This window comes from Chiloscyllium plagiosum, unplaced genomic scaffold (assembly GCF_037043375.1).
Source record: "Chiloscyllium plagiosum isolate Xiang-an unplaced genomic scaffold, Cpla_swu_hap1 HiC_scaffold_27, whole genome shotgun sequence".
Lineage (NCBI taxonomy): Eukaryota > Metazoa > Chordata > Chondrichthyes > Orectolobiformes > Hemiscylliidae > Chiloscyllium > Chiloscyllium plagiosum.
Window position 1 is genome coordinate 25,414,570 of NW_028270165.1, and position 144,179 is coordinate 25,558,748.

A 144,179-nucleotide genomic window follows, 5' to 3' on the forward strand; every position below is an offset into this window, starting at 1 on the left:
CAGAACGACATGATCACCTGTTTCATTTTCGTGGTTTGGAGCCATTAATCGTTGATTGAAGTAAAGTATTCGAGTGTTGAGGGAAGTATCAGAAAGTAGCAAACGCTGAAATCACAAAACATTTCAGACAGCATTTGTGCAGCAAGTCAAATTTAGTTCAGAACATTGCGACTGGAAAAATTGGATTGTAGCATCTGTTTCCATGCTATATGAATCTATCACGCTGTTTTTTTAGAGATAAAACAATCAAGGTAATTTCAGTAATTACATGACATTGATGGGTCTGTGTTTGACATACAAGTCAAGAGTGGAATGCTTTCATTCTATTCCACTTCTGTTAAACAAAACGTGAAGTCTCAGGAGTTCACCTGTTTATACCTCCAGTTGCTGTTGCCATAAACTTTTAAAGGGAAAGTTTCGAATGAGCGTTCCTTGTTTTAGGCCCGACTGTAATCTGTAAACGAAACTGCAGTTTTACAAAGGTTCATTTAGACCACGCTCAGAGAATCACAAGTCGTTTTGTCCTCACTCACTGAGAGTGCACTTGCCAGAGTGGACGTGCAGTGCAGGTTCACAAGGCTTTCAGGAGAGATAGCAGAATTATCCTCGAGGAGAGACTGTTTTGAGTGGTCATTTATTCAATACAGTTTAGATGCATGAGAGATAATCTGATTTTAACGTATACATTTGAACATTGTTGGACTGACCGATGCATGGAGCATCCTTCCCCTGGTTCTTTCATCAGGTGTCGAAGTCTCAGGATATGGGGAACGACTGAGATGAGGGAACATTTCTTCCATTAGAGAACAGTGAACATGTGGAGTTCTCTCCTACAGCAGGCAATGGCGTCCACGTCACTGAATATATCCAAGAGGTAGTTTATAGTGTTTTTAGAGTCATGACTGCCTTAGGCAATAGATGACGTAGCCCCTCGGTTCAAGGATAAGAAGACATTGGCACCAAATGTTGGCCTCCACTCCAACACATACAACAGTTGACTCCAAACTATTTGGATTGGTGTACATCCTGACATGGAACAACTTGAGTACCTGACTGACTGTGCCCAATCCTTTTGACTACTACCAGAGTCTGTCGCAGAGTTAATGTGCCGTTGGGCCCCTGTGCAAAGGATCACTTTCTTGAATACAACGAAGACTGGTGAAATCTTGACAACAATCCTACTCTGGGTTCATGTTAAGCAGCAAGCCAAGACTGAAGTCTTACGAGTCTTTGTTTGAGGGTGCAAACACACTACGCAATGGTGGACTGGTATTTTGTATGGCAATGAACAAAGGACTCAGGGATGCAACCTTGGTCAAAGTTATGAGCTAAATGCATTTCATCCAAAGCACAAGGTGGTCCTTGCTGGAGCATTTCATGCGCAACGTAGAATTGCACAAGAATGTTGCAAGTATATCAAAATGTGTCCTGTCTGTTCTTGCAGTTTGCCTTATTATGAATGCTCAGGCCTATGTTCGACATTGTAGGGAATGTTTAACACTGCATGATGGGAATGAAGACTAATTGTCGAATGAAGGATCATCAAATTAAACAGGCAAAAGTTCAGAACCGGCTTTCAGGACCAGTCTGAATGTAAACAAATAGTATACGCTTGACAAAACATCAGCAATCTTCTTAATGACTCCTTGTACAATTTGAACTGCAGAGTTTAGCTTAAACAAAATGTCCATACAACAGAAATAGAGTTATAGAATGATACAAATTCTTAATGTTTGGTAAAACTAATAAGGCAAATGTTTAGCACTACAGATGACGTACACTTCATGTAATCTGCAATTTCTCAGCATACGTGCAAATGTATGATGTTACTCTTATTCTTTGTAAAGGTGCAATCGACTTGGAGTTTCTCCGTCTCTTAAGTTTTTTTTTGAGTCAGAAACACTGCATGCGGATTTGTTTAAAATAAAGACTGAACTTTTTCAGTTCAAGTTAGTTTTTAAAAAATCTTTCTCTGAGTGTTGTGGTTGATCGCACAGATTCCTGCTAATTTAAGTGCAATTAGATCTGGAGACATAGAGCTTTCTGCAAAAGTCGTGCATGGACCGTGTCAAGAGATATTCGGAACTGGTGTTCATCTGAGTGGATTTGCAGGGCAAGGAGCGAGCTGCGGTCACAATGTACCTTCTCTATGTTGCATTATTGACAGTTCATCTCAGCTACGTTGCTCAACATATTAGGTAAGATAGGAAGCTGAATATGTATTAGCTAAGTTGCGTTGCTAATGCACCATTTCACAACTTTAATCGGAAGGACGATGCTGTCATTTTAATAAGGCTATTTTACCCTTGGGTTTCTTATTTAAGAGATTTCGCAAAGGCAGAGGTGTTCAAAGTTTGTGAGAAGATTTGTAGCTCGGGTGCTCGTTGTTGTGGTTCTGTTCGCCGATCTGGGAATTTGTGTTGCAGACGTTTCGTCCCCTGTCTCGGTGACATCGTCAGTGCTTGGCAGGCTCCTGTGAAACGCTTCTGTGATGCTTCCTCCGGCATTTATAGTGAATTGCATCTGCCGCTTCCGGTTGTCAGTTCCAGCTGTCCACTGCAGTGGCCGGTATATTGGGTCCAGGTCGATGTGCTTGTTGATTAAATCAGTGAATGAGTACCATGCCTCTAGGAAATCTTTTTACGCCTCGCATCAACTCGTGCACATCCATCTAGCCATTTCTCATCTTCTTCACTCCAATGAGAAAAACAGTCGCTCCCTAACCTATCTTCATCAGACATGCTCTCCATCCAGGCAGCATTTTAGTAAATCTCCTCTGCACCTTCTCTAAAGCTTGCATATCTTTCCTATCAGGAGGCGACCAGAACTGAACACAATATTCCAGGAGTTACATAATTTGGGTTGCATAGAGCTGCAGCATAACTTCGTGGCTCTCAAACTCAGCCCCCCTGCTAATGAAATTCAACAAAACATTCGCCTTTTTATGAACCCTATGAACTTGAGTGCCAGCTTTGAGGGATCCGTGCACATGAATCCCCAAATTACTCTGTTCCCCAACACTGTCAAAACCTGCCTTCAAACCTGTAATCTGCATTCAAATTCGAACTTCCAAAACGAATCGCTTCTCTCTTTTTCAGGTTGAATTACGCATTCCACTAATCTGACGGGTTCTGCATCCTTTCAATGTCCCGTTGTTAAATCACAACAGGCCTCCACATTATCCACAACTCCACCAACTTTCGTTTTACAGGTAAACTTGCTAATCAACACTTCCTGTTCCTGATCACAGTCATTAATGAAAATCACAAAGAGGTGAGTACCGGAACTAACAGAATTGTAATACCCCCTCCCCAAATTAAATACATTCCCATCATTTCTGCTCCTCTCCCTCACCATGCCTATTAAAATGATCAAGAAGTTGTGATCGCTATCACCGAAATGCTCTCCAAATGAAACATCTGCCATCTGACCTGATTCGTTGTTAAGCACCAAATCTAAAATGACCTCCCCTCTAGTCGGCCCATCTCCACACTGAGTGAGGAATCCTTCACGGACACACCTGACAGAATTTGATCCATCCAATTTATTTTCCATAAGGATGTGCCAACCAATATTAAGGAAGTTGATATCACCCATTACAACAACCCGGTTAGTTTGGCATCTTTCCAAAATCTGCCATCTAATCTGCTCCTCCAGGTCTCCGTTGGTATTGGAGATCTGTGGAAACCTCCCTACAAATTGAGTTTCTCTTCCCTGTTTCTGACTTTAACCCATACTGACTCAATAAGCAAACTCTCGTCGACGAACTCCTTTTCTGCATCTGTGATACTACCTCTGATTACCAATTCCACCCCAGTACCTATTTTATTTCCCTCCCTCTTAATTATGAAACGTGTAAACTGCGGAACATCCAAGAACAATTCCTACCCCTATGCCATAAGTTCATCAACAATATTCCTTAATCTTTTGTGTTAAAATAGACACACTACAATCAAACAAACTGACTGCAACGTTGAATTGTTAAGTGTTTATCCTCCCTCACAGACTCTGTTCTCGTTGTCTTTGCCTGTTCACCAGCTACCCCCAACCTGTCATACGTAGCTCCAGTTCCCATCCCCCTGCCAAACTAGTTTAAACCTTCCTGAACACCTATTGCAAACTGGTGCCCCTCCAGTTCAGGTACAACACGTACTTCTTGTACAGGTCCCACCTTCCTCAGAATTTATTGCGATGATGCACATATCTGAAGCCTTCCCCCCGTCCCACCCCGCCACACGAGCTCTGCACCCACGTGTTCAGCTGCACACACAACCCCGTGGTATAGGTAGAAATCCTGACAACACTATTCTGCTTATCATGCATTTAACTGCGAAACTAACTGCCTATATTCATTTTTCATGTCCTCATCCATTTCTACATATGTCGTTCGCACCGATGTTACCAAGGCTTCTGGCTGCTCACCTTTCCCCGTTAGAGTCCTGTCAGCTCGATCCGAAACATCCCTGACCTTGGCACAGAGGTGTCCACACACGTTTGGGGAGTATTGTTCGCTTGTTCACAATTCTTCTTCGAAAGGTTTTCGAATTTTCAATGTTTCAATAAACGTACGATTCATGAATGAACTGATCACTGAGTGATAAGGTTATGACTGATTGTGTTATCAACTAATTAAGAAAGCTTGCCTGTTCCGACTGGTCAAAAAGGTACGCTTTATTCACTACCGCACAATAACCAGGATAGCGAGAAAATGCTAGTATCTTTTTAGTATCTGTGATGATTTCCATTAATTTATAGTCAGATTTTACTCCTGAGGCCCATTGCTTTTTTAAAGCTTTGACTCCTGAGACAGAAAATTTTACCTTTAAAAGGATAAGCTATCTGTACAATTTAAAAAGAAACATTAATAACATAAAGTCACCCATAGCAAATATCCAAAAGTAAAACGAAGGAATGTGCACGCAAAACTCAACGTTGATTCTTTTTGTTTCCGTTTTCAATAGGTAAGGATGACAGTGAAAGAGGTGAAGCTAAGATTCAGCATCAAGGAGTCTTTTGATCAAACATGTATTTTCGTTCGCATTTTTATCAAGTATTCAGATATGTCTCTATCAGGACTTCGCCCATTCTTCAACTCTTTTCTCAATTTTTTTCTGTGTTTCTGATTGATACCTGCAGTCTACAGCAATTTCGTTCTCATCTGAGTGTTGGCTCCAAGGAGTGGTTTTGGTGAATGACGCTGTGTGAAAATCAGGGAGACAGTGAGGTCTACAGATGCTGAGATTAGAGTTGTGGGTGCGTTGTTGGAAAAGCACAGCAGGTCAGGCAGCATCCCAGGATTCCTTGATGAAGGGCTCCGGCCCGAAACGTCGATTGTCCTCCTCCTCGCATGCTGAATGACCTGCAGTGTTTTTTCCAGAAACACACTCACAGCTCTGCGACAGTCAGGTTTTTGACTCTCTGTGGAGAATAAGAGCTGAGATGTTATGTTCTAACTGCAGATTTATTCTGTCTACTTACATAGCCAAAAACACTTCACGTTTCAGCGGAGTTAATAATTTTAAACAATTAAAAAAATTAACACAAACACGTCACACACACACACACACACACACACACACACACATTAGCTGAATTGTAAAGCAAGACAGTAATCTTGTATTGTTACCAGTCTAAATTTAAATGCAAACCTGGTATATGTTCAGATTCCTTTGATGTTAATTCACATCTGAGACATCACACCGACCTTCATTGTACTTTTTGTTTTAACATTGATTGACAAAGTTGTAAGTTTTTCCCTTTAAATAATTTTGAGTGGGAGCAGCGGCCGAGTTGAGGTGAACCCGGGAGACTACAGCTAAGGTAAGAGTTTTTTTCAAAATTACTTACCTGTAGCGGGCATCGGTGTTTTGTTTTCTCTCTCCTTCACAGAAAGAGCGGGAGCAGCAGAGGAAGTGACGGCAAGCAGAGGGGCAGCCGAGACCCGGAAGCAGTTAGTGTAAGCTTAGCTGGGTTAGTTTTTTCCCCCTTTAAAAGCGTGAAGGAGAGGTGAGGGATGCCTCTCCTTCACGCAGGCAAGCAGGTAAGTGCTGAATTTTGCTTGTATTATTTAGACACAGTTTTTGTTTAAACAGTTAGCTTTAGAGGGATGGCAGTGAAGGCAGTGCAATGTTCCTCCTGCAACATGTATGAGGTGAGGGATGCCATCGACGTCCCTGCCGATTACACTTGCAGGAAGTGCACCCATCTCCAGCTCCTCCAAGACCGTGTTAGGGAACTGGAGCTGGAGTTGGATGAACTTCGGATCATTCGGGAGGCAGAGGGGGTCATAGATCAGAGTTATAGGGAAGTAGTAACTCCAAAGATGGCAGATAGATGGGTTACAGTGAGGGGGACTGGGAGGAAGCAGCCAGTGCAGGGACCTCCTGCGGCCATTCCCCTCAAGAACAAGTATACTGTTTTGGATACTTGTGGGGGGGATGACTTACCAGGGGTAAGTAACGGGGCTCAGGTCTCTGGCACGGAGCCTGTCCCCGTTACTCAGAAGGGAAGGGTGAAGAAGAGCAGAGCAGTAGTAATTGGGGACTCGATAGTTCGTGGCACAGATAGGCGGTTTTGTGGGAACGAGAGAGACTCACGTTTGGTATGTTGCCTCCCAGGTGCAAGGGTACGTGATGTCTCTGATCGTGTTTTCCGGGTCCTGGAGGGGGAGGGGGAGCAACCCGAAGTCGTGGTCCACATTGGCACCAACGACATAGGTAGGAGGAGTGCTGAGGATGTTAGACAGGCTTTCAGGGAGCTAGGTTGGAAGCTTGGAGTTAGAACAAACAGAGTTGTTGTCTCTGGTTTGTTACCCGTGCCACGTGATAGAGATTCGAGGAATAGGGAGAGAGAACAATTAAATGCGTGGCTTCAGGGATGGTGCAGGAGGGAGGGGTTCCAGTTTTTGGATAACTGGGGTTCTTTCTGGGGACGGTGGGACCTCTATAAACAGGATGGTCTACACCTGAACCTGAGGGGAACCAGTATTTCCTGGGGGGAGGTTTGCTAGTGCTCTTGGGGGGGGTTTAAACTAACTCGGCAGGGGCATGGGAACCCAGATTGTAGCTTCAGGGTGCAGGGCCTGGAGTGTAGGGAGGTGAGGAACATGGCATCAATTTCCAAGGAGGGTGCCTGTAAACAGGGAAGTGGCTTGAAGTGTGTATACTTCAATGCAAGAAGTATACGAAATAAGGTAGGTGAACTTGCAGCGTTGGTTGGTACCTGGGACTTCGATGTTGTGGCTATTACGGAGACATGGCTAGAACAGGGACAGGATTGGCTGTTGCAGGTTCCGGGATTTAAATGTTTTAGTAGGGTCAGAGGTGGGGGTAAAAGAGGGGGAGGTGTGGCATTGCTTGTCAAAGATAGTATTACAGCGGTGGAAAGGACGATGGATGAGGACTTGCCATCTGAGGTAGTTTGGGCTGAGGTTAGGAATAGGAAAGGCGAGGTCACCCTGTTAGGAGTATTTTACAGGCCTCCTAATAGTCCTAGAATCATTGAAGAAAGGATTGGGAAGGTGATTCAGGAGATGAGTGACAGTAATAGGGTGGTTGTTATGGGGGACTTTAACTTTCCTGATATTGATTGGGAAAGCTATAGCTCAAGTTCGTTAGATGGGTCAGTGTTTGTTCAATGTGTGCAGGAGAGTTTCCTGACACAATATGTAGACAGGCCAACAAGAGGTGAGGCCATACTGGATTTGGTTCTGGGTAACGAACCAGGCCAGGTGTTAGAATTAGAGGTAGGTGAGCACTTTGGGGATAGTGACCATAATTCGGTGATTTTTACACTCGTGATGGAGAGGGATAAGTGTGTACTACAGGGCAAGAATTATAGCTGGGGTAAGGGAAATTATGATGCGGTGAGGCATGACTTAGGATGTGTGGCTTGGAAAAGTAGACTCCAAGGCAAGAGTGTAAATGATATGTGGAACTTGTTCAAGGGGCAACTATTGAGTGTCCTTGATAATTATGTACCGGTCAGGCAGGTAGGAAAGGGTCGTGCGAGGGAGCCGTGGTTTAATAAGGAATTGGAATCCCTTGTTAAATGGAAGAGGGCGGCCTATCTCAAGATGAGACGTGAAGGTTCAATTGGGGCGATTGAGAGTTATAGGGTAGCCAGGAAGGACCTGAAGAGAGAGCTAAAAGCAGCAAGGAGGGGACATGAAAGGTCCTTAGTAGATAGGATTAGGGAAAACCCTAAGGCTTTCTATAGGTATGTTAGGAATAAAAGAATGACTAGGGTAGGAATAGGTCCAGTCAAGGATAGTAGGGGGAAGTTGCGTGTGGAGGCGGAAGAGATTGGGGAGACACTGAATGAATACTTTTCTTCAGTATTCACTCAGGAACAGGGCATTGTTGTCGATGAGAATACTGAGGCACAAATAAGTAGAATGGATGGCTTTGAGGTATGTAGAGAAGAGGTGTTGGAAATCCTGGAAAAGGTGAAAATAGATAAGTCCCCTGGGCCTGATGGCATTTATCCTAGGATTCTCTGGGAAGCAAGGGAGGAGATTGCAGAGCCATTGGCCTTGATTTTTATGTCCTCTTTGTCTACAGGAGTAGTCCCAGAAGACTGGAGGATAGCAAATGTGGTTCCCTTGTTCAAAAAGGGGAGTAGGGATAGCCCTAGTAACTATAGGCCGGTGAGTCTCACTTCTGTTGTGGGCAAAGTCTTAGAGAGAATTGTAAGGGATAGGATTTATGCACATCTAGATAGGAATAATGTGATCAAGGATAGTCAGCATGGTTTTGTGAAGGGCAAGTCGTGCCTCACAAACCTTATTGAATTCTTTGAAAAGGTGACGAAGGAGGTTGATGAGGGGAAAGCGGTAGATGTGGTATATATGGATTTTAGTAAGGCGTTTGATAAGGTTCCCCATGGTAGGCTACTGCAGAAAATACGGAGATATGGCATTGAGGGTGAGTTGGAGGTTTGGATTAGGAATTGGCTGGATGGAAGAAGACAGAGGGTAGTAGTTGATGGCAAAGTTTCTTCATGGAGTGCCGTCACTAGCGGTGTTCCGCAAGGATCTGTTTTGGGACCATTGCTGTTTGTCATTTTTATAAATGACCTGGAAGAGGGGTTAGAAGGTTGGGTGAGCAAGTTTGCGGATGACACGAAAGTCGGAGGAGTTGTTGACAGTGAGGAAGCATGTGGCAGGTTACAGCAGGATATAGAGAAGCTGCAGAGCTGGGCAGAAAGGTGGCAGATGGAATTCAATGTAGCTAAGTGCGAGGTGATTCACTTTGGGAAGAATAACAAAAAGATGGGGTACTGGGCTAATGGTCGGATACTTGGTAGTGTGGATGAGCAGAGGGATCTTGGTGTCCATGTACACAGATCTCTGAAAGTTGCCACCCAGGTAAATAGTGCGGTGAGGAAGGCATATGGCGTACTGGCTTTTATTGGTAGAGGAATTGAGTTCCGGAGTCCTGAGGTCATGATGCAGTTGTATAAGACTCTGGTACGGCCGCATCTGGAATATTGTGTGCAGTTTTGGTCGCCATACTATAGGAAGGATGTGGAGGCATTGGAACGGGTGCAGAGGAGGTTTACCAGGATGTTGCCTGGTATGGAAGGAAAATCGTATGAGGAAAGACTGAGGCACTTGGGGCTGTTTTCACTAGAGAAAAGAAGGTTTAGGGGTGACTTGATTGAGGTGTACAAGATGATTAGGGGGTTAGATAGGGTCGACAGTATGAACCTTTTCCCGCGTATTGAGTCGGGTATTACAAGGGGGCATAGCTTTAAATTAAGGGGGAGTAGATATAGGACTGATGTTAGGGGTAGGTTCTTCACTCAGCGAGTCGTTAGTTCATGGAATGCCCTGCCAGTAACAGTGGTGGACTCTCCCTCTTTATGGGCATTTAAGAGGGCATTGGATAGGTATATGGAGGATAGTGGGTTAGTGTAGTTTAGGTGGGCTTGGATCGGCGCAACATCGAGGGCCCAAGGGCCTGTACTGCGCTGTATTCTTCTATGTTCTATGTTCTATGTTCTATGTAAATATACTATCTGTAACAACATAAAAATAAATTATAAATTAGAGAAAATAATGCAGAATAATTTGTCCCACATCAAAACTAATTAATGTAAGCGAAATACTTGTTTTTGTTGCATGTACATAACCATAATCTAAGAAAAATCTATTGTTTTAGAATTAAATGAAATAACAACTCAGCTACGATGTTATGCTGTCAAAATACACACGCTGTTTTGTATTAACATATTCTGAGGATTTGTTTCCATATAGGTCTCATCATATTCAGCAGCGCTTGCCTGAATTTGTTCTGTGTTGCTGCATAAATACATGGATTAAGGAAACAACTCAGCAGCTTCAAGATATTTCCTGTTTCCGTTGCGATATATTCAGGCTTTGAGAAGTCACCTCGGTAATAATTAGGGTGTGACACTCTGGTAATGACCAAACATAGGGAATATGTCAGCCAAAGCATTAGAAAACTGACTGACACACAGAATAATAAAATGATAGATTTCCTCCGATTCTCGCCCATTGAATTGCTATGATTCTCATTTCTGTGCCCCTGGAGTCCAATACGCCTTCTATTTGCCACGAAAATGAGGTAGACGGTTAAAGAATTGAACACGAATATTAGCAGAAATGGGATCCAAGCAACAGAGGCGCTGTAAAACCAGACAAACGTCATCGCAAGAGGTGAAGCTAAGAAAGTTGCTCTTGTTCTACAGCCCCACTGGACATTTTGAACGATCTTCTCAGGCTCATATGCAAACAACAACGGAATATTCTTCAATAGGATCAGGGCTGAGACGATTATTAATAATGTGATTGCGGTTCTTTTTGTGCAATACTTTCTTTTAAACTCCTGACAGCAGATCATCACAAATCTGTCAAACGTGAATGAAACGGTGAACCAAACACATAGATCGAGAGTGATGGTAATCATGTATACAATGAATAAGCATAGAGGTGTGTGAGACAAGAAGGAAAATGGAAAGTAATAGTTCAAAATGCGATACACGACAATATTAATCATACTGGCCAATAGATCGGAAGTTGCCATAGCTACCATGTAAACCGAGATACACTTGGAAAGACCACAGTCGCCTCGCACGAGAATCAAAATCGTCATCGAATTCGCTGTAAGAGAGACATAGAGGTTCAGCACTTAAAAAAAAAGGAATCGTAAATTGAGTGGTGGTGTCATTGGCACGGCTGGCATACATTGTCCATGTTTCATTCTCCAAAGTGAAGTTTAGAGACAAAATACATTGTTATGCATATGCAATTCCTTGTCAACCTAACGAGGTAAGGATGGTAGTTTACATCCATTATGAACGTTCGTGACCTGAGTAAGATGGATACCCGATGATGTATTGCAGGAAAAGCCCAGCAGGTCAGGCAGCATCCAAGGATCAGGAGAATCGACGTTTTGGACATGAGCCCTTCTTCAGGAATGAGCCTTCCTGAAGAAAGGCCCATGCCCGAAACGTCGATTCTCCTGCTGCTTGGATGCTGCATGACCTGCTGCGTCTTTCCAGCAACACATTTTCAGCTCTGATCTCCAGCATCTCCAGTCCTCACTTTCTCCTCGGATACCTGGTTATCATTGGATTATGACGTGCAGATGTCAGTTTCGACGAGGGTGAACGAAATTAAAAAGCACCCTTCACCAGCTTTGTTACAACAGATTTATTTGGAAGTACAAGCCTTCAGATCTCTGATCCTTCGTCACGTACATCGTGGAGTAGGATCATAGGTGAAAGAATCGATCACGAATTATCAAAATGTCATACTCTGATGCGTCATATTGAACAAACCCAGATTGCTGTTACGTCTTTCATCTTTGAGAAAAGGTTTCCGTTTTCGATTCATTAAAATGTCAACGCCAGAACTTTTTTCAAGTCACATTCCCGAGTTAACTTAGGGTGTTCACAAAAAAGTGACACCTCAGCTGAGACAATGCATAAATAGTGTGAGGCTAGATTCCCTACGTTTTCCAACCTTGTATCTGAATAGTTCTATTCTCAAAGTGTAAATTCATAAAAGGTTCCATGGATTATCAAAAACGAAATGGCTGCCTACAGATTTCGTGCTCTTTGAAAAGAACAGAATGTGTCTACAAATACAATTCTGCAAATGCAAATTAACGCAATAGACTTTTACGTGCGTGTGCGAGCATTGCATTAATTCAATATATTTTCTCAAATTCAGAATCCAACGTTGACTGTGGCGGGATGCGTAAACAACAGTCCAGCCCATCATCTGGGTGTCTGCATTAATAGTCCAGCGACTTTCTCACTACTATATCCCACCCCTCACTTTTATATCAGTGTTCCAATGCATGATTGAAATGAGTGTGAAGATGCATACTATCAACATTTCAACATAAGCCATTAATTCGTGGCATCATTACAGGGTAGTTCAGACCATTCGGTCCAACAACTGCACACTGACGCTTCAAAGAGCAGCCCAACCAGACCCGTGACCCGAATCAGGCTATCCCTGGATTACTGATGGCTGATGCACCTACTTTACACGTCCTGCCCACGATGGGCAATTTATAATTGCCAATCCACCTAACATTCACGGTTTTCAACGGTGGGTGGCAACCAGGTCCAGTGGCTGAAGCTCACAAAAACACGGGGATAACGTACAAACTACATGCAGACTGTCTATAAAATGGAATCGTGCTCAGTTCCCTGATGCTGTGAGGCAACAGTGCTAACCATTTACCTACTGAGACGTTTGTGTGCCAGTAACATCGGCATTCTATCCTCTGTAGTCTGACAGTGCAACGATAAAGGAAAATGAAAATTGCAAACGTCAGTTATATTACGTTATTATTATTACAGCAGTAATATTTTGAGAAAGTAGGAAGAGGTGAAAGTGTCCACAAACAATTGTTGATTTTGCTTTTGGTAACATTGTGTTATAAAACATTGGCATTTGCAATTAGTTCTTTTCTCAGTAGGGCATTAACAATGAAAGAAAAACACTTGCACAAAAACGAAAAGACGAGAATGATTTACCTGGAATGCAAATGACTGCGAGAATTGGATAACATACTTCTTTCATGAGCAAAATCCATGGTTTAACCATATTCAACAATCAATTACTTCTGCCAGTGCTAAATATCTGTGGCTGGTGCATGACCGGGATGCTTTCATTTATGAATGCTTCAGGTCTCCAGAGAGTCATTCATGTGATATCATCACTCACGTTAGTTTGAATGAATTCGACAAACGTTTTTCTTTGGAGATATTTTCTGTTAAGTTGTCTGTTCCCTGCTCAAACTGTGAGTTCAATCAAATGTTTTATTTTACTGACCTACTGACTTTCAGTTATCTGACATCCAATGCTTCAGTTTTCCAATTTTTTCGTTCCCTATAGTTTCAGTGTTGCTCACATAAGCATTCGACAAACTTGAATGTTAGCTGTAACGGGGTCCATCTGAAACGACCCATCTCACTGTCCTTTCAATTCCAAGGGCTTCACTTCTCCCAAGAGCATTTTGTGTGACATTTCATTAAATATCGTTCGAAACCTCATTGGCATGACATGAACAAAGCCTTCTGATAGCCCTGTCTGCAACTCCATGGGGTACTCGAATAAATATAACAGTAATACAGAACAAAAGAAGTTTGTTATTCCATCAAACCCCTACTCGTACAACTTTGTTTTACTCCCCCGATTTTGTGCTGTCAATCCCGAAAGTGGACCCTATTCCATATGACCATAAGTAAAATGAACAGGAATCGGCTCTTCGTTCCCTCGAGTCTGCTCTTTCATTCCATAGGATCACGGCTGATCCAGTATTCATTGCACTGGCCTTCCCCCCTTATCCATTGATCCCAGGGCAGTTTGAAAAGTGTACTTGGTTACAGATGTTGGGAACTGTCTGTATGAAAGAGTAGAAAACAATGTCTCCTGCAATGTTACAAAAAACAGCATAAGACCACGGCTACAGTACTGGAAGCTTTTGAAACAAGCAAATTCCAACTGAAAGGATTCAGAAAATTTTAACCATCATATTTCCTAGTTTATAGGGTTATATTTATGTGAATAAATTGGGAGACGGATTTTCTTTCCTTGGAGCAGGAAAGATTCAGTGGATGTATAAAGCGTAAAGAAGTATTTAAAAAATGAGAAACATTGCTAGCGAAGGCAGGAAAAAAAATGTTCCCTTTGGTGAAGGGATCCGTTACAGGGCGGGGAGAATGGACAGAAAGCAAGTAACAGCAGGGTTACAGGAAATGTGATGGAATAGAATCAATGGAAGGATAGTGGGATCTCACTATCACTAGGTTTAGAAAAGATAAACACACTTCTAACAGTGAAGAAGTATTTTAAAGTGCACTGGATATATCAAGCATACAAGGGTTGTATCAAACCATGATAGTTGCCTGACATTCATATAATGATTGCAATCAGATACAGAATCATGAAGAGAATGCGGAATTCCTCCAGTTATTTCATCGAGAGATTTAGAAACGAAATGCTGTTTAGATAATCTTATGCAAGTTTTGTTTTCCTTCTTTGATTATCAGTTCAATCTTTCCGTATTCCGTTTTCGATCAGCTTATCCAATTGCAAAAGAATCTTAATGAACACAGAAATTGTCAGATTTCATTAGGTATTTCCAACGAAAAGCTGCCTAATGCTGAAAAACATTTTTCAAACACTCGACTGCATTTTCAAGGAATCTGGTGAGTTTAATTTTCTTCTGGACCTTCAGACAGTACGTTGTTGCGATGCTATTTGGGGATTCCAGCTTCAAATCCTGTTGAAGGATGAAAATTATAGGAAAGAATCTGATTCATTTTGGTTAGGAATACTCCGACTGATAAGAACTTCGGAAAATGTGCACAAACCTGGTCAAGACTTTGTTGAGCAGACGGAGGGATGTCCTGGACAATGAAATTGCATGGCTTGGGAGACAAGGCGGAACATCTCAGGGATATTGTACCACATTATCCTGCGCACTGCGCCCTCTGCAACCTACTGGACAAAAGAGGAATATGAAGTACGTGGAACAGCTTCTGGAGTCAAAGGTGTTCTCTGATGAGTAAGTAAAGAGTTAACAAGAATGGGCCAGGGAATAATTCTCGCTCAAGAACAAAACTGATTGAGAAATGATTCAAGACAGAAACCCCTCAACGAACTTAATTTGAAGCGAACCTTGTGTGGCTGAGTCACCTGGAAAGTACTTGCTTTTGTCTGTTTCCTTCGGGAATCCACCTCGTTGGAGCATATCTTGTGAATTGATAATCATTTTCATCTGGAATTGTTTTGGACAAAGAGGACGATATTTTGCGAAACATTGTGATCTTGTGATCACTTTAAACCAACAAATGCAAGCACAAACTGAATATTTTCTGCTGGTTGGTCCAGATTACAGTGATTCTACAGAGAGGATATCTACGAGTGGGGTAGCGAGGCAGAAGCAAAATTTGTGGCATTTGTTCCTGAAAAAGTAATTTTCTGCTCATAATATGTTCCTGCCGGCCAGAATCCCCTTTCAAGAAATTTTGTTGAACGACATTATGTTTGCCTAAATTAACAGATATAAAATGCCATTTTTTTGTTTTAATGTAGGTTTTTGCCATTTAATACATTCTCCTGTTTACACATGAATTATCAAACTGTCTTTTGGGATAGCGTCAATTAACTCAGTTGGTTAGATGTGTTGCTTGCAATGCACATTGACAACAATAGAGTAGATTAGCACACCAGGTGACGTGAGAATGAAAACCTTTTCTTTCTAACCTCACTCCACGTCTGAGTTGTTCTGAATCTCAGGGTAAATCCACCAATAGTCACCTCTCTCTCTCATTGGAGAACAGGATAGTACGATCAACTGTTTCATTTCCAGTGGTTTGGAACCATTAATTGTTGAGTGAAGTAAAGTATTCGAGTATTGAGGCAAGTATTCCCTTGCATCAGAAAGTAGCAAATGCTGAAAGTACAAAACAGTTCAGAGAGCATATGTGCAGCAAGTGAAATTTAGTTTGGAACATTGTCGACTGATCTTGTTGGATCCTAATATTTGTTTCTATGCTAAATGACTCTATCACGCTTTTTATTAAGAGATAAATCAGTCAAGATATATTCAGTAATTAAATGACTTTAATGGGGCTGTGCTTGATATACAGCTCAAGAATGGAATGTTTGCATTCTATCCCATTTCTGTTAAACAAAACGTGAAGTCTCAGGAGTTCATCTTGTTATACCTCCAATTCTGTTGCCGTAAACCATTAAAGGGAAAGTTTAAACTGGGCGTTGTTTGTTTTAGGTCTGGCTGTAATCTGTAAACGAAACTACAGTTTTACAAGTGCTCTGTGATACCACGCTTAGACTACCACGAGTGGTTTTGTTCTCACTCGCTGAGATAGAATACATTTGCCAGAGTGGAAGTTCACAAAACTGTCACGAGAGACAGCAGAACTGTCCTCGAGGAGAGATTAGATTACTTACAGTGTAGAAACAGGCCCTTCGGCCCAACAAGTCCACACCGACCCGCCAAAGCGCACACACAAAGACCCATTCTCCTACATTTACCCCTTCACCTGACACTACAGGCAATTGAGCATGGCCAATTCACCTTACCCGCACATTTTTGGATTGTGGGAGGAAACTCACGCATTCTTGGGGAGAATGTGCAAACTCCACACAGAGAGTCGCCTGAGGCAGGAATTGAACGCGGGTCTTGGGCACTGTGCCACCGTGCTGCCCTCTAATGGAGTTGGGTGCTCGTTTATTCAATACAGCTTAGAAGGATGAGAGATGATCTGACTGCAAGGTATACATTTTTCACGTTGCTGGACTAACCGATACAGGAGCATCCTTCCCCTGGTTCGTGACTCTTTCACCAGGTGTCGATGTCTCAGGATATTGGGCACGAATGAGATGAGGGAATATTTCTTCTGTAAGAGAACAGTGAACATGTGGAGTTCTCTCCCACAGCAGGCAATGGCGGTCACGTCACTGAATACATTCAAGAGATAGTTTTTAGTGTTTGTCGAGGCATGACTGCCTTCTGCGATAGGTGACTTAGCCCCTCGGTTCAAGCATAAGTAGACATTGGCACTAAATGTTGACCTTCCCTCTCACATCATTGGACATACAACAGTTGGTTCCAAGCTTATTCGATTGGTGTACATCCTGACATGGAACATCTTGAGTGTCTGACTGACTGACGGTTCCCAATACTCTTGACTATTACAAGAGTCTGTCGCAAAGTTACTGTGCTGTGGGGCCCTGTACAAAGGATCTCTCTCTTGACTAGAATGAAGCTCCGTGAAAACTTGACAACAATCCTGCTCTGGGTTCTTGCGAAGCAGCAAGGCAAGACTGAAGTCTTAGGAGACAAATGTTTTTGTTTGAGGAGGCAAACAGCCCAGGCAACGGTGGACTAGCATTGTGTTTGAACATAAACAAAGGGCTCAGGGATGTAATCTTAGTCCAAGTCATGAGCTAAATGCATTTCTTCCAGCGCACAATGTGTTCCTTGCTGGAGCATTTCACGTGGAACCTAGAATTGCACAAGTGTGTTGTAAGTAGATCACAAGTGTGCCCGGTCTGAACTTGCAGTTTGCCATATTATAAATGCTCAGGCCTAGGTGTGGCATTGTGGGGAACGTTTAACATTGCATGATGGGAAAAACGACAAATTCTCGAATTAAGGATCAGCAACTAAAACAGGTCTGTGGCAAAAGATCAGAAAGAGCTTTCACGACGAGTCTGAATGTAAACAAATTGTACAAGCTTGATAAAACGTCAGTAATCTTCTTAATGGCTCCTTGTATAATTTTACCTGCAGAGTTTATCGAAACAAAATGTCCATGCAACAGAAATAGAGTCATGGAATGATGCAAACGATTAATGTTTGCTAAAACTAGTAAGGCAAATGTTCAGCATGACAGATGACGTACATTTCATGTAATCTCCAATTTCTCAGCATATTTTAAAATTTATGATATTACTCTTTTTCTTTGTAAAGGTGCAATCGACTTGGAGAGTGCCGGGATCCTTTGGTTTTTACCTCTCTTATTTGTTTTAGCCATAAACACTGCATGTGGGTCTTCTTAAATAAAGACTGAACGTTTGACAGTTCAAGTTTTTTTTAAGCTTTCGCTGAGCTTTGAGTTTGATCTCACAGATTTCTGCCACTTAAAGTGCGTTTAGATGTGGGGACATGCAGCTTTCTGGAAAAGGCGTGCATGGACTGTGTCATGAGATCTTGGGAACTAGTGTTCATCTGAGTGGATTTTCAGGGCAAGGAGCGAGCTGAGGTCACCATGTACCTTCTCTATGTTGCATTATTGACAGTTCTTCTCAGTTATCTGGCTCAACATATTAGGTAAGTTAGGATGCTGTATATGTATTAGCTAAGTTGCGTTGCTAATGCACCATTTAACAACTTTAATTCCATGTACGTTTGCACTCATTACTGCCTAACATAATTGCTAAACGGAAGGACAATGCTGTCACATTAGTAAGGGTATTTTACCCTTGGGTTTCTTTTTCTAGGGATTTCGGAATGGCAGATGTGTGTATACGTTTAGGGAAGAGCCTGGTTGAGCAACCTCATGGAAGTAATTGATTCTCCCTGTTCAGAGTTTGTCCGGTTTGGCTTAGTTTTATCATAGAAGCTGTTGTTAGCAGGCGCAGAAGCTGAAAATGTGCAAAGGATTCCATGCTTCAGCAGATGATCACGGATTGACGTTTCTCTCTGACATCTCTCCTTCCTGTAAGAACCTAAATTTGAATTTCCGTTTTGCCAAGGGGTGTGTTTATGGGCGTTGTAGGAATTCTAACCACTCCATATTTAAGTTGTTATATTGAATTACTTGTTTTTTTCATATCGTTGAGCTCGTTATTCTAAATTATGTATTATTTCGTTTTTGTTTCAATTGTAGCATTTAAATACGTTATGTTTTGCTTAAAGCCGAGTGGTTTGGCCAGCTGCCTCACACCTGGAATATCCAAAACACATCAGCGTTTAAAATGAGGAACAGTTCGGGTCAGGCTGCCTTTTCAAAATATTTTGGGGATGCCCAGCCTCGTCCATATCAACGAGAATATCTCTGCAGTGAGATAATCCATTTGTTGAGGTGCACCTCACGAAACATCACAGACAATTTTCCATAAATCTCATGACATTCCACGTCCCATAGAACTCAGTGGAAGTAACCTGCTTTATGCTACTCTCACGTTGTGCAAGCCCTCCCACATACGATCAGTATCCTAGATCGAACGGCCTGGCCAGTGACGGTAAATTCGATCAATTACTAACAAGTTTCCAATCTAATTCGGAAACGTCTAAATCGAAGCTTAATACGAAGTCTAAGTCGGGCCTACAAGATTTAACACAGTTTCTTAGAGATTATCGGTGTTGGTTCTACAGTTAACTGACGAGCTATTATGAAGATGGAGAGAATGACAGAAATTATCTGAGATAAATCTATGTCTGCATTAGATATTCGCAGATTAATTGCTGTCTTTCTCTTGAAGTCTGTCTCGGGACTGAATATAAGTCCCGAGACACTGACATAAAATAAATCAAAACTATGAATGCTGGAGATCTAGAACAACTAAAATAAAAGATAAGCTGGAGAAACTCATTAGGTGTGGCGAGGTCGTGGAGAGAGAAAGATGGAATGTTGGCATTACAAATTTAATGACCTTGAGTTCTGTTTCTGTCTGAACAGATGCTGTGCTTTCTTTGCTGTCGCTTTCTGCTTTTGATCATTTACAGAAAAATATTCGCACAAACCTAAAAATATAGACGTTCTCCGTTGCATCTGTTTTGGCCCTTCCTTCCACGCACAAAATCCACAAAATATTTCAAAATATTAAATCAATGTTTTGAAACGTTGATGTTTTCGTAGAAACATCTGTTAAAATGTAGCAAACAGCAGATTTGACTAAGAAAACCTTAGTTTCCTGATCCAGTTGAGAAGAACAGCTATGATGGCCGAAGATTGGGCTCCATAGATAGGGCCCAAAACGTCGAATGTCCTGTTCCTTGGATGCTGCCTGACCTGCTGCGCTTTTCCAGCAACACATTTTCAGCTCTGATCTCCAGCATCCGCAGCCCTCACTTTCTCCTCCATAGATAGGGAAAGAGATGAAACCAGGGTCATGCAAAGGAACGGGTTGTAAATAATATTGAATCAAAAAGAGAAATCTCTGTTGGGACTCAGCAGAATGTTTCGAATCTGTGGGGGGAAGAGTGGTAACCCGCGTGAAAAATTATTCAAATTAATGAATTGACAACAAAGGTGCTGGTTTGATTCCCGTCTGTGCCTTACCATTTGGTATGTATGACACGTTCAGCAAACGGTTACCACATCCTTGTGCAGTTCAGGCCAATGAAAAAATATTGTACCGTCGCCTGAGCATTTCCTACCCCGAGCTGAGCACGAGTAGCGAGTTCGTGTGCTCTATGTAACACCTTCAGTTTGTCTGCTCCCAGTGCTCTGGTGCACTTCGGCCCATTCCCCTTCTGCACTAACTAGCCGTGGTCTCATTTTCTGTCTTGGAATTCTGTATTCTAGATTACAACCTCCCAGAAAATGTTTTGCCTCTTTTTGTAGTACGCCTACACATATAAAACTTGTCATCATGTTGTCTTGCTATTGCACGTCTCTTAGCTTTCCAGGACGAAACACTCCCGTCTGATCCTCGGCCTGTTCAGGTTTGTCCTGCACAATTACGTCAATCAGGGTGTCTGCTAACTTAACTTCAACTCCTTCATCTTTCTCTACTTTTCGCTTCGTGGTGTTTCCTATGATAGTCAGATCTAATTACTGCACAGTCTGGGAAAATACCAGGTTATTTCTATTTTAACTCCTCAGTTTCTTGGACATTCTTGGGCCTTTCCACAACATGGGGTGTCACTCCCACATTGGATCTTACCAAATCATTCCCAAGAACAAACTGAAATCCTGAAACTGACATTCCCATTGTAACTTCCTCAGACTTAAGTTGATATTCCAACCAGATCTTACATAGGGGAACGCTAAGTTTCCATCCATCTATCCCACAGATTACACACTCATGGCTTACAGATCAGTAAGACTGCGTATTTGCTCATCTTTCACGATCAATGACTGATGAGAACCTGCATCTCTGAACATTAGGTTTGTTTTGTATTTCTTCCCCGTTCTTTCGGAATAAACATGAGCCACAAAGGCGAAATCTTATTTGAGATAAGTTACTAACTCGATACTGAGCCCCTGCCGAGGCTGTACTCTCTCCTGCAGCTCCTCAACTCTTCTTGTGGTTATTTTAATACCTTCACGAATGCCTCTGGCTTAGCTTCCCTTACCACATTTTTTTTTTCACAGCAGCTTTCTTGACTGTCCAGCACTGCGAATGTACATGTCCCACTTTACCACAGTGGAAACACCTGATGTCTTACCCATCCTTTCGCTCTTATTGGGCATCTTTTTAAAAATCTTACCAGTGCTCTCCACACTTGGTTAAGTATTTTAGGATCTCCCTTCTCCTAACTTCTATCCCTCACAGGTCGAAATTTTGTTTGCAATCTTGTTTTCTGAAGCAACGTGTATTCAGCTGCTAATTCTGCTGCCCTTCCTATTTCCTGAACTTTCTGTTCCTTCACGTGAATTCTTACCAGCTTTAAAAGTGAGATTTTAAAATCATTCAGCCGAATAATCTTTCGGAGAGACTAAGTGGTCTTATCAATTTTTAAAGCAAGTACTCACAGAGCAAAATGACCATATTTAATTTTTTCAAACTCAAGGTAAGTCTGACCTGTTTCCTTCGTTACGTTTGTGAACCATTGTGTGTATGCTTCCAATGCCAATTGATGAACACTTAAAATAGACTGTTTAACCTCTTCATAGTCCCTTGATACCTCATCTGACAGCGTGACAAATACCTCACGAGCTGTGCCAAACAGTTGTATTTGAATGGCCATTAGCCATAAATCCTCCGACCATTCCATCATCCGACCGAAAGTTTCAAATGAAAGAAATAAAGCTTCAAAGTCTTCTGCATCAACATTTGGCAGAGTAGTGATATATTTGTACATATCACTTAACTCTTTTCATCTCCATCCTGTTAACTTGTCTTTGCTGACGAAGCCACAACTTCTCAAGTTCAAACTCTCGCTCTTTCTGTTTTTCCATTTCGTCTCTCCATTATTTTCTCCCTTGCTTCTATCTCCCTTTCTGTCTCCCTTTCTTCTCTCTCTCTTTCTTTCTCCCGTTCTTCTCTCTCTCTCTCTCTTTGCTCAGCGATGAACCTTCTCTCCATCCCTTTTCTCTCACATTTTCTCTCCCTATCTTCTCATTCCACTTTCCTCAATTGTAATTTATGTTTATCTTCGTCTGCCGCTAATGTCTGTTTCTCTGACACACCAAAGCAATTCCCTGACAATTCCACCTTTACTTTCATCCTCCGATAAATCCCAAACTACCTTCTGGATGTAATTTTGCTCGCTGAGCTTGAAGTTTTGTTTTTCAGATCTTTTGTCACCTTACTATTTTGTAAATGAAATTTCTTTTGCTTGCTTTTTGTATCGGGTCTTCCAAGTTCATTAGCTGCTTTTTAATGTAAAATACCTGGCAAAACCGCACTAAATATCACATTAAACCAACAGGAAGAAACTAGCCACAAGGATACATGAACATCAACTTGCCACAAAATGTCAACAACCACTCTCATTAATATCTTTACATATATGTGAGAACGGGAACCACTTCGACTGGGACAACCACACAAAATGATGTCACCGCAGGAAATAGCGTAATCACAGTTAATGACGACACCAACCGGCATTGGGTGATTTCCAACACGCATTCAGCACTCTAAGTCAAAGTGCAATACAAAACTAACCATAGTGGGAGTAGTATTAAAAGGAAATGGAAATGTGAAATTTGAGATCTGACAACAGGTCTCATTTCAACTCCATTATGCTCTTCACTCCAACTGACAAGTAAGTGATTAACTTGCAAAGTTAAGATATCTCTTGTGACGATGCTGCCCCTTTTCCAATGGTATTCTGTCCACGTTTTTTTTTTATTTCAAAGTGTGCTTGAAAAGAGAGGATCCATTATGTCTGGATAAATTTGCTTGAAAATTCGTTCAACTTTTATTTAAACACTTGTACAATGAATAACGGAGTGGCCAGTTCTCAAAGTTCAGGGCACGGATTAGTTTGATTTTGGCCAGCTGTCTTTCTTAATGTACTGTTCAAGCTTTAGATGGGAACGCAAAAAAAACAGCCGAGGACCCAGTGAAGCAATTTCATGCCGATTGCTGCTCCTTCTGACATCTTTCCTGCAAGAACCTGAGTTTGAACGTCCCTTTTGGCCAGAGGGAGTTATTGGGACGTTTCAAGAATTTGAAAGTGCATTACTAAGTTGTGACAGAGTCGAATGAGTTCCAAATATTCACGCGATTCTAAATTTGACTTTCTTTTGTTTGTGCGTAAATAAATTGTGTTTTGTTTAAAACTGAATGTTTGAGCTAGCTGCATCTGTCCCGAAATATCAGTTACACAACCGCTTAAAAAAAAACACAAATGTTTGGATCTGGGCTACCTTTTTGAACTGTTGTGAGGGGGTCTGACTGCTACGTGAAGACTGGGGTATCATCGCCGGATTTGCTTTCAGATTTTGATTTGGTATAAGGGTCGAAGGAATCAAAATCGGCGAGTGGTCGCTGTTAGAGTCTATTGTGCTGGGCATTGCAGTCGTTTGTTTTAAGCAGTACTTGATGTAGTAATGGCTTCTACAGTTCACAAGAGCTTTATGGGGATGGAAAAACTGACTTTGTGATATTTCCAAAATGCGATCAAGGAAAAGCCGCTGGAATTGTCAGTCAAGCTGGAGTTGAAGCTGCTTCCTTCCATGAGGAACGAAACGATAATTTCAGCATTTCAATTTGCTCGAAACTCCATCAGACCCTTCAGATTTGGTGGAAAATTCAATTGAGAATGATGCAGATTGAGATAGAGGCAAAAGAAAAGGAGGGATAAAGACTTGAAACTGTATGAATGACGATTGAGAGTCAAGTTAAGAGGAAAAAAAAATGAAATGTCCTTGCCGAATAAGAAAAGAAAGGTACACAGAGGAAAGGAAAGAAAGAGAAAGAGAGCTTGAACTGCAGAAATTGACACTTAGACAGTAAAGTTAGCTTAAAAGAATGGTGATGAAGGCTGAAGGTAAGCTTCGTGTGGAAGAGAGGTGGATGAGCAAACCCATGGCAGCAAAAGGCCTGTTGGGAATTTATTCAAATGTATTCAATCATGGACTCCATTGGTCCAGAAGGATGTAGAAGCCTTTTTTCCATCTCTTTTGATATGGTGGCCAAACAAACGAAGGTGACAGTGACCATGTGGATTTTTCTTGTCGGTGTGAGCGAATGAGCTATTTTCATCACTATCAGGGGAGGTGTTTGGGCCGTATGAGGATATGAAGACGGCCATTTTAGGAGCAAATGAGCTTTTGCCAGAAACCTACAGGCAGCATTTCAGTAAGCTACGGAGGGACAATAGTCAAACCTACATTGATATTTAAAGGATAGAACGAAGTAATTTTAATAGGTGGATATAGGCATTAAAGATACAGCAAAACTATGACCCTTTTAGAGACAATATTATTTTGTTGCAGTTCAAAAAAATCACTTCCTGAAGTCGTGGGAAATCATGTTGAAGAGCTGAAAGTTAAAACGGTAAGATTAGCTGACGAAATGGCGGCTTGATTGAATAATTAAATTTGGCTTCCAAGGTCGATTTCAATCTGTAAAGGACATAAATAGGGCAAACGAACAATCCTAATGTAGCAACGGAAAGGCCTAAGCATTAACTGTGTAAGTCCTGCCATTCCTTCTGTTGCTGAAACGAACGAAAACATCTTTATCTAAATTAAACTCCATCTGCAACCCCTCAACTAATTGACCTAATTGGTCAGGATTTCTTACTGACCATGATTCCTAAATTCGCATACGAATCGTTTACACAAAAGTCAAGCAACAGTGGAAACACCACCTACCCCCACATCTGATTACAGGCCACCAATCTGAAAAAAAAAACAATTCCCACTTACCCCATTTTGCCTCCTACCGTCAAATCAAAATTCCATTCAATTGTCAAGCTCTCCTTGATTTCGATATCATCTCACTTGGCTAAGTAGCCAATCATGCACAACCTTGTCAAAGGCTTAACGAAAGTCCATATGCACAAGTCCTACTGCCCTGCCTTTATGTATCTTTCGGTACATCATGTCAAAAAGTCAATGAAATTTTTGAGTCACAATTTTCCATGAATAAACCTGTGTTGACTCTTCCTAATTCGTCGTTGTTTCTCCAAATGCATGTCAATACGTCTGTCAGAATCTCCTGGCAAAAAATATTCATGAAGTTTTATGATCTTTGTTAGCTTCTCCACCTTGGTATGAAGGTTTTTTAAAAATAAAATTAAGAGAAAACCTCTTCATTCACCGCAACATTAACTGATGATCGGACGCATGAGGCAACAGATGCATTGTTGACTCTAGTTTAATGTGCATCGTGACCCCTGTGTTTTTCGTACTTTTTCCCATTTGCTTTCCAATGGTAGAATGTTTCAGAGGTAATCACTGTTAAAATCGCTCTGAAATGAAATAATATTTTGCACAGTAGGCATATGAGAATTCTGTTTATTTTTTAGTTGACACCAGCAACCGACATTCATAATTTCGTTCATCATCTTCTCAAAATCTCCCCCATTGCATTCAAAGCAAAGTTATTTTTTAATTCTGCAGTTAATTAAATTGCACCTCAACTTTCAATGCCTTGCTTTATTTGATGGAAAGATATTTTCAAAAATGAAAAGATGCGAGTCTTATGACTTCAGTAAGAAGTGTTTGATGCATCCAAAATCAGAGTGAGCTGGCAGTTTCAAAGCTTACTTAGTACATTCTGAATTTGTCAAGACTGTTTTACACGTTTCAACAGAAACAATTCAACTGATTTATTTAAATTATTGTGACATTTGTGCCCAGGTACAGTAAAATAATTTGTTTGTTAGCCATACAGGATGATTAGAGTAAGCCAAGACAGCCAGAGCATAGGGTTCATCTTGAGGCATACAGATTACATCCGATTTATGTTTAAAAGTGTGGAATATTTATCGGCAATGTTATGATAAGTTCTGATGTAGGTCACTCACCGGGAGTCGCTCTGTGTCGGCGCCACGGACAGAAAACGAATGCTATTCTTTTTATCTGCTTGTGTAAGGGTTGATAATCAGCTGCATCTATTATTTCACCGTAAGCGAATCCCGAACAGCGCATTTGTTTGTTCAACAAGACCTTCAGCATTTGAAGAACATGGTGCATCACAAGCTTAGTTTTAGGCAGTGACAAAAACATGCTGGCATTGAATCAAACATTAGATTTTCGTATTTAGAGCAGACAAAATTGTTGTCATGAATGAGAGTAAAGTGAGCAGAAATTGTTTTCTCATCGTGTAACTGTGAAGTGTAACCATGGATTACAGTCCAAGAGCATGAACGAAGACATTTACTACACGACTGAGGATGACGTTTTTCATTCGGCGATTGGTGAGCCTGATCATTTACTGCTGCAGGGAATGGATGAGGCCTAAACATTAAATGTTTCAATACATAGCTCGGCGTATTTCTGAGTGCTTCAGGATTCAAATGTAGAGGGAGCAAGCGCAAGCGCATAAACGTTTGTGGGATAGATGGTCAGAAATAAACATTTTGAATGTGGAGTAGACTTGATAGTCTGACCGTCCTGTGAACACAGAAAAGATAGCATAGAACAGTACTGCAGAGTACAGGCCCTTCGGCCCTCTATCATGAGCTGAGTTTTCATCCCACTGTACAATCAAACTGATTGACGTACCCTTCATTTTGCTATCCTCCCTGATCGTATACAAGAGTCGTTTCAACATCCCAAATGCATCTGACTCCATTACCACTGATGGCAGTTTATTCCACGGACACACCACTTTCCGTGCAAAAGGAACGTACTTCTGACATCTCGCCAAAAACCTTTCGCCAATCAATGTAAGATTATGCACACGCGTGATATCTATTTCTGGCCTGGGAAAAACTCTTGGGTTACACACTTTGTTTATGCCTCTCATCATCTCGTGCACACCCATCAAATCATCTCTCATCCTTCTACGCTCCAATGAGAAAAATTCTCGCTCCCTAAACTATCTTCATCAGGCATGCTCTCCAGTCCAGGCAGCATTTTAGTAAATCTCCTTTGAGACTTCTCTACAGGTGCATAGCCTTCCTATCATGAGGCGACCAGAACTGAAAACAATATTCCAAGTGTTACATAATGAGGGTTACAAAGAGCTGCAGCATAACATCGTGCATCTTAAACTCAGTTCCCTGCCAATAAAAGACACCAAAGTGTTCACTTTTGTTAAGAACCCGATCAACTTGAGTGGTAACTTTGATCGATCCATGTACATGAACCCCATAACCCCTATGTGCCCAACACTGCCAAAATCCTGCCTTCACACCTGTAACCTGCATTCAAATCAGAACTTCCAAAATGAATCACTTCTCTCCTTTCCAGTTTGATTGACATATTCCACTAATCTGACAGGGTCTGCTTCCTTTCAATGTCCCATTGTCAAATCAAAACAGGCCACGACACCATCCACAACTCCACCACCTTTCTTGTTACCGGTAAACTTACTAATCAACACTTCCACTTCCTCATCCCAGTCATTTGTGAAAATCACAAAGAGCTGAGGACCCAGAACTAACCGCATTGTAATTCTCCATTCCCCAATTAAATACATTCCCATAATGTCTGCTTCTATCCCTCACCATGACTATTATAATGATCAAGGAGTTGTGATCACTATCACCGAAATGTTCTCTAACTAAGAGATATGCCACCTGACTTGACTCGTTTCCAAGCATTAAATCTACTGTGGCCTCCACTCTAATCGTCTTATCTCTACACTGAGTGAAGCATCCTTCACAGACACAGCTGACAGAATTTGTTCCATCCAATTTTATTTTCCCGAAGGAGGTGCTAATCAATATTAAGAAAGTTGATGTCAACCATGAGAACAACCCTGTTAATTTCGCCCCTTTCCAAAATCTGTCATCCAGTCTGCTCCTCCATTTCTCTGTTGATGTTGGGAAGCTGTGGAAAACTCCCAACAAATTGAGTGTTTCTTTCCTTTTTCAGGCTTTCATCCATACTGACTTAATAAGAAAACTCTCGTCGACAACCTCCCTTACTGCAGCTGTGATACTACCTCTGATTAGCACTTCCACTCCAGTACATCTTTTCCTCCCTCCCTATTAATTTGAAGCATGTAAACTGCAGAACATCCAAAAACCATTCCTACTCCTGTGGTCTAAGTTCATCATCCATATTGATAACTCTTTTGTGTTAAGATAACATACTACAATCAAACACACTGACTACAACGTTGACCTGTCAAGTGTTTATCCTCCCTCACAGGCTCTGTTCTCGCTGTCACTGCCTGTTCACCAGCTACCCCCAACCTCTCATACGTAGCCCCGCTTCCCATACCCCTACTGAACTAGTTTAAACCTTCCTGAAGAGCTATTGCAAATTTCTTGCCAAAGATACTGGTGCCCTCCGGTTCAGGTGTAACACGTCCCACCTTACACAGAATTTATCGCAATGATGAACATATCTGAAGCCCTTCCTCCAACACCAGCTCTGAAGCGACGTGTTCTACTGCACACGCACTCTCTTCCGAGCCTCACGACCATGGTACATGTTGCAATCCTAACAGAGCTACTCTGCCTGTCCTGCATTTTAGCTTCTAAACTCACTGTCCATATTCACTTTTCCCGTCCTCATCCTTTTCTAACTAGGTCATTCTCATCGATGTTTACCACGACATCTGGCTGTTTACCTTTCTCTTTCAGAGTCCTGTCAGCTCGATTCGAGACATCCCTGATCGTGGCGCTGAAGTGTGTCCACAGTCTTGGGGAGTAATGTTCGCTAATGACAATCCTTCTTCTAAACATGTTCTTATATTCAATGTTTCTCTTTGTGCACGATTCATCAATGAACTTATCACTGAGTGTTTAGGTAGCATGCCTGTTTGAGCTATAAACTAATTAAGAAATATTTTCTGTTCCTACTGGTCAATGAACTATATTTTATTCAGTACCGCACAATAAACAGGATAGCAAGAAAATACCTTTTTTCGACTTTGTGCTTCTTAGACTTTACCCATCATGAAGCTTACCGTAAGACCATGAGACATAGGAGCGGAAGTAAGGCCATTTGGCCCATCGAGTCCACTCCGCCATTCAATCATGGCTGATGGGCATTTCAACTCCACTTACCCGCATTCTCCCCATAGCCCTTAATTCCTTGTGACATCAAGAATTTATCAATTTCTGCCTTGAAGACATTTAGCGTCCCAGCCTCCACTGCACTCTGTGGCAATGAATTCGACAGACCCACCACTCTCTGGCTGAAGAAATGTCTCCGCATTTCTGTTCTGGATTTACCCCTCTAACTCTAAGGCTGTGTCCACGGGTCCTAGTCTCCTCGCCTAACGGAAAGAATTTCCTAGCGTCCACCCTTTCCAAGCCATGTATTATCTTGTAAGTTTCTATTAGATCTCCCCTTAATCTTCTAAATTCCAATGAATACAATCCCAGCATCCTCAGCCATTCCTCGTATGTTAGACCTACGATTCCAGGGATCATCCGTGTGAGTCTCCGCTGGACATGCTACAGTGCCAGTATGTCCTTCCTGAGGTGTGGGGACCAAAACTGGACACAGTACTCCAAATGGGGCCTAACCAGAGTTTTATAAAGTCTCGGTAGCACAACAGTGCTTTAAAATTCCAACCCTCTTAAGATAATTGACAACATTGCATTCGCTTTCTTAATCACGGACTCAACCTGCATGTTTACCTTTAGAGAATCCTCAACGAGCACTCCCAGAGCCCTCTGTACTTTGGCTTTACGAATTTTTGCACCGTTTAGAAAGTAATCCATGCTTCTATTCTTTTTCCCAAAGTACAAGACCTCGCATTTGCTCACTTTGAATTCCATCAACCAATTCCTCGATCTCTCCTCCAAACTGTCTAGATCCTTCTGCAGCCTCCCCACCTCCTCAGTACTACCTGCCTGTCCACCTAACTTTGTGTCATCGGCAAACTTCGCTAGAATGCCCCCAGTCCCTTCATCCAGATCATTAATATATAATGTGAACAGCTGTGGCCCCAACACTGATCCCTGCGGGACACCGCTTGTCACCAGCTGCCATTCCAAAAAAGAACCTTTTATCCCAACTCTCTGCCTCCTGTCAGACAGCCAATCCTCAATCCACACCAGTAGCTCACCTCGAACACCATGGGCCCTTATCTTGCTCAGCAGCCTCCCACGTGGCACCTTATCAAAGGCCGTTTGGAATTCCAGGTCGACCACATCCATTGGGTTTCCGCGGTCTCACCTACTTGTCACCTCTTCAAGGAACTCCAACAGGTTTGTCAGGCACGACCTCCCCTTACTAAATCCATGTTGACTTGTTCTAATCCGACCCTGCTCTTCCAAGAATTTAGAAACCTCATCCTTCATGATGGATTCTAGAATTTTATCAACAACCGAGGTTAGGCTAATTGGCCTATAATTTTCTTCAATTTTTCCCAAAGTGCAAGACCTCGCATTTACTCACATTGAGTTCAATCAACCATTTCCTGGACCACTCCTCCAAACTGTCTAGATCCTTCTGCAGCCTTCTTTTCTTCAATAAGCTTCAATTAGCTTATTTTCTTCAATAAGCTTCAATGTCATTTTTCAGGATAATCATGCCCCATATTCAAGTAACGGTGTTAAAGTGAATGCACGTTTCTCATAGTAAAAGCTTTGAGTATTTTTGTTATAACGTCAAACTGGTGCATTTTATTTTAGTATCTGTCATGAATTCTATTAATTATTAGGCAGATTTTATTGCTGAAGCCCATTGCTTTTTTTAAGCTTTGACTCCAGAGGCTGAAAACGTTACATAGAACATAGAACATAGAACAATACAGCACAGAACAGGCCCTTCGGCCCACGATGTTGTGCCGAACTTCTAACCTAGATTAAGTACCCATCCATGTACCTATCCAAATGCCGCTTAAAGGTCGCCAATGATTCCGACTCTACCACTCCCACGGGCAGCGCATTCCATGCCCCCACCACTCTCTGGGTAAAGAACCCACCCCTGACATCTCCCCTATACCTTCCACCCTTCACCTTAAATTTATGTCCCCTTGTAACACTCTGTTGTACCCGGGGAAAAAGTTTCTGACTGTCTACTCTATCTATTCCTCTGATCATCTTATAAACCTCTATCAAGTCACCCCTCATCCTTCGCCGTTCCAACGAAAAAAGGCTGAGAACTCTCAACCTATCCTCGTACGACTTCCTCTCCATTCCAGGCAACATCCTGGTAAATCTTCTCTGCACCCTCTCCAAAGCTTCCACATCTTTCCTAAAGTGAGGCGACCAGAACTGCACACAGTACTCCAACTGTGGCCTAACCAAAGTCCTGTACAGCTGCAACATCACTTCACGACTCTTGAATTCAATCCCTCTGCTAATGAACGATAATACTCCATAGGCCTTCTTACAAACTCTATCCACCTGAGTGGCAACCTTCAAAGATCTATGTACATAGACCCCAAGATCCCTCTGTTCCTCCACCTGACTAAGAACCCTACCATTAACCCTGTATTCCGCATTCTTATTTGTTCTTCCAAAATGGACAACCTCACACTTGGCAGGGTTGAACTCCATCTGCCACTCCTCAGCCCAGCTCTGCATCATATCTAAGTCCCTCTGCAGCCGACAACAGCCCTCCTCACTGTCCACAACTCCACCTATCTTCGTATCATCTGCAAATTTACTGACCCACCATTCGACTCCCTCATCTAAGTCATTAATAAAAATTACAAACAGCAGAGGACCCAGAACTGATCCCTGCGGAACTCCACTTGTAACTGGGCTCCAGGCTGAATATTTACCATCTACCACCACTCTCTGCCTTCGACCGGTTAGCCAGTTTTCTATCCAATTGGCCAAATTTCCCTCTATCCCATGCCTCCTGACTTTCCGCATAAGCCTACCATGGGGAACCTTATCAAATGCCTTACTAAAATCCATGTACACTACATCCACTGCTCTTCCCTCATCCACATGCTTGGTCACCTCCTCGAAGAATTCAATAAGACTTGTAAGGCAAGACCTACCCTTCACAAATCCGTGCTGGCTGTCCCTAATCAAGCAGTGTCTTTCCAGATACTCATAAATCCTATCCCTCAGTACCCTTTCCATTACTTTGCCTACCACAGAAGTAAGACTAACAGGCCTGTAATTCCCGGGGTTATCCCTATTCCCTTTTTTGAACAGGGGCACAACATTCGCTACTCTCCAGTCCCCTGGTACCACCCCCGTTGCCAGTGAAGACGAGAAGATCATTGCCAACGGTACTGCAATTTCCTCTCTTGCTTCCCACATAATCCTAGGATATATCCCGTCAGGCCCGGGGGACTTGTCTATCCTCAAGTTGTTCAAAATGTCCAACACATCTTCCTTCCTAACAGGTATCTCTTCTAGCTTACCAGTCCATTTCACACTCTCCTCTTCTACAATACGGTCCCTCTCGTTCGTAAATACTGAAGAGAAGTACTTGTTCAAGGCCTCTCCTATCTCTTCCGACTCAATACACAGTCTCCCACTACTGTCCTTGATCGGACCTACCGTCGTTCTCGTCATTCTCAGGTTTCTCACATACGCATAAAATGCCTTGGGGTTATCCTTGATCCTATCCGCCAACGATTTTTCATGCCCTCTCTTAGCTCTCCTAATCCCTTTCTTCAGGTCCCTTCTGGCTATCCTGTATCCCTCCACTGCTCTGTCTGAATCCTGTTTCCTCAACCTTATGTAAGCCTCCTTCTTCCTCTTTACCAGACATTCAACCTCTCTCGTCAACCAAGGCTCCCTCACACGACCATTTCTTTCCTGCCTGATAGGTACATACATATCATGGACACGTCGTATCTGCTCTTTGAAAAAGTTCCACATTTCCACCACATCCTTCCCTGACAGCCTATGCTCCCAACGTATGCTCCTCAAATCCTGCCTTACAGCATCGTAATTTCCCTTCCCCCAATTATAAAATCTACCTTGTTGTGCGCACCTATCTCTCTCCATAACCAAGGTGAAAGTCACAGAATTGTGGTCACCATCACCAAAATGTTCACCCACTAACAAGCCCACCACTTGTCCCGGTTCATTACCGAGTACCAAATCCAATATGGCCTCCCCTCTGGTTGGACAATCTACATACTGCGTTAGAAAAGCTTCCTGGACACACTGCACAAACACCGCCCCATCCAATCTACTTGATCTAAAGAGCTTCCAATCAATATTTGGGAAGTTGAAGTCGCCCATGACTACGACCCTGTGGCTTCTGCACCTTTCCAAAATCTGTTTCCCAATCTGTTTCTCCACATCTCTGCTGCTATTGGGGGGCCTATAGTAAACACCCAACAAGGTGACTGCACCTTTCCTATTTCTGACTTCAGCCCATACTACCTCCAGAGGCAGGTCCCCCTCAAACTTCCTTTCTGCAGCCGTTATACCATTTCTAATTAGCAATGCCACCCCGCCTCCTTTTTTCCCACCCTCCCTAATCTTACTGAAACACCTGTAACCAGGAACCTCCAACAGCCATTCCTGTCCCACATCTATCCACGTTTCCGTGATGGCCACAACATCGTAGTCCCAGGTACCGATCCACGCCTTAAGTTCACCCACCTTATTTCTGATACTCCTTGCGTTGAAGTATACGCACTTGAGCCCATCTCTGTGTCCGCAAGTAGTCCCTGTCAGTGCTACCTTCTCCACAGCCTCCCTACAGTCTTGGGCATCCTGACAAACAGCTAACCTACTTGCTGGACTACAAGTCCGGATCCCATCCCCCTGCCAAATTAGTTTAAACCCCCCCGAAGAGTGTTAGCAAACCTACCCCCCAGGATATTGGTGCCCTTCTGGTTCAGGTGCAACCCGTCCTGTTTGTACAGGTCCCACCTTCCCCAGAATGCAGTCCAATTGTCCAAATATCTGAAGCCCTCCCTCCTACACCAGCCTTGCAGCCACGTGTTCAACTGCACTCTCTCCCTATTCTTTGCCTCACTGTCACGTGGCACCGGCAACAACCCAGAGATGACGACTCTGTCTGTCCTAGCTTTTAGCTTCCAGCCTAACTCCTTGAGCTCTTGAATGACCTCCCCACCCCTCTTCCTACCTATGTCGTTGGTGCCAATGTGCACCACGACTTCTGGCTGCACACCCTCCCCCTTAAGGATTCTGAAGACACGGTCTGAGACGTCTCGGACCCTAGCACCCGGGAGGCAACAAACCATCCGTGAGTCTCGCCCATGTCCACAGAACCGCCTGTCCGTCCCTCTAACTAGAGAGTCCCCTATAACTAGCGCTCTCCTCCTCTCCCCCTTTCCCTTCTGAGTCTCAGAGCCACAGACCCCTTCACTGCAGCTTACACCTGCAACGCTGTCCCCCCCAACAGTTTCCAAAGCTGTATATTTATTTTTTAGGGGAACGACCACAGGGGAACCCTGCACTGCCTGCTTCTTCCCCTTCCCACCTCTAACTGTTACCCAGCTACCGTTACCTTTAAAAGGTTAGGCTATCTGTACAATTTGAAAGGAAACATTAATAACATAAAGTCATTCGCATCAAATATCCAGTAGGAAATCGAAGATTCATCATCAAGGAGTGTTTTGATCAAACATGTATTTTGGTCCACATTTTTACCAAGTCTTCAAATTTGTCTCAATAGAGATTTCACCACATTCTTCAGGTCTTCTCTCAATTTTTTTTTCTGACTTTCTGAGAGACATCTGCATTCTACAGCAATTTCGGTCTCATCTGAGGGTTGGCTCCTTGGTGTGATTTTGGTGAATGATGCTCAGTGAAAGTCAGGGAGACAGTGAGGTCTACAGATACTGAGATTAGAGTTGAGATGTGTTGCTGGAAAACGCACGGCATGTCAGGCAGCATCCGAGGAGCAGAACAATCAACTTCTCGGGCCGGAGCCCTTCTTCAGGAATCCTGCGATTGTCCAGCAACACACTCTCATATCTCTGAAAGTCAAGTCTTTGATTCTCTCGTGATATCTCGTGAATCGCGAATCATTTTAATCGGGCACTATTTTAAACAAAGAGGACGGCCTTTTGCGAAATGTTGTGATATTGTGATGACTGTAAATAGACAAATGCACGCACAAACTGAATATTTTCTGTTGTTAGTTCCAGATTACAGCGGCACCACCGAGTGGCTACCTACAACTGTGATATCTTGGCAGAAGCAGGATTTGTGGCATTTGCTCCAGAGAAAAGAAATCTTCTGCTCATAAAATGTTCCTGCTGGCCAGAAGCACTTTCAGTAGTTTTTATAGAACGTCATTATGTTTGCCTAAATGAATCATTTAAAAAATTATTTACTTTCCTGTAGGTTTCAATCATTTAGTGCACTCTCCTTGTACATGTCTTCACAAACTGACTTTTGGGATAGAGTCGAGTATTTCAGTTTGTTCGAAGCTGTGTTTGAAATGCACTTTGACAGCAACAGAGCAGATTAAGTCAGCATGAATGACTCTCCTTCCTAACCTCTCTCCACGTCTGAGGTGTTCTGAATCTCAGGGTAAAGCCTCCACCAGTCATCTCTCTCTCATTAGAGACCAGAACGTTATGATCAACTATTTCATTTTGATGCTTTGGATACATTAATCGCTGATTGATGGAATATATTGGAGTGTTGAGGCAAGTATCCGAAAGTTGCAAATGCTGAAATCACAAAACAGTTCAGACAGCGTTTGTGCAGCAGGCGAAAATTAATTCAGAACATTGCCGACTGCAGTAATTGGATGTTAGGATCTGTTTCCATGCTATATGACTCAATTACGCAGTTTTTTTTTAAAAACGAGATAAATCAATCAAGGTATTTTCAGTTATTACATGACTTTAATAGGGCTGTGTTTGACGGAGAGGTCAAGAGTGGAATGCTTACATTTTTTCCCACTTCTGTTAAACAAAACGTGAAGTCTCAGGAGTTCATCTGTTCATACCTTCAATTGCTGTTGCTATAAACCATGAAAGGGAAAGTTTCAAATTAGCATTGTTTGTTTTAGGCCTGGCTGTAATCTTTAAACGAAACTGCAGTTTTAAAGGGACTCTTTGAGACCACGCTTAGAGAATGGTTTTGTTCTCACTCGCTTAGAGTGCACTTGCCAGAGTGGACGTGAAGTGGAGGTTCACAAGGCTGTCACGAGAGCCAGCAGAACTGTCGTCGAGGAGACCTTGTTTTGAATATTCGTTTATTCAATGCAGTTTAGAAGGATGAGAGATTTTTAGTGTTTTTAGAGTCATGACTGACTTCGGCGATAGATGACATAGCCCCTTGGTTCATAGATAAGTAGACATTGGCACCAAAGTTTGGCCTTTAATCCAACTCCATTGGACATACAACAGTTGGGTCCAAACATTTTCTTGAGTGCCTGAATGACTGTGCCCAATCCTCTTGACTACTACCAGAGTCTGTCGCAGAGTTATTGTGCTGCAGGGGCCCTTTGCAAATGATCTCTCTCCAATGCAATGAAGCCTGGTTAATCCTTGACAACAATCCTGGTCTGGATTCATGCAAAGCAGCAAGGCAAGACTGAAGTCTTATGAGTCTTCGTTTGAGGGGTCAAACAGACTTGGCAATGGTGGACTATTATTTTGTATGACAATGAACAAAGGACACAGCTATGCAACCTTGATCAAAGTCATGAGCTAAATGCTTTATATCGAGCGTACAATGTGTTCTTTGCTGGAGCAATTCATGTGCATCATAGAATTGCAGAAGTATGTTACAATTGATCAGAAGTGTGCCCGTTCTGTTCTTGCAGTTTGCCATATTATGAATGCACAGGCCTAAGTTTGGCATTGTGGGGAACGTTTAACATTACACGATGGGAAAATGACTAATTCTCGAATTATGGATCTGCAAATTAAACACGTCAGTGGCAAAAGTTCAGAACCGGCTTTCAGGACTAGTCTGAATGTAAGCAAATGGCACAAGCTTGATAAAATGTCAGTAATCTTCTTAATGACTCCTTGCATAATTTGAACTGCACAGTCGTGCTGAAACAAAATGTCCATACAACAGCAATAGGTCGATGGAAATGATTACTGTTTGGTAAAACTAATAAGGCAATGTTCAACACTACAGATGACGTACATTTCATGTAATCTGCAATTTCTTAGCATATTTTAAAAATTATGATATTTCTCTTTTCTTTGGAAAGGTGCAACAGCAGAATTGACTCATGAAGCCTGACTTTTCTCATCCAGTTGCGAAGAATAGCTATGATGGCCGAAGTTTGGTTTCCATGAACTCACAGACTGGGAAAGACATGTAACCAGGTTCATGCGAAGGAACTGGTTGTAAATAGTATTGAAACAATAACTCAAATCACTGTTGGAACTCAGCAGGAGGTATCCAAATCTGTGAGGGAAAGAATGGTAACCTGCGTGAAAAGTTCTTCAAATGAGTGAATTGATAACAAAGGTGCTGGTTTTGTTACTGCCTGTGGCTTACCTGCCATTTGTTATATATGACACGTTCAGCAAAAGATTACCACAGCCTTGGTCAGTCCAGGCCAATGAAAAAACAAATATATACCTTCGCCTGAGCATTTCCTACCCCAAGGTGACCACGAGTAGGTAGTTCGTGTGCTACATGTAACACCTTCAGTTTGTCTGCTCCCAGTGCTCTGGTGCACTTCGGCACATTTCCCTTCTGCACTAACCAGCCGTCATCTCCATTTCTGTCTTCGGATTTTATATTCCAGATTATAATCTTCCAGAAAACGTTTTGCCTCTTTTCGTTGTGGGCATACACATATAAAACCATTCATCATCTTGTCTTGCTACTGCAAGTCTCTTAGCCTTACAAGGCTAAACACTCCCGTCTGATCCTCTGCCTTTTACGGCACCATGACATCAAACAGGGTGTGTGCTAACTTAACTTCAACTCCTTCATCTTTCTCTACTTTTTGCTTCATTGTGTTTCTTATGATAGTCAGATCAAATTACCACACAGTCTGGGAAAATACCAGGATATTTCTGTTTTAACACCTCAGTTTCTTGGACTTTCTTGGACTTTTCCATATAATGGGGTGTCATTCCCACCTTGGATCTTGCCAAATCATTCCCAAGAAAAAACTGAAATCCTGAAACTGACAATCTGTCAATCATTCCCATTGTGACTTCCTCAGACTTAAGTTGGTACTCCAACCGGATCTTACATAGGGGAACGCTAAGTCTCTGTCCATCTATCCCACAAATTACCACACTCAAGGCTAACAGATCAAAAACAATGCATATTTGCTCATCTCTCACGATTAATGACTGGTGTGATCCTGCATCTCTGAAAATTTTTTTTTTTTATTCCTTCCCCGTTCTTTTGGAATAAACTTTCGCCGCAAAGTCGACCTCTTTTTCGAGATAAGGTACTAACTACACACTGAGCCCCTGCCTAGGCTGTGCACTCTCCTGCAGATCCTTGGCTCGTCTTGGAGTTATTTTAGTACCTTCACTAATGCCTCTGGCTTATCTTCGCTTATCACATTTTTTTTTCACAGCACGTTTCTTTCCTGACCAGCACTGTGACTTTACATGTCCCACTTTACCATTGTGGAAACACCTGGTGTCTTTCCCCTCCTTTCGCTCCTATTGGGCATCGTTTTAAAAATCTTACCAGTGCTCTCCACTCTTGTTTATGAAATTTAGTATCTCCCTTCTCCTAACTTCTACCCCTCACAGGTCGAAATTTTGTTCGGAATTTTGTTTTCTGAAGCAACATGCATTCATCTGCTAATTCTGCTGCCATTCCCATTTCCTGAACATTCTGTGGCTCCACATGAATTCTTACCAGCTTTGAAAGTGAGTTTTTAAACTCATCCCCCAGAATAATCTCTCGTAGAGACTCAGTGGTCTTATCAATTTTAAAAGCAATTACTCAACAAGCAAAATGACCATGTTTAATTCTTTCAAACTCAGCGTAAGTCTGAACTGTTTCCTTCGTTATGTTTGTGAACCGTTGTCTGCATGCTTCCACTGCCAATTGATGAACACTTTAAATAGACTGTTTAACCTCTTCAAAGTCCATTGACTCCTCATTTGACAGCGAGACAAATACCTCAATAGCTGTGCCAACCAGTTGTATATGAATTGTCATTAACCATACATCCTCGGACCGTTCCATCATCTGAGCCAACGTTTCAAATGAAAAAAGAAAGCTTTAGAATCTTCCGCATCAGAATGTACAGAGTACATTTCTTTACTCTGTATTTCTCTCTCCCTTTCTTCTCTCTCTCTTTGCTCAGTTTAGAGTCTTCTCTCTGTTTCTTTTCTGTCTCTTTTTCCTCTCTCTCTCTCTCTCTGTTTATCTCCTCAATCTACTTCCCTCAATTGCAATTTGTGTTTTTCTTCCTCTGCCCCAATGTCTATTTCTCTGACACACCTAAGTAATTCCCTGAAAATTTCAGCTTTCATTTTGTCCTTCGTTAAACCCAAACTAACTTCTGGATGTAAGTTTGCTTGCTGAGCTCGAAAGTTTCTTTTCAGACGTATTGTCACCACACTATTTTGTAAATGACATTACTTTTGCGTGCTTTCTGTATCGCGTCTTTCAAGTTCATCAGCTGCTTTTTAATGTAAAATACCTTGCAAGAACCGCACTAAATACCACATTGTACAAACAGGCAGATAACCATCCCTGAGGATACATGAACATCAACTTGCCACGAAACGAAATGAACCACATACACATGACGACGGGCACCGCTTCGTCTGGGACAACATCACCAAAAAGCACAGTGACTAGGATCCCACATTCCAGCCCTTGAGAAAAAGAGCATGAAATGACGCAACTATGGGAAATGACATCACCACAGAAAATAATGTCACCACTGGAAATGGCATTATCACAGGTAATGACGTCACTAACCGGCATTAGGTGGGTTTCAACGCGAAATTCAGCACTCTAAATCAGAGTGCAACATAAAACTAACCACAATGGGACCGGTGTTAAAAGGAAATGGAAATGTAATATTTGAGACCGGACGTCATGTCTCATTTTAACTCCTTTATGCTCTTTACTCCACCTGACAAGTAAGTGTTTAACTTGCAAAGTTCAGATATCTCTTGTGACGATGCTGCCCCTTTTAAAATGGTATTCTATACGCGTTGTTTTTGTTTTTAATGCAGAGTGGCATAAACATAGAGGTTCTGAAATGTCTTCATATATTTGCTTTTATTTAGACACTTGTGCAATGAGAACGGAGTGGCCAGTTCTCAAAGTTCAGGGCACGGATTAGTTTGGTTTTGGCAAGCTGTTTTTTTTTTTAATGCTCTGTTCAAGCTTTAGGTTGGAACGCAAAAAAGCTGCTGCGGACCCAATGAAGCACTTTCATGCCGATTCCTTCTCCTTCTGACATCTCTCCTTCAAGAACCTGAGTTTGAAATTCCCTTTTGGCCAAATCGAGTTTGTGGGACATTTCAGGAATTTGGAAGAGCACCATTAAGTTGCAAAAGAGTCGATTAAGTGTCCAAATAGTTATGCGATTCTAAATTTTATATTATATTGTTTGTGCGTTAATACATGCTGATTTGTTTAAACTGGGTGTTTGAGCTATCTGCAGCAGTCCTGGAATATCCATTACACAACCGCTTAAAAAATAACAGGAATGTTTGGAACTGAGCTACCATTTTGAACATTGTAAGGGGGTCTGGCTGCTTCATGAAGACTGGGATATTGTAGCCGGATTTGCTTTAAGATTTTGATTTGGTGTAAGGGTTGTAGGACTCGAATTTGGCAATTGGTCGCTTTTAGTGTCTCCTGGGCTGGGCGTTGAACTTGTTTGTTTTAAGCAGTGCTTGATGTAGTCATGGCTTTTTCAGTCACCAAGAACTTTCTGTGGGTGGAAAAACTGACTTTGTGATTTTCCAAAAGGCGATCAAGGAAAAGCTGCTGGAATTGGGAGTCAAGCTGGAGATGAAGCTGCCTCCTTCCATGAGGCAAGAAAAGGTAACTAAAACAATCAGTCAGCATTTGAATTTTCTGGAAACGCCAGCAGAAGCTTTAGATTTAGCAAAACATTCAATTGGACATGAAGCAGCTTGAGATAGATGCAGAAGAAAATGAAAGGGAAAAAGACTTGAAACTGTATGAATTACGATTAAGAGCCGAGTTAAGAGAAAAAGAACGAAATGTCCTTGCAGAATAAAAAGCAAGGTACAGGTAGGAAAGGAAACAAAGATAAAGTAAGTTTGATCTCCATAAATTAACACTTAGAAAGGAAAGTCAGGTTAAAAGGATAGTGATGAAGGCTGAAGGTAAGCTGAATGAGGAAGAGAGGTGGATGAGCAAATATATGGCCATCAAAGCCTGTTGGCAATTTACTCAAATGCATTCAATCATGTATGATATTCGATTAGAAGGATGTAGAAGCCTTTTTCCATCTCATTTGACAAAGGAGCTAAACAAATGAAGGGACCAGTGACCATGTGGGTTTTGCTGATCCAAAGTAAAATTGTCGGTTGAGCTCGTGCGTCATTTGCATCACTATCAGAGTATGTATTTGCGGCGTATGAGGAGGTGAAGATAGACATTTTAAGTGCAAATTAGGTTTTGCCAGAAACCTACAGACAGCGTTTCGGTAACTTTCGGAGAGTCAACAGTCAAACCTACATTGAGATTTAAAGGAATAAATGAAGCTATTTTGACAGATGGAATTGGACGTTAAAGGTACAGCAAAACCATGTCACTTTTGGCGATAAGATTATTTTGTGGAAGTTCAATAAAAAATCACTTCTCTAAATATGTGAAATCATGCGGAAGAGCTGAAAGTTAAAATAGTAAGATTAGCGGAAGAAAAGACAAGTTGGTTGAATAAATGAACTTCGCTTCGAACATCGATTTCAATCCGGAAGTAACTGAAATCGGGCAAAAGGACAATCCCAATGGAACAACAGAAAGGTAGATCTCGGTGAAGATCACAAAGATAACTTACCACAGGCTGAAAGGGAAGCCGTGAAGGGGAAATGGAAGTTAAAAATATCCAGTGCTTTCACTGCAATTAAGTAGGCCACTTGAAATTACAGTGTTGATGTGTGATAAAAAGCATTAGGAAGCCAGAAGGACGGGAATCGGACAAGCCAGTAAATTCTGTTACTTTTTGAACCGAAAGCATTGTGGGATCTAAAAAGCTGCAGAAGAATGCACAACCTTGTCAGAGTCTAGTTAAGGAGAAATTCCCAGATCATTACGAAGGTTCACTTCACTCTCCAATGTCAGCGCAGCAGGTAAATAGTTTATAATAGGAAGAATACAGGATCCTCTCCATCTTTGGTGTTGGACGATGACTGGATATGTACGTTTGAAGGACTGTTGTCAGCAAAAAAATACAAGTAACGGGATTTCACGGTGAGACAAGAAGTGCTCAATTAGAGTGAAGTTAGAGTGCCCAGTAAAGAGTAGAGAAGTTGTGGTAGGAGTCCTGAACAAGCTCTCAGCTCCAGGAATACAGTTGTCCTTGCTGACGATGCAGCTGCGTCACAGTCAGGAGTTCTGCCGACTTTGGTTGAAAAGCCAATGAAAACTCTGTTGCTGAACTTTTGCAGGAAACATATGTTTTTGTTTTGTTTTACTGTGTGAAAATGACGTCATAAGGACAACGATTGAAAGAAAAGTGATCAAAGACGACAGATAAGAACCTTAAAATGGAATTACGTGAGTTATTACTTGATCAAATGCTTGAGATAGAACAGAAGCAAATGAATGGCAAAGTAGAAATCCTTCGTTCAGAGAAATTAACTGAGTCGCAGCAGGAGGATGAGAATGTAAATGAATTACCAGAGTCGTCATACAGAAACACAGGCTGCAATAAGTGTGGGGTGGAAGGGTTTTTGGGCGAGTTTGATTACAGTTAATAGATACTGCTTCAGCCCAGAGACTTTCAAGAGTAAGGCGATAAAGAACTTCCACAATAGAAATGGAGTGGCAAGTTCTTCAACTCAACTTTTATCTGGTTTTGGCAGTCAGGTTATTCGCTGAAAGTAGCCAGGCAGTTCAGAAGTTGCTGGACCCAAAGCAGCAGTTCCCTGCTGGTCATCTCTCCCTGAACACTCTCCTCTAAGACACTGTGTTTGAAAATTATTTTTGGTTCCAAGGGTGTTTCATATGGATTGTTGCAAGCGTTTGGAACAGCATTGTTCAGTTGGGATTCTCTATTGTGTTATCGGACAGCTTAAGTTATTCGGTAGTCTAATCTCTTTATTTATGTTCCATTTCCATATTGCTCAGAACATTTCTGTTTTCCAAGCGTGTGTCCAAATGTCTTTTAAATGTTGTAAAAGTACATGCACTAAAAACTTCTTGAGGCTGTTCATTCCATATGCAAGCCACCCTCTTTATGAAAGAGTTGCCACTCAGATCTATTTTAACCTTTCTGTTCTTACTTTACAATATGCCATCTGGTTTTGAAGTGCGCTACCTGATGGAAAAGACCTTTGCTACACTTTATTTCTTTGCCCTCAAGTCTTATAAACTATTATAAGTTCACCCCTAAATGTTCTGTGCTCCAGTGAGCAGATCTATCATTTCCTTATACCTCATACTGTCAAGTCGCAGCAGCATGCTTTTAAATCTTAACTGTAGCATCTTCAAGTTAATGCTATCATACCAGTAGCAGGGCGACCAGAGCTGTACACAACCCTAAAGAAAAGTAGCTTACCCATCGTCATGTTCAGTCTGAAAATGACGTCTCAATTCATACTTTCAACGTTTTGGTGTCCTTCGCCATGACTAACCATGACTCCTAACTTCGCATCCCAATCATTTCTACAAAAGACAAGCAACAGTTGAAACCCACCCATCCCAACAGCTGATGACAGGCCAACAATCTGAAGAAATAAGTGTCGCTTGCCCCACTCTGTTTCCTACAGTCAAGCCATTCAATTGTCAAGCTCTCCCTGATTTCGTTATCATCTCAATTTGATAAATAACCTAACAATGCGCAACCTAGTCAACGGCTTAACCAAAGACCATATGCACAACGCCTATCGCCCTGCCTTCATATATCTTTCGGTTCATCCTGTCAAAAAGTCAATGAAATTTCTGAGACAAGATTTTCCACGAACAAACCTATGTTGACTATCCATAATTCGTCATTGCTTCTCCAAATGCCTGCCAATCCGTCTCTCAGAATCCCGTGGCGCGAATTATTCATGCAATTTTATGATCTTTGTCACCTCCGCCATTTTTATGCAGGTTTTTTATTTAAATTGCTTTTCAAAGAGAGAAATCTCTTCGTTTACTGCAAATAAGCTGTTAATAGCGTACATGAGGCAACAGATAAATTGTTGACTCAAGTTCAATATCCATCGTGACCACTGTGTGATTCGTAATTCTCCCCATTTTCTATCCAATGCTAAAATATAGCAAAGAAAATCACTGTCAAGATCGCTCTAAAATGAAATAGTATTTTGCGCAGTAGATTTTATAAGAATTCTGTTTGCTTTTTAGTTGACACCAGCACCCAGCAATCATAATTCCGTTCATCATCCTCTCAAAATCTCCCCCATTCCATTCAAAGCAAAATTAGTTTTTAATGGTGCCGTCAATTAAAGTGCATCTCAACTTGTAATTGTTTGGTTTATTTGAGGGAGAACATTATTTTCAAAGATGAAAATATGTTTAAGCTAACACTTCAGTAAGTGCATCCAACATCAGAGTAAGCTGCCAATTTCAAAGCATACTTGGTACATTCTGAAATTTTCAAGATTCAGAGATGCCGGTGTTGGTTGGGGTGTACAAAGTCAAAAATCAAACAACACCAACTTATAGTCCAATAGGTTTAATTGGAAGCACACTAGCTTTCGGAGCGACGCTCCTTCATCAGGTGATTGTGGAGGGCTCGATCGTAACACAGAATATATAGTAAAAATTTGCAGTGTGATGTAACTGAAATTATACATTGAAGAATTGATTGTCTGTTAAGCCTTTCTTCTGTTAGAATACAGTGATAGTTTCACTTCTTTCATGTGTAAATCACAAAGCACTTTTTTATAGTTGCATTCTCGGGTTAGCTATTAACAATGGTGATAGCAAGACAATATGTTGAAGGTGTTAGCCCCCTGTGTTCTCAGTCTATGACCTGATGTATAGATTGATTCCAATCTAAAAAGTGAAATAACAGAGTTTTAGATAAATTCACTCGATCCGAGACATTGCTAACCTTAGCTCTGAGGGGTCAATACACTTTTGGGGAGTATTGTTGCTGTTGACAATGTTTCTTCTATACATGGTGTTATATTCAATGTTTCTATGAATGCACGATTCATTAATGAACTTATCACTGAGTGTTTAGGCATCATGCCTGTTTGCGCTATCAACTAATTAAAAAACACTGCCTGTTTCATTTGGTCAATAAACTACACTTTATTCAGTACTGCCCAATAACCAGGATAGCAAGAAAGAACCTTTTTATCGAATTTTTGCTTCTTAGAACTTGCGTAGCATTAAGTTTCAAAGACATTTTGCGGAATAACCATGTCCCATACTCACGTAAATGTGTTGCAGTGCATCCACGTTTGTTACAGTAAAAGCTTTGATTGTTTTTGTTATGACATTAAACTGGTGCATTTCATTTTAGCATCTGTAATGAATTCCCTTAATTATTAATCAGATTTTACTCCTGAAACCCATTGCTTTTTTAAGCTTTGAGTCCTGAGGCTGAAAATGTTACCTTGAAAAGGATATGTTATATGTACAATGTAAAATTAAACATTAATTGCATAAAGTGTAAATAGAAAGGAAACAAGCGGGCTAAAAGTGGTCATGAAATAGCTTTACCAACCAGAATTAATGAAAATCACAAAGCATTTTATTCTTATATCAGAAGCAAACGGGTAACTCAGGAAAGGATTGGTCCACTAAAAGATAATGAAGGAAGGCTGCGTGCCGGACCTGAGATAATGTGTGAGATTCTGAATGATAACTTTGTATCAGTGTTCAATGAGGAGAGAAATTTGTCGAATCTTGAGATTAGAGATAAAAGTTGGATTAGTCTCGATCACGTTGGCATAAATAGGGTAGTTGTGTTCGGTATGCTCGGTTTTTTTTACGTGCCTAAATCGCCAGGCCAGGAAAGGATCTATCCCACGTTGCTGAGGCAGGCAAAGGAGGAAATAGCTGGGGTCCTGACATATATCTTTATAGCATCCTTAAACACCAGTGCGTTGCTGATGGACTGGAAGATTGCTCATTTTGTCCCCCTGAACAAGAAGGGTAGTAGGCATATTCCAGGTAACTACACACCAGTGAACATGACGTCCTTGTTGGGACGATGCTGGAGAGCGTACTCAGAGATAGGATCCATTTATATTTGGAAAGGAATGAGATTATCAGTGATGGGCAACATGGCTTTGTGTAGGGAAGATCGTGCCCTACTAACTTGATAGAGTTCTTCGAGGAAGTGACCAAGTTGTTAGATGAAGGAAGGGATGTTGATGTCATATACATGGACTTTAGTAAGGCGTTTGATAAGGTTCACCATTGCAGACTAATGGAAAAAGCGATATCACATGGCCTGCAGGGTGTTCTAGCTAGGAGGATAAAGATCTGGTTGAGACACAGGAGACAGAGAGTCGTAGTTGAAGAGAGTTTCTCGAAATGAAGAAAGCGGACAAGTGGTGTTCCAGAGGGGTCAGTATTGAGGCCACTGTTGTGTATAATATACGTTATGATCGAGAAGAGGGCACTGTTGGTATTATCAGCAAGTTTGCAGACGACACCAAGATTGGTGGTATAGCAGAAAACATTCGGGACTGTCAGAGAATACAGAAGAATATGGATAGACTGGAGGGTTGGGCAGAAAAGTGGCAAATGGCTTTCAATCCAGACAAATGTGAAGTGATGCATTTAGGCAAGTCTAATACCATAGCGAAAAGTTATTGGGCAGAGAGATCTAGCAGTGCAGGTTCATTGTACCCTGAAGGTTGCTGTACAAGTGGATGGTGTGATCATGCAGTCTTATAGCATGCTTGCCTTCATTGGACGAGGTATTGAGCATAAGAGCTGGCAAGTCGTGTTAAAATTGTACAAGACATTTGTTCGGCTGCATTTTCAAATACTACGTACAGTTCTGGTCACCAAAATTACCAAAAGGATGTGGGGGCTTTGGAGAGGGTACAGAGAAAGTTTATGAGGATGTTGCCTGGTATGTAAGGTTCGAGCTATGAAGAGAGTTTGAGTAGGTTAGGTTTATCTTCACTCGAAGAAAGGAGATTGAGGGGGGATCTGATTGAGGTTTACAAAATCATGAAGGGTACAGACTGGGTGGATAGAAACAAGCTTTTTTTCCCAGGGTGAAGAATTCAGTAACGAGAGGTCTCGCTTTCAAGCTGAGATGTGGAAAGTTTAAGGGGGATACACGCGGCAAGTGTATCACACAGAGGGTGGTGGGCATTTGGAACAGCAGAGGTGGTAGAGGCAGGCACGACAGATTCATTTAATATGCATCTGGACAGATGATTCAATAGGTGGGGAGCAGAGGAATACAAATGCATAGGAAGTGACCGACAGGTTAAGACAATAAATTTGGATCGTCTCAGGCTTGGCAGTCCGAAGGGTCTGTTCCTGGGCTGTAAAATCTCTCTGTTCTTTTTACTTTGTTCTAAAGTCACCCACAGCAAATATCCAATAGGAATTCAAAAGAATGTGCACGCAAAACACAACGTGCAATCTTTTCTTTTAGGTTTTCAGTCAGTAAGGATGACAGTAAAAGAGGTGAAACTAATTATCAAGGAGCCTTTTGATAAAACATATATGTTCGTCCGCATTTTGATCAAGTCTTCAGATTATCTCTGTAGAGATTTCACCATATTCTTCAGCTCTTATCTCAATTTTGTCTGTGTTTCTGGCTGACTACTTGCAGTCTACAATAATTTCGGTCTCATCTGAGTGTTGGCTCATCAGAGTGGTTTTGCTTAATGACGCGCTGTGAAAGTCAGGGAGGCAGTGAGGGCTGCAGATGCTAAGATCAGAGTTGAGAATGTGTTGCTGGAAAAGCACAGCAGGTCAGACGGCATCCTCAGAGCATGAAAATAGACGTTTCGGACCAGACCCAGAGTGTTCACACTCCTCGGATGCTGCCTTACCTTCATTGCTTTTTCCAGCAACGCACTCTCAGCTCTGTGAAAGTCAGGTTTTTGACTCTCCGTACAGAATAAGAACTAAGAAGTTGTCTCGAAACTGCAGATCTATTCTGTCTACTCACATTGCCAAAAAGAAACTTCATGGTTCAGTGTAGTTAATCATTTCAAACAAGCACAAATATTAACACAAACACACAAGCAAACACATCTCTTACACAAACACACACATTAGTTGAATGGTCAAGCAAGACAGTAATCTTGGATTGTTTCCAGTCCAAACTTAAAGGCAAAACTGTCAAATTGGATACTGGTATGTGCTCAGATTCCTTTGATATTAATTCATAGGTGAGACATCACTATCGCCTTCATTATACTTTTTAAAAATATTGATTCACAAAGTTGAAATTTGTTCCCTTTGAACGAATATATTATTTGAAAAAACACAAAAAATTATAAAGAACTAAAAAATATTCAGAATAAATCATCCCACAGCAAAACTAAGAAATATAAGCTGACAACTTTTTTAAAATGTACATTAACAGAGTCGAAGAAAAACCTATTGTTTTAGAAATAAATGAAACGAAACCTCAGCTACGTTGTTGTACATTGGAAGTAACCACTCTGATTATACATTTTAACATATGCTGAGGATTTGTTTCCATATAAGTTTCATCATATTCAGCAGCGATTCCCTGAATTTGTTCTGTGTTGCTGCATAAATGCATGGATTAAGGAAACAACTCAGCAGCTTCAGGATATTTCCTGTTTCCGTTGCGATATATTCAGGGTTTGTGAAGTCGCCTCGGTAATAATTAGGGTGTGACACTCTGGTGATGGCCAAACATAGGGAATATGTCAACCAAAGCACGATGAAGCTGATTGACACAGAGAATAATAAAATGATAGATTTCCTCCGGTTCTCGACCACTGAATTGCTATGATTCTCATTTCTGTGTCCCTGAAGTCCAATACACCTTCTATTTGCTACGAAAATGCGGTAGACGGTTAAAGAATTGAACACGAATATTAGCAGAAATGGAATCCAAGCAACAGAGGCACTGTAAAACCAGACAAACGTCATTCCAAGAGGTGAAGCTAAGAAAGTTGCTTTTGTTCTACAGCCCCACTGGACTCTTTCAATGATCTTCTCAGGCTCATATGCAAACAAAGCCGGAATATTCTTTAACAGGATCAGGGCTGAGACGATTATTAATAATGTGATTGCGGTTCTTTTCGTGCAATACTTTCTTTTAAACTCCTGACAACAAATCATCACAAATCTGTCAAATGTGAATGTAACGGTGAACCAAACAGTTAGATCGAGAGATATGGCACTCATGTATACAATGAATAAGCATACAGGTGTGTGAGACAGGAAGGAAAATGGAAAATAATAGTTCAAAATGCGATACACCACAGAATTAATGATAATGGCCAATAGATCTGAAGTTGCCATAGCCACCATGTAAACCGAGATACACTTGGAAAGACCACAGTCGCCTCGCAAGAGAATCAAAATCGTCATCAAATTCGCTGAAAGAGAGAATGAGAAGGTCATAGAAAATATAGAACATAGAAAATCGTCCATTAACGCGCAGTACAGGCCCTTTGGCACTCGATGTGGCGCCACCATGTCATACTAATCTGAAGCCCATCCCACCTCCACTATTCCCTGTAAATCCATATGCCTGTCCAATGACGACTTTAGTGCAGTTCAACTTGGCGTATCTACTACCGGTGCAGGCAAAGCATTCGATGCCCTTACTACTCTCTGCGTAAAGAAACTACCTCTGACATCTGTCTCCTCTCACTTTAAAGTTTTGTCCCCTCGTGATTGCTGTTCCCATACTTGGAAAAGAGCTCTCCATGTCCACCCTATCGAACCCTCTGAATATCTTGTATGTCTCTATTAAGTCACCTCTCAACCTTCTTCTCTCGAATGAGAACAGCCTCAAGGACATCAGACTTTCCTCAAAGACATTCCTTCCACACCAGGCAATATCCGATTAAATGTCCTCTGTAACCTTTTCAAAGCTTCCACATCCTTCTTATAATGTGGTGACCAGAACTGTACACAATACTCTAAGTGTGGCCGTGCCAGAGCTGCAGCATAGCCTCCTGGTTCCGGAACTCAATCCCTCGATTTATAAAGGCCAAAACACAGTATGCCTTCTTAACAACCCTGTCAATCTCGGTGGCATCTTTGAAGGATCTGTGTACCTGGACACCGAGATCTCCCTGCTCATCTGCACTCCCAAAAATCTTACCATTAGCTGAGTACTTTGCATTCCGATTACTCCGTCCAAAGTGTATCACATCACCCTTGTCCACATTAAACTCCATTTGCCGTCTCTTAGCCCAGCTCGACAACTTATCTATGTCTCTCTGTAACCTACTACATCCTTCGTCACTACCCACAACTCCACCTACCTTCGTGTCGTCCGCAAATTTACTAAACCATCCTCCTAAGCCCTCATCCAGGTCATTTAGAAAGCAGTGGATAGCAGTGGATCCAACACCGACCCTTGCGGTACGCCGCTAGTAAGTGGTCAGTATTTTGAAAAAAGAAATCATTCATTGGATGACAGTGTCACGCGCTCAGCTGGCACTCATTGCACATGTCTCATTCTCCAAAGCTAAATTACGAGAAAAATATAATGTTATGCATCGGCCTGAAGAGGTGGGGATGGTACTTAACTTTCATAACGGACGTTAGTTACCTCACTATGGTTTTCTCAATAATCAGCGATGGATATCTTGTCGTCATTGGATTATGATGCGGAGGTCTCAGTGTTCGACTGTGGTGGATGATTTTTGTCTTAAATTACACGACACCGGCTTTGTTACAACAGGTTTATTTGAAAGTACAAGCCTTCGAAACCCTGCTCCTTCATCATGAACATCATGGAGTAGGATCATTGGACGTAGAATTTATCACAAAAGATCAAAATGTCATACACTGATGAGTCATATTGAACAAACCTAGATTGGTGTTAAGTCTTTCATATTTGAGAAAGGTTTGCAGTTTTCGATTCATTATAATGTAAACCTCAGAACCTTTTACAAGTCACATTCCCGAGTTAACTTTAGGTGTTCGTATAAACAATGACATCTCAGTTCGGGCAATACATTTGCAGTGCGAGGTTAGAGTCCATAAGTATTCAAACCTTGTGTCAGAATGGCTCTATTACAAAGTAGGAATTCATAAAATGTTCCATGGATTGTTTTTAAAAAATGATTGTCTGCACGTTACGTACTTTTTTAACAGAGTACAATGTATCTACAGATACAATTCTGCGACCGCAAATTCACCCTGTAGGCTTATATATGTGTGTGCCAGCATTGCATTATTTCTATATTGTTCAGAAATTCATAACGCAAGGCTGACTGTGTCGGAATTCGTACGCAACAGTCCAGAACATCATCTGAGTCTCTGCATTAATAATCCAGCAAATATATCACTATTGCATCACCACACTTCAGATTTATATCAATGTATCAATGCATGATTGAAATGCATGTGAAGATACTTACTGCCAACATTTGAACACAAGCCATGTAATTCATAGCATCATTACAGGTGAATACAGGCCATTCAGTCCAACAACTGCACACTGACACTCCAAAGAGCAGCCCATCAAGACCCATGAGTCTCATCAGGTTTCCCGTGGATTATCGAACGCTTATGCACCTAATTTAAACATCCATCACACAATGGGCAATTTATCACTGCCAATCCACGTAACACGCATAGTTTTCCACTGTGGGAGGCAACCAGAACCAGCTATATCCAGACTGTGGAACGAAATGGAATCGTGCTCAGGTCCGTTGTGCTGTGAGGCAGCAGTTCGAACCACGAGCTACTGACGGTTTCGTATTGAGGTACTGTCGGTATTCTATCCACTATAATATGACAGTGCAAGGATTAAGGAAAAACAAAATTGCAGACGTTAGTTATATTACACTATTGTTACACCAGTAATATTTTGAGGAAGTAGGAAGATTGGAAAATGCCCACTAATCGTTGTTGATTTTGTTGTGAGAACACGGTTTTGGCATTGGCAAATGGATCTTTCCAGAATAGGGCATTAGCATGAAAGAAAAACACTGATTCAAAAACAAACAGACTAGGAAGATTTACCTGGAATGCAAATAACTGCTAGAATCGGATAACATATTTCTTTCATGAGCCAAATCCATGGTTTCCCCATATTCAAGAATCAATTACTTCGGTCGGTGCTGAATATCTGTGGCTGGTACATGATCAAGGTGCTTACATTTATAAACGCATCAGGTCTCCAGAGAGTCATTCATGTGATATCATCACTCAAATTAGTTTAAATTAATTAGACAAACCACGTTTTTAAAAGATAACCATGTTTTCCGTTAAATTGTCGGCTCCCTGATCAAACTGTGAGTTAAATAAAAGGTTTTATTTTTCTGACCTACGAAGTGACAGTTCTCGAACATCCAATGCTTTATTTGAGTTTTCCAATGTTTTATTTCCCTCCAGTTTCAGACATGTGCCCAAAAGCTTTCCACAAACGTAAATGTCAGCTGTTACAATGTTCAAACTGATACTACCCATCTCACTATCCTTTCAATTCCAAGGACTTCACTTCTCCCAAGAGCATTTTGTGTGACATTGTTTTAAATATCGTTCGAAACCTCATTGGCATTACATGCACAAGATCTCCGACATCCCTTTCCGTAACTCCATGGGGGAATCGAATAAATATAACAGAAAACAGAACAAAAAAGTTTTATTATTCCATCAAACAGGAATTCATCAAATTTTGTTTTAATCCCCCGATTTTCTGTTGTCAACACCGAAAATTGGTCTTGTTCCATACGACCATATGTAATAATAATAAAAAAGGCTGTTCCTACCCTCGAGTTTGTTCTTTCATTCAATGGGATCACGGCTGATCCAACATTCATTGCGCTGTCCTTCCGCCATATCCCTTGATTCCAAAACAGTTTGAGAATGATAAGGTTAGATTATAGCAATCTTCAGCGTAGTTGGTTACAGATGTTGAGAACTGTCTGTGTGGAAGAATAAAAAAAACACTGTATCCTGAAATGTTGCAAAGAAAAATAAGACCACCGTTCGAGTTCTGAAAGCTTTTGGAGCGATATAATTTTAACTGAAATGGTTCAGAAAAGATTAACATTTCTAGTTTCTGGAGTTGTAATTTTGGAGTACATTGGCAGACGGTTTTTTTGACCTTGGAGCAGGGTAGATTTGGGGGGACGTATAAAGCGTAAAGAAATATCAAAAAATGAGGGACATAGCCATCGAAGATAGGAAAAAATGGTGAAGGGATCCGTTAGAGGGCGGGGAGGATGGACAGAAAGCAAGTAACCGCAGAAGTTACACGAAATGTGAGGGAAAAGAATCACTCAAATAGTGGAACGTTGATCTCACGATCCCTATTTGGAGAAAAGATAGACATACTTCGAACAGTAAAGAAGTATTTAAAAGTCCACTTGATATGTCAAGGCAGACAAGGGTTGTATCAAACCAGAAGAGTTGCATGACGTTTAGATTATGACTGCAATCAGATTCAGAATCAGAATCATGAATGTTGCATGCCTGAAGTAATTTGATCGAGACTTCAAAACGAAATGCAGTCCAGATAATCTTGTGCAAGTTTTTTTTTTAAAATTGATTATCAATTTCATCATTCCGTATGCCGTTTTCTGACAGCTTGCCTAATTGCAGTATAATCTGAACAAAAGCAGAAATTGTCCGAATTCTTTGGGCATTTTCTAAGAACATCTGCCTAATGTTGAAGGTCATTTTTCTAACACTCGACAGCATTTTCAAGGAATCTTGTGAGTTTATTTTTTTTTCTGTACCGTGAGGTATTAAGTTACTGCGATGTTATTCTGGGATTACAGATTCAAATCATTCCTATATTCACATCTGTGCTAAGCTGTGCAGGTAGAGTTGAAGGATGCAAATCATGGGGAAGAAACATGATCACATTGGTTAGGAATTCTCGGATTGATAAGAATTAAGGGAAGACTGTGCACAATCCTGTTCAAGGATTTGTTGAACAGACAGAGGGATGTCCCGGACAATGAGATTGTAGGGCTTGGGAGTCAAGTCGGAACATCTCAGGGATATTGTACCACATTATCGTGTGCACTACGCCCTCCACAGTCTACTGGACAAAAGAGGAATATAGCTTCGGTGGAATAGTTTCAGGAGTGAAATGTGTCCTTTGAGAGAATAGAGAGAGGCAACATTAACGGGCCAGAGAGTAATTGTCGCTCCAGAACAAAACTGCGTGAGCACTGATTCAAGATAGATGCCCCTCAACGAACTTAATTTGAAGCGAATCTTGTGCGGCTGAGTCACCTGGAAAGTACTAGCTTTTTTTTATTTCCTTCAGGAATCCACCTCGTTGGAGCATATCTCATGAATCGTGAATCATTTTCATCTGGCACTATTTTAAACAAAGAGTCTTTTGAGAAATATTGTGATCTTGTGATCACTTTAAAGCAGCAGATGCACGCACAAACTGAATATTTTCTGTTGGTAGTTCCAGACTACAGCGACACCACCGAGTGGATATCTCCAACTGTGGTATCTCGGCAGAAGCAGGATTTGTGGCATTTGCTCCTGAGAAAAGAAATATTCTGCTCATGAAATATTCTTGTTGGCCAGAAGCACTTTTCAACAGCTTTTGTAGAACGTCATCATGTTGCCTAAATTAAACCTTTTATATTTATTTGTTTTAATGTAGGTTTCAGCCATATAATGAACTCTCCTGTTTATACATGCATTAACAAACTAACTTCTGGGATAGTGTCGATTATTTTAGTTGGTTCGATGCTTTGTTTGCAATGCACATTGAAATCAACAGGGCAGATTAGCATAAGACATGAAGTCAGCATGAATGACTCTCCTTCCTAACCTCTCTCCACGTCTGGGGTGTTCTGAATCTCAGGGGTAAACCACCACCAGTCATCTCTCTCACATTAGAGAACAGAACGACATGATCACCTGTTTCATTTTCGTGGTTTGGAGCCATTAATCGTTGATTGAAGTAAAGTATTCGAGTTTTGAGGGGAGTATCAGAAAGTAGCAAACGCTGAAATCACAAAACATTTCAGACAGCATTTGTGCAGCAAGTCAAATTTAGTTGAGAACATTGCGACTGGACAAATTGGATTGTAGAATCTGTTTCCATGCTATGTTTCAATCACGCTGTTTCTTTTTTAGAGAAAAAACAATCAAGGTATTTTCAGTAATTACATGACATTGATGGGGCTGTGTTTGACACACAGGTCAAGGGTGAACTACCTGCATTCTATCCCACTTCTGTTAAACAAAACGTGAAGTCTCAGGAGTTCACCTGTTTATACATCCAGTTGATGCTGCCATAAACATTTAAAAGGAAAGTTTCGAATGAGCGTTCTTTGTTTTAGGTCCGACTGTAATCTGTAAGCGAAACTTAAATTTTACAAGGGTTCTTTGAGACCACGCTTAGAGAATCACTAGTCGTTTTGTTCCCACTCACTTGCCAGAGTGCACTTGCCAGAGTGGACGTGCAGTGGAGGTTCACAAGGCTGTCACGAGAGACAGCAGAATTGTGCACGAGGAGAGACTGTTTTGAGTGGTCGTTTATTCAATAAAGTTTAGATGCATGAAAGATGATCTGACTTTAACGTATACGTTTGAACATTGCTGGACTGACCGGTGCATGGAGCATCCTTCCCCTGGTTCTTTCATCAGGTGTAGAAGTCTCAAGATATGGGGAACGACTGAGATGAGGGAACATTTCTTCAGTTAGAGAACAGTGAACATGTGGAGTTCTCTCCTACAGCAGGCAATGGCGTCCACGTCACTGAATATATCCAAGAGATAGTTTTTAGTGTTTTTAGAGTCATGACTGCCTTAGGCGATTGATGACATAGCCACTCGGTTCAAGGATAAGTAGACATTGGCACCAAATGTTAGCCTCCCCTCCAACACGTACAACAGTTGACAGCAAAGTATTTGGATTGGTGTACATCCTGACATGGAACATCTTGAGTATCTGAGTGACTCTGCCCAATCCTTCTGACAACTACCAAAGTCTGTCGCAGAGTTATTGTGCTGATGGACCCCTGTGCAAAGGATCACTCTCTTGAATACAGCGAAGACTGGTGAAAACTTGACAACAATCCTGCTCTGGGTTCTTGTTAAGCAGCAAGGCAAGACTGAAGTCTTATGAGTCTTTGTTTGAGGGTGCAAAAACACTACGCAATGGTGGACTGGTATTTTGTATGGCAATGAACAAAGGACTGAGGGATACAACCTTGGTCGAAGTCATGAGTTAAGTGCATTTCATCCAGCACACAATGTGTTCCTTGCTGGAGCACTTCACGTGCAACGTAGTATTGCATACGTTTGTTGCAATTCGGTCAAAATGTGTCCTGTCTGTTCTTGCAGTTTGTCTTATTATGAATGCTCAGGCCTATGTTCGGCATTGTGGGGAATGTTTAACATAGCATGATGGGAATGAAGACTAATTCTTGAATGAAGGATCATCAAATTAAACAGGCAAAAGTTCAGAACCGGCTTTCAGGACCAGTCTGAATGTAAACAAATTGTACAAGTTTGACAAAACATCAGTAATCTTCTTAATGACTCCTTGTACAATTTGAACTGCAGTGTTTCGCTTAAACAAAATGTCCATACAACGGGAATGGAGTTATAGAATGATTCAAATTCTTAATGTTAGGTAAAACTAATAAGGCAAACGTTTAGCACTACAGATGACGTACATTTCTTGTAATCTGCAATTTCTCAGCATATGTGCAAATGTATGATGTTACTCTTATTCTTTTTAAAGGTTCAATCGACTTGGAGATTGCCGGGATCCTTTGGTTTCTCCGTCTCTTATGGGTTTTTTTGAGTCAGAAATACTGCATGCGGATTTGTTTAAAATAAAGACTGAACTTTTTCAGTTCAAGTTAGTTTTTTAAAAATCTTTCTCTGAGTGTTGTGATTGATCGCACAGATTCCTGCTAATTTAAGTGCAATTAGATCTGGAGACATGGAGCTTTCTGCAAAAGTCGTGCATGGACCGTGTCAAGAGATATTCGGATCTGATGTTCATCCGAGTGGATTTGCAGGGCAAGGAGCGAGCTGCGGTCACAATGTACCTTCTCCATGTTGCATTATTGACACTTCTTCTCAGGTACCTTGCTCAACATATTAGGTAAGATAGGAAGCTGAATATGTATTAGCTAAGTTGCGTTGCTAATGCACCATTTAACAACTTTAATCGGAAGGACTATGCTGTCATTTTAATAAGGCTATTTTAAATTGGGTTTCTGATTTAAGAGATTTCGCAAAGGCAGAGGTGTTCAAAGTTTGTGAGAAGATTTGTAGCTCGCGTGCTCGTTGTTGTGGTTCTGTTCGCCGATCTGGGAATTTGTGTTGCAGACGTTTCGTCCCCTGTCTCGGTGACATCCTCAGTGCTTGGGAGGCTCCTGTGAAGCGCTTCTGTGATGTTTCCTCCGGCATTTATAGTGAATTGTACCTGCCGCTTCCGGTTGGTCAGTTCCAGCTGTCCACTGCAGTGGCCGGTATATTGGGTCCAGGTCGATGTGCTTGTTGATTAAATCTGTGGATGAGTGCCATGCCTCTAGGATTTTTTTATGCCTCCCATCATCTCGTGCACATCCATTTAGCCATTTCTCATCTTCTTCACTCCAATGAGAAAAACAGTCGCACCCTAACCTATCTCCATCAGACATGCTCTCCATCCAGGCAGCATTTCAGTATATCTCCTCTGCACCTTCTTAAAAGCTTGCATATCCTTCTTATCAGGAGGCGACAAGAACTGAACACAATATTCCAGGTGTTACATAATTAGGGTTGCAAAGAGCTGCAGCATAACTTCGTGGCTCTCAAACTCAGCCCCCCTGCTAATGAAATTCAACAAAACATTCGCCTTTATATGAACCCTATCAACTTGAGTGCCAACTTTCAGGGATCCGTGCACATGAATCCCAAAATCACTCTGTTCCCCAACACTGTCAAAATCTGCCTTCAAACCTGTAATCTGCATTCAAATTCGAACTTCCAAAACGAATCACTTCTCTCTTTTTCAGGTTAAATTACGTATGCCACCAATCTGACGGGTTCTGCATCCTTTCAATGTCCCATTGTTAAATCACAACAGGTCTCCACATTATCCACAACTCCACCAACTTTCGTTTTACAGGCAAACTTGCTAATCAACACTTTCTGAACCTGATCACAGTCATTAATGAAAATCACAAAGAGGTGAAGTACCAGAACTAACAGAATTGTAATACCCACTGCCCCAATTAAATACATTCCCATCATGTCTGCTCCTCTCCCTCACCATGCCTATTATAATGATCAAGAAGTTGTGATCGCTATCACTGACATGCTCTCCAAATGAAACATCTGCCAACTGACCTGATTCGTTGTTAAGCACCAAATCTAAAATGACATCCCCTCTAGTCGGCCCATCTCCACACTGAGTGAGGAATCCTTCACAGACACACCTGACAGAATTTGTTCCATCCAATTTATTTACCATAAGTATGTGCCAACCAATATTAAGGAAGTTGATATGACCCATTACAACAACCCTATTAGTTTGGCGCCTTTCCAAACTCTGCCATCTAATCTGCTCTTCCAGGTCTCCGTTGGTATTGGAGATCTGTGAAAACCTCCCTACAAATTGAGTTTCTCTTCCCTGTTTCTGACTTTCACCCATACTGATTCAATAAGCAAACTCTCGTCGACGAAATCCTTTTCTGCATCTGTGATACTACCTCTGATTAGTAATTCCACCCCAGTACCTATTTTATTTCCCTCCCTCTTAATTGTGAAACGTGTAAACTGGGTAGCATCCAAGAACAATTCCTACCCCTATGCTATAAGTTCATCAACAATATTCCTAACTCTTTTGTGTTAAAATAGACACACCACAATCAAACACACTGACTGCAACGTTGAACTGTTAAGTGTTTATCCTCCATCACAGACTCTGTTCTCGTTGTCTCTGCCTGTTCACCAGCTACCCCAAACCTGTCATACATCGCTCCAGTTCCCAACCCCCAGCCAAACTGGTTTAAACCTTCCTGAACACCTATTGCAAACTGATGCCCCTCCAGTTCAGGTACAAAACGTACTTCTTGTTCAGGTACCACCTTCCTCAGAATGTATTGCGATGATGCACATATCTGAAGCCTTCCCCCCCCCCCCCTCCCCCCCCCCCGCCACACCAGCTCTGCATCCACGTGTTCAGCTGCACACACAGCACCGTGGTATAGGTAGCAATCCTGACAACACTATTCTGCTTATCATGCATTTAACTGCGAAACAAACTGCCTATATTCATTTTTCATGTCCTCATCCCTTTCTACATATGTCGTTCGCACCGATGTGTACCAAGGCTTCTGGCTGCTCACCTTTCCCCGTTAGAGTCCTGTCAGCTCGATCCGAGACAGCCCTGACCTTGGCACAGAGCTGTCCACACACGTTTTGGGAGTATTGTTTGCTTGTTCACAATTCTTCTTCTAAAGGTTTTCTTATTTTCAATGTTTCTATAAACGTACGATTGATGAATGAACTGATCACTGAGTGATAAGGTGTTATGACTGATTGTGATATCAACTAATTAAGAAAGATTGCCTGTTCCGACTGGTCAGAAAGCTACGCTCTATTCAGTACCGCACAATAACCAGGATAGCGAGAAAATGCGAGTACCTTTTTAGTATCTGTCATTATTTCCATTCATTAATAGTCAGATTTTACTCCTGACGCCCATTGCTTTTTAAAGCTTTGATTCCTGAGACAGAAAATTTTACCTTTAAAACGCTAAGCTATCTGTACAATTTAAAAAGAAACATTAATAACATAAAGTCACCCACAGCAAATATCCAAAAGTAAAACGAAGGAATGTGCACGCAAAACTCAACGTTGATTCTTTTCTTTTCCGTTTTCAATAGCTAAGGATGACAGTAAAAGAGATGAAGCTAAGATTCAGCATCAAGGATTCTTTTGATCAAACATGTATTTTCGTTCGCATTTTTATCAAGTATTCAGATTTCTCTCCATCAGGATTTCGCCTATTCTTCAACTCTTCTCTCAAATTTTTCTGTGTTTCTGATTGCTACTTGCAGTCTCCAGCAATTTCGTTCTCATCTGAGTATTGGCTCCTAGGAGTGGTTTTGGTGAATGATGCTGTATGAAAATCAGGGAGACAGTGAGGTTTGCAGATGCTGAGATCAGAGTTGTGGGTGCGTTGTTGGAAAAGCACAGCAGGTCAGGCAGCATCCCAGGATTCCTTGATGAAGGGCTCCTGCCCGAAACGTCGATTGTCCTCCTCCTCGCATGCTGAATGACCTGCAGTTTTTTTTTCCCAGAATCACACTCTCAGCTCTGCGAAAGTCAGATTTTTGACTCTCTGTAGAGAATAAGAGCTGAGATGTTATGTACGAACTGCAGATTTATTCTGTCTACTTACATAGCTCAAAACACTTCACGTTTCAGCGGAGTTAATAATTTTAAACAATTAAAAAAATTAACACAATCACGTCACACACACACACACACACACATTAGCTGAATTGTCAAGCAAGGCAGTAATCTTGTATTGTTACCAGTCTAAATTTAAAAGCAAACCTGGTATTTGCTCAGATTCCTTTGATGTTAATTCACATCTGAGACATCACTCCTATCTTCATTGTACTTTTTATTTTAACATTGATTGACAAAGTTGTAAGTTTTTCCCTTCAAATAAATCTAAATTTCTGTAACAACATAAAAATAACTTATAAATAACATAAAATAATGCAGAATAATTTGTCCCACATCAAAACTAATTAATGTAAGCGAAATACTTGTTTTTGTTGCATGTCCATTACTATAATCTAAGAAAAATCTATTGTTTTAAAATTAAATGAAATAAAAACTCAGCTACGATGTCATGCTGTCAAAATACACACGCCGTTTTTTATTAACATATTCTGAGGATTTGTTTCCATATAGGCCTCATCATATTCAGCAGCACTTGCCTGAATTTGTTCTGTGTTGCTGCATAAATACATGGATTAAGGAAACAACTCAGCAGCTTCAAGATATTTCCTATTTCCGTTGCAATATATTCAGGCTTTGAGAAGTCACCTCGGTAATAATTAGGGTGTGACACTCTGGTAATGACCAAACATAGGGAATATGTCAACCAAAGCATTAGAAAACTAACTGACACACAGAATAATAAAATGATAGATTTCCTCCGATTCTCGCCCATTGAATTGCTATGATTCACATTTCTGTGCCCCTGGAGTCCAATACGCCTTCTATTTGCCACGAAAATGAGGTAGACGGTTAAAGAATTGAAAACAAATATGAGCAGAAATGGAATCCAAGCAACAGAGGCGCTGTACAACCAGACAAACGTCATCCCAAGAGGTGAAGCTAAGAAAGTTGCTCTTGTTCTACAGCCCCACTGGACGTTTTGAACGATCTTCTCAGGCTCATATGCAAACAACAACGGAATATTCTTTAACAGGATCAGGGCTGAGACGATTATTAATAATGTGATAGCGGTTCTTTTTGCGCAATACTTTCTTTTAAACTCCTGACAGCAGATCATCACAAATCTGTCAAACGTGAATGAAACGGTGAACCAAACACATAGATCGAGAGTGATGGTAGTCATGTATACAATGAATAAGCATACAGGCGTGTGAGACAAGAAGGAAAATGGAAAGTAATAGTTCAAAATGCGATACACGACAATATTAATGATAATGGCCAATAGATCGGAAGTTGCCATAGCTACCATGTAAACTGAGATACACTTGGAAAGACCACAGTCGCCTCTCACGAGAATCAAAATCGTAATCGAATTCGCTGAAAGAGAGACAGGGAGGTTCAGTACTTTTAAAAAAAAGAATCGTTCGTTGAGTGGTGGTGTAATTGGCTCGGCTGGCATTCATTGTCCATGTCTCATTCTCCAAAGTGAAGTTTACAGACAAATACATTGTTATGCATCTGCAATTCCTTGTCAACCTTACGAGGAAAGGATGGTAGTTTACATCCATTTTGAACGTTCGTGACCTGAGTAAGGTGGTTACCTGGTTATGTATTGCTGGAAAAGCGCAGCAGGTCAGGCAGCATCCAAGGAGCAGGAGACTCACCGTTTGGGCATGAGCCCTTCTTCAGGAATGAGCCTTCCTGAACAAAGGCACATGCCCGAACCGTCGATTCTCCTGCTCCTTGGATGCTGCATGACCTGCAGCATCTTCCCAGCAACACATTTTCAGCTCTGATCTCTAGCATCTCCAGTCCTCACTTACTCGCGGATACCTGGTTATCATTGGATTATGACGTGGCGATGTCAGTTTCGACTAGGGTGAACGAAATATAAAAGCACACGTCCCCAGCCTTGTTACAACAGATTTATTTGGAAGTACAAGCCTTCAGAGCTCTGATCCTTCCTCACGTCCAACGTGCAGTAGGATCATAGGTCAAAGAATCGATCACGAATTATCAAAATGTCATACTCTGATGCGTCATATTGAACAAACCCAGATTGCTGTTATGTCTTTCATCTTTGAGAAAGTGTTACAGTTTTCGATTCATTAAAATGTAAACGCCAGAACTTCTTTCGAGTCACATTCCCGAGTTAAATTAGTGTGTTCACAAAAAAGTGACACCTCAGCTTAGACAGTGTATAAATGGTGTGAGGCTAGAGTCTACGTTTTCCAACCTTGTATCTGAATAGTTCTATTCCCAAAGTGTAAATTCATAAAAAGTTCCATGGATTATCAAAAAAGAAATGGCTGCCTACAGATTACGTGCTCTTTGAATAGAACAGAATGTATCTACAAATACAATTCTGCAAATTCAAATTAACCCAATAGACTTATATGTGCATGTGCGAGCATTGCATTAATTCAATATATTTTCTCAAATTCAGAATCCAACGTTGACTGTGGCGGGATGCGTAAACAACAGTCTAGCACATCATCTGGGTGTCTGCATTAATAGTCCAGCGACTATATCAATACTATATCCCACCCCTCACTTTTATATCAGTGTTACAATGCATGATTGAAATAAGTGTGAAGATACATACTACTAACATTTGAACATAAGCCATGTAATTCGTGGCATCATTACATGGTAGTTCAGACCATTCCGTCCGACAACTGCACACTGACACTGCATAGAGCAGCCCAAACAGACCCGTGACCCGAATCAGGCTATCCCTGGATTACGGATGGCTGATGCACCTACTTTACACGTCCTGCCCACGATGGGCAATTTACAATGGCCAATCCACCTAACATTCACGGTTTTCAACTGTGGGAGGCAACGAGGTCCCGCGGCTGAAGCTCACAAACACAAGGGGATAACGTACAAACTACATGCAGACTGTCTCCCGAAAATGGAATCGTGCTCAGTTCCCTGATGCTGTGAGGCAGCAGTGCTAACCACTTACCTACTGAGACTTTTGTGTGCCAGTAACATCGGTATTCTATCCACTGTAGTCTGACAGTGTAACGATTAAGGAAAATGAAAATTGCAAACGTCAGTTATATTAAGTTATTATTATTATTACAGCAGTAATATTTTGAGAAAGTAGGAAGAGTTGAAATTGTCCACAAACAATTGTTGATTTTGCTTTTGGTAACATTGTGTTATAAAACATTGGCATTGTCAATTAGTTCTTTTCTCAGTAGGGCATTAACAATGAAAGGAAAATACTTACTCAAAAGCAAACAGATTAGAATGATTTACCTGGAATGCAAATGACTGCTAGAATCGGATAACATACTTCTTTCATGAGCAAAATCCATGGTTTAACCATATTCAACAATCAATGACTTCTGCCAGTGCTAAATATCTGTGGCTGGTGCATGACCAGGAAGCCTACATTTATGAATGCTTCAGGTCTCCAGAGAGTCATTCATGTGATATCATTACTAACGTTAGTTTGAATGAATTCGACAGCGTTTTTCTTGGGAGATATTTTCTGTTAAGTTGTCTGTTCCCTGCTCAAACTGTGAGTTCAATCAAATGTTTTATTTGACTGACCTACCGACTTTCAGTTATCTGAGATCCAATGCTTCACTTTTCCAATTTTTTCGTTCCTAATAGTTTCAGTGTTGTTCACATAAGCATTCGACAAACTTTAATGTTAGCTGTAACGGGGTCCATCTGAAACCACCCTGCTCACTGTCCTTTCAATTCCAAGAGATTCACTTCTCCCAAGAGCATTTTGTGCGACATTATATTCAATATCGTTCGAAACCTCATTGGCATGACATGAACAAGACTTCTGATAGCCCTGTCTGCAACTCCATGGGATAATCGAATAAATATAACAGTAATACTGAACAAAAGAAGTTTGTTATTCTCTCAAACCCCTACTCGTACAACTTTGTTTTACCTCCCCCGATTTTCTGCTGTCAATCCCGAAAGTGGACCCCATTCCATATGACCTGAAGTAAAATGAACAGGAATCGGCTCTTCGTTCCCTCGAGACTGCTCTTTCATTCAATAGGATCACGGCTGATCCAACATGAATTGCACTGGCCTTCCCCCCTTATCCCTTGATCCAAGGGCACTTTGAACAGTGGAGTTGGTTACAGATGTTGGGAACTGTCTGTGTGAAAGAATAGAAAACAATGTCTCCTGCAATGTTACAAAAAACAACATAAGACTACAGCTACAGTTCTGGAAGCTTTTGAAACAATCAAATTGCAACTGAAAGGGTTCAGAAAAGTTTAACCACCATATTTTCTAGTTTATAGGGTTATATTTATGTGAATAAATTGGGAGACGGATTTTCTTTTCTTGGAGCAGGAAAGATTCAGGGGATGTATAAAGCGTAAAGAAGTATTTTTCAAAAAATGAGAAACATAGCTAGCGAAGACAGGAAAAAAAATGTTCCCTTCGGTGAAGGGATCCGTTACAGGGCGGGGAGAATGGACAGAAAGCAAGTGACAGCAGGATTATAGGAAATGTGATGGAATAGAATCAATGGAAGGATAGTGGGAACCTAGATCTCACTATCACTAAGTTTAGAAAAGATAAACACACTTCTAACAGTGAAGAAGTATTTTAAAGTGCACTGGATATATCAAGGCATACAAGGGTTGTATCAAACCATGATAGTTGCCTGACATTCATATAATGATTGCAATCAGATACAGAATCATGAAGAGAATGCAGAATTCCTCCAGTTATTTCTTCGAGAGATTTAGAAACGAAATGCTGTTCAGATAATCTTATGCAAGTTTTATTTTCATTCTTTGATTATCAGTTGAATCTTTCCGTATTCCGTTTTCTAACAGCTTATCCAATTGCAAAAGAATCTTAACGAACACAGAAATTGTCAGAGTTCATTAGGTATTTCCAACGAAAAGCTGCCTAATGGTGAACAACATTTTTCAAACACTCGACTGCATTTTCAAGGAATCTGGTGAGTTTAATTTTCTTCTGGACCTTCAGGCAGTACGTTGTTGCGATGCTATTTGGGGATTACAGCTTCAATTCATTCCTATATTCACTTCTGTGGTAAACTATGAAGAGCGTGTTGAAGGATGAAAATATAGGAAAGAAACTTCATCATTTTGGTTAGAAATACTCCGATTGATAAGAATTTAGGAAAATGTTGTGCACAAATCTGGTCAAGAATTTGTTGAGCAGACGGAGGGATGTCCTGAACAATGAAATTGCAGGGCTTGGGAGTCAAGTCGGAACATCTCAGGGATGTTGTACCACATTATCCTGTGCACTGTGCTCTCCACAACCTACTGGACAAAAGAGGAATATGAAGTACGTGGAACAGCTTCTGGAGTCAAAGGTGTCCTCTGATGAGTAAGTAAAGAGGTAACAAGAATGGGCCACGGAATAATTCTCGCTCAAGAACAAAACTGCTTGAGAAATGATTCAAGAAAGATACCCCTCGACGAACTTAATTTGAAGCGAACCTTGTGTGGCTGAGTCACCTGGAAAGTACTTGCTTTTGTCTGTTTCCTTCGGGAAAGCACCTCGTTGGAGCATGTCTTGTGAATTGCTCATCATTTTCATCTAGAATTGTTCTGGACAAAGAGGACGCTATTTTGCGAAACATTGTGATCTTGTGATCACTTAAAACAACAAATGCATGCACAAACTGAATATTTTCTGCTGGTTGTTCCAGATTACAGCGATTCTACGGAGTGGATATCTACAAGTGGGGTATCGAGGCAGAAGCAAAATGTGTGGCATTTGTTCCTGAAAAAGTAATTTTCTGCTCATAATATGTTCCTGCCGGCCAGAATCCCCTTTCAAGAAATTTTGATGAACGACATTACGTTTGCCTAAATTAACAGATTTAAAATGCCATTTTTTTGTTTTAATGTAGGTTTTTGCCATTTAATACATTCTCCTGTTTACACATGCATTATCAAACTGTCTTTTGGGATAGCGTCAATAACTCAGTTGGTTAGATGCGTTGCTTGCAATGTACATTGACAACAACAGAGTAGATTAGCACACCAGGTGACGTGAGGATGAAAACCTCTTCTTTCTAACCTCTCTCCACATCTGAGTTGTTCTGAATCACAGGGTAAATCCACCAATAGTCACCTCTCTCTCTCATTGGAGAACAGGATAGTACGATCAACTCTTTCATTTCCAGTGGTTTGGAATCATTAATTGTTGAGTGAAGTAAAGTATTCGAGTGTTGAGGCAAGTATTCCCTTGCATCAGAAAGTAGCAAATGTTGAAAGCACAAAACAGTTCAGAGAGCATTTGTGCAGCAACTGAAATTTAGTTTGGAATATTGTCGACTGATCTAGTTGGATCCTACTATCTGTTTCTATGCTATATGAATCTATCACGCTTTTTATTAAGAGATACATCAGTCAAGATATATTCAGTAATTAAATGACTTTGATGGGGCTGTGCTTGATATACAGCTCAAGAGTGGAATGTTTGCATTCTATCCCATTTCTGTCAAACAAAACGTGAAGTCTCAGGAGTTCATCTGGTTATACCTCCAATTGCTGTTGCCGTAAACCATTAAAGGGAAAGTTTAAACTGGGCGTTGTTTGTTTTAGGTCTGGCTGTAATCTGTAAACGAAACTACAGTTTTACAAGTGCTTAGACTATCACGAGTGGTTTTGTTCTCACTCGCTGAGATAGAATACATTTGCCAGAGTGGAAGTTCACAAAACTGTCACGAGAGACAGCTGAACTGTCCTCGAGGAGAGATTAGATTATTTACAGTGTAGAAACAGGCCCTTCGGCCCAACAAGTCCACACCGACCCGCCAAAGCGCGCACACACAGACCCATTCTCCTACATTTACCCCTTCACCTAACACTACGGGCAATTTAACATGGCCAATTCACCTAACCTGCACATTTTTGGATTGTGGGAGGAAACCCACGCAATCTCGGGGAGAATGTGCAAACTCCACACAGAGAGTCGCCTGAGGCAAAAATTGGACGCGGATCTCTGGCGCTGTGAGGCAGCGGTGCTAACCACTGTGCCAACGTCCCGCCCTCTAATGGAGTTGGGTGCTCGTTTATTCAATACAACTTAGAAGGATGAGAGATGATCTGACTGCAAGGTATACATTTTTAACGTTGCTGGACTAACCGATACAGGAGCATCCTTCCCCTGGTTCGTGACTCTTTCACCAGGTATTGAAGTCTCAGGATATTGGGTACGAATAAGATGAGGGAACGTTTCTTCTGTAAGAGAACAGTGAACATGTGGAGTTCTCTCCTACAGCAGGCAATGGCGGTCATGTCACTGAATACATTCAAGAGATAGTTTTTAGTGTTTGTAGAGGTATCACTCCCTTCGGCGATAGATGACATAGCCCCTCGGTTCAAGCATAAGTAGACATTGGCACTAAATGTTGACCTTCCCTCTAACACCATTGGACATACAACAGTTGGTTCCAAGCTTATTCGATTGGTGTACATCCTGATATGGAACATCTTGAGTGTCTGACTGACTGACGGTTCCCAATACTCTTGACTACTACCAGAGTCTGTCGCAAAGTTACTGTGTTGTGGGGCCCTGTACAAAGGATCTCTCTCTTGACTAGAATGAAGCTGAGTGAAAACTTGACAACAATCCTGCTCTGGGTTCATGCGAAGCAGCAAGGCAAGACTGAAGTCTTAGGAGACAAATGTCTTTGTTTGAGGAGGCAAACAGCCCAGGCAACGGTGGACTAGCATTGTGTTTGATAATAAACAAAGGGTTCAGGGATGCAACCTTAGTCCAAGTCATGAGCTGAATGCATTTCTTCCAGCGCACAATGTGTTCCTTGGTGGAGCATTTCACGTGGAACCTAGAATTGCACAAGTTTGTTGTAAGTAGATCAGAAGTGTGCCCGTACTGTTCTTGCAGTTTGCCATATTATAAATGCTCAGGCCTGGGTGTGGCATTGTGGGGAACGTATAACATTGCACGATGGGAAAAAAAACGACTAATTCTCGAATTTAGGTTCAGCGAATTAAACAGGTCTGTGGCAAAAGGTCAGAAAGAGCTTTCACGACGAGTCTGAATGTAAACAAATTGTTCAAGCTTGATAAAACGTCAGTAATCTTCTTAATGGCTCCTTGAATAATTTGAACTGCAGAGGTTAGCTTAAACAAAATGTCCATGCAACAGAAAATAGAGTCATGGAATGATGCAAACGATTAATGTTTGGTAAAACTAGAAAGGCAAATGTTCAGCAGGACAGATGCCGTACATTTCATGTAATCTGCAATTTCTCAGCATATTTTAAAAGTTATGATATTACTTTTTTTCTTTGTAAAGGTGCAGTCGACTTGGAGAGTGCCGGGATCCTTTGGTTTGTACCTCTCCTATTTGTTTTAGCCATAAACACTGCATGTGGCTCTTTTTAAATAAAGACTGAACGTTCATCAGTTCAATTTTTTTTTCAGCTTTCGCTGAGATTTGAGTTTCATCTCACAGATTTCTGCCACTTAAAGTGCGTTTAGATGTGGGGACATGGAGCTTTTTTGAAAAGGCGTGCATGGACCATGTCTTGAGATCTCGGGAACTGGTGTTCATCTGAGTGGATTTTCAGGGCAAGGAGCGAGCTGAGGTCACCATTCTCCTTCTCTATGTTGCATTATTGACAGTTCTTCTCAGCTACCTTGCTCAACATATTAGGTAAGATAGGAAGCTGAATATGTATTAGCTAAGTTGCGTTGCTAATGCACCATTTAACAACTTTAATTCCATGTAATTTTTCACTCATTACTGCCTAACATTATTGCTAAACGGAAGGACAATGCTGTCACTTCAGTAAGGGTATTTTACCCTTGGGTTTCATTTTCTAGAGATTTCGGAATGGCAGATGTGTGTATACGTTTTGGGAAGAGCCTAGTTTAGCAATGGCATGGAAGTAACTCGTTCTCCCTGTTCATAGTTTGTCTGGTTTAGCTTAGTTATAGCATAGAAGCTGTTGTTAGCAGGCGCAGAAGCTGCAACTGTGCAAAGGATTCCATGCTTCAGCAGATGATCACGGATTGACGTTTCTCTCTGACATCTCTCCTTCCTGTAAGAACCTAAGTTTGAATTTACGTTTTTCCAAGGGATGTGTTTATGGTCGTTGTAGGAATTCTAACCACTCCACATGTAAGGCGTTATATTGAATTAATTGCTTTTTTTCAGATTTTTTAGTTAGCTATTCTAAATTATGTATTCTTTCGTTTTTGTTTCAATTGTAGAATTTAAATGCGTTATGTTTTGCTTAAAGCCGAGTGGTTTGACCAGCGACATCATACCTAGAATATCCAAACCACATCAGCGTTTAAAATGAGAAACAGTTAGGGTTAGGCTACCTTTTCAAAATATTTTGGGGATGCCCAGCCTCGTCCATATCACCGATAATAACTCTGCAGTGAGATAATCCGTTTGTTGAGGTGCACCTCACAAAACATCACAGACAATTTTCCATAAATCTCATTACATTCCACTTCCCATAGAACTCAGTGGACGTAACCTGCTTTACGCAACTCTCACGTTGTGCAAGCCCCACGATCAGTATCCCAGATCCAACGGCCTGACCAGTGAGGGTAAATTTGCTCAATTACTAACAAGTTTCCAATCTCATTCGGAAACGTCTAAATCGAAGCTTAACACGAAGCCTAAGTCGGGCCTACAAGATTTAACAGTTTAGTAGAAATTGTCGGTGTTGGTTCTACAGTTAACTGACGAGCTATTTTGAAGTTGCAGAGAATGAGCGAAATTATCTGAGTCAAATCAATTTCTGCATTAGATATTCGCAAATTAATTGCTGTCTTTCTCTTGAAGTCTGTATCGGGACTCAATATAAGTAAACGCACTGACATAAAAGAAATCAAAACTATGAATGCTGGAGATCTAGAACAACCAAAATAAAAGGTAATGCTGGAGAAACTCATTAGGTGTGGCGAGGTCGTGGAGAGAGAAAGATGCAGCGTTGGCATTACAAATCTAATGACCTTGAGTTCTGTTTCTGTCTGTACAGATGCTGTGCTTTCTTTGCTGTCGCTTTCTGCTTTTAATCATTTACAGAAAAATATTCGCGCAAACCTAAAAATATAGACGTTGTCCGTTGCACCTGTTTTGGCCCTTCCACGCACAAAATCCACAAAATATTTCAAAATATTAAATCAATGTTTTGAAACGTTGATTTTTTCGTAGAAACAGCTGTTAAAATGAAGCAAACAGCAGAATTGACTAAGAAAACCTTAGTTTCCTGATCCAGTTGAGAAGAACAGCTATGATGGCTGAAGATTGGGCTCCATAGATAGGGCTTATGCCCGAAACGTCGAATCTCCTGTTCCTTGGATGCTGCCTGACCTGATGCGCTTTTCCAGCAACACATTTTCAGCACTGATCCCCAGCATCTGCAGGCCGCACTTTCTCCTCCATAGATAGGGAAAGAGATGAAACCAGGGTCATGCAAAGGAACTGGTTGTAAATAATATTGAAACAAAAACAGAAATCTCTGTTGGGACTCAGCAGAATGTGTCCGAATCTGTGGGGGGAAGAGTGGTAACCCGCGTGAATTGACAACAAAGGTGTTGTTTTTTTTTTACCGTTTGTGCCATATCATTTGGTATGTATGACACGTTCAGCAAACGGTTACCACATCCTTGTGCAGTTCAGGCCAATGAAATAATATTGTACCTTCGCCTGAACATTTCCTATCCTTAACTGACCACGAGTAGTGAGTTCGTGTGCTCCATGTAACACCTTCAGTTTGTCTGCTCCCAGTGCTATGGTGCACTTCGGCCCATTTCCCTTCTCTACTTACCAGACGTGGTCTCCTTTTCTGTCTTCGGATTCTGTATTCTAGATTACAACTTCCCAGAAAATGTTTTGCCTCTTTTTGTAGTACGCCTACACATATAAAACCTTTCATAATGTTGTCTTGCTACTGCACGTCTCTTAGCTTTCCAGGACTAAACACTCCAATCTGATCCTCGGCCTGTTCAGGATTTTCCTGCACCATTACGTCAATCAGGCTGTCTGCTAACTTAACTTCAACTCCTTCATCTTTCTCTACTTTTCGCTTCGTGGTGTTTCTTATGATAGTCAGATCTAATTACTCCACAGTCTGGGAAAATACCAGGTTATTTCTATTTTAACTCTTCAGTTTATTTGACTTCCTTGGGCTTTTCCATAACATGGTATGTCACTCCCACATTGGATCTTGCCAAATCATTCCCAAGAACAAACTGAAATCCTGAAACTGACACTCTGTCAATGACTGCCATTGTAACTTCCTCAGACTTAAGTTGATATTCCAACCGGACCTTACATAAGGGAACACTAAGTTTCCGTCCATCTATCACACAGATTACACACTCATGGTTTACAGATCTGTAAGACTGTGTATTTGCTCATCTTTCACGATCAATGACTTGTGAGCACCTGCATCTCCGAAAATTTATTTTTTGTTGTATTTCTTCCCCGTTCTTTCGTAATTAACTTGAGCCACAAAGGCGAAATCTTTTTTGAGATAAGGCACTAACTCCGTACTGAGCCCCTGCCGAGGCTGTGCTCCCTCCTGCAGATCCTCAGCTTTTCTTGGGGTTATTTTAATACCTTCACGAATGCCTCTGGCTTAGCTTCGCTTACCACATATTTTTTTTTTCATAGCAGCTTTCTTGACTGGCCAGCACTGCGAATTTACATGTCCCACTTACCCATAGTGGAAACACATGATGTCTTACCCATCCTCTCGCTCCTATTGGGCATCTTTTTAAAATTACCAGGATCTCAACTCTTGGTTAAATATTTTAGGATCTCCCTTCTCCTAACTTCTATTCATCACAGGTCGAAATTTTGTTCGCAATCTTGTTTTCTGAAGCAGCATGTATTCATCTGCTAATTCTGCTGCCAGTCTCCTTTCCAGAACTTTCTGTTCCTCCACTAGAATTGTTACAAGCTTTGAAAGTCAGATTTTAAAATTATTCAGCTGAATAATCTTTCGGAGAGACTCAGTGGTCTTATCAATTTTTAAAGCAAGTACTCACTGAGCAAAATGACCATATTTAATTTTTTCAAATTCAAAGTAAGTCTGACCTGTTTCCTTCGTTATGTTTGTGAACCATTGTGTGTATGTGTCCAATGCCAATTGATGAACACTTAAAATAGACTGTTTAACCTCTTCATAGTCCCTTGACACCTCATTTGACAGCGAGAAAATACCTCGCGAGCTGTGCCAAACAGTTGCATGTGAATTACCATTAGCTATAAATCCTCCGACCATTCCATCATCCGATCTAAAGTTTCAAATGAAAGAAATAAAGCTTCAAAGTCTTCTGCATCAACATTTGGCAGAGTAGTGATATATTTGTACATATCACTTAACTCTTTTCATCTCCATCCTGTTAACTTGTCTTTGCTGACGAAGCTGCAACTTCTCAAGTTCAAATTCTCGCTCTTTCTGTCTTTCCATTTCTTCTTTCCATTTTTTTCTCCCTTGCTTCTCTCTCCCTTTCTGTCTCCCTTTCTTCTCACTCTCTTTCTTTCTCCCGTTCTTCTCTCTCTCTCTCTCTTTGCTCAGCGAAGAACCTTCTCTCCATCCCATTTCTCTCACTTTTTTTCTCTCTCTCTATCTTCTCATTCCACTTTCCTCTATTGTAATTTATATTTATCTTCGTCTGCCGCTAATGTCTGTTTCTCTGACACACCAAAGCAATTCCCTGACAATTTCATCTTTACTTTCGTCCTCCGATAAATCCCAAACTACCTTCTGGATGAAAGTTTGCTCGCTGAGCTGGAAGGTTTTGTTTTCAGACCTTTTGTCACCACATTATTTTGTAAATGAAATTTCTTTTGCTTGCTTTTTGTATCGGGTCTTCCAAGTTCATTAGCTGCTTTTTTATGTAAAACACCTTGCAAAACCGCACTAAATATCACACTGGACCAACAGGTAGAAAACTAGCCACAAGGATACATGAACATCAACTTGCCACAAAATGACAAGAACCACTCTCATTATTATCTTTACATATATGTGAGAGCGGGAACCACTTCGACTGGGACAATATCTCCATCCGAGGACAAACCAAACCAAGGCGCACACGAGAATTTCTGGAATAATGGCATTTGAAAAGGACTTCTCCATCAAACACATCGACTTGGATCCTACTTTCCAGCACTTGAGAAATCGATCAAGAAATGACGCAACGATGTGAAATGACATCAGCACAGAAAATGATGTCACCGCAGGAAATAGCGTAATCACAGGTAATGACGACACCAACCGGCATTGGGTGATTTCCAACACGCATTCAGCACTCTAAGTCATACTGCAAAAAAGCTACTGAGGACCCCGTGAAGCAATTTCATGTCGATTGCTGCTCCTTCGGACATCTTTCCTGCAAGAACCTGAGTTTGAAAGTCCCTTTTGGCCATCGGGAGTTATTGGGAAGTTTCAAGAATTTGAAAGTGCATCATTAAGTTGTGACAGAGTCGAATGAGTTCCAAATATTTACACGATTCTAAATTTGACTTTCTTTTTTTTGTGCGTAAATAAATTGTGTTTTATTTAAAACTGAATGTTTGAGCTATCTGCATCAGTCCCGGAATATCCATTACACAACTGGTTAAAAAAAAACGAATGTTTGGATCTGGGCTACCTTTTTGAACTGTTGTGAGGAGGTCTGACTGTTACATGAAGACTGGGGTATCATCGCGGGATTTGCTTTCAGATTTTGATTTGGTATAATGAACGAAGGAATCAAAATCGGCGAGTGGTCGCTGTTAGAGTCTATTGTGCTGGGCATTGCAGTCGTTTGTTTTAAGCAGTACTTTGATGGAGTAATGTAGTCACCAAGAGCTTTATGGGGATGGAAAAACTGACTTTGTGATCTTTCCACAATGCGATCAAGGAAAAGCCGCTGAATTGGCAGTCAAGCTAGTTGAAGGTGCCTCCTTCCATGAGGAACGAAACAATACTTTCAGCATATCAAATGCTGGAAACGCCATCAGAATCTTTAGATTTAGTGAAAAATTCAATTGAGAATGAAGCAGTTTGAGATAGAGGCAAAAGAAAAGGAGCGAAAAAGACTTGAAATGTATGAATGACGATTGAGAGTCAAGTTGGAGGGAAATAACGAAATGTCCTTGCCGAATAAGAAAAGAAAGGTACACGGAGGAAAGGAAAGAAAGAGAAAGATAGCTTGAACTGCAGAAATTGACACTTCGACAGGAAAGTCAGCTTGAAAGAATGGTGATGAAGGCTGAAGGTAAGCATAGTGTGGAAGAGAGGTGGATGAGCAAACCCATGGCAGCAAAAGGCCTGTTTGGAATTTATTCAAATGTATCCAATCATGGACTCCATTCGTCGAGAAGGATGTAGAAGCCTTTTTCCATCTCTTTTGACATGGTGGCCAAACAAATGAAGGGGACAGTGACCATGTGGATTTTGCTTGTCGGTTTGAGCTAGTGAGCTATTTGCATTACTATTAGAGGAGGTATTTGGGTCGTATGAGGAGGTGAAGACGGCCATTTTCGGAGCAAATGAGCTTTTGTCAGAAACCTACAGGCAGCATTTCAATAAGCTACAGAGGGACAACAGTCAAACCTACATTCAAATTTAAAGGATAGAACAAAGTAATTTTAATAGGTGGATTTGGGCATTAAAGATACAGCAAAACTATGACACATTTAGAGACAATATTATTTTGTTGCAGTTCAAAAGATCACTTCCTGAAGGCGTGGGAAATCATGTTGAAGAGCTGAAAGTTAAAACGGTAAGATTAGCTGACGAAATGGCGGCTTGGTTGAATAATTAAATTTGGCTTCCAACATCGATTTCTATCTGTAAGGGACAGAAATAGGGCAAACGAACAATCCTAATTTAGCAACGGAAAGGCCAAAGCATTAACTGTGTAAGTCCTGCCATTCCTTCTGTTGCCAAAACGAATGAAAGCATCTTTATCTAAATTAAACTCCACCTGCCACCCCTCAACTAATTGGTCAGGGTTTCTTCCTGACCATGAATCCTAATATCGCATACGAATCGTTTACACAAATGTCAAGCAACAGTGGAAACACCACATACCCCCACATCTGATTACAGGCCACCAATCTGAAAAAAAAAACAATTATCACATACCCCATTTTGTCTCCTACCGTCAAATCAAAATTCCCTTCAATTGTCAAGCTCTCCTTGATTTCGATATCATCTCACTTGGCTAAGTAGCCAACCATGCGCAACCTTGTCAAAGGCTTAACGAAAGTCCATATGCACAAGTCCTACTGCCCTGCCTTCATGTATCTTTCGGTACATCGTGTCAAAAAGTCAATGATATATTTAAGTCACAATTTTCCATGAACAAACCTGTGTTGACTCTTCCTAATTCGTCGTTGTTTCTCCAAATGCATGTCAATCCGTCTGTCAGAATCTCCTGGCAAAAATTATTCATGAGGTTTTATGATCTTTGTTTGCTTCTCCACCTTGGTATGATGGTTTTTTTAAAAATAAAATTAAGAGAAAACCTGTTTATTCACCGCAAAATAAACTGATGATCGGACACATGAGGCAACAGATACATTGTTGACTCTAGTTTAATGTGAATTGTGACCCTGTGTTTTTCGTACTTTTTCCCATTTGCTTTCCAATGGTAGAATATTGCAGAGGTAATCACTGTTAAAATCGCTCTGAAATGAAATAATATTTTGCACAGTAGGCATATGAGAATTCTGTTTATTTTTTAGTTGCCACCAGCACCCAACATTCGTAATTTCGTTCATCATCTTCTCAAAATCTCCCCCATTGCATTCAAAGCAAAATTATTATTTTTTAATTCTGCAGTTAATTAAATTGCACCTCAACTTTCAATGCCTTGGTTTATTTGATGAAAAAATATTTTCAAAAATGAAAAGATGTGAGACTAATGACTTCAGTAAGAAGTGTTTGATGCATCCAAAATCAGAGTGAGCTGGCAGTTTCAAAGCTTACTTCGTACATTCTGAACTCTTCAAGACTGTTTTACACGTTTCAACAGATAATATTCAACTGATTTATTTAATTTATTGTGACAACGTGTGCCAAGGTACAGTAAAAGAATTTGTTTGTTAGCCATACAGGATGATTAGAGTAGCCAAGACATCCAGAGCATAGGGTTCATCGTGAGGCAGACATATTACATCAGATTTATGTTTAAAAGTGTGGAATAAGTATCGCCAATGTTATGATAAGTTCCGATGTTGGTCACTCACCGGGAGTCGCTCTGTGTCGGCGCCACCGACAGCAAACGAATGCTATTCTTTGTATCTGCTTGTGTAAGGGTTGATAATCCGCTGCATCTATTATTTCTCCGTAAGCGAATCCCAAACAGCGCATTTATATGTTCAACAAGACCTGCAGCATTTGAAGAACATGGTGCACCACAAGCTTAGTTTGAGGCAGTGACAAAAACATGCTGGCATTGAATCAAACATGAGATTTTCGTATTTAGAGCAGACAAAATTGTTGTCATGAATGAGATTAAAGTGAGCAGAAATTGTTTTCTCATCATGTAACTGTGAAGTGTGACCATGGATTACAGTCCAAGAGCATGAACGAAGACATTTACTACGCGACTGAGGATGACGTTTTTCATTCGGAGATTGGCGAGCCTGATCATTTACTGCTGCAGAGAATGGATGAGGCCTAAACATTAAATGTTTCAAAACATAGCTCGGCGTATTTCTGAGGGCTTCAGGATTCAAATGTAGAGTGAGCAAGTGCAAGCGCATAAACGTTTGTGGGATTGATGGTCAGAAATAAACATTTTAATGTGGAGTCGACTTGATCGTCTGACCGTCCTGTGAACACAGAAAAGATAGCATAGAACCGTACTGTAGAGTACAGGCCCTTCGGCCCTCTATGATGAGCTGAGCTTTCATCCACTGTACAATCAAACTGATTGACGTACCCTTCATTTTGCTCTCCTCCCTGTTCCTATACAAGAGTCGTTTCAACATCCCAAATATTCTTGCTGTCATGAGGCGACAGAACTGAAAACAATATTCCAGGTGTTGCATAATTAGGATTACATAGAGCTGCAGCATAACATCGTGGCTCTTAAACTCAGTCCGCTGCCAATAAAAGACACCAAAGCGCTCACTGTTGTTAAGAACCCGATTGTTTGAGTGGCAATTTTGAGGGATCCGTATATATGAAACCCATAACCCCTCTTTGCCCAACACTGCCAAAATCCTGCCTTCAAACCTGTAACCTGCATTCAAATTCGATATTCCAAAATGAATCACTTCTCTCTTTTTCAGTTTGATTTACATATTCCACTAATCTGACAGGGTCTGCTTCCTTTCAATGTCCCATTGTCAAATCAAAACAGGCCACGACATTACCCACATCTCCACCACCTTTCCTGTTACCGGGAAACTTACGAATCAACACTTCCACTTCCTCATCCCAGTCATTTGTGAAAATCACAAAGAACTGAGGACCCAGAACTAACCGCATTGTAATTCTCCATTCCCCAATTAAATACATTCCCATAATGTCTGCTTCTACCCCTCACCATGACTATTATAATGATCAAGGAGTTGTGATCACTATCACCGAAATGTTCTCCAACTAAGAGATATGCCACCTGACTTGACTCGTTTCCAAACATTAAATCATTTGTGGCCTCGACTCCAATCGTCTTATCTCCACACTGAGTGAAGCATCCTTCACAGACACATCTGACAGAATTTGTTCCATTCAATTTATTTTCCATAAGGAGATGCTAATCAATATTAAGGAAGTTGATGTCAACCATTAGAACAACCCTGTTAAATTCGCCCCTTTCCAAATTCTGTCATCCAGTCTGCTCCTCCATTTCTCTGTTGATATTGGGAAGCTGTGGAAAACTCCCAACAAATTGAGTGTTTCGTTCCTTCTTCTGGTTTTCATTCATACTGACTCAATAAGAAATCTCTTGTCGACAACCTCCCTTACTGCAGCTGTGATACTACCTCTGATTAGCAATTCCACTCCAGCACATCTTTTCCTCCCTCCCTATTAATTTAGAAGCATGTAAACTGCAGAACTTCCAAAAACCATTCTTACTCCTGTGGTCTAAGTTCATCATCCATATTGATAACTCTTTTCTTTTAAGATAACATACTACAATCAAACACACTGACTACAACGTTGACCTGTCAAGTGTTTATCCTCCCTCACAGACTCTGTTTTCGCTGTCACTGCCTGTTCACCAGCTACCCCCAACCTCTCATACGTAGCTCCGGTTCCCATCCCCCTGCTGAACTAGTTTACGCCTTCCTGAAGAACTATTGCAAACTTCCCGCCAAAGATATTGGTGCACTCCGGTTCAGTTGCAACAAGTCCCATCTTATCCGAGAATGTATCGCAATGACGAACATATCTGAAGTCCTCCCTCCAACACCAGCTCTGTAGCGACGTGTTCAACTGCACACGCACTCTCTTCCGAGCCTCACGACCATGGTACATGTAGCAATCCTGACAGCGCTATTCTGCTTGTCCTGCATTTTAGCTTCTAAACTAACTGCCTATATTCACTTTTCCCGTCCTCGTCCTTTTCTAACTATGTCATTCTCATCGATGTTTACCACGACATCTGGCTGTTTACCTTTCTCTATAAGAGTCCTGTCAGCTCGATTCGAGACATCCCTGATCCTGGCACTGAAGTGTGAACACAGTTTGGGGAGTATTGTTCGTTAATGACAATCCTTCTTCTGAACATGTTCTTATATTCAATGTTTCTCTTTATGCACGATTCATGAATGAACTTATCACTGAGTGTTTAGATAGCATGCCTGTTTGTGCTATCAACTAATTAAGAAATATTTCCTGTTCCTACTGGTCAATGAACTATTCTTTATTCAGCACCGCACAATAAACAGGATAGCAAGAAAATACTTTTTTTCGACTTTGTGCTTCTTAGAATTTACCCAGCATGAAGCTTACCATAAGACCATGAGACATAGGAGCGGAAGTAAGGCCATTCGGTCCATCGAGTCCACGCCGCCATTCAATCATGGCGATAGGCATTTCAACTCCACTTACGCGCATTCTCCCCGTAGCCCTTAATTCCTTGTGACATCAAGAATTTATCAATTTCTGCCTTGAAAACATTTAGCGTCCCAGCTTCCACTGCACTCTGTGGCAATGAATTCCACAGGCCCACCACTCTCTGGCTGAAGAAATGTCTCCGCATTTCTGTTCTGAAATTACCCCTCTAATTCTCAGGCTGTGTCCCTGGGACCTAGTCTCCTCGCCTAACGGAATCAATTTCCTAGCCTCCACCCTTTCCAAGCCATGTATTATCTTGTATGTTTCTATTAGATCTCCCCTTAATCTTCTAAATTCCAATGAATACGATCCCATGATCCTCAGCCGTTCCTCGCATGTTAGACCTACCATTCGAGGGATCATCCGTTTGAATCTCCGCTGGACATGCTCCAGTGCCAATATGTCCTTCCTGAGGTGTGGGGACCGGAACTGGACACAGTCCTCCAAATGGGGCCTAACCAGAGCTTCATAAATTCTCAGTAGCACAACAGTGCTTTTATATTCCAACCCTCTTAAGATAATTGACAACATTGCATTTGCTTTCTTAATCACGGACTCAACCTGCATGTTTACCTTCAGAGAATCCTTAACTAGCAGTCCCAGATCCCTCTGTACTTTGACTTTAAGAATTTTCTCACCGCTTAGAAAGTAATCCACGCTTCTATTCTTTTTCCCAAAGTACAAGACCTCGCATTTGCTCACATTGAATTCCATCGAGTATTTTCTGGACCACTCCTCAGAACTGTCTCGATCCTTCTGCAGCCTCCCCACTTCCTCAGTACTACCTGCCTGTCCACCTAACTGTTTATCATCGGCAAACTTCGCTAGAATGTCCCCAGTCCCTTCATCCAGATCATTAATATATAATGTGAACAACTGTGGCCCCAACATTGAACCCTGAGGGACACCGTTTGTTCACCGGCTGCCATTCTGAAAAAGAACCTTTTATCCCAACTCTCTGCCTCCTGTCAGACAGCCATTTTTTTTTAAGCTTTGGCTCCTGAGGCTGAAAACGTTACCTTTAAAATGATAGGCTTTCAGGACAATTTGCAAGGAAACATTAATAACATAAAGTCACCCAAAGCAAATATCCAATAAGAAATCAAAGATTCATCATCAAGGAGTCTTTTGATAAAACATGTATTTTCGTCCACATTTTTACCAAGTCTTCAGATTTGTCTCTATAGAGATTTCACCACATTCTTCAGGTCTTCTCTCAATTTTTTTTCCTGAGTTTCTGATAGACACCTGCATTCTACAGCAATTTCGGTCTTATCTGAGGGTTGGCTCCTTGGAGTGATTTTGGTGAATGATGCTCAGTGAAAGTCAGGGAGATAGTGAGGTCTACAGATACTGATATTAGAGTTGAGAGTGTGATGCTGGAAAAAGCACGGCATATCAGGCAGCATCCGATGAGCAGAACAATCAACTTCTCGGGCGGGAGCTCTTCATCAGGAATCCTGAAATTGTCTAGCAACACACTCTTAGCTCTGTGAAAGTCAGGTTTTTGATTCTCTGTGGAGAATATGAGTTGAGACGTTGGCTCGAAACTGCAGATCTGCTCTGTCTACTCAAATTACCAAAAAAAACTTCAAGTTTCAGCGTAGTTAATAATTTAAAACAAATAAATATTTCAACGCACACACAGACACAGACAGACACACACACACAAAAGCAGAATTTTCAAGTAAGAGAGCAATCTTTGATTGTTTTCGGGTCTAAATTATAAGCAAAGCTGCCGCTTTGGATTCAGTTCTGTGTTCGGATAGCTTTGATATTAATTCATAGGTGAGACATCACTTCCGTCTTCATTGTACTTTTTATTGTAACATTGATTCACAAAGTTGAATTTTGTTCCCTTTGAATGGATAAGCAATTTGTAACAACACAAAAATAGATCATAAAGAATTAAAAAATGCAGAATAAATTGCCCCACAGCAAAACTAAGTAATGTGTGCAAAAAGAGTGTTTTGGTATATCTATATATATTACCAGAGTCTAACAGAAACTATTGTTTTAGAAATAAGTGAAATGAAAACTTAACTACGTTGTTGTATTGCCAAAGCAAATACAGTTTCCTTAATCATGTTTAACATATTCTGAAGGATTGTTTCCATATAGATTTCACCATATTGGGAAGAACTTCCCTGAATTTGTTCTGTGTTGCTGCATAAGTACATGAATTAAGAAAACAACTCAGCAGCTTCAGGATATTTCCTATTTCTGTTGCAATATAATTAGGGTTTGTGAAGTCGCCTCGGTAATAATTAGGGTGTGACACTCTGGTGAGGAGCAAACATAGGGAATATGTCAACCAAAGCCTTATGAAACTGACTGACACAGAGAATAATAAAATGATGGATTTCCTCCGGTTCTCTGCCGCCGAATTGCTCGGATTCTCATTTCTGTGTACCTGGAGTTCATTACGCATTCTATGTGCCACGAAAATGCGGTATACGGTTAATGAATTAAACACGAATATTAGTAGAAACGGAATCCAAGCAACCGAGGCACTGTCAAACCAGACAAACGTCATCCCAAGATGTGAGGCTCAGAAAGTTGCACTTGTTCTACAGCCCCACTGGACGTTTTGAACGATCTTCTCAGGCTCATATGCAAACATAACCGGAATATTCGTTAACAGGATCAGGGCTGAGACGATTATTAATAATGTGATTGCGGTTCTTTTTGTGCAATACTTTCTTTTGAACTCCTGACAGCAGATCATCACAAATCTGTCAAATGTGAATGAAACGATGAACCAAACAGTTAGATCGAGAGTGATGGTAGTCTTGTATGCAATAAAAAAGCATACGGGCGTGTGAGACAAGAAGGAAAATGAACATAATAGTTCAAAATGTGATTCACTACAGAATTAATAATAATGGCCAATAGATCTGAAGTTGCCATAGCCACCATGGAAAGCGAGATACACTTGGAAAGACCACAGTCGCCTCTCAATAGAATTAAAATCGTCATCGAATTCGCTGTCAGAGAGATAGAGAAGATCAGTACTTCAAAAAAAGAAATCATTCATTGACTGTTGGAGTCATTGGCTTGGCCGGCGTTCAATGTCCATGTCTCATTTTCCAAAGTGAAGTTAAGAGACAAGTACATTGTTAAGCACATGCAATCTTTTGTCAGCTTGACTAGGTAAGGATGGTAGTTTACTTCCAAAATGATCGTTAGTGACCTGAGTAAGGATTTCTCAAAAATCAGCGATGGATATCTCGTTGTCATTAAATATTGACGTGGAGATACCAGTTATCGACTGGTATGAAAAAAATACACGACAACAGCTTTGTTACAATAGCTTTATTTGAAAGTACAAGCCTTCAGAGCTCTGATACTTCATCACGTACATCGTGGAGTAGGACCATAGGATACACAATTGATCACAAAATATCAAAATATCATACACTGAAGCGTCATATTAAAAAAAAACCTCGATTGCTGTTACGTCTTTCATCATTGAGAAAAGGTTACAGTTTTCCATTCATTGAAACGTTAACCCCAGAACTTCTTTCAAGTCACATTCCCGAGTTAACTTAAGGTGTGCAAAAAAGAGTGACACCTCAGCTTAGACAATGCGGTGTGAGGCTGGAATCCGTATGTTTTCAAATTTTGTGTCAGAATGGCTCTATTCCCAAAGTATGAATTCAGGGAAAGTTCCATGGATTATCAAAAAATAAATGACTGCCCACCGATTACGTGCTCTTTGAACAGACTAGAATGCATCTGCAAATACAATTCTGCAAATGCAAATTCACCCCATAGACTTAATTGTGTGTGTGCGAGCATTCGATATTTTTTTCTCAAATTCACAATCCAACGTTGACTGCAGCGGGATTCGTAAACAGCAGCCCAGGACATCATCCGATCTCTGCATTAATAGTCCAGTGAATATATCACTACTGTATCGCACGCCTCAGCTTTATATCCGTGTACCAATGCATGATTGTAATTAGTGTTCAGATACTTACTACCAACATTTGAACGCAAGCCATTTAGTTCGTAGCAGCATTACAGAGGTATATATGCCATTCAGTCCATCAGCCCATTCAGACCCATAACCCTGATCAGGCTTTCCCTGGATTACTGATGGCTGATGCACCTAGTTTACATGTCCTGACCACGATGGACAATTTATAATGGTAAATCCACCGAACAGACACAATTTTAAACTGTGGGAGGCAACCAGGTCCCGTGGCTGAAGCTCACAAAAACACGAGATAACGTACAATCTACATGCAGACTGTAGCCCGAAAATGGAATCGTGTTCAGTTCCCTGAAGCTGTGAGGCAGCAGTGCTAACCACTTAGCTCATTCCTGAAGAAGGGCATGTGCCCGAAACGTCGAATATTCTGTTCCCTAGATGCTGCCTGACCTGCTGTGCTGTTCCAGCAATAAAGTTTCAGCTAACCACTTAGCTACCGAGCGTGTTGTGTGCCAGTCCCGTCGGTATTCTATCCACTGTCGTCTGACAGTGTGACGATTAAGGAAAAAGAAAATTGCAAACGACAGTTCTATTACGTTATTTATATTATTACAGCAGTAATATTTTGAGAAAGTAGAAAGAGTCGAAAGTGTCCACAAACAATTGTTGATTTTGTTGTGGTAACATTGTGTTATAAAACATTGACATTGGAAAATGGCTCTTTTCACAGTAGGGCACTAGCAATGAAAGAAATGCACTGACTCATAAACAAACAGACAAGAATGACTTGCCTGGAATGCAAATAACTGCGAGAATTGGATAACATACTTCTTTCATGAGCAAAATCCATGGTTTCCCCATATTCAAAGAAGCAATGACTTCTGTCAGTGTTAAATATCTGGCTGGTGCATGACCAGGATGCTTACATTTATGAATGTGTCAGGTCTCCATAGAGTCATTCATGTGATATCATCACTCACGTTAGTTTGAATGAATTCGACAAACGTTTTTCTTTGGCGATAACTCATATTTTCTTTTAAATCGTCGGCTTCCTGCTCAAACCACGAGTTCAATAAAATGTTTTATCTTTCTGACCTACGTGTTCCCACTTGTCTGACATCCAATGGTTTAATTGAGCTTTCCAATGTTTTAGTTCCCTATAGTTTCAATCATATTCACATTACGATTCGAAAAACTTTGATTTCAGCTGTAACAGTGTTCTAACTGAAACTACCCATCTCACTGTTCTTTCAATTCCAAGGACTTCACTTCTCCCAAGATCATTTTGTGTGACATTGCATTAAATATCGTTCGAAACCTCATTTGCATGACATGCACAAGACTTCTGATATCCTTGTCTGCAATTCCATGGGGTAATCGAATACATTTAACAGTAATACAGAACACAATAGATTTGTTATTCCATCAAGGGCCAACTTGCTCAATTTTGTTTCACCTCCCTCGATCTTTCTGCTCTCAATTTCGAAAATGGACCCTGTTCCCTCGGACCATGAGTAAAAAGAACAGGAAGAGGCTGTTCGTTCCCTCGAGTTTGCTCTTTCATTCAATAGCATCATGGCTGATCCAACATTCACTACCCTTGATTCCACTACAGTTTGGGAATGATAACGATAGATTATAACACTCTTCAGTGTAGTTAGATACAGATATTGAGAATTGTCTGTGTGAAAGAGTAAAAACAACGTCACTGCAATGTTCCAAAAAATGGTAAGACCAAAATTACAGGTCGAGAAGCTTTTGAAACGATCAAATTGTAACTGAAAGGGTTCAGAGAAGATTAACCATAATATTTTCTAGTTTGAAGAGTTGTATTTATGTACATAAATTGGGAGACGGGTTTTCTATGCTTGGAGCAGGAAAGATTCAGGGGGATGTATAAAGCGTAAAAAAAGTATGAAAAAATGAGAAACATAGCAAGCGAAGACCAAAACACATGTTCCCCTTGGTGAAGGGGTCCGTTAAAGGGCGGGTCCGTTGGACAGAAAGCAAGTAACAGCAGTGTTACAGGAAATGTGATGGAAATGAATCAACCAATGGATAGTGGAGCGTCGATCTACACGAACCCGATGTGTAGAAAAGATAGACACAATTTTAAAAGTAAAGAAGTTGTTAAAAGTGCACTTGATTTGTCAAGGCAGACAAGGTTTGTATTAAATCAGATGAGTTGCACGACTTTTATTCAGATTCAGAATCATGAGGAGAATGCAGAATGCCTGAAGTGATGTGATCGAAATTTAGAAATGAAATGCAGTACAGATAATCTTGTGCAAGTTTTTTTCTTAACTTGATTATCAATCAGTCTTTCCCTATGCCGTTTTCCATCAGCTTGCCTAATTTCAATAGAATCTTAACAAAAGCAGACATTGTCAGAATTCATTGGGCATTTTCTACGAACATCTGCCTAATGTTGAAAGTCATTGTTCAAACACTCGATTGCATTTTCAAGGAATCCTGTGAGTTTAATTTTCTTCTGGACCTTGAGTAGTACGTTGTTGCGATGCTATTTGGGGATTACAGATTCAAATCATTCGTATATTCACTTCTGCGCTAAGCTGTGCAGGTAGAGTTGAAGGATGAAAATCATGGGGAAGAAACATGACCATTTTGTTTAGGAATCTTCCAATTGATAAGAACTTAGGGAAAACTGTGCACTACTGGTGTCATGGATTTGTTGAGCAGATGGAGGGAAGTCCTGGGCAATGGGATTGGAGGGCTTGGGAATCAATTGGAACATCTCAGGGATATTGTACCATATTGTCCTTTGAACTGTGCCCCCAAACGCCTACTGGACAAAAGAGGAAGATAACGTAGGTGGGACAGTTTCAGGAGATATGGGTGCCCTCTGATGAGAAAGGAGAGCGGCAACAATAATGGGCCAGAGAATCATTCTCGCTCAAAAACATATCTGCGTGACCAATGATTCAAGATAGATTCCCCTCAACGAACTTAATTTGAAGCGAATCTTGTGCGGCGGAGTCAACTGGAAAGTAATGGCTTTTGTCTATTTCCTTCAGGAATCTACCTCGTTGAAGCATCTCTCATGAATTTCGAATCATTTTCTTTCGGCACTATTTTAAACAAAGAGGACGGACATTTGCGAAACATTGTGCTCTTGTGATGACTTTAAAGCGGCAAATGCACACACAAATTGAATATTTTCTGTTGTGAGTTCCAGACGACAGCGACACCACCGAGTGGCTATCTACAACTGTAGTATCTAGGCAGAAGCAGGATTTGTAGCCTTTGCTCCAGAGAAAAGAAATCTTCTGCTCATAAAATGTTCATGCTGGCCAGAAGCACCTTTCAGTAATTTTTATAGAACGTCGTTATGTTTGCCCAAATGAATCATTTTAAAATTTATTTACTTTCATGTAGGTTTCAATCATTTAATGCACTGTCCTTATGCATGTATTCACAAACTGACTTTTGGGATAGAGTCGAGTATTTCAGTTTGTTAGAAGCTCTGTTTGAAATGCACATTGACAGCAACAGAGCAGATTAACATACCACATGAAGGCAGCATGAATGACTCTCCTTCCTAACTTCTCTCCACGTCTGAGGTGTTCTGAATCTCAGGGTATAGCCTCCACCAGTCATCTCTCTCTCATTAGAGACGAGAACGTTACGATCAACTATTTCATTTTCATGCTTTAGATGCATTAATCGCTGATTGATGAAATGTATTGGAGTGTTGAGGCAAGTATCCGAAAGTAGCAAATGCTGAAATCACAAAACAGTTCAGACAGCATTTGTGCAGCAAGCGAAAATTAATTCGTAGCATTGCCGACTGCAGTAATTGGATGTTAGGATCTGTTTCCATGCTACATTTCTCAATTACGCAGTTTTTTAAAACTAGATCAATCAATCAAGGTATTTTCAGTTATTACATGAGTTTAATAGGGCTGTGTTTGACGGAGAGGTCAAGAGTGGAATGCTTGCATTCTATCCCACTTCTGTTAAACAAAACGTGAAGTTGCTGTGGTTCTGTTCGCCGAGCTGAAAGTTTTTGTTGCAAACGTTTCGTCCCCTGGCTAGGCGACATCATCAGTGCTTGGGAGCCTCCTGCGAAGCCGTTCTTTGATGTTTCCTCCGGTGTTTATAATGGTCTGTCCCTGCCGCTTCCGGTTGTCAGTTTCAGCTGTCCATTGTAGTGGTTGGTATATTGGGTCCAGGTCGATGTGTTTGTTGATGGAGTTTGTGGATGAATGCCATGCCTCTAGGAATTCCCTGGCTGTTCTCTGACTGGCTTGCCTATGATAGTAGTGTTGTCCCAGTCGAATTCATGTTGCTTGTTGTCTGCGTGTGTGGCTACTAAGGATAGCTGGTCGTGTCGTTTCGTGGCTAGTTGATATTCATGTATGCGGATTGTTAGCTGTCTTCCTGCTTGTCCTATATAGTGTTTTGTGCAGTCCTTGCATGGTATTTTGTACATTACATTAGTTTTGCTCATGTTGGGTATCGGGTCCTTCGTTCTGGTGAGTTGTTGTCTGAGCGTGGCTGTTAGTTTGTGTGCTGTTATGAGTCGCAGGGGTCGCAGTAGTCTGGCTGTCAGTTCCGAGATGCTCCTGATGTATGGTAGTGTGGCTAGTCCTTTTGGTTGTGGTATGTCCTCGTTCCGTGGTCTTTCTCTTAGGCATCTGTTGATGAAGTTGCGCGTGTATCCGTTTTTGGCGAATACCTTTTATAGGTGTTCCTCTTCTTCTGTTTGCAGTTCTGGTGCAAAAACGGATACCCGCGCAACTTCATCAACAGATGCCTAAGAGAAAGACCACGGAACGAGGACATACCACAACCAAAAGGACTAGCCACACTACCATACATCAGGAGAATCTCGGAACTGACTGCCAGACTACTGCGACCCCTAGGACTCATAAGGGCCCACAAACCAACAGCCACTACAGCTGAAACTGACAACCGGAAGCGGCAGGGTCAGACCATTATAAACACCGGAGGAAACATCAAAGAAGCGCTTCGCAGGAGGCTCCCAAGCACTGATGATGTCGCCTAGCCAGGGGACGAAACGTTTGCAACAAAAACTTCCAGCTCGGCGAACAGAACCACAGCAACGAGCACCCGAGCTACAAATCTTCGCACAAACTTTGAAAACGTGAAGTCTCAGGAGTTCATCTGTTCATAACTTCAATTGCTGTTGCTATAAACCATTAAAGGGAAAGTTTCAAATGAGCGTTGTATGTTTTAGGCCTGGCTGTAATCTGTAAACGAAACTGCAGTTTTAAAAGGACTCTTTGAGACCACGCTTTGAGAATGGTTTCGTTCTCACTCGCTTCGAGTGCACTTGCCAGAGTGGACGTGAAGTGAAGGTTCACAAGGCTGTCACGAGAGCCAGCTGAACTGCTGTCGAGGAGACCTTGTTTTGAATGTTCGTTTATTCAATGCAGTTTAGAAGGATGAGAGATGATCTGACTGTAAACGTTGCCGGACTGATCGATGCAGGGAGGATCGTTCCCCTGCTTGTGACTCTTTCACCAGGTGTCAAAGTCGCAGGATATGGGGTATGACTGAGATGAGGGAACATTTCTTCAGTTAGAGAACAGTGAACATGTGAAGGTCTCTCCTACAGCAGGCAATGGCGGCCACTGAATATATTCAAGAGATAGTTTTTAGTGTTTTTAGTGTCATGACTGACGTCGGCAATAGATGACATCGCCCCTCGGTTCAAAGATAAGTAGACATTGGCACCAAAGTTTGGCCTTTTCTCCAACACCATTGGACATACAACAGTTGCGTCCAAACTTTTTCTTGAGTATCTGACTGACTGTGCCCAATCCTCTTGACTAGTACCAGAGTCTGTCGCAGAGTTATTGTGCTGTAGGGGCCCTGTGCAAATGATCTCTCTCGAATGCAATGAAGCCTGGTGAATCCTTGACATCAATCCTGCTCTGGATTCATGCAAAGCAGCAAGGCAAGACTGAAGTCTTATGAGTCTTTGTTTGAGTGGGCAAACAGACTCGGCAATGGTGGACTATTATTTTGCATTGCAATGAACAAAGGACTCAGCTATGCAACCTTGGTCAAAGTCATGAGCTAAATACTTTATATCGAGCGTACAATGTGTTCTTTGCTGGAACAATTCACGTGCAACATAGAATTGCACAAGTATGTTACAATTGATCAGAAGTGTGCCCGTTCTGTTCTTGCAGTTTGCCATATTATGAATGCACAGGCCTAAGTTTGGCATTGTGGCAAAAGTTCAGAACCGGCTTTCAGGACTAGTCTGAATGGAAGCAAATTGCACAAGCTTGATAAAATGGCAGTAATCTTCTTAATGACTCCTTGTATAATTTGAACTGCAGAGTCTAGCTGAAACAAAATGTCCAGACAACAGCAATAGGTCGATGGAAATGATTAATGTTTGGTAAAACTAATAAGGCAATGTTCAACACTACAGCTGACGTACATTTCATGTAATCTGCAATTTCTCAGCATATTTGAAAAATTATCATATTTCTCTTTTCTTTGGAAAGGTGCCACAGCAGAATTGACTCATAAAACCTTAGTTTTCTGATTCAGTTGAGAAGAACAGCTATGATGGCCGAAGATTGGGCTCCATGAACTCCCAGACAGGGAAAGACATGCAACCAGGTTCATGCGAAGGAACTGGTTGTAAATAGTATTGAAACAATAACTCAAATCACTGTTGGGACTCAGCAGGAGGTATCCACATCTGTGAGGGGAAGAATGGTAACCTGCGTGAAAGCTCTTCAAATGAGTGAATTGATAACAAAGGTGCTGGTTTTGTTACTGCCTGTGGCTTACCTGCCAATTGTTCAGCAAAAGATTACCACATCCTTGGTCAGTCCAGGTCAATGAAAAAAAAATTACCTTCGCCTGAGCATTTCCTACCCCAAGGTGACCACGAGTAGGTAGTTCGTGTGCTACATGTAACACCTTCAGTTTGCCGGCTCCCAGTGCTCTGGTGCACTTCGGCCCATTTCCCTTCTGCACTAACCAGTCGTCATCTCCATTTCTGTCTTCGGATTCTATATTCCAGATTATAATCTTCCAGAAAACGTTTTGCCTCTTTTCGTAGTGGGCATACGCATATAAAACCATTCATCATCTTGTCTTGCTACTGCAAGTCTCTTAGCCTTCCAGGGCTAAACACTCCCGTCTGATCCTTTGCCTTTTACTGTACCATTGCGACAAACAGGGTGTGTGCTAACTTAACTTCAACTCCTTCATCTTTCTCTACTTTTTGCTTCTTTGTGTTTCTTATAATAGTCAGATCAAATTACTACACAGTCTGGGAAAATACCAGGATATTTCTGTTTTAACACCTCAGTTTCTTGGACTTTCTTGGACTTTTCCATATAATGGGGTGTTACTCCCACCTTGGATCTTGTCAAATCATTCCCAAGAAAAAACTGATATCCTGAAACTGACAGTCTGGCAATCATTCCCATTGTGACTTCTTCAGACTTAAGTTGGAACTCCAACCGGATCTTACATAGAGGAAAGCTAAGTTTCTGTCCATCTAACCCACAAATTACCACACTCACGGCTAACAGATTAGAAACAATGCATATTTGCTCATCTCTCACGATTAATGACGGGTGTGATCCCGCATCTCTGAAAATTATTATTTTTTTATTCCTTCCCTGTTCTTATGGAATAAACCTTCGCCGCAAAGGCGACCTCTTTTTCGAGATAAGGTACTAACTACATACTGAGCCCCTGCCTATGCTGTGCACTGTCCTGCAGATCCTCGGCTCGTCTTGGAGTTATTTTAGTACCTTCACTAATGCTTCTGGCTTATCTTCGCTTATCACTTTTTTTTTCACAGCACGTTTCTTTCCTGACCAGCACTGTGACTTTACATGTCCCACTTTACCATATTGGAAACACCTGATGTCTTTCCCCTCCTTTCGCTCCTATTGGGCATCGTTTTAAAAATCTTACCAGTGCTCTCCACTCTTGTTTATGTAATTTAGGATCTCCCTTCTCCTAACTTCTATCACTCACAGGTCTAAATTTTGTTCAGAATCTTGTTTTCTGAAGCTAATTCTGCTGCCATTCCCATTTCCTGAACATTCTGTGTCTCCACATGAATTCTTACCAGCTTTGAAAGTGAGTTTTTAAACTCATCCAGCAGAATAGTCTGTCGTAGAGACTCAGTGGTCGTATCAATTTTTAAAGCAATTACTCAACAAGCAAAATGACCATGTTTAATTCTTTCAAACTAAGCGTAAGTCTGACCTGTTTCCTTCGTTGTTTGTGAACCATTGTCTGTATGCTGCCACTGCCAATGGATGAACACTTTAAATAGACTGTTTAACCTCTTCATAGTCCCTTGACTCCTCATTTGACAGCGAGACAAATACCTCAATAGCTGTGCCAACCAGTTGTATATGAATTGTCATTAGCCATAAATCCTCGGACCGTTCCATCATCTGAGCCAACGTTTCAAATGAAAAAAGAAAGCTTTAGAACCTTCCGCATCAGAATGGATAGAGTACATTTCTTTACTCTCTATTTCTCTGTCCCTTTCTTCTCTCTCTCTTTGCTCAGTGAAGAACCTTCTCTCTGTTTCTTTTCTGTCTCTTTTTCCTCTCTCTCTCTGTTTATCTCCTCATTCCACTTCACTCAATTGTAATTTGTGTTTTTCTTCCTCTGCCCCTAATGTCTATTTCTCTGACACACCTAAGTAATTCCTTGACAATTTCAGCTTTAATTTTCGTTAAACCCAAACTAACTTCTGGATGTAAGTTTGCTTGCTGAGCTGGAAGGTTTGTTTTCAGACGTATTTTCACCACACTATTTTGTAAATGACATTACTTTTGCGTGCTTTCTGTATCGCGTCTTTCAAGATCATCAGCTGCTTTTTGATAAAAAAAAAACCTTGCGAACCGCACTAAATACCACATTGAACAAACAGGCAGAAAACCATCCGTGAGGATACATAAACATCAACTTGCCACTCAACGAAATGAACCACATACACATGACGACGGGCACCGCTTCGTCTGGGACAACATCACCAAAAAACACAGTGACGAGGATCCCACTTTCCAGCCCTTGAGAAAAAAGAGCAAGAAATGACGCAACTATGGGAAATGACATCACCACAGAAAATAATGTCACCACAGGAAATGGCATAAGACCTGTCAACAAGTCTCATTTTAACTCCTTTATGCTCTTCACTCCACTGATAAGTGTTTAACTTGCAAAGTTCAGATACCTCTTGTGACGAATCTGCACCTTTTACAAGGGTATTCTGTCTGAGTTGCATTTTGTTCCAGATTGTGCATAAACATAGACGTTCCAAAATGTCTTGATATATTTGCTTGAAAAAATCATTCAACTTTTATTTCAACACTTGCGCAATGAGAACGGAGTGGCCAGTTCTCGAAGTTAAGGGCACGGATTAGTTTGGTTTTGGCAAGCCGTTTTTTTTTAATGCACTGTTCATGCTTTCGGTTGGAACGCAAAAAAGCTGCTGCGGACGAAGTGAAGCACTTTCATGCCGATTCCTTCTCCTTCTCACATCTCTCCTTCAAGAATCTGAGTTAGAAATTCCGTTTTGGTCAAATCGAGTTTGTGGGACGTTTCAGGAATTTGGAGGAGCATCATTAAGTTGCAAAAGAGTCGACTGAGTGTCCAAATAGTTATGCGATTCTAACTTTTATATTATTTTGTTCGTGCGTAAATACATGCTGCTTTGTTAAAATTGGGTGTTTGAGCTAGCTGCATCAGTCGTGGAATATCCATTACACAATCGCTTAAACAAAACCAGGAATGTTTGGAACTGAGCTACCATTTTGAACAGTTGTGAGGGGATCTAGCTGCTTCATGAAGACTGGGGTGTCGTCGCTGGATTTGCTTTAAGATTTTGATTTGTTATAAGGGCTGTAGGACTCGAATTTGGCGATTGGTCGCTTTTAGTGTCTGCTGGGCTGGGCGTTGAACTTGTTTGTTTTAAGCAGTGCTAGATGTAGTCATGCCTTTTCCGTCACCAAGAACTTTCTGGGGGTGGAAAAACTGACTTTGTGATTTTCCAAAAGGCGATCAAGGAAAAGCTGCTGGAATTGGGAGTCAAGCTGGAGATGAAGCTGCCTCCTTCCATGAGGCAAGAAAAGGTAACTAAAACAATCAGTCAGCATTTGAATTTTCTGGAAACGCCAGCAGAAGCTTTAGATTTAGCAAAACATTCAGTTGGACATGAAGCAGCTTGAGATAGATGCAAAAGAAAAGGAAAGGGAAAAAGACTTGAAACTGTATGAATTTCGATTAAGAGCCGAGTTAAGAGAAAAAGAACGAAATGTCCTTGCAGAATAAAAAGCAAGGTACCGGTAGGAAAGGAAACAAAGAGAAAGAAAGCTTGATCTCCATAAATTAACACTTAGAAAGGAAAGTCAGCTGAAAAGGACAGTGATGAAGGTTGAAGGTAAACTGAATGAGGAAGAGAGGTGGATGAGCAAATATATGGCCGCCAAAGGCCTCTTGGGAATTTATTCAAATGTATTCAATCATGGACGATATTCGAATTGGAAGGATGTAGAAGCCTCTTTCCATCTCATTTTACAAGGTAGCTAAACAAATGAAGAGGCCAGTGACCATGTGGGTTTTGCTGATCCAAACTAAACTTGTCGGTTGAGCTCGTAAGTTATTTGCATCACTGTCAAAGTTGGTATTTGTGACGTATGAGGAGGTGAAGATAGACATTTTAAGTGCAAATTAGGTTTTGCCAGAAACCTACAGACAGCGTTTAAGTAACCTACGGAGGGTCTATAGTCAAACCTACATTGAGATTTAAGGGAAAAAATGATGCTATTTTGATAGATGGATATGGGCGTTAAAGGTACAGCAAATCCATGTCGCTTTTAGAGATAAGATTATTTTGTTGAAGTTCAATAAAAATCACTTCTCGAAATATCGGAAATCATGCGGAAGAGCTGAAAGTTAAAACGGTAAGATTCGCTGAAGAAAAGACGAGTTGGTTGAATAAATAAACTTCGCTTCCAACATCGATTTCATTCCGGTAGTAACTGAAATAGGGCAAAAGGAAAATCCCAGTGTAGCAACAGAAAGGTAGATCTCGGTGAAGATCACAAAGATAACTGACCACAGGCTGAAAGGGAAAGCCGTGAAGGGGGAATGGAAGTTAAAAATCTCCAGTGCTTTCACTGCAATTAAGTAGGCCACTTGAAAGTACAGTGTTGATGTGTGATAAAAAGCATTGGGAAGACAGAAGGAGGAGAATCGGACAAGCCAGTTAATTCTGTTACTTTTTGAACCGAAAGCATTGTGGGATCTAAAAAGCTGCAGAAGAATGCACAACCTGGTCAAAGTCCAGTTAAGGAGAAATTGCCAGGTCATTACGAAGGTTCACTTCCCTCTCCAATGTCAGCGCAGCAGGTAAAGAGTTTATAATAGGAAGAATACAGGATCCCCTCCATCTTTAATGTTGGACGATGACGGGATATGTACCTTTGAAGGACTGTTGACAGAAAACAAAATGCAAGTAACGGGATTTCATGGTGAGACAACAAAGGCTCAGTTAGAGTGAGGTTAGAGTGCCCAGTAAAGTGTGGAGGAGTTGTGGTAGGAGCCCTGAACAAGCTCTCAGCGCCAGGAATATAGTTGTCCTTGCTGACGATGCAGCTGGATCACAGTCAGGATTTCTGCCGACTTTGGTTGAAAAGCCAATGAAAACTCTGCTGCTGAACTTTTGCAGGAAACATATGTTTTTGTTATTACAGACTGTGTGAAAATGACGTCATAAGGTCAACATTTGAAAGAAAAGTGATCAAAGAAGACAGATAAGAACCTTAAAATGGAATTACGTGAGTTATTACTTGATCAAATGCTTGAGACAGAACAGAAGCAAATGAATGGCAAAGTAGAAATCCTTCGTTCAGAGAAATTAACTGAGTAGCAGCAGGAGGATGAGAAGGTAAAGGAATTACCGGGAGGTCATGCACAAACACAGGTTGCAATAAGTGTGGGGTTGATGGGTTTTCGGGCCAGTTTGATTACAGCTAATAGATACTGCTTCAGCCCAGAGACTTTCAAGAGTAAGGCGATCAAAAACTTTCACAATGGAAATGGAGTGGCACGTTCTCCCACTGCAACTTTTATCTGGTTTTGGCAGTCAGGTTATTCGCGAAAAGTAGCCTAGGCAATTCAGAAGTTGCTGTACCCAAAGCAGCAATTCCCAGCTGGTCATCTCTCCCTGACCTCTCTCCTCTAAGACAATGTGTTTGAAAATTATTTTTGGTTCCAAGAGTGTTTCAGATGGATTGTTGCAAGCGTTTGGAACAGCATTGTTCAGTTGGGATTCTCTATTGTGTTATCGGACAGCTTAAGTTATTCGGTAGTCTAATCGCTTTATTTATGTTCCATTTCCATATTGCTCAGAACATTGCTGTTTTTCCTGCGTGTGTCCAAATGTCTTTTAAATGTTGTAAACGTACATGCACCAAAAACATCTTGAGGCCGTTCATTCCATATACAGGCCACCCTCTGTATGAAAGAATTGCCACTCAGATCTATTTTAACTTTTCTGTTCTACTTTACAATATGCCATCTGGTTTTGAAGTGCGCTACCCGATGAAAAAGACCTTTGCTACTCTTTAGTTCTTTGCCCACAAGTCTTATAAACTATTATAAGTTCACCCCTCAATGTCCTGTGCTCCAGTGAACAGATCTATCATTTCCTTACACCTCATACTGTCTAGTCGCAGCAGCATGCTTTTAAATCTTAACTGTAGCATCTTCAAGTTAATGCTATCATACCAGTTCCAGGGCGACCAGAGATGTACACAACCCTAAAGAAAAGTAGCTTCCCCATTGTCATGTTCAGTCTCAAAATAACGTCTCAATCCATACCTTCATCGGTCTAAACAATGAAGCTGAGTGTGTTAAATGCCTTCTTCACATCTCTGCCTACCTGTGAGGTAATTTTCAACGAAATATGAACCAGAAACTCTCGATCTCGATCTCTTTTCGATAATACGATGAAAAGCCTGGACATTAACTGTGTAAATCCTGCCATTCCTTCTGTTGCCAAAATGAACGCATTTGCAGTGGGCGGCACGGTGGCACAGCGCCAGAGACCCGGATTCAATTCCCGCATCACGCGACTGACTGTGTGGAGTTTGCACATTCTCCCATGTCTGTGTGGGTTTTCTCCGGGTGCTCCGGTTTCCTCCCACAGTCCAAAGATGTGCAGGTCAGGTGAACTGGCCATGCTAAATTGTCCTTAGTGTTATGTAAAGGGTAAATGTAGGGATATAGGTGGTTTGTGCTTCGGCGGGCCGGTGTGGACTGATTGGGCCAAAGGGCCTGTTTCCACATTGTAAAGAAATCTGATCTAATCTATATCTAAATTAAACTCCACCTGCTACCCCTCAGCGAACTGACCTAATTGATCAGGATTTCTTTGAATTCTTAGATAATCTTCTTCACTGTTGAATATACAAACAGTTTTGGTGTCATTCCCCATGACTAACCATGACTCCTAACTTCGCACCCCAATCGTTTTTACAAACGACAACAACAGTTGAATCCCCTCATCCCCACACCTGATGACAGGCCACCAATCGGAATAAATAAGTGTCGCTTGGCCCACTCTGTTTCCTACAGTCAAACCACCGTTCCAATCAATTGTCAAGCCCTCCCTGATTTCGATATCACCTCAATTTGCGAAATAGACTAACCATGCGCAACCTAGTCAACGGCATAACCAAAGCCCATATGCACAACGCCTATCGCCCTGCCTTCATATATCTTTCGGTTCATCCTGTCAACAAGTCAATTAAATTCCTGAGTCGGGATTTTCCATGAATAAACCTATATTGCCTATCCCTAATTCTTCATTGCTTCTCGAAATGCATGCCAATCCGTCTCTCAGAATCCCGTGGCGCAAATTATTCATGCAATTTTATGATCTTTGTCACCTCCACCGTTTTTATATGCAGGGTTTTTGTTTAAATTGTTTTTCAATGAGAGAAATCTCTTCGTTTACTGCAAATAAACTACTAATAGCGTACATGAGGCAACAGATAAATTGTTGACACCAGTTCAATATCCATCGTGACCCCTGTGTGATTCGTAATTCTCCCCATTTTCTATCCAATGCTAAAATGTAGCAAAGATAATCACTGTCAAGATCGCTCTGAAATGAAATAGTATTTTGCGCAGTAGATTTTATGAGAATTCTGTTTACTTTTTAGTTGACACCAGCACCCAGCAATCATAATTTCGTTCATCATCCTCTCAAAATCTCCCCCATTCCATTCAAACATTCAAAGCAAAATTAATTTTTAATGGTGCCGTCAATTAAAACACATCTCAACTTGTAATTGTTTGGTTTATTTGAGGGAGAAAATTATTTTCAAAGACGAAAATATGAGAAAGCTAACACTTCAGTAAGTGCATCCAACATCAGAGTGAGCTGCCAATTTCAAATCATACTTGGTACATTCTGAATTTTTCAAGACAGTTTTCCACGTTTCAGAAGTCAAAATTCAACTGATTCAATTAATTTATTGTCACAACGCGTGCCTACGTACAGGAAAATAATTTGTTTGTGAGGCATACAGGAAGGATAAAGTAAGCCAAGACATGCAGAGCATAAGGTTCATAGTGATGAAAACAGATAACATCAAATTTATATTTAAATGAGTTGAATATTTATAATCAATGCTTTGATGAGGTCTGATGTAGATCACTCACAGGGAGTCGCTCGGTGTCGGCGGGTGCTATTCTATGAGTCTGTTGTGTAAGGGTCGATAATCCGCTGCATCTATCCTTTCGCTGAAGCAAAACCCAAACAACACATTTATATGTTCAACAAGTCCTGCAGCATTTGAAGTACATGGTGCGCCACAATTTCAGTTTTCGGCAGTGAGACAAACATGCTCTCATTGAACCAAACATTAGATATTCGGACTTAGAGCAGACAATATGGTTTTCATGAATGAGAGTAAAGTAAGCTGCAATAGTTTTCTCACCATGTAACTGTGAAGTGCAACCATGGATTTCAGTCCAAGAGCATGAACGAAGACATTTAGTACATGATTGAGGATGACGTTTTTCATTCAGAGAATGGTGAGCCTGATGATTTACTGCTGCAGAGAATGGATGAGATCTAAAAAGGAAATGTTTCAAAAACGTAGCTTTGCATATTCCTGAAGGCTCCAGGATACAAATGGTAGAAGGAGCAAGCGGATAAAGGTTAATGAGATTTATGGTCAGCAATAAACATTTTGAATATGGAGTAGACGTGATGGTCTGAAGGTACTGTAAACACAGAAAAGACAGTATAGAACAGTGCAGCAGAGTACAGGCCATTCTACCCTCGATGTTGAGCCGAGCTTTCATCCGACTCTACAGTCAAACTGATTGGCATACTCTTAATTTTACTATCATACATGTTCCTGTACAAGAGTCGCTTAAATATTCGAAATGCATCTGACTCCATGACCACCGCTGACAGTTCATTCCATGGACCCACCACTTTCTGTGTAAAAAGAACCTACCTCTGACGTCTTGCCAAAATCCTTTCTACTATCAATATAAGATTATGCACACTCGTGATATCTATTTCTGGCTGGGAGAAACTGTTGGACTACCCAGTTTGTTTATGCCTCTCATCATCTCGTGCACCTCCATCTATCCATTTCTCATCTTCTTCACTCCAATGAGAAAGACCCTCGCTCCCTAAGCTACTTTCATCAGACATGCTCTGCATCTGGGCAGCATTTTAGTAAATCTCCTCTGCACCTTCTCTAAAGCTTGCATATCCTTCTTATCATGAGGCGACCAGAACTGAACAGAATATTCTAGGTGTTACATAATTAGGGTTACATAGAGCTGCAGCATAACTTCGTGGCTCTTAAACTCAGCCCCCCTGCTAATGAAATACACCAAAACATTCGCCCTTTTATGTACACTATCAACTTGATTGGAAACTTTGAGGGATCCGTTGTTCATGAATTCCAAAATCACTCTGTTCCCCAACACTGTCAAAACCTGCCTTCAAACTGTAATCTGCATTCAAATTCGAACTTCCAAAACGAATCACTTCTCTCTTTTTCAGGTTGAATTACGTATTCCACTAATCTGACGGGTTCTGCATGCTTTCAATGTCCCGTTGTTAAATCACAACAGGCCTCGACATTATCCACAACTCCACCAACTTTCGTTTTCCTGGCAAACTTCCTAATCAACACTTCCGGTTCCTGATCCCAGTCACGAATGAAAATCACAAAGAGGTGAGGTACCAGAACTAATAGAATTGTAATTCCTCCTCATCCAATTAAATACTATCCCATAATGTCTGCTTCTCTCCCTCACCATGCCATTAATAATGATCAAGAAGTTGTGATCACTATCACCGAAATGCTCTCCAACTGAGAAATCTGCCACCTGACCTGATTCGTTGCTAAGCACCAAATCTAAAATGACCTCCCCCTTGTCGGCCCATCTCTACACTGAGTGAGGAACCCTTCACAGACACACCCGACATAATTTGTTCCATCCAAATTATTTTCCTAATGATGTGCCAATCAATATTAAGGAAGTTGATGTCACCCGTTATAACAACCCTTTTCCTTTTGCACCTTTCCAAAATCTGCCATCTAATCTGCTCCTTCAGGTCTATGTTGGTACTGGAGATCTGTAGAAACCACCCAACAAATTGAGTTTATCTTTCCTGTTTCTGACTTTCACCGATACTGACTCAATAAGCAAACTCTCGTCGACGGCCTCCCTTTCTGCAGTTGTGATACTATCTCTGATTAGCAATTCCTCTCCACCACCTCTTTTACCTCCCTCCCTATTACTTTTGAAACAAGTAATGTGCAGAACATCGGAGATCCATTCATACCCCTATGCTCTAAGTTCCTCATTCATATTCTAAACTCTTTTGTGTTAAAATAGACACACTTCAATCAAACACATGGACTGCAACGTTGGCCTATCAAGTGTTTATCCTCCCTCGCAGACTCTGTTCTCGCTGTATCTGCCTGTTCACCAGATGCCTCCAACCTCTCATCTATCCGTTCGGTTCCCATCTCCCTGCCAAGTTAGTTCAAACCTCCCTGAAGAGCTATTGCAAGCTTCCCGGCGAAAATACTGGTGCCCCTCCGGTTCAGGTGCAACACGTCCTTCTTGTTCAGGTCCCACCTTCCCCAGAATTTATCGCGATGATGCACATATCTGAAGCCCTGCCTCCTACACCAGCTCTGCAGTCACGTATTCAGCTTCATCCGCACTCTTTTCCGTGCCTCACGCCCGTGGTATATGTAGCAATCCAGACAGCACTACTCTGCTTGTCCTACCTTTTAGCTTCTAAATTAACTGCCTGTATTTACTTTTCACGTCCACATTCCTTTCTATCTATGTCGTTCTCACCGATGTGTACCACGACATCTGGCTGCTCACCTTTTCCCTTAAGAGTCCTGTGAACACGATCCGAGACATTCCTGACCTTGGCACTGAGAGGTCAATACACTTTTGGGGAGTATTATTCGTTGTTGACAATGCTTCTTCTTTCCGTGCTCTTATATTCAATGTTTCTATGAAAGCACGATTCATTAATGAACTTATCACTGAGTGTTTAGGCATCATGACTGTTTGCGCTACCAACTAATTAAAAAATACTGCCTGTTTCATTTGGTCAATAAACTACGCTTTATTCAGTACTGCACAATAACCAGGATAGCAAGAAAGAACTCTTTTTTTCGAATTTCTGCTTCTTAGAACTTGCGTAGCATCAGGTTTCAAAGTCATTTTGCGGAATAACCATGCCCCATACTCACGTAAATGTGTTGCAGTGCATCCACGTTTGATACAGTAAAAGCTTTGATTGTTTTTGTTATGACATTGAACTGGTGCATTTCATTTTAGCATCTGTAATGAATTGCATTAATTATTAATCAGATTTTACTCCTGAAACCCATTGCTTCTTTAAGCTTTGAATCCTGAGGCTGAAAATGTTACCTTGAAAAGGATATTAGATTAGATTACTTACAGTGTGGAAACAGGCCCTTCGGCCCAACAAGTCCACACCGCCCCGCCGAAGCGCAACCCACCCATACCCCTACATCTACCCCTTACCTAACACTACGGGCAATTTAGCATGGCCAATTCACCTGACCTGCACATCTTTGGACTGTGGGAGGAAACCGGAGCACCCGGAGGAAACCCACGCAGACAAGGGGAGAACGTGTAAACTCCACACAGTCAGTCGCCTGAGGCGGGAATTGAACCCAGGTCTCTGGCGCTGTGAGGCAGCAGTGCTATATGTTATATGTACAATGTAAAATGAAATATTAATTGCAAAAGTGTAAAAAAAAGGAAACAAGCGTGCTAAAAGCGGTCATGAAATAGCTTTACCAACCAGGATTAATGAAAATCACAAAGCATTTTATTCTTATATCAGAAGCAAGCGGGTAACTAAGAAAAGGATTGGTTCACTAAAAGGTTCACTGAAGGAAGGCTGCGTTCCAGACCTGAGATAATGTGTGAGATCCTGAATGATTACTTTGCATCAGTGTTCAATGAGGAGAGGAACTTGATGAATCTTGAGATTAGAGATAAAAGTTAGATTAGTCTCGATCACGTTGGCATAAATAGGGTAGTTATGTTCGGTATGATCGAGTTTTTTTAGGTGCCTAAATCGCCAGACCTGGAAAGGATCTATCCCACGTTGCTGAGGCAGGCGAAGGAGGACAAAGCTGGGGTTCTGACATGTGTCTTTATAGCATCCTTAAACACCAGTGCGGTGCTGATGGACTGGAAGATTGCTCATGTTGTCCCCCTGTACAAGAAGTGTAGTAGTCATATTCCCGGTAACTACACATCAGTGAACGTGACGTCCTTGTTGGGACGTTGCCGGAGAGCGTACTGAGAGATATGATGCATTTATATTTGGAAAGGAATGAGATTATCAGTGATGGTCAACATGGCTTGGTATAGGGAAGATCGTGCCCTACCAACTTGATAGAGTTCTTCGTGGAAGTGAACAAGTTGTTAGATGAAGGAAGGGATGTTGATGTCATATATATGGACTTTAGTAAGGCGTTTGATAAGGTTCACCATTGCAGACTAATAGAAAAAGCGAAACCACATGGCCTGCAGGGTATTCTAGCTAGGAGGATAAAGATCTGGTTAGGCAACAGGAGACAGAGAGTCGTAGTTGAAGAGAGTTTCTCGAAATGAAGAAAGGTGACAAGTGGTGTTCCAGAGGGGTCAGTATTGGGGCCACTGTTGTGTATAATATACGTAATGATCGAGAAGAGGGCACTGTTGGTATGATCAGCAAGTTTGCAGACGACACAAAGTTTGGTGGTGTAGCAGAAAACATTCGGGACTGTCAGAGAATACAGAAGAATATAGATAGACTGGAGAGTTGGGCAGAAAAGTGGCAAATGGCTATCAATCCAGCCGAATGTGAAGTGATGCATTTAGGCAAGTCTAATTCCATAGCGAATTATACAGTGAATGAAAGAATCTTGGGAAAAGTTATTGGGCAGAGAGATCTGGCAGTGCAGGTCCATTGTACCCTGAAGGTTTCTGCACAGGTGGATAGAGTGATCAAGCAGTCATATAGTATGCTTGCCTTCATTGGACGAGGTATTGAGGATAAGAGCTGGCAAGGCATGTTAAAATTGTCCAAGACATTGGTTCTGCTGCATTTAGAATACTACGTTCAGTTCTGGTCACCAAAATTACCAAAAGGATGTGGGCGCTTTGGAAAGGGTACAGAGAAAGTTTACGAGGATTTTGCCTGGTATGGAAGGAGTTGGAGTAGGTTAGGTTTATCTTCACTCGAAGAAAGGAGATTGAGGGGGGACCTGATTGAGGTTTACAAAACCATGAAGGGTACAGACAGGATGGATAGAGACAAGCTTTTTTTCCCAGGGTGAAGAATTCAATAACGAGAGGTCTCGCTTTCAAGCTGAGAGGTGGAAAGTTTAAGGGGGATACACGCAGCAAGTACATCACACAGAGGGTGGTGGGCGTTTGGAACAGCAGAGGTGGTAGAGGCAGGCACGGGAGATTCATTTAATATGCATCTGGACAGATGATTCAATAGGTGGGGAGCAGAGGAATACAAATGCTTAGGAAGTGACCGACAAGTTATGACAATACATTTGGAACGTCTCAGGCTTGGCGGTCCGAAGGGTCTGTTCCTGGGCTGTAAAATCATTTTGTTCTTTTTACTTTGTTCTAAACTCACCCACAGCAAATATCCAATAGGAATTCAAAAGAATGTGCACGCAAAACACAACGTGCAATCTTTTATTTTAGGTGTTCAGTAAGTAAGGATGACAGTAAAAGAGGTGAAACTAAGATTAATTATCAAGGAGTCTTTTGATAAAACATGTATGTTCGTCCGCATTTTTATCAAGTCTTCAGATTTGTGTCTATAGATATTTCACCATATTCTCCAGCTCTTTTCTCAATTTTTTTTCCTGTGTTTCTGACTGACTACTTGCAGTCTACAAGAATTTCGGTCTCATCTGAGTGTTGGCTCGTCAGAGTGGTTTTGCTAAATGACGCTCTGTGAAAGTCAGGGAGGCAGTGAGGTCTGCAGATGCTGAGATCAGACTTGAGAATGTGTTGCTGGAATAGCACAGCAAGTCAGACGGCATCCCAGGAGCATAAAAATCGACGTTTCGGGCGAGGGCACATCAGCAGTGTTCACACTCCTCGGATGCTGCCTGACTTTCAATGCTTTTTGCAGCAACACACTCTCAGCTCTGTGAAAGTCAAATTTTTGACTCTCTGGACAGAATAAGAACTAGGAAGTTGTCTCCAAACTGCAGATCTATTCTATCCACTCACATTGCCAAAAAAAACTTCATGGTTCAGCGTAGTGAATCATTTCAAAGAAACACAAATATTAACACAAACACACAAAAAAACAAATCTCTCACGCAAACACACACACAAACACACATACATTAGTTGAATTGTCAAACAAGACAGCAATCTCGGATTGATTCCTGTCCAAACTTAAAAGCAGAAGTGCCACATTGGCTCCTGATATGTGCTCAGATTCCTTTGATATTAATTCATAGGTGAGACATCACTTCCGACTTCATTATACTTTTTAAAAATATTGATTCACAATTTGAAATTTGTCCCCTTTGAATGAATATGCTATTTGTAACATCACAAAAAAAGTATAAAGAACAGAAAAATATTCCGAATAAATTGTCTCGCAGCAAAACTAAGTAATGTAAGCTAACAACTTTTTTAAAATGTACATTAACAGAGTCGAAGAAAAACCTATTGTTTTAGAAATAAATGAGATGAAAACTCAGCTACGTTGTTGTACTTTGAAAGTAAACAATCTGTTTATACATTTTAACATATACTGAGGGTTTTTTTCCATATAGGTTTCATCATATTCAGCAGCGATTCCCTGAATTTGTTCTGTGTTGCTGCATAAATACATGGATTAAGAAAACAACTCAGCAGCTTCAGGATATTTCCTGTTTCCGTGGCGATATATTCAGGGTTTGCGAAGTCGCCTCGGTAATAATTAGGGTGTGACACTCGAGTGATGGCCAAACACAGGGAATATGTCAACCAAAGCACGATGAAGCTGATTGACACAGAGAATAATAAAATGATAGATTTCCACTGGTTCTCGACCACTGAATTGCTATGATTCTCATTTCTGTGTCCCTGAAGTCCATTACGCGTTCTATTTGCCACGAAAATGCGACAGACGGTTAAAGAATTGAACACGAATATTAGCAGAAATGGAATCCAAGCAACAGAGGCGCTGTAAAACCAGACAAACGTCATCGCAAGAGGTGAAGCTAAGAAAGTTGCTCTTGTTCTACAGCCCCACTGGACATTTTGAACGATCTTCTCAGGCTCATATGCAAACAACAACGGAATATTCTTCAGTAGGATCAGGGCTGAGACGATTATTAATAATGTGATAGCGGTTCTTTTTGTGCAATAATTTATTTTAAACTCCTGACAGCAGATCATCACAAATCTGTCAAATGTGAATGAAACGGTGAACCAAACAGTTAGATCGAGAGATATGGTACTCGTGTATACAATGAATAAGCATACAGGTGTGTGAGACAAGAAGGAAAATGGAAAATAATAGTTCAAAATGCGATACACTACAGAATTAATGATAATGGCCAATAGATCTGAAGTTGCCATAGCCACCATGTAAACCGAGATACACTTGGAAAGACCACAATCGCCTCTCAAGAGAATCGAAATCGTCATCGAATTCGCTGTAAGAGAGAATGAGAAGGTCATAGAACATATAGAACATATAACATATTACATTAAAGCGCAGTACAGGCCCTTTGGCCCTCGATGTTGCGCCGCCCTGTCATACTAATCTGAAGCCCTTCCCACCTACACTATTCCATGTCAATCTTTATGCCTGTCCAATGACGACTTAAATGCACTTAAACTTGGCGAATCTACTACCGTTGCAGGTAAAGCATTCGTTGCCCGTATTATTCTATGAGTAAAGAAACTACCTCTGACATCTGTCTAATCTCACTTTAAAGTTTTGTCCCCTCGTGTTTGCCGTTCCCATACTTGGAAAAAGGCTCTCCCTGTCCACCCTATCCAACCCTCTGAATATCTTGTATGTCTCTATTAAGTCACCTTTCAACCTTCTTCTCTCTAACGAGAACAGCCTCAAGGCCCAAAGCCTTTCCTCAAAAGACATTCCTTCCACACCAGGCAACATCCTATTAAATGTCCTCTGCACATTTTCAAAGCTTCCAAATCCTTTTTATAATGTGTTGACCAGAATTATACACAATACTCAAAGTGTGGCCGTGCCAGAGCTTTGTACAGCTGCAGCTTAGCCTCCTGGTTCTGGAACTCAATCCCTCGATTTATAAAGGCCAAAACACAGTGTGCCTTCTTAACAACCCTGTCAATATAGGTGGCAACGTTCAAGAATCTGTGTACCTTGACACCGAGATCTCCCTGCTCATCTGCACTCCCAAGAATCTTACCATTAGCCGAGTAGTTTGCATTCTGATTATTCCGTCCAAAGTGTATCACCTCACCAGTGTCCACATTAAACTCCATTTGCCACCTCGCAGCCCAGCTCGACATCTTATCTATGTCTCTCTGTAATCTACTACATCCTTCGTCACTGTCCACAACTCCACCGATCTTAGTCTCATCCGCAAATTTACTAAACCATCCTTCTAAGCCCTCATCCAGGTCATTCACAAAAATGAGGAACAGCAGTGGATCCAACACCGACCCTTGCGGTACGCCACTAGTAACTGGTCAGTATTTAAAAAAAAAAATCATTCATTGGATGACGGTGTCATGCGCTCAGCTGGCATTCATTGCACATGTCTCATTCTCCAAAGCTAAATTACGAGACAAATATAATGTTATGCATCGGCCTGAAGAGGTAAGGATGGTATTTAACTTTCATAACGAACGTTAGTTACCTCAGTAAGGTTTTCTCAATAATCAGCGATGGATATCTGGTCGTCATTGGATTATGATGCGGAGGTATCAGTGTTCGACTGTGGTGGATGAGTTTTGTCTTAAATTACACGACATCAGCTTTGTTACAGCAGGTTTATTTGAAAGTACAAGCCCTCGAAACCCTGCTCCTTCATCATGTACACCATGGAGTAGGATCATTGGACGTAGAATTTATCACAAAAGATCAAAATCTCATACACTGATGAGTCATACTGAACAAACCTAGATTGGTGTTAAGTCTTTCATATTTGAGAAAGGTTTGCAGTTTTCGATTCATTATAATGTAAACCGCAGAACTTTTTACACGTCACATTCCCGAGTTAACTTAAGGTGTTCGTAAAAAAGATGACATCTCAGTTCGGGCAATGCATTTGCAGTGTGAGGTTAGAGTCCATAAGTATTCAAACCTTGTGTCAGAATTGCACTATTCCAAAGTAGGAATTCATAAAATGTTCCATGGATTATTTTTTAAAAATGATTGTCTACACGTTACGTACTTTTTGAACAGAGTACAATGTATCTACAGATACAATTCTGCGAATGCAAATTCACCCTGTAGGCTTATATATGTGTGTGCCAGCATTGCATTATTTCTATATTGTTCAGAAATTCATAACGCAAGGCTGACTGTGTCGGAATTCGGACGCAACAGTCCAGAACATCATCTGAGTCTCTGCATTAATAATTCAGCAAATATATCATTATTGCATCACCACACCTCAGATTTATATCAATGTATCAATGCATGATTGAAATGCATGCGAAGATACTTGCTGCCAACATTTGAACACAAGCCATGTAATTCATAGCATCATTACAGGTGAATACAGGCCATTCAGTCCAACAACTGCACACTGGCACCCAAAGAGCAGCCCATCAAGACCCATGAGTCTCATCAGGTTTCCCATTGATTATCGAAGGCTTATGCACCTAATTTAAACATCCTGCACACAATGGGCAATTTATCACTGCCAATCCACGTAACACGCACAGTTTTCCACTATGGGAGGCAACCAGAACCAGCTATATTCAGACTGTGGAACGAGATGGAATCGTGCTCAGGTCCGTTGTGCTGTGAGGCAGCAGTTCGATACACGAGCTACTGACCCTTTCGTATTGCAGTACTGTCGGTATTCTATCCACTATAGTTTGACAGTGTAAGTATTAAGGTAAAACAAAATTGCAGACGTCAGTTATATTAAATTATTATTACACCAGTAATATTTTGAGAAAGTGGGAAGATTGGAAAATGCCCACAAATCATTGTTGATTTTGTTGTGGTAACACTGTTTTGGCATTGGCAAATAGATCTTCCCACAATAGGGCATTAGCATGAAAGAAAAACACTGACTCAAAAACAAACAGACTAGGAAGTTTTACCTGGAATGCAAATAACTGCTAGAATCGGATAACATATTTCTTTCATGAGAAAAATCCATGGTTTCCCCATACTCAAGAATCAATTACTTCGGTCGGTGCTGAATATCTGTGGCTGGTACATGATCAAGGTGCTAACGTTTATAAACGCATCAGGTCTCCAGAGAGTCATTCATGTGATATCATCACTCACATTAGTTTAAATTAATTAGACAAACCACGTTTTTAAAAGATAACAATGTTTTCTGTTAAATTGTCGGCTCCCTGATCAAACTGTGAGTTAAATAAAAGGTTTTATTTTTCTGACCTACGAACTGTCAGTTCTCTGACATCCAATGCTTTATTTTAGTTTTTCAATGTTTTATTTCCCTCTAGTTTCAGACATGTGCCCAAAAGCTTTCCACAAACGTAAATGTCAGCTGTAACAATGTTCTAACAGATACTACCCATCTCACTGTCCTTTCAATTCCAAGGACTTCACTTCTCCCAAGAGCATTTTGTGTGACATTGCATTAAATATCGCTCGAAACCTCATTGGCATGACATGAACAAGACCTCCGACATCCCTTTCCATAACTCGAATAAATATAACAGTAAACAGAACAAATAAGGTTTATTATTCCATCAAACAGGAATTCATCAAATTTTGTTTTAATCCCCCGATTTTCTGTTGTCAACACCGAAAATTGTTCTTGTTCCGTTACGACCATATGTAATAATAAAAAAAAGGCCGTTCCTCCCCTCGAGTCTGTACTTTCATTCAATGGGATCACGGCTGATCCAACATTCATTGCGCTGTCCTTCCGCCATATCCCTTGATTCCAGTACAGTTTGAGAATGATAAGGTTAGATTATAGCAATCTTCAGCGTAGTTGGTTACAGATGTTGGGAACTGTCTGTGTGGAAGAATAAAAACACTGTATCCTGAAATGTTGCAAAGAAAAATAAGACCACCGTTCGAGTTCTGAAAGCTTTTGGAGCGATATAATTGTAACTGAAATGGTTCAGAAAAGATTAACAATTCTAGTTTCTGGAGTTGTAATTTTGGAGTACATTGGCAGACGGTTTTTTTGACCTTGGAGCACGGAAGATTCGGGGGGACGTATAAAGCGTAAAGAAATATCAAAAAATGAGTGACATAGCCATCGAAGACAGGAAAAAAAATGGTGAAGGGATCCGTTAGAGGGCGGGGAGGATGTACAGAAAGCAAGTAACAGCAGAAGTTACACGAAATGTGAGGGAAAAGAATCACTCAAAGAATAGTGGAACGTGGATCTCACGATCCCTATTTGGAGAAAAGATAGACATACTTCGAACAGTTAAGAAGTATTTAAAAGTGTACTTGATATGTCAAGGCAGACAAGGGTTGTATCAAACCAGAAGAGTTGCATGACGTTTAGATTATGCCTGCAATCAGATTCAGAATCATGAATGTTGCATGCCTGAAGTAATTTGATCGAGACTTCAAAACGACAGCCGTCCAGATAATCTTGTGCAAGTTTTTTTTTCTTAACTTGATTATTAATTTAATCATTCCGTATGCCGTTTTCTGACAGCTTACCTAATTGCAGTAGAATCTAAACAAAAGCAGAAATTGTCAGAATTGTTAGGGCATTTTCTAAGAACATCCGCCTAATGTTGAAGGTCATTTTCAAACATTCGACTGCATTATCAAGGAATCTTGTGAGTTTATTGTTTTCTGTACCGTGAGGTCGGGGATTACAGATTCAAATCATTCTTATATTCACTTCTGCGCCAAGCTGTGCAGGTAGAGTTGAAGGATGCAAATCATGGGGAAGAAACATGATCACATTGGTTAGGAATTCTCGGATTGATAAGAATTTAGGGAAGACTGTGCACAATCCTGTTCAAGGATTTGTTGGACATACGGAGGGATGTCCTGGACAATGAGATTGGAGGGCTTGGGAGTCAAGTCGGAACATCTCAGGGATATTGTACCACGTTATCCTGTGCACTCTGCCCTCCACAGTCTACTCGACAAAAGAGTAGACTTCGGTGGAATAGTTTCAGGAGTGAAATGTATCCTATGAGAGAAAAGAGAGAGGCAACATTAACGGGCCAGAGAGTAATTCTCGCTCCAGAACAAAACTGCGTGAGCACTCATTCAAGATAGATGTCCCTCAACGAACTTAATTTGAAGCGAATCTTGTGCGGCTGAGTCACCTTGAAAGTACTGGCGTTTGTCTATTTCCTCCAGGAATCCACCTCGTTGAAGCATATCTCGTGAATCGCGAATCATTTTCATCCGGCACTATTTTAAACAAAGAGGACGGCCTTTTGCGAAATATTGTGATCTTGTGATCACTTTAAAGCAGCAGATGCACGCACAAACTGAATATTTTCTATTGATCGTTCCAGACTACAGCGACACCACCGAGTGGATATCTCCAACTGTGGTATCGAGTCAGAAGCAGGATTTGTTGTATTTGCTCCTGAGAAAAGAAATATTCTGCTCATGAAATGTTCCTATTGGCCAGAAGCACCTTTCAATAGCTTTTGTCGAACGTCATTATGTTTCCATAAATTAACCATTTTATATTTAATTGTTTTACTGTAGGTTTCAGCCATATAATGAACTCTCCTGTTTATACATGCATTAACAAACTAACTTCTGGGATAGTGTCGATTATTTTAGTTGGTTCGATGCTTTGTTTGCAATGCACATTGAGAGCAGCAGAGCAGATTAGCATAAGACATGAAGTCAGCATGAATGATTCTCCTTCCTAACCTCTCTCCATGTCTGGGGTGTTCTGAATCTCAGGGTAAAACCACCACCAGTCATCTCTCTCACATTAGAGAACAGAACGACATGATCACCTGTTTCATTTTCGTGGTTTGGAGCCATTAATCGTTGATTGAAGTAAAGTATTCGAGTGTTGAGGGGAGTATCAGAAAGTCGCAAATACTGAAATCACAAAACATTTCAGACAGCATTTGTGCAGCAAGTCAAATTTAGTTGAGAACATTGCGACTGGACAAATTGGATTGTAGAATCTGTTTCCATGCTATGTTTCAATCACGCTGTTTCGTTTTTAGAGATAAAACAATCAAGGTATTTTCAGTAATTACATGACTTGTGTTTGACATACAGGTCAAGGGTGAACTGCCTGCATTCTATCCCACTTCTGTTAAACAAAACGTGAAGTCTCAGGAGTTCACCTGTTTATACTTCCAGTTGCTGTTGCCATAAACTTTTCAAGAGAAAGTTTCAAATGAGCGTTCTTTGTTTTAGGCCCGACTGTAATCTGTAAGCGAAACTGCAGTTTTACAAGGGTTCTTTGAGACCACGCTTAGAGAATCACTAGTAGTTTTGTTCCCACTCACTGAGAGTGAGTGCACTTGCCAGAGTGAACGTGCAGTGGAGGTTCACAAGGCTGTCACGAGAGACAGCAGAATTGTCCACGAGGAGAGATTGTTTTGAGTGGTCGTTTATTCAATAAAGTTTAGTTGCATGAGAGATGATCTGATTTTAACGTATACATTTGAACATTGCTGGACTGACCGGTGTATGGAGCATCGTTCCCCTGGTTCTTTCATCAGGTGTCGAGGTCTCAAGATATGGGGAACGACTGAGATGAGGGAACATTACTTCAGTTAGAGAACAATGAACATGTGGAGTTCTCTCCTACAGCAGGCAATGGCGTCCACGTCACTGAATATATCCAAGAGATAGTTTTTAGTGTTTTTAGAGTCATGACTTCCTTAGGCGATTGATGACATAGCCCCTCGGTTCAAGGATAAGTAAACATTGGCCTCCCCTCCAACACGTACAACAGTTGACTGCAAAGTATTTGAATTGGTGTACATCCTGACATGAAGCAACTTGAGTATCTGACTGACTGTGCCCAATCCTTTTGACTACTACATGAGTCTGTCGCAGAGTTATTGTGCCGTTGGGCCCCTGTGCAAAGGATCACTCTCTTGAATAAAACGAAGACTGGTGAAACCTTGACAACAATCCTGCTCTGGGTTCTTGTTAAGCAGCAAGGCAAGACTGAAGTCTTACGAGTCTTTGTTTGAGGGTGCAAACACACTACGCAATGGTGGACTGGTATTTTGTATGGCAATGAACAAAGGACTCAGGGATGCAACCTTGGTCAAAGTCATGAGCTAAATGCATTTCATCCAGCACACAAAGTGTTCCTTGCTGGAGCACGTCATGTGCAACGGAGAATTGCACAAGTCTGTTGCAGTTAGGTCAAAATGTTTCGTGTCTGTTCTTGCAGTTTGCCTTATTTTGAATGCTCAGGCCAATGTTCGGCATTGTGGGGAATGTTTAATATTGCATAATGGGAATGAAGACTAATTCTTGAATGAAGGATCATCAAATTAAACAGACAAATGTTCAGAACCGGCTTTCAGGACCAGTCTGAATGTAAACAAATAGTATACGCTTGACAAAACATCAGTAATCTTCTTAATGACTCCTTGTATAATTTGAACTGCAGTGTTTCTCTTCAACAAAATGTCCATACAACAGAAATAGAGTTATAGAATGATGCAATTTCTTAATGTTAGGAAAAACTAATAAGGCAAATGTTTAGCACTACAGATGACGGACATTTCATGTAATCTGCAATTTCTCAGCATACGTGCAAATGTATGATGTTATTCTTATTCTTTTTAAATGTGCAATCGACTTGAAGATTACTGGGATCCTTTGGTTTCTCCGTCTCTTATGTTTTTTTTTGAGTCAGAAATACTGCATGCGGATTTGTTTAAAATAAAGACTGAACTTTTTCAGTTCAAGTTAGTTTTTTAAAAAATCTTTCTCTGAGTGTTGAGTTTGATCGCACAGATTCCTGCTAATTTAAGTGCAATTAAATCTGGAGACATGGCGCTTTCTGCAAACGCCGTGCATGGACCGTGTCATGAGATATTCGGATCTGGTGTTCAACTGAGTGGATTTGCAGGGCAAGGAGCGAGCTGCGGTCACAATGCACCTTCTCCATGTTGCATTATTGACAGTTCTTCTCAGCTACCTTGCTCAACATATTAGGTAAGATAGGAAGCAGAATATGTATTAGCTAAGTTGCGTTGCGAATGCACCATTTAACAACTTTAATCGGAAGGACTATGCTGTCATTTTAAAAAGGCTATTTTAAACTTGGGTTTCTTATTTAAGAGATTTCGCAAAGGCAGAGGTGTTCAAAGTTTGTGAGAAAATTTGTAGCTCTGGTGCTCGTTGTTGAGGTTCTGTTCGCCGATCTGGGAATTTGTGTTGCAGACGTTTCGTCCCCTGTCTCGGTGACATCCTCAGTGCTTGGGAGGCTCCTGTGAAGTGCTTCTGTGATGTTTTGTATAGTGAATTGTATCTGCCGCTTCCGGTTGTCAGTTTCAGCTCCCCGCTGCAGTGGCCGGTATATTGGGGCGAGGTCGATGTGCTTGTTGATGAAATCTGTGGATGAGTGCCATGCCTCTGGGAATTTTTTTTATGCCTCTCATCATCTCGTGCACAACCTTCTTGCCATTTCTCATCTTCTTCACTCCAATGAGAAAAACAGTCGCTCCCTTACCTATCTTCATCAGACATGCTCTCCATCCAGGCAGCATTTTAGTAAATTTCCTCTGCACCTTCTCTAAAGCTTGCATATCCTTCCTATCAGGAGGCGACCAGAACTGAACACAATATTCCCGGTGTTACATAATTAGGGTTGCATAGAGCCGCAGCATAACTTCGTGGCACTCAAACTCAGCCACCCTGCTAATGAAATTCAACAAAACATTCGCCTTTTTATGAACCCTATCAACTTGAGTCCCAGCTTTGAGGGATCCGTGCACATGAATCCCAAAATCACTCTGTTCCCCAACACTGTCAAAACCTGCCTTCAAACCTGTAATCTGCATTCAAATTCGAACTTCCAAAACGAATCGCTTCTCTCTTTTTCAGGTTGAATTACGAATGCCACTAATCTGACGGGTTCTGCATTCTTTCAATGTCCCATTGTTAAATCACAACAGGCCTCCACATTATCCACAACTCCACCAACTTTCGTTTTACAGGTAAACTTGCTAATCAACAGTTTCTGTTCCTGATCACAGTCATTAATGAAAATCACAACGAGGTGAAGTACCGGAATTAACAGAATTGTAATACCCCCTCCCCCAATTAAATACATTCCCATCATGCTTGCTCCTCTGCCTCACCATGCCTATTATAATGATCAAGAAGTTGTGATCGCTATCTCCGAAATGCTCTCCAAATCAAATATCTGCCACTTGAACTGATTCGTTGTTAAGCACCAAATCTAAAATGACATCCCCTCTAGTCGGCCCATCTCCACACTGAGTAAGGAATCCTTCACAGACACACCTGACAGAATTTGATCCATCCAATTTATTTTCCATAAGGATGTGCCAACCAATATTAAGGAAGTTGATATCACCCATTACAACAACCCTGTTAGTTTGGCACCTTTCCAAAATCTGCCATCTAATCTGCTCCTCCAGGTCTCCGTTGGTATTGGAGATCTGTGGAAACCTCCCTACAAATTGAGTTTCTCTTCCCTGTTTCTGACTTTAACCCATACTGACTCAAAAAGCAAACTCTCGTCGACGAACTCCTTTTCTGCATCTGTGATACTACCTCTGATTAGCAATTCCACCCCAGTACCTATTTTATTTCCCTCCCTCTTAATTGTGAAACGTGTAAACTGCGCAACATCCAAGAACAATTCCTACCCCTATGCTATAAGTTCTTCACAATATTCCTAACTCTTTTGTGTTAAAATAGTCACACTACAATCAAACACACTGACTGTAACGTTGAACTGTTAAGTGTTTATCCTCCCTCACAGACTCTGTTCTCGTTGTCTCTGCCTGTTCACCAGCTACCCCCAACCTATCATACGTAGCTCCAGTTCCCATCCCCCTGCCAAACTAGTTTTAACCTTCCTGAACACCTATTGCAAACTGGTGCCCCTCCAGTTCAGGTACAACACGTACTTCTTGTTCAGGTCGCACCTTCCGCAGAATGTATTGCGATGATGCACATATCTGAAGCCTTCCCCCACGCCACACCAGCTCTGCATCCACGTGTTCAGCTGCACACACAACCCCGTGGTAGAGGTAGCAATCCTGACAACACTATTCTGCTTATCATGCATTTAACTGCGAAACTATTTGCCTATATTCATTTTTCATGTCCTCATCCTTTTCTACATATGTCGTTCGCACCGATGTATACCAAGGCTTCTGGCTGCTCACCTTTCCCCGTTAGAGTCCTGTCAGCTCGATCCGAAACATCCCTGACCTTGGCACAGAGGTGTCCACACATGTTGGGGGAGTATTGTTTGCTTGTTCACAATTCTTCTTCTAAAGGTTTTCTTATTTTCAATGTTTCTATAAAGGTACGATTCATGAATGAACTGATCACTGAGTGATAAGGTTATGACTGATTGTGTTATCAACTAATTAAGAAAGATTGCCTGTTCCGACTGGTCAGAAAGCTACGCTCTATTCAGTACCGCACCATAACCAGGATAGCGAGAAAATGCTAGTATCTTTTTAGTATCTGTCATGATTTCCATTCATTAATAGTCAGATTATACGCCTGACGCCCATTGCTTTTTTAAAGCTTTGATTCCTGAGACAGAAAATTTTACCTTTGAAAGGATAAGCTATCTGTACAATTTAAAAAGAAACATTAATAACATAAAGTCACCCAAAGCAACTATCCAAAAGTAAAGTGAAGGAATGTGCACGCAAAACTCAACGTTGATTCTTTTCTTTTCCGTTTTCAATAGCTAAGGATGACAGTAAAAGAGGTGAAGCTAAGATTCAGCATCAAGGATTCTTTTGATCAAACATGTATTTTCGTTCGCATTTTTATCAAGTATTCAGATTTGTCTCTATCATGATTTTGCCCATTCTTCAACTCTTTTCTCAATTTTTTCTGTGTTTCTGATTGATACTTGCAGTCCACAGCAATTTCGTTCTCGTCTGAGTGTTGGCTCTTAGGAGTGGTTTTGGTGAATGACGCTGTGTGAAAATCAGGGAGACAGTGAGGTCTGCAGATGCTGAGACCAGAGTTGTGGGTGCGTTGTTGGAAAAGCACAGCAGGTCAGGCAGCATCCCAGGATTCCTTGATGAAGGGCTCCTGCCCGAAACGTCGATTGCCCTCCTCCTCGCATGATGAATGACCTGCAGTGTTTTTTTCCAGAAACACACTCTCAGCTCTGCGATAGTCAGATTTTTGACTCTCTGTGGAGAATAAGAGCTGAGAAGTTATGTACGAACTGCAGATTTATTCTGACTACTTACATAGCCCAAAACAATTCACGTTTCAGCGGAGTTAATAATTTTAAACAATTTGACAAATTAATACAAACACGTCACACACACACACACACACACACACACACACACACACACACACACACACACACACACACACACACACACACACACACACACACACACACACACACACTAGCTGAATTGTCAAGCAAGACAGTAATCTTGTATTGTTACCAGTCTAAATTTAAAAGCAAACCTTCTATTTGTTCAGATTCCTTTAATGTTAATTCACATCTGAGACATCACTCCTACCTTCATTGTTCTTTTTGTTTTAACATTGATTGACAAAGTTGTAAGTTTTTCCCTTCAAATAAATATACTTTCTGTAACAACATAAAAATAAATTATAAATTACAGAAAATAATGCAGACTAATTTGTCCCACATCAAAATTAATTAATGTAAGCGAAATACTTGTTTTTGTTGCATGTCCATTACCATAATCAAAGAAAAATCTATTGTTTTAGAATTAAATGAAATAAAAACTCAGCAACGATGTCATGTTGTCAAAATACACATGCTGTTTTTTTAATAACATATTCTGAGGATTGGTTTCCATATAGGTCTCATCATATTCAGCAGCGTTTGCCTGAATTTGTTCTGTGTTGCTGCATAAATACATGGATTAAGGAAACAACTCAGCAGCTTCAAGATATTTCCTGTTTCCGTGGCGATATATTCAGGCTTTGAGAAGTCACCTCGGTAATAATTAGGGTGTGACACTCTGGTAATGACCAAGCATAGGGAATATGTCAACCAAAGCATTAGAAAACTGACTGACACACAGAATAATAAAATGATAGATTTCCTCCGATTCTCGAGCATTGAATTGCTATGATTCTCATTTCTGTGCCCCTGGAGTCCAATACGCCTTCTATTTGCCACGAAAATGAGGTAGACGGTTAAAGAATTGAACACGAATATTAGCAGAAATGGAATCCAAGCAACAGAGGCGCTGTAAAACCAGACAAACGTCATCGCAAGAGGTGAAGCTAAGAAAGTTGCTCTTGTTCTACAGCCCCACCGGACTTTTTGAACGATCTTCTCAGGCTCATATGCAAACAACACCGGAATATTCTTCAATAGGATCAGGGCTGTGACGATTATTAATAATGTGATAGCGTTTCTTTTTGTGCAATACTTTCTTTTAAACTCCTGACAGCAGATCATTACAAATCTGTCAAACGTGAATGAAACGGTGAACCAAACACATAGATCGAGAGTGATGGTAATCAGGTATACAATGAATAAGCATACAGGTGTGTGAGACAAGAAGGAAAATGGAAAATAATAGTTCAAAATGCGATACACGACAATATTAATGATACTGGCCAATAGATCGGAAGTTGCCATAGCTACCATGTAAACCGAGATACACTTGGAAAGACCACAGTCGCCTCGCAAGAGAATCAAAATCGTCATCGAATTCGCTGTAAGAGAGACTGGGAGGTTCAGCACTTTTTAAAAAAAATGTTCATTGAGTGGTAGTGTCATTGGCTCGGCTGGCATTCATTGTCCATGTCTCATTCTCCAAAGTGAAGTTTAGAAACAAATACATTGTTATGCATATGCAATTCCTTGTCATCCTAACGAGGTAAGGATGGTAGTTTACATCCATTATGAACGTTCGTGACCTGAGTAAGGTGGATACCCGGTTATGTATTGCAGGAAAAGCGCAGCAGGTCAGGCAGCATCCAAGGATCAGGAGAATCGATGTTTTGGACATGAGCCCTTCTTCAGGAATGAGCCTTCCTGACGAAAGGCCCATGCCCGAAACGTCGATTCTCCTGCTCTTTGGATGCTGCATGACCTGCTGCGTCTTTCCAGCAACACATTTTCAGCTCTGATCTCCAGCATCTCCAGTCCTCACTTTCTCCTCGGATACCTGGTTATCATTGGATTATGACGTGGAGATGTCAGTTTCGACTAGGGTGAACGAAATTAAAAAGCACCCTTCACCAGCTTTGTTACAACAGATTTATTTGGAAGTACAAGCCTTCAGATCTCTGATCCTTCGTCACGTAAATCGTGGAGTAGGATCGTAGGTGAAAGAATCGATCACGAATTATCAAAATGTCATACTCTGATGCGTCATATTGAGCAAACCCAGATTGCTGTTACGTCTTTCATCTTTAAGAAAGGGTTACAGTTTTCGATTCATTAAAATGTCAACGCCAGAACTTCTTTCAAGTCACATTCCCGAGTTAACTTCGGGTGTTCACAAAAAAGTGACACCTCAGCTTAGACAATGCATAAGTGGTGTGAGGCTAGAGTCCCTATGTTTTCCAACCTTGTATCTAAATAGTTCTATTCTCAAAGTGTAAATTCATGAAAAGTTCCATGGATTATCAAAAACAAAATTTCTGCCTACAGATTACGTGCTCTTTGAATAGAACAGAATGTGACTACAAATACAATTCTGCTCATGCAAATTAACCCAATAGACTTTTATGTGCGTGTGCGAGCATTGCATTAATTCAATATATTTTCTCAAATTCAGAATCCAACGTTGATTGTGGCGGGATGCGGAAACAACAGTCCAGCACATCATCTGGGTGTCTGCATTAATAGTCCAGCGACTGTATCACTACTACATCCCACCCCTCACTTTTATATCAGTATTCCAATGCATGATTGAAATAAGTGTGAAGATGCATACTATCAACATTTCAACATAAGCCATGTACTTCGTGGCATCATTACAGGGTAGTTCAGACCATTCGGTTCAACAACTGCACACTGACACTGCAAAGAGCAGCCCGACCAGACCCGTGACCCGAATCAGGATGTCCCTGGATTACGGATGGCTGATACACCTGCTTTACACGTCCTGCCCACGATGGGCAATTTATAATGACCAATCCACCTAACATTCACTGTTTTCAACGGTGGGTGGCAACCAGGTCCCGCGGCTGAATCTCACAAAAACACGGGGATAACGTACAAACTACATGCAGACTGTCTCCAGAGAATGGAATCGTGCTCAGTTCCCTGATGCTGTGAGGCAGCAGTGCTAACCACTTACCTACTGAGACTTTTGTGTGCCAGTTAACATCGGTATTCTATCCACTGTAGTCTGACAGCGTAAGGATTAAGGAAAATGAAAATTGCAAACGTCAGTTATCTTACGTTATTATTATTACAGCAGTAATATTTTGAGAAAGTAGGAAGAGTTGAAAGTGTCCACAAACAATTGTTGATTTTGCTTTTTTTAACATTGTGTTGTAAAACATTGGCATTGGCAATTAGTTCTTTTCTCAGTAGGGCTTTAACAATGAAAGAAAAACACTTACTCAAAAACAAACAGACTAGAATGATTTACCTGGAATGCAAATGACTGCTAGAAACGGATAACATACTTCTTTCATGATCAAAATCCATGGTTTAACCATATTCAACAATCAATGACTTCTGCCAGTGCTAAATATCTGTGGCTGGTGCATTACCAGGATGCCTACATTTATGAATGTTTCAGGTCTCCAGAGAGTCATTCATGTGATATCATTACGAACGTTAGTTTGAATGAATTCGATAGCGTTTGTCTTGGGAGATATTTTCTGTTAAGTTGTCTGTTCCCTGCTCAAACTGTGAGTTCAATCAAATGTTTTATTTTACTGACCTACTGACTTTCAGTTATCTGAGATCCAATGCTTCACTTTTCCAATTTTTTCGTTCCCTATAGTTTCAGTGTTGCTCACATAAGCATTCGACAAACTTTAATGTTAGCTGTAACGGGGTCCATTTGAAACGACCCATCTCACTGTCGTTTCAATTCCAAGGGCTTCACTTCTCCCAAGAGCATTTTGTGTGACATTTCATTAAATATCGTTCGAAACCTCATTGGCATGACATGAACAAGACTTCTGATAGCCCTGTCTGCAACTCCATGGGGTACTCGAATAAATATAACAGTAATACAGAACAAAAGAAGTTTGTTATTCCATCAAACCCCTAATCGTACAATTTTGTTTTACTCCCCCGATTTTCTGCTGTCAATCCCGAAAGTGGACCCTATTCCATATGACCATAAGTAAAATGAACAGGAATCGACTGTTCGTTCCCTCGAGTCTGCTCTTTCATTCAATAGGATCACGGCTGATCCAGCATTCATTGCACTGGCCTTCCCCCCTTATCCCTTGATCCCAGGGCAGTTTGAAAAGTGTAGTTGGTTACAGATGTTGGGAACTGTCTGTATGAAAGAGTAGAAAACAATGTCTCCTGCAATGTTACAAAAAACTACATAAGACCACATCTACAGTTCTGGAAGCTTTTGAAACAAGCAAATTGCAACTGAAAGTATTCAGAAAAGTTTAACCATCATATTTTCTAGTTTATAAGGTTATATTTATGTGAATAAATTGGGAGACGGATTTTCTTTCCTTGGAGCAGGAAAGATTCAGGGGATGTATAAAGCGTAAAGAAGTATTAAAAAAATGAGAAAGACAGCTAGCGAAGACAGGAAAAAAAATGTTCCCTTTGGTGAAGGGATCCGTTCAGGGCGGGGAGAATGGACAGAAAGCAAGTAACAGCAGGGTTATAGGAAATGTGATGGAATAGAATCAATGAAAGGATAGTGGGATCTCACTATCACTAAGTTTAGAAAAGATAAAGACACTTCTAACAGTGAAGAAGTATTTTAAAGTGCACTGGATATATCAAGGCATACAAGGGTTGTATCAAACTATGATAGTTGCCTGACATTCATATGATGATTGCAATCAGATACAGAATCATGAAGAGAATGAAGAATTCTCTTGTGTGGCTGAGTCACCTGGAAAGTCCTTGCTTTTGTCTGTTTCCTTCGGGAATCCACCTCGTTGGAGCATATCTTGTGAATTGCTAATCATTTTCATCTGGCATTGTTTTGGACAAAGAGGACGATATTTTGCGAAATATTGTGATCATGTGATCACTTTAAACCAACAAATGCATGCACAAACTGAATATTTTCTGCTGGTTGTTCCAGATTACAGCGATTCTACGGAGTGGATATCTACAAGTGGGGTATCGAGGCAGAAGCAAAATTTGTGGCATTTGTTCCTGAAAAAGTAATTTTCTGCTCATACTATGTTCCTGCCGGCCAGAATCCCCTTTCAAGAAATTTTGTTGAACGACATTCTGTTTGCCTATATTAACAGATTTAAAATGCCATTTTTTTGTTTTAATGTAGGTTTTTGCCATTTAATACATTCTCCTTTTTACACATGAATTATCAAACTGTCTTTTGGGATAGCATCAATTAACTCAGTTGGTTAGATGCGTTGCTTGCAATGCACATTGACAACAACAGAGTAGATTAGCACACCAGGTGACGTTAGCATGAATACCTCTTCTTTCTCACCTCTGTCCACGTCTGAGTTTTTCTGAATCACAGGGTAAATCCACCAATAGTCGCCTCTCTCTCTCATTGGAGAACAGGATAGTACGATCAACTGTTTCATTTCCAGTGGTTTGGAACCATTAATTGTTGAGTGAAGTAAAGTATTCGAGTGTTGAAGCAAGTATTCCCTTGCATCAGATGCTGAAAGCACAAAACAGTTCAGACAGCATTTGTGCAGGAAGTGAAATTTAGTTTGGAATATTGTCGACAGATCTAGTTGGATCCTAGTATCTGTTTCTATGCTATATGAATCTTTCACGCTTTTTATTAAGAGATAAATCAGTCAAGATATATTCAATAATTAAATGACTTTAATGGGGCTGTGCTTGATATACAGCTCAAGAGTGGAATGTTTGCATTTTATCCCATTTCTGTTAAACAAAACGTGAAGTCTCAGGAGTTCATCTGGCTATACCTCCAATTGCTGTTGCCAAAAACCATTAAAGAGAAAGTTTCAACTGGGCGTTGTTTGTTTTAGGTCTGGCTGTCATCTTTAAACGAAACTACAGTTTTGAAAGTGCTCTGTGATACCATGCTTAGACTATCACGAGTGGTTTTGTTCTCACTCGCTGAGATAGAATACATTTGCCAGAGTGGAAGTTCACAAAACTGTCACGAGAGACAACAGAACTGTCCTCGAGGAGAGATTAGATTACTTACAGTGTAGAAACATGCCCTTCGGCCCAACAAGTCCACACCGACCCGCCAAAGCGCACACACACAGACCCATTCTCCTACATTTACCCCTTCACCTAACACTACGGGCAATTTAGCATGGCCAATTCACCTAACCTGCACATTTGTGGATTGTGAGAGGAAACCCACGCAGTCTTGGGGAGAATGTGCAAACTCCACTTAGAGAGTCGCCTGAGGCAGGAATTGAACGCGGGTCTTTGGCACTGTGAGGCAGTGGTGCTAACCACTGTGCCACCGTGCCGCCCTCTAATGGAGTTGGGTGCTCGTTTATTCAATACAGCTTAGAAGGATGAGAGATGATCTGACTGCAAGGTATACATTTTTAACGTTGCTGGACTAACCGATACAGGAGCATCCTTCCCCTGGTTCGTGACTCTTTCACCAGGTGTCGAAGTCTCAGGATATTGGGTACGACTGAGATGAGGGAACATTTCTTCTGTTAGAGAACAGTGAACATGTGGAGTTCTCTCCTACAGCAGGCAATGGCGGTCACGTCACTGAATACATTCAAGAGATAGTTTTTAGTGTTTGTAGAGGCATGACTGCCTTCGGCGCTAGATGACATAGCCCCTCGGTTCAAGCATAAGTATACATTGGCATTAAATGTTGACCTTCCCTCTAACACCATTGGACATACAACAGTTGGTTCCAAGCTTATTCGATTGGTGTACATCCTGACATGGAACATCTTGAGTGTCTGACTGACTGACGGTTCCCAATACGCTTGACTACTACCAGAGTCTATCGCAAAGTTACTGTGCTGTGGGGCCCTGTGCAAAGGATCTCTCTCTTGACAAGAATGAAGCTGAGTGAAAACTTGACAACAATCCTGCTCTGGGTTCATGCGAAGCAGCAATGCAAGACTGAAGTCTTAGGAGACAAATGTCTTTGTTTGAGGAGGCCAACAGCCTAGGCAATGGTGGACTAGCATTGTGTTTGACAATAAACAAAGGGCTCAGGGATGCAAGCTTGGTCCAAGTCATGAACTAAATGCATTTCTTCCAGCGCACAATGTGTTCCTTGCTGGAGCATTTCACGTGGAGCCTAGAATTGCACAAGTGTGTTGTAAGCTGAGCACATGTGTGCCCGGTCTGTTCTTGCAGTTTGCCATATTATAAATGCTCAGGCCTGCGTGTGGCATTGTGGGGAACGTTTAACATTGCATGATGGGAAAAACGACTAATTCTCGAATTAAGGATCAGCAAATTAAACAGGTTTGTGGCAAAAGGTCAGAAAGAGCTTTCACGACGAGTCTGAATGTAAACAAATTGTACAAGCTTGATAAAACGTCAGTAATCTTCTTAATGGCTCCTTGTATGATTTGAACTGCAGAGGTTAGCTTAAACAAAATGTCCATGCAACAGAAATAGAGTCATGGAATGATGGAAACGATTAATGTTTGGTAAAACTAGAAAGGCAAATGTTCAGCATGACAGATGACGTACATTTCATGTAATCTGCGATTTCTCAGCATATTTTAAAATTTATGGTATTATACTTTTTCTTTGTAAAGGTGCAGTCGACTTGGAGAGTACCGGGATCCTTTGGTTTGCACCTCTATTATTTGTTTTAGCCATAAACACTGCATGTGGGTCTTCTTAAATAAAGACTGAACGTTTGACATTTCAAGATTTTTTTGAAGATTTCGCTGAGCTTTGAGTTTAATCTCACAGATTTCTGACACTTAAAGTGCGTTTCGATGTGTGGGCATGCAACTTTCTGGAAAAGGCGTGCATGGACTGTGTCATGAGATCTTGGGAACTGGTGTTCATCTGAGTGGATTTTCAGGGCAAGGAGCGAGCTGAGGTCGCCATGTACCTTCTCTATGTTGCATTATTGACAGTTCTTCTCAGCTACCCTGCTCAACATATTGGGTATGTTAGGAAGCTGAATATGTATTAGCTAAGTTTCGTTGCTAATGCGCCATTTAACAACTTTAATTCCATGTAAGTTTGCCCTCATTACTGCCTAACATAATTGCTAAACGGAAGGACAATGCTGTCACTTTAGTAAGGGTATTTTACCCTTGGGTTTCTTTTTCTAGGGATTTCGGAATGGCAGATGTCTGTATACGTTTTGGGAAGAGCCCGATTTAGCAACCTTATGGAAGTAATTGGTTCTCCCTGTTAAGGGTTTGTCCGGTTTGGCTTAGTTTTAGCATAGAAGCTGTTGTTAGCAGGCGCAGAAGCTGAAAATGTGCAAAGGATTCCATGCTTCAGCAGATGATCACGGATTGACGTTTCTCTCTGACATCTCTCCTTCCTGTAAGAACCTAAATTTGAATTTACGTTTTGCCAAGGGGTGTGTTTTTGAGCGTTGTGGGAATTCTAACCACTCCATATTTAAGTTGTAATATTGAATTACTTGTTTTTTCATATCGTTGAGCTGGTTATTCTAAATTATGTATTATTTCGGTTTTGTTTCAATTGTAGTGTTTAAATACGTTATGTTTTGCTTAAAGCCGAGTGGTTTGACCAGCTGCCTCACACCTAGACTATCCAAAACACATCAGCGTTTAAAGTGAGGAACAGTTCGGGTCAGGCTGCCTTTTCAAAATATTTTGGGGATGCCCAGCCTCATCCATATCACTGAGAATAACTTTGCAGTGAGATAATCCGTTTGTTGAGGTGCACCTCACGAAACATCACAGACAATTTTCCATAAATCTCATGACATTCCACGTCCCATAGAACTCAGTGGAAGTAACCTGCTTTATGCTACTCTCACGTTGTGCAAGCCCCACGATCAGTATCCTCGATCGAACGGCCTGGCCAGTACGGTAAATTCGCTCAATTACTAACAAGTTTCCAATCTAATTCGGAAACGTCTAAATCGAAGCTTAATACGAAGCCTAAATCGGGCCTACAAGATTTAACACAATTTCTTAGAGATTATCGGTGTTGGTTCTCCAGTTAACTGACGAGCTATTGTGAAGATGCAGAGAATGACAGAAATTATCTGAGACAACTCTATTTCTGCATTAGATATTCGCAAATTAATTGCTGTCTTTCTCTTGAAGTCTGTCTCGGGACTGAATATGCTGCCTGACCTGCTGCGCTTTTCCAGCAACAGATTTTCAGCTCTGATCTCCAGCATCTGCAGCCCTCACTTTCTCCTCCATAGATAGAGAAAGAGATGAAACCAGGGTCATGCAAAGGAACTGGATGTAAATAATATTGAAACAAAAACAGAAATCTGTGTTGGGATGCAGAAGAATCAGTCTGAATCTGTGGGGGGAAGAGTGGTAACCCGCGTGAAAAATTATTCAAATTAATGAATTGACAACAAAGATGCTGGTTTTATTACCGTCTGTGCCTTACCATTTGGTATGTATGACACATTCAGCAAACGGTTACCACATCCTTGTGCAGTTCAGGCCCAAGAAATAATATTGTACCTTCGCCTGAGCATTTCCTACCCCGAGCTGACCACGAGTAGCGAGTTCGTGTGCCCCATGTAACACCTTCAGATTGTCTGCTCCCAGTGCTCTGGTGCACTTCGGCCAATTCCCCTTCTGCACCCAGCAGCCGTGGTCTCATTTTCTGTCTTGGAATTCTGTATTCTAGATTACAAACTCCCAGAAAATGTTTTGCCTCGTTTTGTAGTACGCCTACACATATAAACTTTTCATCATGTTGTCTTGCTATTGCACGTCTCTTAGCTTTCCAGGTCGAAACACTCCCGTCTGATCCTCGGCCTGTTCAGGTTTTTCCTGCACAATTACGTCAACCAGGGTGTCTGCTAACTTAACTTCAACTCCTTCATCTTTCTCTACTTTTCGCTTCGTGGTGTTTCTTATGATAGTCAGATCTAATTACTGCACAGTCTGGGAAAATACCAGGTTATTTCTATTCTAACTCCTCAGTTTCTTGGACATTCTTGGGCGTTTCCACAACATGGGGTGTCACTCCCACATTGGATCTTGCCAAATCATTCCCAAGAACAAACTGAAATCCTGAAACTGACACTCTGTCAATGACTGCCATTGTAACTTCCTCAGACTTAAGTTGATATTCCAACCAGATCTTACATAGGGGAACGCTAAGTTTCCCTCCATCTATCCCACAGATTACACACTCATGGCTTACAGATCAGTAAGACTGCGTATTTGCTCATCTTTCACGATCAATGACTGATGAGAACCTGCATCTCTGAACATTAGGTTTTGTTTGTATTTCTTCCCCGTTCTTTCGGAAGAAACATGAGCCACAAAGGCGAAATCTTTTTGAGATAAGGTACTAACTCCATACTGAGCCATTGCCTAGACTGTGCTCTCTCCTGCAGCTCCTCGGTTCTTTTTGGGGTTATTTTAATACCTTCACGAATGCCTCTGGCTTAGCTTCACTTACCACTTTTTTTTTTCACAGCAGCTTTCCTGACTGGCCAGCACTGCGAATGTACATGTCCCGCTTTACCACAGTGAATTCTTACCAGCTTTAAAAGTGAGATTTTAAAATCATTCAGCTGAATAATCTTTCGGAGAGACTCAGTGGTCTTATCAATTTTTAAAGCAAGTACTCACCGAGCAAAATGACCATATTTAATTCTTTCAAACTTAAGGTAAGTCTGACCTGTTTCCTTCGTTATGTTTGTGAACCATTGTGTGTATGCTTCCAATGCCAATTGATGAACACTTAAAATAGACTGTTTAACCTCTTCATAGTCCCTCGACACCTCATCTGACAGCGTGACAAATACCTCACGAGCTGTGCCAAACAGTTGTATGTGAATTACCATGAGCCATAAATCCTCCTGCCATTCCATCATCCGAGCGAAAGTTTCAAATGAAAGAAAAAAAGCTCCAAAGTCTTCGGCATCAAAATTTAGCAGAGTAGTGATATATTTACATATCACTGCCGACTCTTTTAATCTCCATCCTGTTAACTTGTCTTTGCTGACGAAGCCACAACTTCTCAAGTTCAAACTCTCGCTCTTTCTATTTTTCCATTTCGTCTCTCCATTATTTTCTCCCTTGCTTCTCTCTCCCTTTCTGTCTCCCTTTCTTCTCACTCTCTTTCTTTCTCCCGTTCTTCTCTCTCTCTCTCTCTTTGCTCAGCGATGAACCTTTTCTCCATCCCATTTCTCTCACATTTTCTCTCCGTTTCTTCTCATTCCACTTTCCTCAACTGTAATTTATGTTTATCTTCGTCAGCCGTTAATGTCTGTTTCTATGACACACCAAAGCAATTCCCTGACAATTTCATCTTTACTTTCGTCCTCCGATAAATCCCAAACTACCTTCTGGATGTAAGTTTGCTCGCTGAGCTGGAAGTTTTTTTTTCAGACCTTTTGTCACCTAACTATTTTGTAAATGAAATTTCTTTTGCTTGCTTTTTGTATCGGGTCTTCCAAGTTCATTGGCTGCTTTTTTTATGTAAAATACCTGGCAAAACCGCACTAAATATCACATTAAACCAACAGGAAGAAACTAGCCACAAGGATACATGAACATCAACTTGCCACAAAATGTCAAGAACCACTCTCATTATCATCTTTACAGATATGTGAGAACGGGAACCACTTCGACTGGGACAACCACAGAAAATGATGTCACCGCAGGAAATAGCGTAATCACAGGTAATGACGACACCAACCGGCATTGGGTGATTTCCAACACGCATTCAGCACTCTAAGTCATAGTGAAATACAAAACTAACCATAGTGGGAGTAGTATTAAAAGGAAATGGAAATGTGAAATTTGAGACCTGACAACAGGTCTCATTTCAACACAATTATGCTCTTCACTCCAACTGACAAGTAAGTGATTAACTTGCAAAGTTAAGATATCTCTTGTGACGATGCTGCCCCTTTTCCAATTGTATTCTGTCCTCGTTTTTTTTTTATTTTTAAAGTGTGCTTTAAAACAGTGGTTCCATTATGTCTGGATAAATTTGCTTGAAAAATCGTTCAACTTTTATTTAAACACTTGGACAATGAATAACGGAGTGGCCAGTTTTCAAAGTTCAGGGCACGGATTAGTTTGGTTTTGGCCAGCTGTCTTTCTTAATGGACTGTTCAAGCTTTAGATGGGAACGCAAAAAAGCAGCTGAGGACCCAGTGAAGCAATTTCATGCCGATTGCTGCTCCTTCTGACATCTTTCCTGCAAGAACCTGAGTTTGAAAGTACCTTTTGGCCATAGGGAGTTATTGGGACGTTTCAAGAATTTGAAAGTGCATTATTAAGTTGTGACAGAGTCGAATGAGTTCCAAATATTCACGCGATTCTAAATTTGACTTTCTTTTGTTTGTGCGTAAATAAATTGTGTTTTGTTTAAAACTGAATGTTTGAGCTAGCTGCATCTGTCCCGAAATATCCATTACATAACCGGTTAAAAAAAAACACAAATGTTTGGATCTGGGCTACCTTTTGGAACTGTTGTGGGGGGGTCTGACTGCTACGTGAAGACTGGGGTATCATCGCGGGATTTTCTTTCAGATTTTGATTTGGTATAAGGGTCGAAGGAATCAAAGTTGGCGAGTGGTCGCTGTTAGAGTCGATTGTGCTGGGCATTTCAGTCGTTTGTTTTAAGCAGTACTTGATGTAGTAATGGCTTCTACAGTTCACAAGAGCTTTATGGGGATGGAAAAATTGACTTTGTGATCTTTCCAAAATGCGATCAAGGAAAAGCCGCTGGAATTGGCAGTCAAGCTGGAGTTGAAGCTGCCTCCTTCCATGAGGAACGAAACGATAATTTCAGCATATCAATATGCTGGAAACGCCATCCGAATCTTCAGATTTGGTGAAAAATTCAATTGAGAATGATGCAGCTTGAGATAGAGGCAAAAGGAAAGGAGCGATAAAGACTTGAAACTGTATGAATGACGATTGAGAGTCAAGTTAAGAGGGAAAAAAAAATGAAATGTCCTTGCCGAATAAGAAAAGAAAGGTACATCGAGGAAAGGAAAGAAAGAGAAAGAGAGCTCGAACTGCAGAAATTGACACTTAGACAGGAAGGTCAGCTTACAAAATGGTGATGAAGGCTGAAGGTAAGCTCAGTGTGGAAGAGAGGTGGATGAGCAAACCCATGGCAGCAAAAGGCCTGTTTGGAATTTATTCAAATGTATTCAGTCATGGACTCCATTGGTCCAGAAGGATGTAGAAGCCTTTTTCCATCTCTTTTGATATGGTGGCCAAACAAATGAAGTGGACAGTGACCATGTGGATTTTGCTTGTCGGTGTGAGCGAGTGAGCTATTTTCATCACAATCAGAGGAGGTATTTGGGCCGTATGAGGAGATGAAGACGGCCATTTTCGGAGCAAATGAGCTTTTGCCAGAAACCTACAGGCAGCATTTCAATAAGCTACGGAGGGTCAATAGTCAAACCTACATTGATATTTAAAGGACAGAACGAAGTAATTTTAATAGGTGGACATAGGCATTAAAGATACAGCAAAACTATGTCCCTTTTAGAGACAATATTATTTTGTTGCAGTTCAAAAAATCACTTCCTGAAGTCGTGGGAAATCATGTTGAAGAGCTGAAAGTTAAAACGGTAAGATTAGCTGACGAAATGGCTGCTTGATTGAATAATTAAATTTGGCTTCGAACGTCGATTTCAATCTGTAAAGGACATAAATAGGGCAAACGAACAATCCTAATGTCGCAACGGAAAGGCCTAAGCGTTAACTGTGTAAGTCCTGCCATTCCTTCTGTTGCCGAAACGAGCGAAAACATATTTATCTAAATTAAACTCCACCTGCCACCCCTCAACTAATTGGCCTAATTGGTCAGGATTTCTTACTGACCATGATTCCTAAATTCACATCCGAATCATTTACTCAAAAGTCAAGCAACAGTGGAAACACCACCTACCCCCACATCTGATTACAGGCCACCAATCTGAAAAAAAAAAACAATTCCCACTTACCCCATTTTGCCTCCTACCGTCAAATCAAAATTCCATTCAATTGTCAAGCTCTCCTTGATTTCGATATCATCTCACTTGGCTAAGTAGCCAACTTTGCGCAACCTTGTCAAAGGCTTAACGAAAGTCCATATGCACAAGTCCTACTGCCCTGCCTTTATGTATCTTTCGGTACATCGTGTCAAAAAGTCAATGAAATTTTTGAGTCACAATTTTCCATGAATAAACCTATGTTGACTCTTCCTAATTCGTCGTTGTTTCTCCAAATGCATGTCAATACGTCTGTCAGAATCTCCTGGCAAAAAATATTCATGAAGTTTTATGATCTTTGTTAGCTTCTCCACCTTGGTATGAAGTTTTTTTAAAAATAAAATTAAGAGAAAACCTCTTCATTCACCGCAACATAAACTGATGATCGGACGCATGAGGCAACAGATGCATTGTTGACTCTAGTTTAAAGTGCATCGTGACCCCTGTGTTTTTCGTACTTTTTCCCATTCGCTTTCCAATGGTAGAATGTTGCAGAGGTAATCACTGTTAAAATCGCTCAGAAATGAAGTAATATTTTGCACAGTAGGCATATGAGAATTCTGTTTATTTTTTAGTTGACACCAGCACCCAACCTTCATAATTTCGTTCATCATCTTCCCAAAATCTCCCCCACTGCATTCAAAGCAAAATTATTTTTTTTAATTCTGCAGTTAATTAAATTGCACCTCAACTTTCAATGCCTTGGTTTATTTGATGGAAAGATATTTTCAAAAATGAAAAGATGTGAGACTAATGACTTCAGTAAGAAGTGTTTGATGCATCCAAAATCAGAGTGAGCTTGCAGTTTCAAAGCTTACTTAGTACATTCTGAATTTGTCAAGACTGTTTAACACGTTTCAACAGAAAAAATTCAACTGATTTATTTAAATTATTGTGACATTTGTGCCCAGGTACAGTAAAAGAATTTGTTTGTTAGCCATACAGGATGATTAGAGTAAGCCAAGACAGCCAGAGCATAGGGTTCATCTTGAGGCAAACATATTACATCTGATTTATGTTCAAAAGTGTGGAATATTTATCGCCAATGTTATGATAAGTCCTGATGTAGGTCACTCACCGGGAGTCGCTCTGTGTCGGCGCCACGGACAGCAAACGAATGGTATTCTTTGTATCTGCTTGTGTAAGGGTTGATAATCAACTGCATCTATTATTTCACCGTAAGCGAATCCCGAACAGCGCATTTGTATGTTCAACAAGACCTGCAGCATTTGAAGAACATGGTTCACCACAAGCTTAGTTTCAGGCAGTGACAAAAACATGCTGGCATTGAATCAAACATTAGATTTTCGTATTTAGAGCAGACAAAATTGTTGTCATGAATGAGAATGAAGTGAGCAGAAATTGTTTTCTCATCATGTAACTGTGAAGTGTAACCATGGATTACAGTCCAAGAGCATGAACGAAGACATTTACTACACGACTGAGGATGACGTTTTTCATTCGGAGAATGGTGAGCCTGATCATTTACTGCTGCAGAGAATGGATGAGGCCTAAACATTAAAAGTTTCAAAACATAGCTCGGCGTATTTCTGAGGGCTTCAGGATTCAAATGTAGAAGGAGCACGCGCAAGCACAAGCGCATAAACATTTGTGGGATTATTGGTCAGAAATAAACATTTTGAATGTGGAGTAGACGTGATCGTCTGACCGTCCTGTGAATACAGAAAAGATAGCACAGAACCGTACTGCAGAGTACAGGCCCTTCGGCCCTCTATCATGAGCTGAGTTTTCATCCCACTGTACAATCAAACTGATTGACGTCCCCTTCATTTTGCTATCCTCCCTGATCGTATACAAGAGTCGTTTCAACATCCCAAATGCATCTGACTCCATTACCACTGCTGGCAGTTCATTCCACTGACACACCACTTTCCGTGCAAAAGGAACGTACTTCTGACATCTCGCCAAAAACCTTTCGCCAATCAATGTAAGATTATGCACACGCGTGATATTTATTTCTGGCCTGGGAAAAACTCTTGGGTTACACACTTTGTTTATGCCTCTCATAAATCTCGTGCACACCCATCAAATCATCTCTCATCCTTCTATGCTCCAATGAGAAAAATTCTCGTTCCCTAAACTATCTTCATCAGACATGCTCTCCAGTCCAGGCAGCATTTTAGTAAATCTCCTTTGAAAGATCTCTACAGGTGCTTGGCCTTCCTATCAGGTGGCGACCAGAACTGAAAACAATATTCCAGGTGTTACATAATGAGGGTTACATAGAGCTGCAGCATAACATCGTGGCTCTTAAACTCAGTCCCTTGCCAATAAAAGACACCAAAGTGTTCACTTTTGTTAAGAACCCGATCAACTTGAGTGGCAACTTTGATCGATCCGTGTACATGAACCCCATAACCCCTCTGTGCCCAACACTGCCAAAATCCTGCCTTCAAACCTGTAACCTGCATTCAAATCCGAACTTCCAAAATGAATCACTTCTCTCCTTTCCAGTTTGATTGACATATTCCACTAATCTGACAGGGTCTGCTTCCTTTCAATGTTCCATTGTCAAATCAAAACAGGCCACGACACTACCCACATCTCCACCACCTTTCTTGTTACCGGTAAACTTACTAATCAACACTTCCACTTCCTCATCCCAGTCATTTGTGAAAATCACAAAGAGCTGAGGACCCAGAACTAACCGCATTGTAATTCTCCATCCCCCAATTAAATCCATTCCCATAATGTTTGGTTCTATCCCTCACCATGACTATTATAATGATCAAGGAGTTGTGATCACTATCACCGAAATGTTCTCCAACTAAGAGATATGCCACCCGACTTGACTCGTTTCCAAGCATTAAATCTACAGTGGCCTCCACTCTAATCGTCTTATCTCCACACTGAGTGAAGCATCCTTCACAGACACATCTGACAGAATTTGTTCCATCCAATTTTATTTTCCCTAAGGAGGTGCTAATCAATATTAAGAAAGTTGATGTCAACCATGAGAACAACCCTGTTAACTTCGCCCCTTTCCAAAATCTGTCATCCAGTCTGCTCCTCCATTTCTCTGTTGATATTGGGAAGCTGTGGAAAAACCCCAACAAATTGGGTGTTTCTTTCCTTTTTCTGGCTTTCATCCATACTGACTCAATGAGAAAACTCTCGTCGACAACCTCCCTTACTGCAGCTGTGATACTACCTCTGATTAGCAATTCCACTCCAGCACATCTTTTCCTCCCTCCCTATTAATTTGAAGCATGTAAACTGCAGAACTTCCAAAAACCATTCCTACTCCTGTGGTCTAAGTTCATCATCCATATTGATAACTCTTTTGTGTTAAGATAACATACTACAATCAAACACACTGACTACAACGTTGACCTGTCAAGTGTTTGTCCTCCCTCACAGACTCTGTTCTCGCTGTCACTGCCTGTTCACCAGCTACCCCCAACCTCTGATAAGTAGCTCCGGTTCCCATCCCCCTGCTGAACTAGTTTAAACCTTCCTGAAGAGCTATTGCAAATTTCCCGCCAAAGATACTGGTGCCCTCCGGTTCAGGTGCAACACGTCCCACCATACACAGAATTTATCGCAATGATGAACATATCTGAAGCCCTCCCTCCAACACCAGCTCTGCAGCGACGTGTTCTACTGCACACGCACTCTCTTCCGAGCCTCACGACCATGGAACATGTAGCAATCCTGACAGCGCTACTCTGCTTGTCCTGCATTTTAGCTTCTAAACTAACTGTCTATATTCACTTTTCCCGTCCTCATCCTTTTCTAACTATGTCATTCTCATCGATGTTGACCACGACATCTGGCTGTTTACCTTTCTCTATAAGAGTCCCGTCAGCTCGATCCGAAACATCCCTGATCCTGGCACTGAAGTGTGACCACAGTCTTGGGGAGTAATGTTCGCTAATGACAATCCTTCTTCCAAACATGTTCTTATATTCAATGTTTCTCTTTATGCACGATTCATGAATGAACGTATCACTGAATGTTTAGGTAGCATGCCTGTTTGTGCTATCAACTAATGAACTATTCTTTATTCAGTACCGCACAATAACCAGGATAGCAAGAAAACACCTTTTTTCGACTTTGTGCTTCTTAGAATTTACCCAGCATGAAGCTTACCATAAGACCATGAGACATAGGAGCGGAAGTAAGGCCATTCGGCCCATCGAGTCCACTCCGCCATTCAATCATGGCTGCTGGGCATTTCAACTCCACTTACCCGCATTCTCCCCGCAGCCCTTAATTCCATGTGACATCAAGAAGTTATCAATTTCTGCCTTGAAGACATTTAGCGTCTCAGCCTCCACTGCATTCTGTGGCAATGAATTCCACAGGCCCACCACTCTCTGGCTGAAGAAATGTCTCCGCATTTCTGTTCTGAATTTACCCCTCTACTTCTAAGGCTGTGTCCACGGGTCCTAGTCTCCTCGCCTAATGGAAACAGTTTCCTAGCGTCCTCCCTCTCCAAGCCATGCATTATCTTGTAGGTTTCTATTAGATCTCCCCTTAATCTTCTAAATTCCAATGAATACAATCCCAGGATCCTCAGCTGTTCCTCATATGTTAGACCTACCATTCCAGGGATCATCCGTGTGAATCTCCACTGGACATGCTACAGTGCCAGTATGTCCTTCCTGAGGTGTGGGGACCAAAACTGGACACAGTACTCCAAATATGGCCTAACCAGAGCTTTACAAATTCTCAGTAGCACAACAGTGCTTCAAAATTCCAACCCTCTTGAGATAATTGACAACATTGCATTCGCTTTCTTAATCACGGACTCAACCTACATGTTTACCTTTAGAGAATCCTCAACTAGCACTCCCAGATCCCTCTGTACTTTGGCTTTACGCATTTTCTCACCGTTTAGAAAGTAATTCATGCTTCTATTCTTTTTCAAAAGTACAAGACCTCGAATTTGCTCACATTGAATTCCATCAGCCATTTCCTGGACCTCTCCTCCTAAGTGTCTAGATCCTTCTGCAGCCTCCCCACTTCCTCAGTACTACCTGCCTGTCCACCTAACTTTGTATCATCGGCAAACGTCGCTAGAATGCCCCCAGTCCCTTCATCCAGATCATTAATATATAATGTGAACAGCTGTGGCCCCAACACTGAACCCTGCCGGAACCGCTTGTCACTGGCTGACATTCCGAAAAAGAACCTTTTATCCCAACTCTCTGCCTCCTGTCAGACAGCCAATCCTCAATCCATACCAGTAGCTCACCTAGAACACCATGGGCCCTGATCTTGCTCAGCAGCCTCCCACGTGGCACCTTATCAAAGGTCATTTGGAAGTCCAGGTCGACCACATCTACTGGGTTTCCGCAGACTAACCTACTTGTCACCTCTTCAAAGAACTCCAACAGGTTTGTCAGGCACGACCTCCCCTCACAAAATCCATGTTGACTTCTTCTAATCCGACCCTGCTCTTCCAAGAATTTAGAAACCTCATCCTTAATGATGGATTCTAGAATTTTACCAACAACCGAGGTTCGGCTAAATGGTCTATAATTGTCTTCAATTTTTCCCAAAGTGCAAGACCTCGCATTTGCTCACATTGAGTTCCATCAACCATTTCCTGGACCACTCCGCCAAACTGTCTAGATCCTTCTGCAGCCTTCTTTTCTTCAATAAGCTTCAATAAGCTTATTTTCTTCAATAAGCTTCAATGTCATTTTGCAGGATAATCATGCCCCATATTCAAGTAACGGTGTTAAAGTGAATGCACGTTTCTCATAGTAAAAGCTTTGAGTATTTTTGTTATAACGTCAAACTGGTGCATTTGATTTTAGTATCTGTCATGAATTCTATTAATTATTAGTCAGATTTTATTGCTGAAGCCCATTGTTTCTATTAAGCTTTGGCTCCTGAGGATGAAAACGTTACCTTTAAAATGATAAGCTAACTGTACAATTTGAAAGGAAACATTAATAACACAAAGTCAACCAAAGCAAATATCCAATAAGAAATCGAAGATTCATCATCAAGGAGTCTTTTGATAAAACATGTATTTTCGTCCACATTTTTATCAAGTCTTCAGATTTGTCTCTATAGAGATTTCACCACATTCTTCAGGTCTTCTCTCAATTTTTTTTCCTGAATTTCTGACAGACAGTTGCATTCTACAGCAATTTCGGTCTCATCTGAGGGTTGGCTCCTTGGAGTGATTTTGGTGAATGATGCTCAGTGAAAGTCAGGGAGATAGTGAGGTCTACAGATACTGAGATTACAGTTGAGAGTGTGTTGCTGGAAAAAGCACGGCAGGTCAGGCAGCATCCGAGGAGCAGAACAATCAACTTCTCGGGCCGGAGCCCTTCATCAGGAATTCTGCGATTGTCCAGCAACACACTCTCAGGTGTGTGAAAGTCAGGTGTTTGATTCTCTGTGGAGAATGAGAGTTGAGACGTTGGCTCAATCTACTCTGTCTACTCAAATTATCAAAAAAACTTCAAGTTTCAGCGTAGTTAATAATTTAAAACAAATAAATATTTTAACGCACACGCAGACACAGACACACATACACACACACACACACACAAAAGCAGAATTTACAAGTAAGAGAGCAATATTTGATTGTTTTCGGGACTAGATTATAAGCAAAACTGCCGCTTTGGATCCAGGACTGTGTTCGGATAGCTTTGATGTTGCAATATTATCAGGGTTTGTGAAGTTGCCTCGGTAATAATTAGGGTGTGACACTCTGGTGAGGAGCAAACATAGGGAATATGTCAACCAAAGCATTATGAAACTGACTGACACAGAGAATAATAAAATGATGGATTTCCTCTGGTTTTCTGCTGCCGAATTGCTACGATTCTCATTTCTGTGTCCCTGGAGTCCATTACGCGTTCTATTTGCCACGAAAATGCGGTAGACGGTTAAAGAATTAAACACGAATATTAGTAGAAACGGAATCCACGCAACTGAGGCACTGTAAAACCAGACAAACGTCATCCCAAGATGTGAGGCTCAGAAAGTTGCACTTGTTCTACAGCCCCACTGGACGTTTTGAACGATCTTCTCAGGCTCATATGCAAACAACACCGAATATTCTTTAACAGGATCAGGGCTGAGACGATTATTAATAATGTGATTGCGGTTCTTTTTGTGCAATACTTTCTTTTGAACTCCTGACAGCAGATTATCACAAATCTGTCAAATGTGAATGAACGGTGAACCAAACAGTTAGATCGAGAGTGATGGCACTCATGTATGCAATGAATAAGCATACAGGCGTGTGAGACAAGAAGGAAAATGGAAAATAATAGTTCAAAATGCGATACACTACAGAATTAATGATAATGGCCAATAGATCTGAAGTTGCCATAGCCACCATGTAAACCGAGATACACTTGGAAAGACCACAATCGCCTCGCAATAGAATCAAAATCATCATCGAATTCGCTGTCAGAGAGATAGAGAAGGTCAGTTCTTCAAAAAAAGAAATCATTCACTGACTGTTGGAGTCATTGGCTTGGCCGGCGTTCAATGTCCATGTTTCATTCTCCAAAGTGAAGTTAAGAGACAAGTACATTGTTAAGCACATGCAATCTTTTGTCAGCTTGGCTAGGTAAGGATGGTAGTTTACTTCCAAAATGATCGTTAGTGACCTGAGTAAGGATTTCTCAACAATCAGCGATGGATATCTCGTTATCATTGAATATTGACGTGGAGATACCAGTTATCGACTGGGCTAGACGAAATGAAAAAAATACACGACAACAGCTTTGTTACAATAGCTTTATTTGAAAGTACAAGCCTTCAGAGCTCTGATACTTCATCACGTACGTCGTGGAGTAGGATTATAGGACACACAATTGATCACAAAATATCAAAATATCATACACTGAAGCGTCATATTAAAAAAAAACCTCGATTGCTCTTACGTCCTTCATCATTGAGAAAAGGTTACAGTTTTCCATTCATTGAAACGTTAACCCCAGAACTTCTGTCAATTCACATTCCCGAGTTAACTTAAGGTGTGCAAAAAAGAGTGACACCTCAGCTTAGACAATGCGGTGTGAGGCTGGAATTCGTATGTTTTCAAATTTTGTTTCAGAATGGCTTTATTCCCAAAGTATGAATTCATAGAAAGTTCCATGGATTATCAAAAAGAAATGACTGCCTACAGATTACGTGCTCTTTGAACAGAATCGAATGCATCTGCAAATACAATTCTGCAAATGCAAATTCACCCCATTGACTTAATTGTGTGTGTGCGAGCATTACATTAGTTCGATATTTTTTCTCAAATTTACAATCCAACATTGACTGTAGCGGGATTCGTAAACAGCAGCCCAGGACATCATCTGGGTCTCTGCATTAATAGTCCAGTGAATATATCACTACTGTATCGCACGCCTCAGCTTTATATCCGTGTACCAATGCATGATTGTAATTAGTGTTAAGATACTTACTATCAACATTTGAACGCAAGCCATGTAATTCGTAGCATCATTACAGAGGGAAACATGCCATTCAGTCCATCAGCCCATTCAGACCCATAACCCTGATCAGGATTTCCCTGGATTACTGATGGCTGATGCACCTAGTTTACATGTCCTGACCACGATGGACAATTTATAATGGTAAATCCACCTAACATACACAATTTTAAACTGTGGGAGGCAACCAGGTCCCGTGGCTGAAGCTCACAAAAACACGACATAACGTACAAACTACATGCAGACTGTCGCCCGAAAATGGAGTCGTGTTCAGTTCCCTGAAGCTGTGAAGTAGCAGTGCTAACCATTTAGCTACCGAGCGTTTTGTGTGCCAGTACCGTGGATATTCTATCCACTGACAGTGTGAGGATAAGGAAAAAGAAAATTGCATACGTCAGTTCTATTACGTTATTTATATTATTACAGCAGTAATATTTTGATAAAGTAGAAAGAGTCGAAAGTGTCCACAAACAATTGTTGATTTTGTTATGGTAACATTGTGTTATAAAACATTGACATTGGCAAATGGCTCTTTTCACAGTAGGGCACTAGCAATAAAAGAAAAGCACTGACTCATAAACAAATAGACAAGAATGACTTACCTCGAATGCAAATAACCGCGAGAATCGGATAACATAATTCTTTCATGATCAAAATCCATGGTTTCCCCATATTCAAAGAATCAATGAGTTCTGCCAGTGTTAAATATCTGTGGCTGGTGCACGACCAGGATGCTTACATTTATGAATTCATCAGTCTCCAGAGAGTCATTCATTTGATATCATCGCTCACGTTAGTTTGAATGAATTAGACAAGAGTTTTTCTTGAGCGATAACTCATATTTTCTTTTAAATCGTCGGCTTCTTGCTCAAACCATAAGTTCTATGAAATGTTTTATCTTTCTGACCTACGGGCATTCAGTTATCTGATATCCATGCTTGAGTTTTCCAATGTTTTACTTCCCTTTAGTTTCAATCATGTTCAAATAAGGATTAGGAAAACTTTGATTTCAGCTGTAACAGTGTTCTAACTGAAACTACCCATCTCACTGTTCTTTCAATTCCAAGGACTTCACTTCTCCCAAGAGCATTTTGTGTGGCATTGCATTAAATATCGTTCGAAGCCTCATTGGCATGACATGCACAAGACTTCTGATATCCCTGTCTACAACTCCACGGGGTGATCGAATACATTTAACAGTAATACAGAACAAAAGAGATTTGTTATTCCATCAAGCGCCAACTCGACCAATTTTGTTTTACCTCCCTCGATCTTTCTGCTCTCAATTTCGAAAATGGACCCTGTTCCCTAGGACCAAGAGTAAAAAGAACAGGAAGAGGCTGTTCGTTCCCTCGAGTTTGCTCTTTCATTCAATAGCATCATGGCTGATCCAACATTCACTACCCTTGATTCCACTACAATTTGGGAATGATAACGATAGATTATAACAATCTTCAGTGTACTTGGTTACAGATATTGGGAATTGTCTGTGTGAAAGAGTAAAAACAATGTCTACTGCAATGTTGCAAAAAAAAAATGATAAGACCAAAATTACAGGTCAAGAAGCTTTTGAAACGATCAAATTGTAACTGAAAGGGTTCAGAAAATATTAACCATAATATTTAAAAGTTTGAAGAGGTGTATTTATGTATATAAATTGGGAGACGAGTTTTCTTTCCTTGGAGCAGGAAGGATTCGGGGGGGATGTATAAAGCGTAAAAAAGGTATCAAAACATGAGAAACAAAGCAAGCGAAGACCAAAACACATGTTCCCCTTGGTGAAGGGGTCCGTTAAAGGGCGGGTCCGTTGGACAGAAAGCAAGTAACAGCAGTGTTACAGGAAATATAATGGAATTGAATCAAGCAATGGATAGTGGAGCATCGATCTCCACGAACCCGATGTGTAGAAAAGATAGACACACTTTTAAACGTTAAGAAGTTTTTAAAAGTGCACTTGATTTGTCAAGGCAGACATGGTTTGTATCAAACCAGAAGAGTTGCACGACTTTTATTCAGATTCAGAATCATGAGGAGAATGCAGAATGCCTGAAGAGATGTGACCGAAATTTAGAAATGAAATGCAGTCCAGATAATCTTGTGCAAGTTTTTTTCTTAACTTGATTATCAATCAGTCTTTCCGTATGCCGTTTTCTATCAGCTTACCTAATTTCAATAGAATCTTAACAAAAGCAGACATTGTCAGAATTCATTGGGCATTTTCTAGGAACATCCGCCTAATGTTGAAAGTCATTGTTTAAACACTCGATTGCATTTTCAAGGAATCCTTTGAATTTAACTTCCTTCTGCACCTTGAGTTAGTACGTTGTTGCGATGCTATTTGGGGATTACAGATTCAAATCATTCGTATATTCACTTCTGCGATAACCTGTTCAGGTAGAGTTGAAGGATGAAAATCGTGGGGAAGTAACATGATCATTTTGTTTAGGAATCCTCCAATTGATAAGAACTTAGGGAAAACTGATGGGGGGGGGGGGGGGGGATGGCCTGGACATGAAATTAGAGGGCTTGGGCGTCAAGTCATAACATCTCAGGCATATTGTGCCATATTGTCCTGTGCACTATGCCCCCCACCGCCTAGGGACAAAAGAGGAAGATAACGTAGGTGGAACAGTTTCAGGAGTGATGGGTGTCCTCTGATGAGAAAGGAGAGAGGCAACAATAATGGGCCAGAGAATCATTCTCGCTCAAAAAACAAAACTGCCTGAGTACTCATTCAAGATAGATACCCGTCAACGAACTTAATTTGAAGCGAATCTTGTGCGGCTGAGTCACCTGGAAAGTAATGGCATTTGTCTATTCCCTTCAGGAATCGACCTCGTTGGAGCATATCTCGTGAATTTCGAATGATTTTCGTTCGGCACTATTTTAAACAAAGAGTACGGTCATTTGCGAAATATTGTGATCTTGTGATGACTTTGAAGTGGCAAATGCACGCACAAACTGAATATTTTCTGTTGTTAGTTCGAGACTACAGCGACACCGCCGAGTGGCTCTCTACAACTGTGGTATCTAGGCAGAAGCAGGATTTTTGGCCTTTGCTCCAGAGAAAAGAAATCTTCTGCTCATAAAATGTTCCTGCTGGCCAGAAGCACCTTTCAGTAACTTTTATAGAACGTCGTTATCTTTGCCGAAATGAACCATTTTAAGATTTATTTACTTTCATGTAGGTTTCAATCATTTAATGCACTCTCCTTATACATGTATTCACAAACTGACTTTTGGGATAGAGTCGAGTATTTCAGTTTGTTCGAAGCTATGTTTTAAATGCACATTGACAGCAACAGAGTAGATTAACATACCACATGAAGTCAGCATGAATGACTCTCCTTCCTAACCTCTCTCCACGTCTGAGGTGTTCTGAATCTCAGGGTAAAGCCTCCACCAGTCATCTCTCTCTCATTAGAGACCAGAACATTATGATCAACTATTTCATTTTCATGCTTTGGGTCCATTAATCGCTGATTGATGTAATGTATTCGAGTGTTGAGGCATGTATCCGAAAGTAGCAAATGCTGAAATCACAAAACAGTTCAGACAGCATTTGTGCAGCAAGCGAAAATTACTTCAGAACATTATCGACTGCAGTAATTGGATGTTAGGATCTGTTTCCATGCCATATGACTCAATCACGTTGTTTTTTTTAAAGAGATAAATCAATCAACGTATTTTCAGTTATTACATGACTTTAACGGGGCTGTGTTTGACATAGAGTTCAAGAGTGGAATTCTTGCAATCTATCCCACTTCTGTCAAACAAACGTGAAGTCTCAGGAGTTCATCTGTTCATACCTTCAATTGCTGTTGCTTTAAACCATTAAAGGGAAAGTTTCAAATGAGCGTTATTTGTTTTCGGCCTGGCTGTAATCTGGAAACGAAACTGCAGTTTTAAAAGGACTCTGTGAGACCACGCGAAGAGAAGCACGAGTGGTTTTGTTTCAATCGCTAAGAGTGCACTTGCCAGAGTCGACGTGAAGTGGAGGTTCACAAGGCTGTCACGAGAGCCAGCAGAACTGTCCTCGAGGAGATCTTGTTTTGAGTAGTCGTTTATTCAATGCAGTTTAGAAGGATGAGAGATGATCTGACTGTAAACTATATTTTTTAACGTTGCTGGACTGACCGATGCAGGGAGGATCGTTCCCCTGCCTCGTTCCTCTTTCATCAGGTGTCAACGTCGCAGGATATGAGGTATGACTGAGATGAGGGAACATTTATTCAGTTAGAGAACAGTGAACATGTGGAGTTCTCTCCTACAGCAGGCAATGGCGGTCACACCATTGAATATATTCAAGAGATAGTTTTTCGTGTTTTTAGAGTCATGACTGACTTCGAAGATAGATGACATAGCCCCTCGGTTCAAGGAAAAGTAGACATTGGAACCAAAGTTTGGCCTTCCCTCCAACACCATTCGACATAAAACAGTTGGGTCCAAACGTTTTCTTGAGTGTCTGACTGATTGTGCCCAATCCTCTTGACTACTACCAGAGTCTGTCGCAGAGTTACTGTGCTGTGGGGGCTCGGTGCAAATGATCTCTCTCCAATGCAATGAAGCCTGGTGAATCCTTGACAACAATCCAGTTCTGTGTTCATGCTAAGCAGCAAGGCAAGACTGAAGTCTTATGAGTCTTTGTTTGAGGGGGCAAACAGACTAGGCAATTGAGGGCTATTATTTTGTATGACAATGAATTAAGGACTCAGCTATGCAACCTTGGTCAAAGTGATGAGCGAAATGCTTTATATCCAGCGTACAATGAATTCCTTGCTGGAGCATTTCACGTGCACCATAGA